At 43.4% G+C, this 135,671-nt stretch overlaps 1 protein-coding gene across 2 annotated transcripts; it reads left to right on the forward strand.

The window, feature by feature from the left end:
- Positions 1 to 16,524: 16,524 nt before the first annotated feature.
- SLC44A1 (solute carrier family 44 member 1) lies at positions 16,525 to 112,582 on the forward strand. Of its 2 annotated transcripts, XM_026650857.2 has the most exons (16): positions 16,528 to 16,740; positions 57,096 to 57,185; positions 61,044 to 61,186; positions 74,482 to 74,618; positions 83,785 to 83,878; positions 88,980 to 89,149; positions 91,906 to 91,995; positions 93,984 to 94,123; positions 94,935 to 95,121; positions 98,967 to 99,132; positions 102,556 to 102,712; positions 102,959 to 103,042; positions 105,241 to 105,378; positions 107,258 to 107,494; positions 109,289 to 109,369; positions 112,274 to 112,582. In XM_026650857.2, the coding sequence occupies exons 1-16, from the start codon at positions 16,714 to 16,716 to the stop codon at positions 112,295 to 112,297; spliced, it is 1,965 nt and encodes a 654-aa protein (XP_026506642.1). In that variant the 5' UTR covers positions 16,528 to 16,713; the 3' UTR covers positions 112,298 to 112,582. The 2 variants fall into 2 exon arrangements, with proteins under 2 accessions (XP_026506641.1, XP_026506642.1); XM_026650856.2 differs by lacking the exon at positions 112,274 to 112,582 and having other exon boundaries at positions 16,525 to 16,740; positions 109,289 to 110,555.
- The last annotated feature ends 23,089 nt before the right edge of the window (positions 112,583 to 135,671 follow it).

The following is a 135,671-nucleotide window of genomic DNA, read 5'->3' on the forward strand; positions in this document are numbered from 1 at the left end:
ACCCCCACACCAGCCCTGAAGGGGTTAAGGTGGGTGGGGAAGAACCTCCACAGATGAACCTGATGGGAGGCCCAGGGCTTTATAAACACTAATTGCTGGTGAAGCCCAGCTGGGGGAGAAGTGGGGAAAGGATTATAAAGAGACGATGTTTGTGCAGGAGGGTGTTATAGGGAGAGAGAATCTGTAGTCACTCTCTGAGAGCAGAGGAAACAACCACCTCCACCATGTGACTAAGCCCTGAAATCCTAGCCTTGAAGAAGGGAGAACCCCCAAGGGTTCTGGGATAGAAAGCCTGAGAAGCCCAGGGAAACAGCAGCATGGAGGGGGATTGGGTAGACCTTGGCTGCTGGTTATAGGACTAGGCTGGAACCCAGTGCAGAGGGAGGGTCTGGGTTCCCCTGTCAGTCACTGGGAAGTGGCACAGGACTGTTGGAGGTGCCACCCTGAGAGCTGGTCCAGTGAGACTTTGATACAACAGGAGGGGAGACTACATAGTGACCTAGCCAGAGACCCGCACTGCAAATAGAGAGCATTGTGAATTACAGCAAGAGAGACCACTGCAGTGATGGAGTGCCCATTAACAGGGGATGCTATACAGGAAAAAAGCCTCTATGCCACGCCCGGCCAGGAGGAAGTGCTCTTGTGGTGGGTAAACCTGTTACATGGCCAAGACTTTCCAGAGTGGATTTCTAAAGTTAGACACGTAGGGTGGGATTTTCAAAAGTGCTCAGCATTGGCCTAACCTTCAATGGGAGCAGAGTTAAGCCACTGCTGTGATGTCTTGAAAACTCCATCTTTAAGTTGCACATAACTAAGGGGACTGATTTTTAAAAGGCGCTACTCTCATTGAGCTGAAATGGAGCTTAAATATGGTGGGAGGTGCCTAACTCCTATAACTTGTGCTTTCTCAAATGCTTCCTTTTAATCTTCCTGTTTGCCCCCTGTGCTTCCTGGAGTGGAAACAGGTTACTTTTTTTTTTTTTTTAAAAAGTGCACCTCTTTGTTTAGAGATCTGGAACTCAAAGGCATTTTGTCATTTAGGGCTCTCTCTCTGTGTTGCTGTCTCCCTTTCTCTGCACCATAGGAAGCATCAATACATTCTAAGCTGTCGTTTTGAGACTAGAAATAAAATGGAAATATAGACAAAACCAATACTACTTTGGTTGAGGGAAAAAAGGGCTGGATTTTCTCATTCAGACTAAGGCCCTGTAGCACAGTGGCTCTCAAACTTTTGTACTGGTGACCCCTTTCCCATAGCAAGCCTCTGAGTGTGACCCCCCTTATCAATTAAAAACACTTTTTAATATATTTAACACCATTATAAATGCTGGAGGCAAAGCGGGGTTTGGGGTGGAGGTTGACAGCTCATGACCCCCCATGTAATAACCTTGCAACCCCCTGAGGGGTCCCGACCCCCAGTTTGAGAACCCCTGCTGTAGCAGATCAAGCACTCACTGCCACAGCACCTCCTGCTGGTCAGTCCAGGAATTGTTTTTTTTTCTAGCCCCGGAGTGCCTCCTGCTGGCCAGTGTCTCACCTGCCACAGGCCCCATGTCCCTCCGGGACCCTGGTGCCCCTTTCCTTAGGATGCTGCCCCACAGCAGTGCTCCCACCCTCTGGTCTCCCCTCCCAGGGGAACCCCCTCCCCCTAGCTCACCTTGCCTCAATGGCTACTGCCAGTCATCATCTAGCCCTCATTCTCTGGGGCAGACTGCAGTCTGTAATGGCCATTCATCATTGGCTAGGGGGATGGACCAGCTGCCTCTGCCTAGCCCCTGGCTGCACCTCTGCAGCCCCAGTACCCCCTTAGGACTTTACCAAGGCCTCAGCCTGGGGAGTTGTCAGGCTGGAGCTCCCCAGCCCTGTTCTGCTTCAGGTACCCTTATGCTCCCAGGCAACTGGGTCCTTCTCTCTCCAACACTAGAAAGAGTTTGACTGCTGTCTGGCCCTGCAGCTCTTTTATAGCGCCCAGCCTGGCCCTGATTGACTGCCTCCCAGCCTCTTCTTATTGGCTCTCATCCCCAGCCCTCTCCAAGGGCTGGCTTTTAACCCTTTCAGGGCCAGAGCAGGGTGACCGCCCCACTACAGGCCTCTTTACACCAATATAGAAGGCTTAAATAAGGTGTACCTTTTTAACAGTGAGAGTAATTAACCATTGGAACAACTTACCAAGGGTTGTGATGGATTCCCCATCAGTGACAATTTTTTAAATCAAGATTGGGTGTTAAACCAAGATCTGTGAGAGTAAAGCGCATCATCAGAGATCTACAACCTTTCCTGAAAGATGATCCTTTACTCTCACAGATCTTGGGAGACAGACCTGTCCTCGCTTACAGACAACCCCCCAACCTAAAGCAAATACTCACCAGCAACCACACATCACTGAACAAAAACACTGACCCAGGAACCTATCCTTGTAACAAAGCCCGATGCCAACTCTGTCCACATATCTATTCAAGTGACATCATCATAGGGCCTAATCACATCAGCCATACCATCAGGGGCTCGTTCACCTGCCATCATGTGCCAGCAATGCCCCTCTGCCATGTACATTGGCCAAACCGGACAGTCTCTATGCAAAAGAATTAATGGACACAAATCTGACATCAGGAATCATAATACTCAAAAACCAGTGGGAGAACACTTTAACCTGTCTGGTCATTCAATGACAGACCTGCGGGTGGCTATCTTAGAACAGAAAAACTTCAAAAACAGACTCCAACGAGAGACTGCTGAGCTGGAATTGATATGCAAACTAGACACAATCAACTCAGGATTGAATAAGGACTGGGAATGGCTGAGCCATTACAAACATTGAATCTATCTCCCCTTGTAAGTATTCTCACACTTCTTATCAAACTGTCTGTACTGAGCTATCTTGATTATCACTTCAAAAGTTTTTTTCTCTTACTTAATTGGCCTCTCAGAGTTGGTAAGACAACTCCCACCTGTTCATGCTCTCTGTATGTGTGTATATATATCTCCTCAATATACGTTTCACTCTATATGCATCCGAAGAAGTGGGCTGTAGCCCACGAAAGCTTATGCTCTAATAAATTTGTTAGTCTCTAAGGTGCCACAAGTACTCCTGTTCTTTTTGCGGATACAGACTAACACGGCTGCTACTCTGAAACCTGTCGTCATGAATATTGACTATGTATCTATTTCTAATGTGGTTACACCTGGGTTACAAAATGCTTCCAGTCTAGACAGCTGGTTGTGAAGGGCCTATTCAAGGCAATGGGCCATTAGGGAAAATAATAGGCCTTAGAAGAAGCTTATCCCCCACCTGACGAGCCTTCCTGAGATCGCTCCAGACAGCCGATGACTAATGGCTACTATGACTCAGCAGGGCACATAAGGGCATGTGCCCAGACCATGTGACACTGATCTCCATTTTGGGTACCTGTATTTTTCCACAAACTGGGCTGGGAACTGTTTTTGGAACAAAGGGTTCCCACCATAGGATAAAGCTATATATCACTCCTGAGGTCTCTTCCAACCCTAATATTCTATGATTCTAAGGTGGGGTGTGACATCATCTCGGGACCTCACCCCCCCACACAAGGACACTCCTGGAAACATCTGAGGAATAAAGACTGAACGGGGAGAACTGTTGGTCCCAGGCTAAAAGGATTTTTAGCCTGTGTATGGAAACCTGGTGGACTGCTTGTATCATCAGCCAGGGTGAGAATTTGCTAATTCATATCCATTCTTTCTAGTATTTTAGGCTTAGGTTGTGGTTTTCTTTATTTACTAGGTAATGTGCTTTGATCTGTTTGCTTTCACTTATAATCACTCAAAATCTATCTTTTGTAGTTAATAAACTTGTTTTTTGCTTTATCTAAACCAGTGTGCCTTTAAGTGAAGTGTTTGGGGAAAATCTCAGCTTGGTTAACACAAGTTTGTTGCATATTCCTCTCCGCATTGAAGGAAGGGCGAACTATTTATGAGCTTACATTGTACAGATCCCTGTGCTGTACAAGACGGTATAATTTTTGGTTTATACTCTAGTGGGGGATGCATGCCTAGGAACCTGGGGGTTATCTTGGCAGCAGCCTCTCTATTGTTGCTTCATGCAGTGGCTGGTCAGCCTACATGCAATTGCAGCTGGGTGTGTCCCTGCCTGTGCAAGTGCTGGTGAAAGTGTAGGACTGGGAGCGATCTACAGCTTGTCACAGCAGCACAGTGTAAGTGGGAATCCAGGCTGGTGAGTCAGAGGGCTCAGGGTTCCCCAGTTCCAAGTGGCACCCCGGAGGGAACCCGTCACAACACCATCCCACAAATAGCTAATAGATCAGTGGGTTGTGCACTCACCAGACTAGAAAGTCTCTCTCTTTCTGGCCCCACGAATATTGATTCATATGAAGTAGAACAGCTCCAACAAGAGAGATTGTGAAAGACCCTCCTCAGAGTAGCCAATAGCCAGTCACCAGGAATATGGGACATCCAAGTTCTTTGTTCTTCCTGATGTGGAACAGAGACTTGAAGCTGGGTCTAGCAGTTAGGGCACTGACGCAGGTAGTGAGAAACCCAACTTCAAGTCCCTGTTCCACATCAGGAAGAGTAAAGACGTGAACCTGGATGTCCCATATTCCAAGTGACTGGCTATTGGCTACTCTGTAAGGTGTATGTGGTTTGGGTTTTTTTAATCTGTTGTGGTCTTCATTCAAAATTTCAAGTCTCATTTTCCTCCTGATGTGGAATAGGAAAATATTCACTGGACAGAAAAAACAGTTCCTGCCCAGGCCAACTGGCAGTTACATTTACACCCTACCTGCCAGTGGTGACAAGGTGCCTGAATGTAAATAAGAATCAGGCCCAAAAGAGTTTGGTCACTAAGGCATAATTCAGCAATGCACTTAAGCACATAATTAAATTACAGCTTGTGCTTTGCTGTCTTAGAGAATTTCCCACTTTCACTCCTCTCCTCCATTTTCTTCCAGCAATGCTAACTTGAATGATGTGTTTTTAAAAAAAGGCAAACATGAAAAAGAACCTCTGGATTCTACTCCTCCTGCTTTTGTGGGATGACCAAAAAATCCTACCATCATTCTAAAGAAATCCAGGAACCTTTTGCTGCTGCTATTACTGTGTATCTGTCCAAAGGCTACTAATTTCCTAAGGATCGGGGCTCAGTAAGGGCATTACTCTGGTCATTATTTCTAAAGTTCATAGTTGTTCAAATATGATCTCTGCTTGTCACATACTTACAGTAAAACCCAACTGCCATGTTGCAGCCTACACAGTTTATGGGCTTCCTCACTCTCACCAGTGAAGCGCTAGGATTCCTTAATAATAAATCTGCTGCATCAGTATGTTCCCTGCTCCATCATTGCACAGTACTTTTTTGGTACATTAATCATTGTCTAGATTGGTTTTCTAAGATTATTCCCAGGGCAAGGAACTGTCTAACTTTATATAAGATACATTATCAAGTGGAGTACACTTCCGCAACAAATAAGCATGTAGTGGAAAGACGATGGTGGTGGTGGTTCATTCTTTGTATTATGGTAGCACCTGGATCAGGGCCCTGTTGTGAAAGGCACTATGCAAACACTGTGACCGTCTGTAATCTTATGTTCACCCTTTTAACATGTCTCTGATAATTTTTGTACCATGTATCATTGGTGTAGTTTGGGTAGAACATGGGGGCATTACCACCCAAACTGCAAGCCTTGGGCAGGTGTGGAATTTGCCTCCTCCACATGCATGGCCCTGGTGGCCTGACTGGAGCTGCCCCCCCAAATACAGAAGTCAAACTATGCCTATGCAAAGTATGCCTTGTGAGGTATCATTTGAAAACTCATAATCTGCTGAACATTATTGTCCTGGTTAAATATATGTGGCAACATTGTATGTAAAGTTAGAAAAGTCTACTGTATAAGGCATGTTCCAAGTCTGGGAAAACAGATGCAGATCAGTTCTCCAGAGACAAAAGGGTAGCAAATACCTCAGCCAGGTGTCAACATAATCAAATGGACTATCACCTGGTTAAGTGGCCATTCTTTGGTAGGAAAAAGGATGTGAGCATGAAATTTACATATTGGCAAAGAAACACCTGGGAGTTCTTGTTCCCCAGACTTCCTGTCTCCTTCAAAGGGAAAAGAACTATAAGAAATGAGAAGAGAAGCTCCCCAAACCGTACTCCCTTTCTCTCTGCCTATAGCATCAGTGGTACCTGAAGGAACACTGAACGGGAGGAGAGCTCCTGACTGAAGGAGTTCAGCCAATAAAGGCTTGTGGTGATAAAACCTTTGCTTTGAATTCATTTAGCTTGTTAAGTTAAGTATTAGTTTGACTTTTATTTCTTTGTAACCAATTCTGACTTTTATGCCTCATTACTTGTAATTGCTTAAAATCTATCTTTCTGTAGTTAATAAACTTGTTTTATTGTTTATCTAAGCCTGTGGTTTTGGATTGAAGTGTTTTGGAACCTCCATTTGAAATAACAGGGTTTGTGTACATTATTTTCTATTAATGAAATGACGGACTTTCTATGAGCTTGTATTGATTAGGAGGGTGCTGGGCAATACAAGATGCACATTTCTGGGGACAAATCTTGGACTGGGAGTTTGCTGGTGTCACTCTGAAATATAATTCAGGAGTGGCTGGTTAGATGCACTCATGATTCAGCTGGCAATGATTTTGCATGTTGGAGGCTGTGTGTGAACAGAGAAGGAGCAGTAGTTCTCACAGTGAAGCAGTGTAAAAGACACCCCAGTTTGGAGAGTTGAGGGGACACAGCTGCCTATCAGTCCAGAGTGTACCCTGGGTATTGTCGCAAACACACTGTAACTTCTCTGCGGGCAAGGACTTCCTCCTTTGTGGGTTATGTCATTTGACATACAGAGAGTAGCCAGAACACAAATATTTGCTGATAGTCATGTTTAATCCTAACTCCACAGCAGCCTGAATTCAATCCATGCAAAAGGACTGTACTTGGTCAGATACAACACTACAGTGTCTCTGTAAGTCTCTTATGTGGTGTATGATTAAGGGTATGGAACAGCTTTGGTGTGAGGAGGTGTGATGGGGTAAGCTCCCCCACTAGCCCTGCAAGAGCTGAATTGGGGCAGGTGGACTCAATCAGCTAATTAGGCTGCAAACAGGGGAGCTTTAGGCTGAAGGCAGCTAATTGGAAAGAGGCTCACTTGTGCAGGAACAGGCAGGGCCTATAAAGCCAGGTAGCTGGGTACTGATAGGGCTACTGGAAAAGGCTGCAGGTAGCCAGTAGTAGTAGTATAACTCTCTGGGAAGAGGGAGGTGTGTTTGGGGGCAGCAGGAGATAGTTTGCAGTTACTCCCTGGGAGAGTGGTTCTTGGAGCTGGTACACCCAGAGAGAGTAGGGGAACCAGAGTGGTAAGAAGCAGTCCAGGGAAGGAACAGTGAGTGTGGAGAGAGGGAGCCCAGAACTGCTGAGCTGAGGGTCCCTGTCTGGAACCTGGAAAAGAGGGTAGGCCTGGGTTCCCCTACTAGCCACCAAGGGCATGGCATAGAACTGAGGCAGTGAATGGGAAGACTGCTGATGGACTGTACCCCAGAAGGGGGATCTCTCAATGACCTAGTCAGAGGGCTAAGTCACAAAGGAGACACTGAGAGTCAGGGAGCTGCAGACTAGAAGGAGAGACAGAGTAATTGCATGCAAACCTAGGAAGGGGATGTCTATCTCAGGCGCTAATCCCCAGAGCCACCAGCAGGAGGTGCCAACCAATGGTGAGTGATGTGCCCCGTGACAAGAGGGTTTCAAAAGACTGGGACTTTTCAGCATGGAAAATAGATGACTAAGGGGGGTGGATATGATTAGAGGTCTATAAAATCATGATGCGGGTGGAGAAAGTAAATAAAGAAGTGTTATTTACCCCTTCATATAACACAAGAACCAGGAGTCACCCAATGAAATTAATTGGCAGCAGGTTTAAAACAAAACAAAAAAAAGTGAGGTACTTTTTCACCCAATGCACAGACAACCTGTGGAACTCATTGCCAGGGGATGTTGTGAAGACCAAAACTAGCTAACACAACTAATTGTGTTCAAAAAAGAACTAGATAAGTTCATGAAAGGTAGGTCCTTCCATGGCTATTAGCCCAGATGATCAAGGCTGCAACCCTATGCTCTGGGATTTCCTAGCCTCTGATTTCCAGAAGCTGGGCACAAATGACAGGGTATGGATCACTTGATGATTGCCTGTTCTGTTCATTCCCTCTGAAGTTCCTGGCATTAGCCATTGTCAAAAGACAGGATACCTGGTTAGATGGACCATTGGTTTGACCCAGTGTGGCCATTCTTATGTTCTGTGTATTAAAAACTGTGGTCAAATTACAAACTATAATATTAAATTATAGAATATCAGGGTTGGAAGGGACCTCAGGAGGTCATCTAGTCTAACCCCCTGCTCAAAGCAGGACCAATTCCCAACTAAATCATCCCAGCCAGGGCTTTGTCAAGCCTGACCTTAAAAACTTCTAAGGAAGGAGATTCCACCACCTCCCTAGGTAACCCATTCCAGTGCTTCACCACCCTCCTAGTGAAAATGTTTTTCCTAATATCCAACCTAAACTTCCCCAACTGCAACTTGAGACCATTACTCCTTGTTCTGTCATCAGGTACCGCTGAGAACAGTCTAGATCTATCCTCTTTGGAACCCCCTTTCAGGTAGTTGAAAGCAGCTATCAAATCCCCCCTCATTCTTCTCTTCTGCAGACTAAACAATCCCAGTTCCCTCAGCCGCTCCTCATAAGTCATGTGCTCCAGCCCCCTAATCATTTTTGTTGCCCTCCGCTGGACTCTTTCCAATTTTTCCACATCCTTCTTGTAGTGTGGGGCCCCCAAACTGGACACAGTACTCCAGATGAGGCCTCACCAATGTTGAATAGAGGGGAACGATCACGTCCCTCGATCTGCTGGCAATGCCCCTACTTATACAGCCCAGAATGCCGTTAGCCTTCTTGGCAACAAGGGCACACTGTTGACTCATATCCAGCTTCTCGTCCACTATAATCCCTAGGTCCTTTTCTGCAGAACTGCTTCCTAGCCATTCGGTCCCTAGTCTGTAACAGTGAATGGGATTCTTCCGTCCTAAGTGCAGGACTCTGCACTTGTCCTTTTTGAACCTCATCAGGTTTCTTTTGGCCCAATCCTCTAATTTGTCTAGGTCCCTCTGTATCCTGTCCCTACCCTCTAGCGTATCTACCACTCCTCCCAGTTTAGTGTCATCTGCAAACTTGCTGAGAGTGCAGTCCACGCCATCCTCCAGATCATTAATGAAGATATTGAACAAAACCGACCCCTGGGGCACTCCACTTGAAACCGGCTGCCAACTAGACATGGAGCCGTTGATCACTACCTGTTGAGCCTGACGATCTAGCCAGCTTTCTATCCACCTTATAGTCCATTCATCCAGCCCATACTTCTTTAACTTGCTGGCAAGAATACTGTGGGTGACTGTATCAAAAGCTTTGCTAAAGTCAAGGAATAACACATGCACTCCTTTCCCCTCATCCACAGATCCAGTTATCTCCTCATAGAAGGCAATTAGGTTAGTCAGGCATGACTTGCCCTTGGTGAATCCATGCTGACTGTTCCTGATCACTTTCCTCTCCTCTAAGTGCTTCAGAATTGATTCCTTGAGGACCTGCTCCATGATTTTTCCATTGCCCTCCTTGAGGGAAGTATGCAATCTGAATCTTGTGCAGTAGGTCTACAAAGAGCCAACCTAGAGCCAGGAGGTGGGTTGTGCCTCTCTGCCTTAGGGAGCAGCCTGCTTTGTCGCTTTCTGTTTTTGTTTCCTGTGTGTTAGGGTGCTGAATTCTAAGAAATCTAATGCTATCTTGCAACCTTCCAGAAAGATTTGTTTATATTTTTATCTAACTTCTGTGTGTATGCTGTGAAAATAACATTTCACTCTCTAAATAGGCAAGAGTCTTAAAGGTTGGGAAAAAGAAAGTGTTGTTCCTATTTCATAGATGGGAGATTGGGGCAAAAAGAGAATAAGTGCCTTGCCCAAAGTCAGACAAGAATTGATTCTAGGTTTCTTGAAACCTAACCCTAACCATCAACCATGAAACCAGTGCAGTATCAACCACAAAATTATTCTTCCTGCTAGAGGATTCCTCTAACAACTCAGTTGTGACAGTAACTGTGATAGTAAATTCATGACCATGGTCGATATAAATACTTTGATGAAATGAGATAGAATAATCAATAATGAGGATGTATATAAGTAGTGAATAGACTTTTGTAAGCATCAGATAGAAAATAACTTCTCCTTCTGAGGAGGAGACCTGGATAACTAGGGAGAAGTGATACCACTTACTATTAAACTAAGAACAGCTAAGATTTGTGACTCCTGATTAAGGCTATGATTTAGTCACGAAGGTCATAGCAGTCATGGATTCTGTGACTTTACTGGACCTCTGTGACTTCTTCTGCTTCAGCTGAAGCGGTGGCTGGAGCCATGACTGGGGCTGGAGCTGGGGCTATGCTCCCCACATAGCCTGTGGCGGGGGTCACCGCTGGGGCCGTGTGCCTCTGCACCCTGGTGGGGACTGCAGCTGGGGCTGTGCGCCTCTGCCGCAGCTTGTACGGTTATTTTTTAGTAAAAGTCACAGGCTCCATGAATTTTGTTTGTTTGCCTGTGACCTGTCTGTGTCACGGTTATTTTTAGTAAAAGTCACGATCTTAGCCTTACCCATGATCTATTTTCCACATGCCAAATTTTGTTCTGTTTAGGGTGGTTGTAAAATGTGTCTTGGTCTAGTCATCTGGCCTCTCTTTTTGCCTCAAGTTACCCACCTATAGAATGGTTTAACCCAAATGTCACTGTAGTGTTTTCTGACCAAGTACATTCGTGTTGCATGGATTGAATTCAAGCCGCTGTGGAATCAGCGTTAAACATGACTAGCAGCAAATGTTTGTGTTTTGGCTACTCTCACATTTACAATTGTCACTTTAAATGTATCGAACACATGTTAAAACACAACTAAAAGTCAAGAGTAGACCTAACCCTTCTGGGATAGCTGGCTTCCACAGAGCACTCCCCTCCATGCAGAGAGGGGCTCTTGCCCTTGTGATCTGACACGACGTCAGAGCCAGCTTGCCATGGAGCCACAAAGCTTCCTTCCTCTTTCTTTAGTTGTGTGGTATCTGCTGCTCATTCCAGGCCTCAAGAACAACTTGGTTCCACCAGCCTATGGGTGTGGACTGGACCAAAAGCAACCCAGTGAGTGAACATCATCCTTGAACTGCATGGAACTGACTATTGCAGGGTGTCAGATCCAGCAGAGCATCCTCTCGTGGCAACTCGCCAAACTGCTGTGAGGGGAGCCCGCTGCTGGATCCCCTGTGTTACGCCTCCAGAGTCTGCATTGCAGCCCAGGCACTGTCCCTATCTTAGGGCCTCTGGGAACACACTCAGGGGGCAGTTCTTATGCCTGGCACCCTGTCCTGTGGGCAATCGGCAGCCCGGTCACAGCTGTGTCTCTGGAGCCAGTGCTGAGACCTTAGATTCTCTTCCTTGCTTAGCCTTCTGGTTTATCTCTTCAAGGGGCTCCATGGTAGGAGCAACATAAAATGCACAGGATTTAATGCAAACTGCTCTTGCTTTACTAGCACAAGAAATATAGAGAACTATACAAAAATCATAAACCCTACAGGCGTTTCCCTGCCTCAGTTTCCTCACCACTTCAATGCATACTTTGGCTGACAGAAGTCAGGGTCCTCTGGGGCCATCCAGGGTCCTTCCATTTCAGTGCATGGCTTGGGTTCTAAAACACGGGGCCTTCTCCCCCACCTTGTCTGCTCTGGCCTTGGCCAGTCCTCCCCTTCCCTTCTCCTGCTCAAATGTCTGGTGTGGTTCTCTGCACCTTCCCCCTGTGAGTCATTTTATAATCTTGCCTTATCACTTCTGTCCCTTGGTCCTTCTTGGGGAATTTCCACTCTCTCCCTTACTTCCTCCTCTGGTCTGAAGGGAAGGAGGGAGGAATCTTCTTCCCGCTTCAGCAAACCCATTGGGCCAAGGAATTTCACTCTGAATAGGTGGGTGTTGAGTTCTAACGACCCACCATTGTAGCTGGTGTGAAAGCTACATGGTCATTGGTGACAAGCCTTTAGTGACTGTATGTAGACAGTAGGCATTCGTGATACAGCAGTTTTTACAGTGACAGCTTCATAATATTTATCAGAATTTATAAGGTTTCCAAGATCATAACACAGGGGCAGGGCTGCATGTAAACATAGGAATTGCCACACCAGACTGTGGCAAGCTCCATCAAGTGCTGGCCTCAGTTACTGGCTCTTCATGGGTCCTGCCAGAAAACCCTCTTCCCACTTCACCATAGACACCTCAGACCTGTTTTTTCAAAAGCTCCATGAATCTTCCTTGATGAGCAAAGGCCCAAATGTTCATCCTTGCCTCCATTTAGAGGTATTTGAAATGGCATTGGTGCACAGGCACTTATGGCAGTTTGACCTCTTTTCTCCCACAATCCCATTGGGCTCCCAGAAGCCAGTGTTTCAGGGAGCTGTGCTGGATGAATATCTAACGTATGGTGCAACTACAATAGCGTATGACAGAGTTGGTATGGACACGGGGCAAAACTGGATTCACCACATTGTGGGTACTTACTGTGACAGATGTGACCAATACAAGTAAATCTTAAGACTATTGTGTAGTAGGAAGAGAGCCTGAGACATAAGCCCTTGTATTAAAGGCCTGGTATGAGGCAGGACCTGCTTACATAATCTGGCAAGAACAGGGCTAATATTGCAGAAATACATTATTTTTAAGAAGTGCTAAGCACAGAGTACTTACTCAAATACATTTCGATAACAAGTGGTACCAGAACATCCAGATATCCAGGATGATACAAAAACATTTCCCAAGGATAACTGGAACACACTGATCCCTTTTAAAAGATAAGGTCAGGATGACAGTATGTAATAGAAATGTTTTGATTGAATCAATACGATGGGTGATAACTAGCCACGTCAGGGGGCAGTAACTATGTCAGAGGCAGTACATAACTTGTTTGTATTAGGGTATAAAGATGTATTTTAGAGGGAGTACCTGGCCTGGTGCCTTCGTACCTTAACAGATCTTGTGGTCATTGGGCGGTTCGCTCAAGGTCTGCTGTTCCAACTATCTGCACAGAGCTGGGGGAGAACACACACATGCAGCTGAACATCGAACAACATACTGTATTTAATTTTATGAATGTTAATGAATTATTGTGGGCTAAGGATTGCATTCTACTCCAAGGGGGGAGGTGGGGGTTATCACCGCTCCTTCAGGAACTGAAAACAGTGGTGGCTAATTACTGCAGTCCTTGGGAGTGCAAACCGCTCCAGAGAAGTGTCTCCCCTGGTGTAGTTTGCATATAGTTCATGCCAGGTTTTCAAGAGATGCTGGAGACCAAGAACAAACACGAGGTAAAAAGAGCCTGCTTGATATGACAGAGGGGCCTTCTTTTTGATTTAACAAATGGACACGATGTTTTGCCTAAGGGAGGACCCCACCCTGGTGAGGAGTTGGAAAGACTGGAACCTATCAGGGTCCCCATAGGATGGATGGATGACTTCTGGTACATTTAGTGGCTGTTTAGACCATTGTACTGTTTTTTTTTGTTTGTTTTTTAAATATTTTTTTCTGGGTGCTTTTGTTCCTTAAATATATGTACCCTGCTTTGGAAGAGCTGTGCAGTCACTGGTAAACCACTGTCATTGTCCCTGGAGAAAGCGTTCAGCCCCTGTCATTTCACTCTAGTCAGATCTGCATGGGGTAATCACAGTGGGATGCAGTGGAGCCATAGCCTAAATCTCTGCTCAGGAAGTAGAGGGATGGCTAGAGGCCTGAGACCTCAGAGGGGATTCCTTGCAATGACTGTGGAGGGGGTCAAAGATGGTTATGCTGAAACGTACATTGCTGCAATCCTAGTGGCTCAGGTCTCTAGTGTAGACATAGCTTCTCTCAGAACCCACATGGCTTCCTGGCACGGATGCAGTTACTCTGGGAAAGGCCCCAGGGAAAGGGTGATAACTGAATTCTTCTTGCCTTGAATTAAAACACACACACACACACACACACACACACACACACACACACACACACACACACACACACACACCTCTAAAGTGTGATGCTATCCCTGGTCTACACAGCTTGTGGAAGTGGGGCTATATGCCCAAATAAACTATGCCAAGGGGGCCAGCAATATCCTCAGTGATCTTCTGGGTGGAAGAAAAGTGTTTTCTCAGCTGTGCCCCCATATCCTTGGACTTTCAGGTACATATATTAGGGGTGTGGGGGGGTGTGTGTGGGGGGGGGGGGGGGGGAAATGTAAAGGCTATAAACCCTTCCCCCTGCTGTTGTTCTTTAGTATATTCTACATACCCCGATGCTTTATTCTGTCTCAATTACTTTCACTGATCGTGTTAAACAATTACCAGAAATCCATATTTTTCCCAGCATCCAGCTTAACTTTTGGTTTTAAATCCTTCATCTTATATTTTGCTGTCTGCTCTGACCTTGTCTCACTAGCAAATTGAGGCTGGTCTGTCTGTTCCCCAGCTAGCCTGAATTGGCACTGCAGCTCAAACAGTGCCCCTTGAGTAACTGTCATTAGAAGAGCCACTTCAGCACAGCCAGCAACTGCAGATTGCACCAGCTGCAGAGACTATGTAGCGCTAGGAGGATAGAGTCACAGTTGGTGGTACATTCATTTAGGTCTCACTGACTCTAAGGGGCTCTGTGCAGCTATAGGGATCTCTTCATGTGATGAACCTGCAGGAGCCAGGGTATGCATGCATGCATGCACATCTGGATATAGTTTTCAAAACACCCACAGAATGCAGTTTTGTTCCAGTGAAGAGTGTGGTTGAGAGTAGATGCCTTTAGTAGGTGGTCTGAGGAAAATCTCTCCAGGAGAACCTTATGGGAAAACTAACTTTTTCTTTTCTGAAATCAGCATCACCCAGACAGGAGCTGTATTAACAAGGAGAATATCCAGTCACATTTTATCTCAGTTACAGAGGAGAGACTAGATTGGAATAATGGGATCAGGAGGGAACACATAGTGAGGCTTGGCAGAACTTGATTTTTTATTTGTTCATGTAATTTTCATGGATAACACTTGTTTTAAGCACTTTTTTTTATTTATATATAAATTTTCACAGTTGCATGAAATTATGGGCTGGATGGATCAGACCAGGGGAGGTTAGGATAATTATTTAATGAAGTAGATGTTGATTCAAAAAGAAAGCTTTATAACAGTTACAACACAACTTGTCAACATCACATGTCAAAATATACAAAGTATGGTTCTTTTTTCTTTCTTTGCTTATCTGTAAACTTCGATTATCGATGGAATTATTTTTTTCATCAGTCTGTGCCTGTAGAGTGATGGTGATAAAAATCTAATCCTTCCAAACCTATACATGTTTAGTATGTTTCCTCAAAAAATACACTATGGACCTGCAGTTCAGAGAGGATGTGCACTTGAGCTGAAGTGAATAGGATCCGAGGTGCCCAGCACCTTGGGCGATCAGGCCCTGTATATCTTCCTCACAAGGCAGTGTTGGCAACTCTTGCAATTTTATAAAAACTTTTGGATGGCTGATTTTCCAGGGTCTCTCCTATACTGAAGTCAAGTGATCTACCCAAGAATCTCAGCTGTCATTTAAAAACAAAAGTTTCTAGTCAAAAAGCTGGACAATACGAAGCAAGTGCACTCCAGTGCTTTAGTTGCCAGGAGGTAATTGCTTAATAACATTTGTTATTTTTAAAAAGTCATCATTTCAAAGTGCATCTTGGGACACTTGGGGGCCTGACTCGTGATTTTTTTGAAGAGGTGGGGCTGGCAATACTGACAATGGGGTGTGGGGGAGTCATGTAGACACCCAAGCTAGGCATAGACTGGAGAGACAGGCAGATGCAGGATGGGGGAGCAAAGCAGAGGGGAGGCACAAACGTGTCGCAGACACAGGCAGGTGTAGAGACAGACCTACACTTAGGGTGATCAGACAGCAAATGTGAAAAATCGGGATGGGGTTGTGGAGGGTAATCGGCGCCTATATAAGAAAAAGACCCAAAAATCAGGACTGTCCGTATCAACTGGGGCCATTGGGTCACCCTCCATACACTGAGGGTGGGGCAAACAGACGGGCATCTGTGCAGGGGGAGCCACAGCCAGCCACGCGCAAGGCTGCCCCAGGGAAGGACACGGACACCTGGCTGGGTGGCGAGGAGGCAAGAGTAGAGCCGCCTCTCGGGCCGGAAGTGGGCCGAGCCCTTTCTGCGGCGGACCGCGGTGCATACGCTCTATCTCCCTCGCGGAGGGCGGAAATGGCTGCGGCGCGCCACCAATCCCGGCCCGGGCGGGCGCGCGGAGCCGGCACTCGGCGCCCGCCGCACTTGGCGGTCTCGGCGCGGCCGGCGGGTTGGTGAGCGGACCAGGCCCCGCCCCTTTCTACTGAGCTGCCGCCGCCGCGTCGCGCCGCCGCCGGGGGAGGATGAGGAGCGCGGGGCGGCGCTGCCGAGGGACTCGAGCCGCAGCCGAGCTCCACTGACCGACCGACGCGCCCGCCCGCGCGGAGGAGCTGGGCGAGGCCGGAGCGGCGCCCCACGGCCCTGGGGCGGGTGATCGCGGCGGTTGGATGCCCGGTGCCTAGCGGGGACCCCCGGCCCGGCTCCCCCGGGACAGAGACCCGCGCCCGCCATGGGATGCTGCAGCTCGGCCTCACACGTGAGCGGGACCCGCCCCCGTGCAGGGACCCCCGACAGCACCCCCGGGGGGACCCGGCCCCCGTCCCCTCTCCCCGGGGGGACCCGTCCCGCGCCCCCTCACCCTGCGGGGACCCGTCCCGCGCCCCCTCTCCCCGCGGGGACCCGGCCCCGGTCCCGCGTCCCCTCTCCCCGCGGGGACCCGGCCCCCGTCCCGCGCCCCCTCACCCCGCGGGGACCCGGCCCTCCCCCGTACAGGGACCCGGGGGGACACCACCTTCCCACATGCCCCCCTTGCAAGGTGCTCCCCCACCCTTCCCCCCAGGGGTTGCGGGGCGCCCCCTCCCGGATTGCCCCCTAGTCACTCTCCTCTCGGGGAGCCAGGGGACCCTCCTTCACACGGTGCCCCCCATCTCCTCACCCACTGGGACCTAGCGCTCCCCCCCCTGCAGCTCCCCCCTTCCCCATGGTGCCTCATCTCCCTGGTGCCCTTCTTCACACCTTGCCCGCTCGCCCCCTGGCTGGGAGGAAGGCAGGGATTCGGGGACACAACTTCATCACCTTGGGAGTAGAGCAATCAGTTCACAATAACTTCTCCTCTTTCGCTTCCTAGGGCAGGGCTCCCCTCTGTGCAGAGCCACCCTGACCCCTGGCCCCACTCTGCACTGGGCCTGGCCAGCCATCAGGTTCCCCAGCAGCCAGGGGAAGGGCTCCAGTCAGGCTGCAGGGCCAGGTCCTTTCCCCATGGCCTCACTAATCCCTGTAGCTCCTTTCCCCACACTGCCCCGGTCTGCTCTTTCTTCCTCCCTGCAGTGGTGCTGCCAGTCTCCTAGGTGGGAGCCACCATGAACAGCTCCACCCAATGCTCCAGTTTGCAGCTCCGTCTCCCATTTTAACATTCCCTTGGAGCACAATGCGCAGCGTAATAACATGTTTCTAGGATAAAAATGTTGCTATGTCCTACATAAACACTGGTACCAAACTATAGCTTTACTTTTCCACAGCCCTGCATCACTTCCCTCTTTAAAACTACATTAAATTAATAGATTTTAAAATCATGATTTCATGGGGCAAGCGATATACTTTAGTTAAAGTGCTAATAACTCTAGCCTTCCTATGCTTTTGGTATTTCCCATCAGCAGGCAGAAATCTGACCTGCTAGAGGTTAGGTCATTGATTGCAGGGTTTTACAGCTACTGCCCCTGTTTGAAGGCAACGTGACTGATAATGTGGGTGGCTCTCAAGTACTGTAAGTCATAAATGTAAATTTCTTTTGGTGATTTCATCTGTCTGGAGTTGACAGTCACAACAGGGGATGGTGTGTGTGCCTGAATATCCATTTCTTCTGTCCCTAATGACTCATCAATGGTGTGAACTGAGTGTTCGTGTCCTGCCACATTCAGACAGCTTTCTTACTAGGACTCTACAAACACTGCTCGGAGCTTTCCAGTTGCACTAGGCTTCCCCTTTTCCAAACTGCTTTCATAAATAACTATTTCACAGGCTCTCTTTAGCATTTTTCTTTATCAGTCTGTGTACCTGGCATCGTTATTGCCCCCTTTGTTCTGTTCAAAATCAAAAAGGTTATCTATGTATAACCTTGGAGACCTTTCATAAAGCAGGAGAAGTAGAGAATAACTAATTGTTTCATGCTTGGTACAGTTATAGGTTTGCACTGCTTGGTTTAAATTTTCCAGGTGGACTTGTATTTGTCAGTCAGGGTTCAGGAGACTATTAATACTATTCTGTTGAATCTTTCAACTGGGTTTCCTTATGACTGGCAAGTTGTGTGGTAAATGAGCTTTGTGTGTCCTTTTATATTCATAAAATCTCAAGAACGGTTGACTCTCAAATTCCTTAACCAGGGTCCTGGTGGATCTCTTCAGATAATCCAAAAGAAAGTGTCTGAATATTTTAGCAGCTGTTTGTTGGTTCTTGGGTACGATACGACAAATTTAGTGGTGTCTCTGTCTGTACCACCCTGCCTCATTACTTAGTGAGGGTCTTGGGTTCCTCTTTTCCCTTTCCTGCTGCTTCTATAAATCATTCCTGCCTTTCCACTCCATCTCCGTGTTTGAGCAAAGCTCCACCAGACTCTCTTCCTACTCCATGTTGCTGTCATCTACTGCCCCTTGACTCTTCCCCAGCCAGCTTTCTCTCAGATTTGACATGTGACTCCTTTTTCCTCTCATCACAACCTCCCACACTTATTCTTGGTGACTTCAATTTCTGTGTTGATGTCTCATTGGATTCATTAACTACACAACTCCTTGCCTTCACTCATTTGATCTTCAGCTGTGGATCAGATCATCCATTCAGTAGAAAAGCTGATCACTTGACACTGACTTCACCAGCTATCTCTTCATCTCAGAGCTCGGATTATCTAAGTTCCCTCTTTCTGATTGCCACTTCATCTCTTTTAACATAGACCACTTGCCCCCTGCTCCTCAGGCTCCACCTGCGCCTGATGTGACCTCTGTCCCTTTCAAGATGTCCATGGTCTCCCTCCAGCATTGACTTCGCTCTTCCACCATTTGTTTCCTCTGCTCCTGTTTCTTATTTCATTGCAATGTTTCTTTCTTCTTCAGCTCTGCCATCTTTCTGGTCAAACAGTAATGCATTTCACAATCCCTTTTGCTTATATGCAGTCTTTGACTCTGTCCTTTAAACACTCCTCTCTCTATGCCATATACCTCTCCATACAGGAATTTGCTTACTTCAAAGGCTAAATTGATAAAATCCTTCATTATTTCACTCCTCACCTTCATTTTACCTTTCTATACTCAACACCCCTTTCTGTATGTGTCCTGTCTGCTCTATCCATCTACCCCAGTATCCCAATCCTCTTAACCATCCTAGCCCCTGCATTCTTTCCTTCAGTCCATTGCTGTCCTGTTCCTTTTCCCTCCTGTTGGGATTTACATTGGTCCCATGGGAAAGCTATATAGTTATCTCCGGCCCTTATTCTAAACAGATGTCTGTGACGTGAGAATGGGAGTGGGTGGACAGGCTGAACCTCCAATTCAGGAGCCCAACCCACAGGAATTAACACCCCTTCAAGGATGGAATGACCATCCCAACATGCCCCTGTTATTGATAGGGACCACTCCCCTGCCACCATCGAAGGTGAAGACATTCAGTCTTTGAGAACTGCAGCTCTCACCCAACATGGCACCTGTGACACGAGTGAGTCTCCTATCAGGACTGCAACTTTCATGTTGAACACCATGCCAGGATGATAACACAATTCTTCCACACGCCTAGACCAATGCTTGCTCATGCATTTTGGTAGTATTTAATAGATGGCTGAATACAACAGTTAGGACCTGACCAACTGTGTTGTTGAGTTAAGGTAATATCTAAGTTGATCAGACATGAGCCCTACTCTCACCACAATAAACTGTCATTCCTGCTACTAACAATTTTTTAACCCAGTCCCTATTATTGGATTTGATAGCTTGAGTAATGGCATTTACAACTGATCCAGTGGCTCCTTCCCAGGTGATTACATCAATAAAACACTGAAAGCCACTGCAGCATTATTAAGATGAGACCTCTAAAAAAACTTTCAAGTTTCAGAAACGACTCAAAACAATTAGTAGACCACAAAAAATTCCTACATCAATTTTAAACTGAGAATATTAAATGAAAACACTTAACAATATTAAGAATGCCTTCCCAGGAGTACACAGAGTAAACAGGGATTATTGTGCCCCATGTTGAGTCTCACCCTTGTATACTTTTACTCGTGACAGGTGCACTCAAATTGGAATTCCGGTGACCCGGGCTGCTGAAGGCGTTACCAAGAGAACCGAGTGAGGACCAGTCCAGGCTGGTTCAAAGATTCGTTTTCTATAGGCTTTCACCATCACCTGATCACCGGGCTGCACCTCACACGTGTCCTCTTTGCCAGCCTTTGGGTCTGGTTCAGTTGCGGGGTCCTGTGAGACACACAGAGATAACAATTTGCAATATTCAGCAAGCTGGTCACCCATGACATACAATTTCCCCCGCCCCCAATGCACAGATTTCCTGGCGTCCTCATCGCCCGTCCTGTCAGGATTTCAAAAGGAGATAAGGAATGTGGATTAGTAGGACTGGCTCTCATAGACATGAGAACCACTTGTAGGTTGGTGACCCTGTCTTTCCCTGTAAAATGGGTACCTTGGTCACTATCAATGAAGCATGGAAGTCCCCATCGGGGAATTATTTCGGTCATCAGTATTTTAGCTACATTAGACGCAGTGGCCTTGGCCACTGGGAAAGCTTCTACCCACTTAGTAAAGTGATCCAAGATCACCAGAACATATTCTTTCCCTCTGCACCTTGGCAGGGGCCCAATGAAATCTATTTGTAACTGCGTGAAGGGCTGTGTTGGTCTTGGCTGATGTCGCATTCTCATTTTCACTGTGGGAGCAGAATTAAATTGAGCACACGTTACACACCTCCTCACATAATCATGCTCCATCATGTCCCAACATGTGATACACTTGTATCATAGTTCCCATCAGCACATTTGGTAACACTAAACACTCTCCAAGTGTTATCATCACACAGTTTGCCCCCATTATCCATCCATAACCACTTCTCTGCCCTTGGTGCAGCGTGTTGAATGTCCTGTAATTCAAAAAAGTTTGGGGTTTTTATGAGAGGCTGTGTTGCAGCAATCATTGCGTCTCTTTACCTTCCACTGCTGCTTGTTTAGCTAGCTTGTCTGCCCTTCGGTTCCCTTTGCTATGAGGGTCTGTCCCTTTTGTGTGGGCCTTCACTTTTATCATTGCTACTTCGGTAGGTTTCTGCATGGCTGCATGAAGTTTCTCCACTATCCCCCCATTTTGTATTGGGGATCTTGTACTTGTCAGGAATCCCTGATTTACCCACCAGTTAATATAATCATGTACAACCCCAAACGCGTATCTAGAATCAGTATATATGTTTACAGCATGACCGTCCGCAGCTTCACATGCTGCAACTAATGCCTGTAGTTCTGCTACTTGTGCCGATGCTCCAGGTAAACTGCCATGCGCCACCAGCTGCCCATCTTGAGTACAAACGGCCCATCCTGTGTGTCGCTTGCCGTCCACAGAGAAGGAAGAACCATCCACGTGTAGGCATGGGGCACCAGGTATTTCAGTTTCTTTTACCAATGGGAGGTCCAAGAGCTCTTCCTTAAGGCAACAATGATGCGGGTGTCCGTCATCTGGGGTAGGCATGAGGGTGGCAGGGTTTAGCGATGATGCTCATTGCAGATGTACCGAAGGCATTAGCAAGCTCGTTTCCCATTGAGTCCATCTTGCAACATGGACTGCCGCAGATTTCTTTGCTGATTAAAATAGCAAGGACAGCATGAGGCACGACAATATTTACATCCTGTGCACCAATAAGTGGTGAGGCCTGACTTAGGGCCATAGAAGCTCCTTCCACTGCCTGGAGGCATTGCTTGAGCGACAGCATCTAGTTTAGAAGAATAGTATGCTACTGGGCACTGTTTGTCCCCATGTTTTTGCGTTAACACTGCTGCCATATGTCCCTCACTGACATGCGTGTACAATGTAAAAGGCATTAATGGATTAGGAAGTCCCAACCCTGGGGCAGTACTTAGCCTCTGTTTTCAATGTGGTAAATGCCTGTTCATATTCAAGTGTCCATTCAGTTGCATCATGTGGTCCACCAGCACCCTTCAGGAGATTATTAAGGGGCTGGACAATCCTTGAATAATTTGGGATTTGAGTTCGGCAGAAATTGAATAGCCCCAACACTTTCCTAACTCCCCTGACCGTAATTGGTCGTGGGCATGAATTAATAGCCTCAATGCGGTCAACAGTTAAACGTTTGTACCGCTTGGATATTAGATACCCCAGATATGATACTTCCTCCTTTGCGATCTGAACCTTTCTAGCATTAAATTTTACCCCACTGTCTGCCAAGTGCTGCAGGATCACTTCTAAGTCTTTCATGTGCGTTTGGCAATCTGGTGAGGAGATAAGAAGATCATCAACATACTGTACAACACAAGAAGCCATGTCTGGCAGCTTTGCCAGCACATCAGCTAATACTCTATGAAACAAAGTAGGTGAGTTATAAAAACCCTGGCTTAGGCGATTAAAGATATATTGCTTCCCTTTAACAGTAAATGCAAACCAAAATTGACTGTCAGGGTGCACAGGAACAGACCAAAAGCCATTGCTAATGTCCAAGACTGAAAACACTACGTGATCATCAAAAGCATGTAAGCCTCCCACTACCATCCACTCCTGTACCTTTTCCCAGAAGGGTAGGTTTGGGTTATTAAACTGCAAAGATGGTGTCAAGGCTGTATCCCCACTTTGAACTTTAGGGTACAAATGTAGGGGCCTGCATGAAAACTTCTAAGCTTATCTACCAGCTTAGCTCTGGTCCGCTGCCACCATCTCAAGAATTCCCTCCCTGGGAAGCCTTGAGAAACCTTTCACCAATTCCCTGGTGAACACAGATCCAAACCCCCTTGGATCTTAAAACAAGGAGAAATTAACCATTCCCCCTCCTTCCTCCCACCCTCCTTTCACCAACTCCTGGTGAATACAGATCCAAACCCCCTTGGATCTTAAAACAAGGAGAAATCAATCTGGTTCTTAAAAAAGAAGGCTTTTAATTAAAGAAAAAGGTAAAAATCATCTCTGTAAAATCAGTATGGAAAATAGCTTTACAGGGTAATCAAACTTAAAGAGCTCAGAGGACCCCCCTCTGTCTTAGGTTCAAAGTACAGCAAATAAAGATAAACCCTCTGGTAAAAGGTACATTTACAAGTTGAGAAAACAAAGTAAATCTAAGACGCCTTGCCTGGCTTTTTACTTACAAGTTTGAAATAGGAGAGACTTGTTTAGAAAGATGGGGAGAACCTGGATTGATGTCTGGTCCCTCTCAGTCCCCAGAGCGAACCACCCCTTAAAACAAAGAGCACACACAAAAGCCTTTCCCCCCCCCAAGATTTGAAAGTATCTTGTCCCCTTATTGGTCCTTCGGGTCAGGTGTCAGCCAGGTTACCCGAGCTTCTTAACCCTTTACAGGTAAAAGGATTTGGAGTCTCTGGCCAGGAGGGATTCCATAGCACTGCACACAGGAGAGCTGCCACCCTTCCCTTTATAGTTATGACAGATGGCAATTCTTTTAACATGCTCCGCAAGTCTGATGGACTCATAGGATTGTGCTCTAGGTGACTAACAGTAGCAGGATCCCCTTCCCCTTGATTAGGATTAGGGACTGTGTGCACTCTCACCGGAGCCATGAAACTAGACTGATATCCCCATGTTCCACATGTAGGGTCCGAAGGTGCTGAGAGACCAGATCTCTTTCCTTGCAAGTCTGCTTCTTTATACTTTTTTGCTTTTGCTTGCAGTTTTTCTACCTCTGCTTCTAACTCTCCCACCCTTTCTTTTAGCACATCACACTTTCTAACCAGCTGTTCATAATCAACAATTAAACACATACCAGCCATTTTGTCCTTCTCTTTGCTGTTTTTTAACCCCATACACCAACAGGCAACATAATATGGATGTTTAGTCGGATAATCATCATGTGTTGGATATCCTTGTTTCAATTTCTTGTCATACTGAGACAGGGCAGATTTTACAGCCAGCCACCTTACATCTACACTGAGGACATCATCTTCCTCTGATAAATATTGTGGTTTATGCACAAAATCAGTTTTGCCCACCTGTAATGGGGGGTGGTCATCCTTCTTTATTTCAGTCATACAGCCAAAATATCTCCACAAGAAAACTAATAAACTTACTGCTACAATAGTTATAAAAGCACTAATTATACACTCTTCAGATTGTGGATCACTATATCCCTTCATCTTTCCCCTTCTTCATCTTTTTTTTTTAACCTAAATATCCTCCAATCTCCAAATTTTTAAATACAATTCTGTTTACAGACTAATAACAATTTATTCAAATCAAACATCCCAGACTGAAATGCCCAATCAGCAAATTAATCCTTTTTCCAAATTATTTGATCTGCACAATTACAATGTCCAATTAGGAGATCTGGGCCAGCCAACACACTAGCTAGAGATACTTATGGGTATACCTGCCCTTACACTAACTGTTGGTCCTTACAGCCTCTTTGATTTCCCACTTCAACAACACTTAGTCAGAGGAACTTACAGGTTAGCCAGCCCCCACACTAAGTACAATGTCTTAAGACTGCAACAAACCCCCTGAATTCCCCAACACCAAGAGTTGCTTACTACAAAAGGTATGAGAGTCACCAGTCAGGTCAGAGACACACAACCAAATAAAAAATGAACAAACTTACCCTCTAATTTGATTGTAGGATGTGATCCTGAAGGATATTTCTCACCCTGCTCGCTGCACCAAGGAACTGTTGGGATTTTGTGGTTCTCAATGAGTCAGATGCTGGGCAGAATCAAGGGACTTTGATTCGATGCGATTCACTTGAATTCGATTCAGTTCAATTCGATTCAACAAGGCTTTATTCAATGTGCACAAAGGGAGAGCCCCTGGTACAAAAAATCAGACAATCCCTCCAGCAAGGAGCCCCTCCCATTGCTATTTTATAGCACATGGCACTTACATAACAAGTTATATAACACAAACCTCTAACCAATCATATTTAACCTTTCCATATATGGATTTGTTCATCACATGCTTATACTTCTCCACTCCACATGTTGAGCTCAGCCCCCACCCTCTGGCCTTCTCTAGAATGTTCCTAGGGTGGTGAGCTTCTTTATGCACAAGTACCTTATAAATCATATTGTTTAAAATGAACACAAGCATACCCTTCACTCCCAATACAATTATGGTCTAATCTCCTCTATCTTCAAAGCTAACCATCAATGCTTGCCTGCCTCTCTACCTACCCTACCTTTGAACTCATTGAATGTGCAGTTTACAACAATTGCCTTGAGTTCTCTCCTTATTCTTCATTCTAGATTCATAGAACTGGAAGGGACCTCGAGAGACCATCTAGTCCAGTCCCCTGCACTTGTGGCAGGACTAATTATCTTGACCATTCTTGACAGGTATTTGTCCAACCTGCTCTTAAAAATCTCCAGTGATGGAGATTCCACAACCTCCCTAGGCAATTTATTCCAGTGCTTAACCACCCTGACAGGAAGTTTTTCCTAATGTCCAACCTAAACCTCCCTTGCTGCAATTTAAGCCCATTATTTCTTGTCCTATCCTCAGAGGTTAAGAAGAACAATTTTTCTTCCTCTTCTTTATAACAACCTTTTACATACTTGAAAACTGTTATCATGTCCCCTCTGTCTTCTCTTTTCCAGATTAAACAAACCCAATTTTTTCAGTCTTCCCTTATAGTTCATGTTTTCTAGATCTTTAATCATTTTTGTCGCTCTTCTCTAGACTTTCTCCAATTTATCCACATCCTTCCTGAAATGTGGCGCCCAGAACTGGATACAATACTCCAGTTGAGGCCTAATCAGAGCAGAGTAGAGCAGAAGAATTACTTCTCATGTCTTGCTTACAACACTCCTGCTAATACATTCCAGAATGATGTTCGCTTTTTTTGCAACAGCATTTCACTGACTCATATTTAGCTTGTGGTCCACTAAGGCCCCCAGATCCCTTTCCACAGTACTCCTTCCTAGGCAGTCATTTCCCATTTTGTATGTGTGCAACTGATTGCTCCTTCCTAAATGGAGTACTTTGCATTTGTCCTTATTGAATTTCATCCTATTTACTTCAGACCATTTCTCCAGTTTGTCCAGATCATTTTGAATTTTAATCCTGTCCTCCAAAGCAATTGCAACTCCTCCCAGCTTGGTATCATCCGCAAAACTTAATGGCATAGAGAGAACACTTATAATCTAAATCATTGATGAAGATATTGAACAGAACCAGACCCAGAACCGATCCCTGCAGGACCCCACTCGTTATGCCCTTCCAGCATGACTGTGAACCACTGATGATTACTCCCTGGGAATGATTTTCCAACCAGTTATGCACCCACCTTATAGTAGCTCCATCTAGGTCAGGGGTGGGCAAACTTTTTGGCCCGAGGCCACATCTGGGTATGGAAATTGTATGGCGGGCCATGAATGCTCATGAAATTGGGAGTTGGGGTGCGGGAAAGGGTGAGGGCTCTGTCTGGGGCTGCAGGCTCTGGGGTGGGGCCAGAAATGAGGAGTTCAGTGTGCGGGAGGGGGCTCTGGATGGGGGCAAGGGGTTGGGGTGCGGGGGGTGATGGTGAGGGCTCCGGCTGGCGGTGTGGGCTCTGGGGTGCAGGAGGGTGGGACCTAGGGGTTCGGAGGGCAGGAGAGGGATCAGGGCTGGGGCAGGGGGTTGGGGCACGGGAGGAGGTCAGGGGCGCTGGCTCCGGGTGGCACTTACCTCAAGCAGCTCCCGGAAGCAGCGGCATGTCTCCTCTCTGCCTCCTACGCAGAGGCATGGTGCCGGCCAGGCAGCTCTGTGTGCTGCCCCGGCTCTGTGAGGTTCCCGGCCAATGGGAGCTGCGGAGGCGGTGCTTGCGGTGGGGGCAGCATGCGGAGCCTCCAGGTTGCCCCTATGTGTAGGAGCCGGAGGGGGGACATGCTGCTGCTTCCGGGAGCCACACGGAGCGGGGCAAGCCCTGGATCCCGCTCCCCGGCAGGAGCTCAAGGGCCGGATTAAAATGTCTGAAGGGCCGGATGTGGCCCCCGGGCCGTAGTTTGCCCACCCCTTATCTAGGTTTTATTTCCCTAGTTCGTTTATGAGACGGTCATGTAAGACAGAATCAAAAGCTTGACTAAAGTCAAGATCTACGTCTACTGCTTTCCCGCCCTCCCTCGCCCCCCCCCATCCACAAGGCTTGTTACCCTGTCAAAAAAAGCTATCAGATTGGTTTGACACGATTTGTTTTTTGACAAATCCATGCTGACTGTTACTTATCACCTTATTATCTTCTAGATGTTTGCAAACGATTGCTTAATTATTTGCTTTATTATCTTTTCAGGTACAGAAGTTAAGCTGACTGGTCTGTAATTCCCCACGTTGTCCTTATTTCCCTTTTTTATAGATGGGCACTCTATTTGCTCTTTTCCAGTCTTCTGGAATCTCGCCTGTCTTCCATGACTTCTCAGAGATAATTGTTAATGGTTCAGATATCTCCTCAGTCAGCTCCTTGAGTATTCTAGGATGTATTTCATCAGGCCCTGGTAACTTGAAGACATCTAATATGTCCTAGTCATTTTTAAATTCTTCCAATCTAGCTTCCACTCTCTCCTCTAAACTGCTTGCAGTTCTAAAGATCTCTTCCCGGCCAAGTCTCAAGACTTCTATTCCATTCCTACCCTCCTTGATAATATCAAAAGCAGCAGAGGTCAATCTTCCTGAGCACTCTCCCTGGAATGCTGCAAAACTGTCCTGTGATTCTTCTCCTATCTCTCGGATAGTTCTCTTCCGTCTGTCCTCCACCACTGTCTCTGGAATTACTTCTGAGCCCCTTCCTCTTTATTTTTTTTTTTATTTTACAGCTTGTTTTATCTCCTTCTGTCTCAGTGGTTCTCAAACTTTTGTACTGGTGACTCCTTTCCCGCAGCAAACCTCTGAGTACAACCCACGTTATAAATTAAAAACTTTTTTTTGTTTATATTTAACACTATTATAAATGCTGGAGGTGAAGCGGGGTTTGGGGTGCAGGCTGACAGCTCGCGACCCCCTGTAATAACTTTGTGACCCCCTGAGGGGTCCCGACCCCCAGTTTGAGAACCCCTGTTCTATCTAATCCTGCACTACAGCATGCATCTCTGATATCTGTCCTTGGATGCCTCACCATCAGTTTAAGTTTAACATGACTAGTACCAAGCTCCTTCTGTTTTCTTTCACACCTTCTCAACTGCCCCATCTGTCTCTGTAGAAAACTCCACCATCTTCCTTGTCACTCAAGACTTTAATTTGGAAGATATTTTTTATTTCTCCTTCCTTACCTCACACACTTAAGCTATATGCAAATACCGTTGCTTCTTCAACCACAATATTTCTCTGATCTGTCCTTTGTTTTCTATCCCTTCAGCTAAATGTCTCATTTAGGCCCTCATGATTGCCTGACTTCATTACTGCAATGTTCTTCTTTCTGATCTTCCTGACACTCACATCACCCCTCTTCAATTCATACAAAAATTGCTGCTAACATAGCCTTCCTTGCCTGTTGTTTAGACCATGTCATCCCTCCACTGATTCCCCATCCACCTGAGGTTTGAAGTGGTCACCGAAGTCTTTGCATAACTGCTCTGCCCTTGTCTCATTTCTCATCAGCCCACCTTCTTTGCTGCCCCATCAATACCAACTTCATTTGACCATTTATCAGCTTCTCATGCAAATGTATCTATGCTGTCTCCTGTGCTTACATCTATGCACAAGGTTTCTTCTAAAGACCAGCTGCAGTTATGAAGCCTATGGGGCACTAACTTACACTGACAAGTATGACATGTAAAGAGGATTAATTGGCTTTTTTATTAATAGCTTTTTTATTTACAGAAAACCTTTTAATTGTTATGCTGTAGCCCATCCCCACCTTGACCACTATACTCATTTTTACCTTTTATTTATTTATTTGTCTGTAGTGTGTGAGCTCCTTAGGGGAAAGTACCTAGCATATTGTGAGTGCTGTGTGAAACTTTAACAAAGCCACAGGCCAGACTTGTGATTTTTTTTTTTTTTTTTTTTGGTGGGCACTGTGGAGGGGGAGGGTGGTAAGAAAGAGACACTCGGATATGGGAAAAACCACTTCATAACAGTTGTGAAAAAGTAGCTCTATGTTCAGACTACGTGAAAGTATAGCAGAGTTTTGTGTAGCTTCACTGGGGTAGTAGTGGTGCCATAACAATTTCTGCTATTCTCTCTTAAAGTGGTCTTGGGGTTTATCCAAGAAAGCCCAAGCTTAAGCTCAAGGAAAACTTGGATTTTGTGTTGTTTTATTGTGAAGTTCTTTACCTTAATAAGGGAGAAAAACAGAATTTGCCGTTGAATCAACAGCTTCCCCTTTTGACTCTGGTATTGGAGATACCACATTATTTCTTTCCACACTTTAGTAATTTTGTTTATCGACTGAATTGTTGACATAATTCTGTACTTCTAAACTGGCTGATCAGAACTATGGGAAGTGTATTTCCTCACAACATTATCAGAAAGACTTTGATATCTTGCTTTCTTTCTTAATATATGCACTACAACTAGGGAGGTTGGAAATGTACTCTTTTCCTTATACTTTTTCATTGCATTAGGTTAGATTAAGATTTGTGTGAGAAGGGCTTGGGATCTTTCAGGCAATATAATGCCATGAGTGGGATAAACAAAGCACATCTTATTCTATAAACTTCTGGTTGTGACCTTGGCTTTACAGATTAAAAAAATACATTGCTACAAAGGCCGGTGATGACAGACCATGCAACAACTCTCACATGCAAGGTGTTTCAAAATAAAATGCTTGGAGCTAATCTCAAAGCAATTATTTTCATAGTCCTTTTGATAAAACTTGGTTTTCCTCATATATCTCTGAATATATGGACGATCTGTTACTTACCAGATGGACAAGAACAAGAAGCAATGGTGCAGTGGGAGAGATCTAGGTTGGATATTAGGAAGCACTATTTCACTAGGAGAGTGGTGAAGCACTGGACTGGGTTCCCTAGGGAGGTGGTGGAATCTCCATCCTTAGAGGTTTTTTAAGGCCTGGCTTGACAAAGCCCTGGCTGGGATGATTTATTTGGTGTTGGTAATGCTTTGAGCAGGGGATTGGACTAGATGAGCTCCTGAGGTCCCTTCCAACCATGATATTCTATGATTCTATGAATGCTGCACAGGGAGTTACTCTATACAACGTTGGCCTTAGTTATCACACAGTGGTGAGATATTTTGCAGTTACACCTCTACCCCGATATAACGCTGTCCTCGGAAGCCAAAAAATCTTACCACATTATCGAACTTGCTTTGATCCGCTGGAGTGCGCAGCCCCGGCTCCCCTGGAGCACTGCTTTACCGCATTATATCCGAATTCATGTTATATCAGGTCGCGTTATATCGGGGTAGAGGTGTATACTTGTCTGTAATGTTAAAAATACTACAGCAGGTATATTTGTGTTTCATTGATTTTTCTTTTATCAATTAATTCACCAGTTTATAATTTAAACACAGAATTGGTTCATCTTAACTTATTAAATACCGAAAACTAAACTAATGCAGTAATTAAAATTGTAAATTAAAATGCACATGCATCAGAAAATGAAAAAACTAAAGTTCTTATTGTAGTTCTTAGCTTGCATACTGTGTACATACTGACTGTTAATGTATACATTTAACAGCCTAAGTTGTAATAAAAAATACTACATATTAACACTGTGGCTGAATTACTGCTGATCTTCATTTCCTCCTTTCTGTTTAGTATAGTACATGGACCTTACAGTTGATGAGCTGTGACAACAAGTAACAGGTCCCTTCCTTGAGCAGGAGTCAGTGTGAAAGCATAGTGCTTATACTCACAGCACGATACAATACTCAACAAGTGGAACATGAAGTATAGTCGTAGCTGCAATGCATTGTTGAATGATGGATCTGAAGCATTTGTGCGGTTAGTCTTAAGATTTCAGATTTAAGTCAATTATATGTAGTTTCCCCTTTTGAGACAGAATGGGGAGTGATCCTTTTAAGTGTGGCACTGGTGTCTGGAACTCAGAAAGTTTTATTTTCAGCCACTTAATACATATGGTAAATAATGACCTATGGCATTTTAATTATCCTTTTTTGTGTGTGTGCATCTCAACTGCCCAGCATATATGGGCTTGAAAAATTATGCCCATTAGTCAGTAGTAAGTGGGAAGTTTTCCCTCATGAGTTTGGGGACCTACTCCATAAAATTCTGTTGAATGTAAGTTTGATTAAAATAAGTCTCTAGTCTTCCAAATGTAAAGTAGTGTAGTGATGTCTTCCAGAGGATGCAAACCACACAACCACAGTGCCTCTGCTGCTGCTCACTTCTTCTGCAGCAGAACAAAATTAATGACTATTTTTACTGCTATCCAGTAAGCTGGGGTAATAGTAATGGCGGCAACAACAACAACAAACACCTCATGCAGCAACAAGTCTTAGAATCCAGGTCTACAGACTCCATCTCTCAGAGCTCTCTCTATGGCACTAAAAATAGCTGTGTAGATATTTGGGCTCTGATTTGGGCTCAGGCTGTGTAACCCACCCTCTTCCCCAGGCTTCAGAGCCCAAGCTCCATCACAAGCCCAGACATTTACATGGGTATTTTTAGCACCATAGCGGAACCCGTGTCTGTAGACCTAGGCTGAGATTTTCTGTGTTGACATAACCAGTGAAACTGTCAGCAGTCAGTGCTCTGCTCATGCTTGAGAAAGCTATGAGCAGCAGAAGAGGTGGGCACTACATCTTAGAGGATGGGGACTCAAATGGATGCTGAGAAATGACTACAATAGCAGACTCTCTTCATAGTATCCAGAAAGTTTAGTCTCCCTTTCAACAGATGGGAGATAGTGCTTGAAACTTAGCCTCTGGCTAGTAGGTGTCTGATAATATAAAAGATGGTGCTTCCAAGCAGGGTCCAGGGACAGTGGACCAGGGACCTTGCTAAAAATCCCAGTGCTGTTTCTTTTCTTAGACTGTAGGTAATATTGGGTGGCCTTCTTACCAGGGCATTCTGCTTCCTTTCCTCATGTATCTACCTCTGGTTAGTAAGTGTCGGGTAATTCTCTCTCCTCCCCCCCTCCCCCCAAGCCCTGCTGCATGCAGTTATACAATGTATGCAAGTAACTTTTTAGTTCTGAATGCAAAGGAGAGTTTTTAATGGTGGCTTTTCCCCCCCTAATTGTGACCATTTCTCACTGGGGTCTAGCCCTACGTGAAGTTTGACGTTACGGCGTTCAAACCATCTCTGAATTATCTGCATCAGAAATCTTTACAGTGATAAAAGTATTTTTTTTTTTTTAACCACTTCAGCCTTTGAGTTATCTGAGGAGACTTTCTTCAATCTTTAAAACACAATCTTTGGGCTGAGACCAGAGGTGGAAAGTCCTTCTCTTCAAAGGAGAATTTTGCTGGAAATTATGCAAACGAGAAAAGATCGTCTTGCAACCATCACCACAAATGTTGGAATAAAAACCTGTAATATGCTGTCCCCAACCTGCCTTATGTGTAAAAACATTGTGTCAACCTTTAGATTTTAAGCTTGGTGGTAGTTTTTCAGTGCATATGCTGTACCCTGAAATTGTCCACTTTGGTTTGCCCCTTATGAAAAGAGGGCAAGTTTATTTTAGTGGTTCATGGTATAGTAAAGATGTCAGCTGTCTTTCTACTTTTATTCCTTTCTTCTGAGGAAGTCTTCTCACTTACTGTAGCTACACTTGTATAATTAGCCAAAAGGGCAAAATACACTTTCAATTAAATGCATTTCAGCGGTTACTTTTTTGACTGACCTAATTATCTTTTGCAAGCTAACTTGAGTTTAACTGTGCATCGCACATCTTTTCTTCTTTGAATTTCTTCCACTTGAGAAGCTGGTGGAAAAGGCTATCATTCTTTCCAACCTCTGCTACTGGAAGCCAATTTTTACAAAGTGTGCTGCCATATGTCCTTTTCCTATTGATCTGAATTTTTATTCGAACTACCAGTTCATGGACAGTGCTTGGAAAAGTTTAGTTGTATTGGTTCACCATAGGGAACAATTCTATATTGGCGGAGGAATGAAGAAGTCCTATTAGTTCATCCAATCCATTTTTAATATCTGTGATTTTTATGAAACAATTCCCTTCCATTGCATTTGATGTCATTGTATCAAACCTCCAGCCGTCGTGGAAGTCTTCTAGAGAGAGACTGAGGCCTGGTCTACACTACGACTTTAATTCGGATTTAGCTGCGTTAATCCGAATTAACCCTTCACCCGTCCACACTACAGAGCCAGTTAATTCGAATTAAAGGGCACTTAAAATCGATTTCTGTACTCCACCTCGACGAGCGGAGTAGCGCCTAAATCGATTTTGTTAATTCGAATTAGGGTTAGTGTGGCCGCACACCACCGAATTACTGTGTTTAAATTAATGGGGTAGTGTGGCCGCACACCACCGAATTAATGTGGTTAAAAACCGAATTAAGGTGCTTAGTGTGGCCGCGCACAATCGAATTTATACAACCTGTTTCCCAAATTCAAATTATCTAAATTCGGATTAATCCCGTAGTGTAGACATACCCTGAGAGAGGGGGGCGGGACGGATCTTTTTCAGGCTGTCTTTGTATATCATAATGGAGCAAAAAGGGCACAAATCTTAACTCCTTTGTTTTTGAAGACCATCTTTAAATTTTTAAAGATTACAAGTAGGGGAAGAAGCAAACACAGTTTCAACAGACCATACCCTATGTAGCACTAGAGTTGGAGATTAATGCTTTATAGTATTTTGAAGCTGGGATTCCAAGTTACTTTTCCTATGGTAATTCCTAAATGTAGCTGTTCTAAAGATAATAGCTGCTAAAATGAGGGGCAGGGGACATGTGAGCTAACGTGGTATTCAGAATGTACTGATATTAGGGGCTGGTGATTTGCTGAATGCTGTATAGCACTGGTAAATTAAGAAGCCCAGCTTTCCAATAATACTTGTTTCTGAGATCTTGTAATTTTTACAACGAACTGATCCTGTGGTCTAAATGGTATTTTTTGATAGTTGTCCAAGAAGGAATATTCCAAGTCCTGTACCTGAGATGACTATGTTAATGCCTTCCTTATTCATGAGCTGTAGAAGCGATTTTAGTGCCATGGCCAATGAGAGCTGCTTTTTTTTTTTTTTTTTTTTAATTGGAGTTGTTCTTCAGACTCCACCCATTATTTTAAATAGGGACTTCAGGAAAATGGGCATTTGCAAAAATAACTTCCTGCTCCTAATGCAGTAAGCTGATCTGTAAGTCAAGGACTTGGTATATTATTCCCCTCCCCATGAATCAGGCAGAGCCCTCTTTATGTAAATACATACTTTAATTGCCTGCCGAGTCCTCAAGCACTGCTATCTTACTTCTCGTTTAATTCTTTTTTAGTTATAGGGCTAACATTTTGGACCCGTAAGCAAGGTAAATTTTCTTCACAGTATTCAGATAAATGCAAATTAGTAGTGTAACCCCCACACACAAAAAGCAACAGAGAGTCCTGTGGCACCTTTAAGACTAACAGAAGTATTGGAGCATAAGCTTTCGTGGGTGAATGCCCACTTCGTCAGACGCATGTGTCACAGGACCCTCTGTTGCTTTTTACAGATCCAGACTAACACGGCTACCCCTCTGATACTTCCCTCCTCCTCCCCCCCCCCCACCCCACACACCCTATCTCCCTGTTACAGGAAATGTGCAGACTTGTGACTTCTTTTCTTTTCTTTTTCTTTTTGCAATGTTATTTGCTGTCACTCAGATTTTGGTATTCATACAAGGCTTTCACTGAGCTTGTCTCCCTGCTTCATTATGCAGTGATATGGAACAATGCACATGGCTAAGGCAAGCAGGATTTGGTTCATGGTGTTGAATTTGTGATAGTACATTCATTTCCAGGACAACATTTGTCTTACCACGTGCATATGCAAGATTACAACTTCACAGTAGGATCTCCAGGTGGAGAAACTCATCTTTGCCTGTGAGGAAAAGAGCTGTTCTGAAATAATTGCAAAGGCAGTATAGAAAGAAAGACTTTTAAGTTGCCTTTGTGTGGGTTTTCAAGATTGGATTTATTTATCTTTAAGATGTATTGGTGAAGCTTCTAAAGAATTTGGTTTATAAATTGTTTATTAGGTGGGGGGAAATGTAGGATAGTTTCTAATGTTGGATATATAGTCTTGCTGTGGTCTCTGAATGTTCCTGTACCACCAAGATCAAGCCAATGAAAATAGTTTTTTAAAAAAAATCTAAAATGAGATTATGTCAAAATTGTATTGGAAATAGTAGAAAATGCAAACGGTGTGTTTTCCCCCTTAGAATGCTGCTGTCAAGGTTTCACAAAACTCCTTAGAACTGTTCCCTTGTCTTCTTTTTTCTGCTCGAAATGTGAAATGGCTTGTTCTTTTCACTATTGTTCTTCTCATTATGTTGAACTTCAAAGTCCACTCATAAATCGTCAGATTTTATTAAATGCAATTTCCTGTTGACAAACCAGTTTGAGCTAAGGACACCCTTTAAGCGATTACTTAGAGCAATTTGCTAAGTGTCTATGGTGGATGGCAAGATCATTATTTCTTACAGCAGTACTGTGCAGGTCATGAGGTCTTGCAATAGCTGTGATGTTTTGTGTCCTCAAGTTCTAACTTTAGAAACTGTAAAAGGATAAAAATTTCTTTCGTTTGAGACAGCTACTCATCAGACTCTAGGGGAGTGCATAGGAGGAGGGGCAGCTTTCTCTGTGGAATTGTCCTGAGATCTCTAATTTGATGGTTATGTCTTGCTCTTTTCTCTCACCCTAATTTCATATTTTCATGAAGCTAAAAATAAATTAATTGGAAGTAACTTGCAGATAACTGTTAAAGATGTAATCTAATATTGTCCTAATAAGACTTCAAAATATTCTAATATTTAGGACTTGTGATTTCAGAGCTACAGTGGAATTCAAGGAGTCTGTGAAGCAGATTGTATTTACTGTTAAATTATTTCATTCACATTTTTGTATAATTATATTATTTCAGCGACAGAGAAAACTACTCTGAAAATAGGGTGTTCTTTCTTTGGTCTGAATAGGTCAGTATTAGAGATTGTGATTTGAGAACTATTGAAAAAGAGAAAAAAATCTCATTATTGATATTCAAATAGATTGTAAATCCATTTGTGTATGAAAGTTATGTGAAGTACCCTTATTTATGATGGGTAGTTCTGTTTTCTAGCCAAATGCCTACTATTTTCAAATAGGTGTTTTGAAGCACTTTAATTAAAAGACTTTCAGTGGTGGTTAAAAGTATGGATTTTTTTCCCATCATAGGTCTATATTTGTAGCTGTCAAATATCAACCTGCTACTGATTTGCCAGTTCTATTAGGTTTCAAGATATGTAATGGCTATGTATGTTGTCATAGCTGCCATGAAGGTACCTTTCTAATCCTGTGAAAACAAAGTAATAAATGAGTCATAGAATCAACTGACTGCAAAGATGACATTGTAATTGTAATCATATGACATTGATGGATTCATAAATGGTTTGTAAACAAACTTTTTCAAGATTGTCAGTTTCATATTGCCTCATCGATAATATATTAATAATTTAAGTGTCAGTTCATGCACTCTAAATTACACTTAAATTACATTGAAAATTTGCAAATACGATATAAGTAGTAGGGGAGCACTTCATGAAGTAGTAGGTGTGGGATCATTGCATTAGTGTTACGTTTAGTCCCTGAAGAAGAACAGAATACAAGATGTTCATTCCCCTCCATGACTGAGAATAGCTTTGTAGTGCTGTACAATCAAAAGGCTGCTGCTTCCCTTCCTAGCAGAAGTGTTGAGTTGTGTGAGATTGCAGAACAGATGTACATATGCAGTATAGAAGGGAGAAGTATGGTCACCTAGTGGGTATGTCCACACTGCAATAAAACATCCGTGGCAGTCCTATGTTAGCTAACCCAGGCTTGTGGGGCTATAAAATTGCAGTATAGATGTTCGGGCTCAGGGGAAGGTCCCAGAACCTAGGCTTCTGCCTGAGCTGGAATGTCTACACTGCAACTTCATAGCATTACAGGCCAAGCCCTGCGAGCCCTAGTCAGCTGACATGGGCCATCCATGGATATCTTATTGCAGTGTAGACACACCCCAGTGACTCTTCCAGACTGGCTTTGTCTTCTGAGGTATTGCTTCAGGATGTGAAAGTCCTTCTGGTAAAGACTCTAGCACACAGGAGACCCTGTGCTCAAATAATAAGGACCCTATAATAGTAAGAGAATAACTTGTAAAAAAGCTCATGAGAATTCTTTGTTAATCTACAGACACAACAAAGTTACAATAAACACTTAATGTAGTGTTTATCAATTTCTTGATAATGACTTCTGATAAAAAACATTTATCATCTTATTTACATATTAAAAGTTACTTTCTAACCTGCTGAAATAACTGACCACATGTAATGCTGCCACTCTGAAACCTGTCACATGTAATGTGGTATGCTCTTTTGGGTGGGGGTGATAGGACAGCTAATATTTATTCGTCACTGCAATGTGATTAAATATCTTAGTAAACTGGGGCGGCGGAATCAGTGGGGCAGGGTGGAGTGTCGTCTGAGGCCAGGTCTACACTAGAAAGTCTTGGCGATATGATGTCAGGGGTGCTTTTTTAACAATGTTTTTATACTGGCAAAAGCTCTAGTGTAGATACAGTTATACCAGGTTTTTTTGTTGTTGGTTTTTTGTCCAGGAAACCAGTATAAGCTGTACCAGCTGAAGAACATTTTTTGCTGGTAGAAATTGTGTCTACCCTAGGTGGGTTGTCTGTCATTATAGCTATACTGGCAAACCTTTTGTAGTGTAGCCTGGACCCAAGAGAAGGTCCAGAAGCCAGTAACCTCTTTGTTCTGATCTCCGCTTTGATAGCCACTGTATGGCCTAGGGCAAGCCAGTGTAACCTGTCTTTGTTATCTAGAAACTTGGGCTAATATTTCATACCTTTGTGATATAGGTAGGTATAAGGAGGTTTAATTAATGCATGTTTGTACAGTGCTTTAAAAACACAAAGCACTATGTAAGTTCAAGGTAAGGGTTGGATTGGGTCATGAACTGTGATTCGCTTTCACCATTTCAGGCCTTTACTTTGAGCACTGAAATCTTAAATCCTCGCACTGTGAATACTGGACTCATAGACTTAAATAGTTAATCTGAAATGCTCCTTTCCCCTGTAGTGTTTTCCACATAAACGTGTGTGGGTTTTTTTAGGGACTGACTCATGGGATCTGCAGGATAATATATGGTCCTAGAGTAATTATTGCCTCCCCTCCAAAAACAAGTTAATGGAGAAAATCTTTATAATGGAATTGTCAAGGAGAGGTTCTCTGAAAGATGGATATGAATTTTTAAAATTGGTCTCTATTTTTGCATGGTAGCAACAACTTTTGTAATATCAAGTTTTGAGTGAAAATTGGCTAGTGTTGTTCAGTGAAAAACATGTAGCAAATTATTCTTCTGTCTTAATGCTCCATTCTGAAGGTTTGCATGCTTTGTTTTGTTCATTGCCTAGCAGAGCTCCTGTGCGTGTAGGCAAGTATTCTGCTAGTGCAGTATTCTATTCTCTCATGCAGTAATTGTGAGCTCATGTATGGGGATGACGCACACCTAATCCAGGGTTGCTACTACTTGCACTATTGATCATTGGGGAACACTTTTTACCTCCAGGAACACCTCCAGGTACATAATCTTAATGGCTTTATTTCTGCAACCTAATATTCATAATGCAAGGAGAGAAACTGGCTACTTAACTGTTGCTGTAACCAAGGATCTAAATTGTAGATACCTAGAATCAGTACGTCAACCTCCTATTCCTTTTTAGAGCAGTGAGGGAAATCCATGCTCACTTGTGGAAGAAGAACCTTACTAATGCTAACTTTCTTTTATTAAAAGGAGGATATATGAAAATTTAGAGCAGCAATAGATGCAGAGATGGCAATGCCTCGTGAAATGGATTGTTGTGCCTTATGGTGGGTTGGAGAATACCACTTGTGCTGCACAGACCCTACATGATTCTACAATGTAAAATGTTGTTTGTAAGAGAGAGATTTTTGATAACCACAGTAATATTTTACTTGTCTTTTTTTATAATGGCAATGCATCAAGGTAAAGGATGGGCTAGTAGATTTTTTTTCTTTGGACCTGAGCTGGTAAATGTTACAAAAACTGCTGATAAACCATAGCATTGCTTTTAAAAATGATTCATATGAAACATATTGATCATACTTTAAAAGTTAATTGTGTCAAATGTATGTCAAGCAAAGGTTATTTTCTTTAACTGATCATATGGGAGCTTACATTTAACACTTGTCTGGAGTGTTGGAGTGGTATTGGTAGGGACTCTCCACACATGCTTGGCCCATTGCTGGGTTGGTTGGAATTCTGTTTCAAGGAATGGGCATGATTCCTGCTCCAGAAGACGGAAGTAACAGATTTCCCTGCACCCCCATGGCACACTCCTAAAAAGAGTGGCTTTCATCCACCCAAAACCAGACAAACAAAAAATGCCACCATTAAGGTGAATCAGGCTTCATCATGTCTGTCCCAATTTTCACACAAGTGGTGATGGTGGCACTGGAACTGTCTCTGCAGACTTGGTAAGACATCATTTCATCAGTTAAATCTCTGTTTGAATTTGGAAGTTTTCTTTAGAACCATAAGGGCTTGACTTTGTAAACTTAGGGTATGTCTACACATTCTATTTTACTTAAATCGAATATGTGGAATCGATATTACAAAGTCTAACGTGTGTATCCACACTAAGGGCAGTAATTCGACTTTGTGAGTCCACACTAACGGGGCAAGCGTCGACATTGGAAGCGGTGCACTGTGGGCAGCTATCTCACAGTTCTCGCAGTCCCTGCTGCCCATTGGAATTCTGGGTCGAGCCCCCAATGCCTGCTGGGGAAAAAAATGTGTCGAGGGTGGTTTTGGGTAACTGTCGTCATCCAACCGTCACTTCCGCCCTCCCTCCCTGAAAGCGCCGGCAGGCAATCATTTCATTTTGCGCGCTTTTCTGGTGAGTGACAGCGCGGACGCCACAGCACTGCAAGCATGGAGCCCGCTGCGACCATCGCTGCAGTTATGACCGTTGTCAACACCTCGCACCTTATCGTCCACCTTTTCCAGAGGCAGATGCTGAGAAATCGGGCGAGGAGGTTACGGCATCGCAGTGAGGACATGAAGTCTGAGAGTGGCACAGACCTCTCTCAAAGCACGGGACCCCGCGCCGTGAACATCATGGTGGCAATGGGTCATGTTGATGCTGTGGAACGGCGATTCTGGGCCCGGGAAACAAGCACGGACTGGTGGGACCGCATAGTGCTGCAGGTCTGGGATGAATCACAGTGGCTGCGAAACTTTCGGATGCGGAAGGGAACTTTCCTGGAACTTTGTGAGTTGCTGTCCCCTGCCCTAAAGCGCAAGGACACCCGGATGCGAGCAGCCCTGAGTGTCCAGAAGCGAGTGGCCATAGCCCTCTGGAAGCTTGCAACGCCAGACAGCTACCAGTCAGTCGCAAACCACTTTGGCGTGGGCAAATCTACCGTGGGGGTTGCTGTGATGCAAGTAGCCAACGCAGTCGTTGAGCTACTGCTGTCAAAGGTAGTGACCCTTGGAAACGTGCAGGTCATCATAGATGGCTTCGTCGCGATGGGATTCCCAAACTACGGTGGGGCTATAGCTGGAACTCACATCCCTATCCTGGGACCGGACCACCAGGCCAGCCAGTACATTAACCGAAAGGGCTACTTTTCAATGGTGCTGCAAGCACTGGTGGACCATAGGGGACGTTTTACAAACATCAACGTCGGATGGCCGGGCAAGGTTCATGACGCTCGGGTTTTCAGGAACTCTGGTCTGTTTAGACGGCTGCAGGAGGGTATTTACTTCCCGAACCACAAAATAACTGTTGGGGATGTGGAGATGCCTATAGTGATCCTCGGGGACCCAGCCAACCCGCTAATGCCCTGGCTCATGAAGCCCTATACAGGCGCCCTGAACACTGTAAAAGAACTCTTCAACTACCATCTCAGCAAGTGCAGAACGGTGGTGGAGTGTGCTTTTGGACGTCTCAAGGGGAGATGGAGAAGCTTACTGACTCGCTGTGATCTCAGTGAAACCAATATCCCCATTGTTATTGCAGCTTGCTGTGTGCTCCACAATCTCTGTGAGAGCAAGGGGGAGACCTTAATGGCGGGGTGGGAGGTTGAGGCAAATAGCCTGGCTGCTGATTACGCCCAGCCAGACAGCCGTGCGATTAGAAGAGCCCAACGGGATGCGCTGTGCATCCGGGAGGCTTTGAAAGCTAGGTTCCTCAGTGAGCAGGGTAACCTGTGACTATTAACTTTGTTTAAAGAGAAGTTGAACCTGCCCCCGTTTCTTTACCCAGTTTATGTTGACTATCCTCTGTAGCTACATACCCCGTTCACCCCGTCCCCCCCCTTCCAACACACGTTTAAAAATAAAATACATGGAACTTTGTTAATGAATACCATTGTCTTTATTATGGGTTTCGCGGTAAACTGTTGAAACTGGGCGCAGACTGTGGTGGGGAGCGGGCGTAGTGATGGAAAGAACACTTATAAAGTCGAGGAATGACAGGCTCCTGCTCCTAGAGCGGTCCGCAGTGGTGGACTGGTTGTTTCAACGGAGCCTGCCACCCCTCCTTTTCGGGACTCTGCGTGTGGGAGCTATGTGACTTTGTGGCGGGGGAGGACGGTTACAGATCCCCTGCTGCGTGGCTCTGTGATCCAGGATAAGGACCGCTGCATAAGATCTCTAACCGCCCTCCCCCGCCACAAAGTCACATAGCCCACCCCCACACAGAACATGAAAACCACCTCCCAGACTGACCAGGGTGCCTAGTGACTGCAATGTGTGTGTGACCTGCTGCTGAACCTGCCCCCGTGTCTGTACCCTGGTAAAGGTGGCTGTCCTCTCCAATTACCAACCCCCTTCCACCCTTCAAACACACTCTCCTGTAAAAGAACATGATGGAAACAGTAATTAACAGAAACGTATTTTTTATTAGCAACTACACAGTTAGGGGATGAAACTGGGACGGGGGCTTGGGTGAGGCGGGAAGGAAAGGACTTATCAAATTTTTGGGAATGAGAGCCTTCTGGTACTCGAGCAGTCTGCAGGGGTGGAGTGACAGTTTTCACGGCCCCTGCCGTCCCTCCTTCTTGGGACTTTGGGTGAGGGGGGTGTGGGACTTGGTGGCGGGGGAGGGCGGTTAGAGATAGACTGCAGCGGGGCTCTGTCCTCCTGCCTCCGGTCCTGCAGAACATCCACAAGGCGCCGGAGCGTGTCCGTTTGCTCCCTCATTAGTCCAAGCAGCGTTTGAGTCGCCTGCTGGTCTTCCTGACGCCACCTCTCCTCCCGTTCAATGTGTGATCGATGGATTTGGGACATGTTCTCCCTCCACTGGGTCTGCTGGGCTGCCTCGGCTTGGGAGCAGCCCATAAGTTCTGAGAACATGTCGTCCCGTGTCCTTTTCTTTCTACGCCTAATCTGCGCCAGCCTCTGGGAGGGGGATGCCAGGGTAGGTCGGGAGACAGTCGTAGCTGTGGGATGGGAAAAAGGGAGTGAATTCCTCACAAAGATCATTTTTTGTGAACAATGAACATAGTCTTTCTCTGTGAAGAAGACCATGCACAGCACCTATCACATGCGCGCTCAGGACAAGGTCGAATTTTCGGCCTTCGCATTCAGTGCCTGGGGTCTTGCACTGGAGATCAGACAAGCGGGGCAGGACAGCGGAATTCGGGTAGCAGGCTGACATGGTAAGCCGTAGACTTTTGGCTGCTTAAAACTTAAATTATAGCAGTGCCCTCCTTTCACATTCAAAGCAATGCTCCTAGCGTTGGCCAGTTCTTGCTGCCGGCAATCTGGGAAGCATGAACTCTGCCCCTGTCCCACCCCCTCGTGGCTGTCCCCGGGAAAGATCCCTGTATGCTGCCCTTCTCCCGCCTCAACCGCGTGGCTGTAAACCGCCGGTTACAGTTCTGTAAAGGAACAGGCAAGCAGTCCCAACAGTAACATTCCCCTAATTCAAAGCAGGTCACCATGAGCGACATCACTCTGCTGAGGATTTCTGGGACAGAGAAAGACCGCATGCTGCGTGAAAGCCAGCAAAAACCAGGGCCGTATGCCGCCATGCTCTGCAAGGCAATGATCCCGGAGTACTTGATGATAGCCTGGCGTGGAAAAGTTTCCTACCACGGAGGACCCAATAAGGCCGCTCTCCCCAGGAACCTCATGCAAAGGCTTTCCAATTACCTCCAGGAGAGCTTCGTGGAGATGTCCCATGAGGATTTTAGCTCTATCCCCGGACATATAGACCTTCTTTTCCAGTAGCTGCACTGGCAAGGACTAAAACGTTAAGCGCCTAGGGCAAACTAATCATGAAAAACCCATTGTTAATATTGTTAATATTCCTGTTCTGTTCAAAATAAATGTTTACATGTTTTAAACACTTACCGACTGATCCTTCCCCTGATTCTGGTTCCGGGTTAACACCTGGGGACGGTTGGTAGGGGATCTCTGTGAGGGTGATGAACAGATCCTGGCTGTCGGGGAAATCAGCGTTGTAAGCGCTGTCGACTGCCTCGTCCTCCTCATTTCCTTCCTCATCTTCCCCGTCCGCTAACATCTCCGAGGAAGCGGCCCTCGACAAAATCCCATCCTCAGATTCCACGGTCAGTGGTGGGGTAGTGGTGGCGGCCGCACCTAAAATGGAATGCAGTGCCTCGTAGAAACGGCATGTCTGGGGCTGGGATCCGGAGCGTCCGTTTGCCTCTTTGGTCTTCTGGTAGCCTTGTCTCAGCTCCTTGATTTTCACGCGGCACTGCGTTGCATCCCGGCTGTATCCTCTCTCTGCCATGGCTTTAGAGATCTTCTCGTAGATCTTTGCGTTCCGTCTTTTCGAGCGCAGCTCCGAAAGCACGGACTCATCGCCCCACACAGCGATCAGATCCAAGACTTCCCGATCAGTCCATGCTGGGGCCCTCTTTCTATTCTGGGATTGCATGGTCACCTCTGCTGGAGAGCTCTGCATCGTTGCCAGTGCTGCTGAGCTCGCCACGATGTCCAAACAGGAAATGAGATTCAAACTGCCCAGACAGGAAAAGGAATTCAAATTTTCCCGGGGCTTTTCCTGTGTGGCTAGTCAGAGCATCCGAGCTCGGACTGCTGTCCAGAGCGTCAACAGAGTGGTGCATTGTGGGATAGCTCCCGGAGCTATTAGCGTCGATTTCCATCCACACCTACCCTAATTCAACATGGCCATGTCGAATTTAGCGCTACTCCCCTCGTTGGGGAGGAGTACAGAAATCGAATTTAAGAGACCTCTATGTCGAACTAAATAGCTTTGTTGTGTGGACGGGTGCAGGGTTAATTCGATTTAACGCTGCTAAATTCGACATAACCTCCTAGTGTAGACCAGGCCTTAGATTCTGCAGAACTTGATGGCAGTAAACCAGGAAAAATTCTTACCCATCCTGAGCAAGTAGAGTTTTCAAGCCCTTCATGTCAGTACTGTCCGCATCGTGGCTGTCTGCGCTTGTGTAGATAAATAGCTGTGCCGTCATTCCTGAATCCCCGGAGCTACAAATACAGTATGAAGACTGCCCCAACTGTGGTCATTCCCATTTGCTCTCCTGAATTTAGTCACACTTTTCCATGCTTTGAAGCAGGTTGCTGCATCAAGGTCACAGAACAATAGTTGATTTAAAGGGGATGCACTTGGGTGAACTTGATGCTAAGGTTGAGGTTTTGTAAATAATCTTTTACAAAGCCTAGCATCAGTAGAAATGTCCCCTAAAGACTTCATAAAACACTTCCAGTAGAAACTGCCTTTTATTAAATGAATAAAAATTTCTTGCAATATTTGCAGTCCAGACTTTGCAACACCTTGTTAATATAGGACAAAGTGACACTGACAAAAATAAAATGAGTTCATTTTTCATTATCCACTCTGAAAGTGCCCAAAAAAAAAGCATAAGCGGTTAAATCGTTTAAAAAAATTCTTCCAGTTCTAATACGTAAGTTACTAGCACCTTAATTTAAGGGAATCTGTTTAAGTATTAATTTAACCTAACCATGTCCCTTTGAAAACAACGAAGCCAGATCACTAAAGTTGTAGCCATGGTTAACAAACATTTAAGCTCTCATTTGTATAGCATAGTTGGAACAGAGTACTTACTAGGTATCAGAATGCATCCGAAGAAGTGGGTTGTAGCCCACGAAAGCTTATGCTCTAATAAATTTGTTAGTCTCTAAGGTGCCACAAGTACTCCTGTTATTCTTACTAGGTATGTCATCTGTAGAGTTTAAGTAGGATTTTAGTATCCGGTCATAGATCCTCAAACTCATGTTTGCAGATTGTCCAGTTTTTTGCAGTCAGAGTTCAGATGTTCATATTGTTCCAGTGTATCATTCATTTGGTTTCTTAACTGACGCTGCTGAATTTAAATGTTCCCCTCTAATTTGATGTCATATTAGTTTTTAGGATGGAAAAACTTTAAATGGGTTTGACATTGCTGTGCAAAATGAGATGAGTATATATCACTTCTTCATGTAGAATCACTTTCAAACGGGAAATTATGTACAGGACTAAACCAGATTCTGAATTCAACATTTGGATATAAATGCAAAAGAGAGAATGCAGGGTGTGTGAGGGAGATCCTAGTAGGTTTTATTGATATTTATGGATTTCTCCAGGTTTTAAAATATTTGTTACTTCTGAATTATTTACATATGTAGTTGAAAGTGGTTTTGATTCTAGAAATATTAGGTTCTAATTTAAATCTAAATGAAGATTTCACCAATTCTACAAATTTTAAAGGAGTGATGAGAACATCACGGTTATAATATCTATTAGCAAACAGTTACAATGTTAGTACTGTCAAAGTCTAGCAGGAAAAAGGAGTGAGTGGTGTCACAGGTGACTAGAGAGGTCACATCCCTAATGGGTGGGATCAACTATTATTGAATGTTAAAGAGGGTGTGTGTGGGTGGGTGGTTGTGTGTGGCGGGGGGGTTAGGTGCCTGAGTTTCCTAGAATCTGGATGGGCAGGGCACCTGATCCCATAGTTTGCATAAAGCTTCTTTCTTTTCAGTCTACAATATTGAATTCACAAGGTGCCTGTTTCTCTTTCTAAAAGTGGTGAACATGAAAGCTGCTCCTCAGTTGCTGCGACTAGGTGTTTAGGGGTTACCAAACATCCAGACCAGAGTTTTCCTTGCTCAACATGTCTGAAGTTTTAAGACGGTTGTAGGAAATCTGTAATTGAATAGACTGAAAAAGCAAAACCAGGTAACTCTCTTAAAGAAAAATTAACATTGCCAAGTTAAGTAGCAAAGGCGTAAGAAAAGTTCATTGCTGAAAGTGCACAAAATCTGTTTTTCCAGTTTCTTTAAGATTTAATATCAAAGTTTCACTCAAAGTCTACTGAAGTACAATTGGATCACTGTTAAATATGATCATTCAAATAATGCATTGCCATTATCATTGACATGTAGCTATGAGGATCATGAAGTCCCTGTTCTAGGTCTTCCAGAAGCACTTGAACCTCACCTTCATTCACTAGTAGTCTCTGTTAGTCTTTGACACACACACAAAAAAATCAACCGAAAGGCAAAGACTTTCCTTCTTGACTGGTGAGCTGTCTTTCTCATACATGACCATAATTGTCATCTTAAAATGTTGCCTTCCCCACTTCATCTCCTTATGGATGTCCAGCTGCTAGTTTAAACTCAGTGTGACCAAAACAAAGTGCTTAATCTTTCCTTCCCAGCTCTCCGCCTCCCTCCTGTCTTAGTTGCTGTGGTCAGTAACTACCATCCTCCCTATTGCTCAGGCCCATAAACCTGTGTTGTCTTCTGACTCTGTCCTCTCTCTAAATACACCTATCCAGGCAGTGTCAGAATCTGCTGCTTCAAGCACAACATTTCTGTGATCTGGCCTTCCACATTTTGAAAACTCTCATCCAAGCTCTCATCCGCTCATGTCTCAAATACTGCAACTTTCTCCTCTCTGACAAATGTGATCTCTGCCCCAGTTATTTCCATTCCAAACACTGCTGCAAAGCAAATTTGAAAAGACCAGAACTTTTGACGAACCTAAATCAGCCAGCTGTAATTGAGACATTGATCCCTGTTTACATTGCAACAGCGATACCAACCTCCATTGCTTATTTGTCAGATTTTTCTAACCAGCACTTTCACTCTCTCTCATGTCTCCACTTCTTCATGAGAGAAGCCACCTGTAAAAAAATCTCCAAAGTCAGTGGTGGTGTTCTTCAGATCTCACCTCTGTCAGTTTGCCTACAAAACACTTGACTGTGTCTGAGCAGTTGGTGTGCTGTGACAATTGCATGTCATCTCAGTCTTAGGCCATCTTGCCCATTTGTATTGTATTTATCTGTTTTTTATGATCTTATGCTTGGATCTGTTAGGTTTGGATGGTGCCTAGAACAATAGGGGCTAGGGCCTGAAGATGCTACTGCAATCAAAATAATTAAAACTTGAACAGGATGTTAACAAATGAGGGTGGCAACTTTCTTGTCAATGTAGCACAAAACGAACAATTTAAAGAAATGATTCATTGGTCTGTCCTGGCTTTGGAATCTTTGACATCTAGTGTGATCTCTTCTATAGCATAGAACTTCCCCAAAATAATTTCTAAAACAGACCTTTTAGAGAAACATCCAATCTTGATTTAAAAATTGTCAGTGATGGAGAATGTGCCACGGCCCTTGGTAAATTGTTTTAGTGGTTAATATAATATCTCTCATTGTTAAAAATTTATGCCGTATTTCCAGTCTGAATTTGTCTGGCTTCAACTTCCAGCCATTGGATCATGTTATACCTTTCTCTGCTATACTGAAGAGCCCATTATTAAATACAGTACTTATTCCCCATGTAGGTCCTTACAGATTGTAATCATGTCGCCCCTTAACCTGCTCTTTGTTAAACTAGATTGAGCGCCTTGAATTTATCAGTGTAAGGCATGTTTTCTAATCCTTTAATTGCTCTCGTGGTTCTTCTCCAAATCCTCTCCAGTTTATCAACAACCTTCTTGTATTGTGGGCACCAGAACTGGATGTAGAGTTCGCATCAGTGCCAAATACAGAGGTAAAATAACCTCTCCTACCCAAAATGCCCTGTTCATACATCCCAGGTTTGCATTAGCTCTTTTGGCCACAGCATCATATACAGAGCTCATGTTCAACTAATTATCCACCACAACCCCCAAATCTTTTTCAGAGTCACTGCTCCCCATCCTGTAAGTATGGCGTACATTCTTTGTTCCTAGATGTATACATTTACAGTTAGATATACAAAAATGGATATTGTTTGTTTGTGTCCAGTTTTTACCAGGTGATCTAGATCACTCTGAATGAACGACCTCTCCTCTTCAATATTTGCCACTCCCTTAATTTTTGTGTCATCTGCAAACTTTGTCACTGATGATTTTATTTTCTTCCAGGTCATTGATAAAAATGTTAAATAGCATAGGTCCCTGTGGGACTACACTGAAAACACACCTGCTTGAAGATGATTCCCTGTTTACAGTTACATTTTGAGATCTACCAGTTAGCCAGTTTTTAATCCATTTAATGTGTGCCATGTTAATTTTATGTCAGTCTAGTTTTTAATCAAAATATCATGCAGTACCAAGTCAAAGTATATTACATCAACACTATTACCTTATCAACCAAATGTTGATTTGTGTTAATTATATTACCTTCCTTTAATTCTTTATTAATCGAGTCCATCACCCTTTCCCTTACCTTTCCTGGGATTGATGTCAGACTGAAGCCTATAGTTACCTGGGTTATTTTGTTTACTCCTTTAAAAAAATTGGCACTATCTCCTGGGTGTGCACTGAACGGACCTAACTTGTAGGTCCACTACTTGATTCTGCAAGTGGGGCTAATACAAGAAAAAAATTAGTCAGAACAAAAAGAAGCATTGATTGACATTAATGCAAGATATTGGTTGAAAATGAGGAAAAATGACTGTGATATAACTACAAGCATCTGTACAAAGAAAATTGTGTTCCTATTTTGAATTCTGAGGTATGACCGTAACCATCTCATGCTCTAGGCACTTCTGCTATTCATTAAAAGAACAACTAATCAAATAGCAAATTCAGCAGCCAATCCACCAGCAGTTCTCAACAAAACTCCCATCTTTCATAGATGAAGAAGACCAAGCTTTCTAGCTTACACAGAGCTCTTCTTCAAGTTACGTGCTTTGTTCAGGGGCAATACTTTCTGTAAGCTAGCAGAACAAGAATAACAACAGCGTCCCATCATTTTAACAGGAAACTGTTACAGTGGGGCAAATGGTAAGGAAAAATATCAGTTTTTGCTTATCTTGTCTGTATGCTTCTTGCATCAGCAAATGCTGAAGGAATCTTAATCTGTCCATAGAAAAGGCTGAAATCAGTAGAAATGCAGATTGAGGGCTGCAGGAAAAGCTTGTCAGCTGCAATTTTGATGGTGCTTCAGTTATGATGTAGGCAAAAAGTGGAGGCCTACTACAGAAGAAACACAATCACAACATTTGTGTTAGACCTTGTGATGACCATAAAGTAAATATTTTGGATGTTTGAGCATAAGTAGCTAAGGCTAGTAATCATTTGTGTTGACTAAGACACACTTTTCAAGATAAATACAAGATCTGAATGTGGATCACATCTTATTCTTGATATTTTGGGGAGTTGAAAATCAGGTAGTTAATCGTCCAAAGGATGATTGTTACATACATTGAGAGTTTGTATGTAGATTATGAGAAGTCTTGTTTGACACTTTTTCTTTTGTGGAGCTGTAAACCTGATTTAGCACAATTCAAGACGTAAGTAAAGATATGGAAACAGACTTAATTCATCCATGTAACCTTTTAAATACCTGTTAAAATCATGGCTTTCATATTTCCTTTTAGAGAGACAAGATTGGTGAGATAATATCTTTTATTGTACCAACGTCTGTTGGTGAGAGAGACAAGCTTTTGAGCTCCACAGAGCTCTTCTTAGGGCTGGGAAAGGTACTTAGAGCAATGTTTCTCAAATGCAGCCACCAGGGACTTCTTGTGCAGGCATGAAAGCCTGGTGATGGGGTGCGGGGAACAGCGCATCAGCCCTCCCCCTCCCTCCCTCCCTGTTGCTCCTGGATGTGCTGCCCTGCACTGCCTCTGGAGACAGATGGGGCCCATCCTGCCCCCCATCGCCCCAGGACACTGCTGCCTTCCTGACCTCACATCCATCTCCCCATCACCCTCTGCCCCCACTGCCTCCCCCAGCCCCTCATCCATCCCACCGTCACCTCTGGCCCCAGCTGCCTCCTCTTTTGACACCCCCCCCCCCCCAATGTAGGGCTGGGTCCTGGGGCTTACTAGCTATCTGGAAGGCTATGAAAAGTGATACTTGTATGTTGGTTAATATCACTTTTCACAGCTTGCTAGATAGCTACTAAGTTTGCTGTGAAAAGTAATATTAACAAATCACTTTTCACAGCATTATTTTTATTATTGAGTCTGACAAAAAACCCTACATATATAAATTACAATGATTTGGATGTGTATCTGTGCATATTTAATTATTTTTCTTAAAGTTAAGTATTTTAGGGAAAAGTGTGAGTGTGGCCACCAGCGAGATTTTGTGGCCACACTGAGGCCACCAAAAAAATGTGTTGTGAGAACCCCTGATTTAGTGTGTCACAGCTTAAATACAAGGTAGAACAATTGTTTAGCATAAGTAGTTAACACATATTTCAAGAGACCGTTTAAGGTGAATTGGCCCGTTAACACTCCTCCAGTCATAGGAGGTAAAGGGGGCTGGAGAGCAGTGCGGGGGAGGGAGGGGAGCTTGTTTGTGGATTATAGATAAGGCTACATTTTAGTCATGGGTTTTTTAGAAAAAGTCATGGACAGGTCACGGGCAATAAACAAAAATTTACGGCCCGTGACCTGTCCATGACTTGTACTATACCCCAGACTAAATCTTGGGGGTGGGGCAGCCCAGGGTGCCATGGTTGCTTTGGGGGGGGGTGTCCTGGGGGCACAACGGGTGCTCTGGGGGGAGCAGCCTGGGACCCTGCTGGGGGGGTGGGGGTGCAGGGGTTGGAGGGGCTGGCAGGCTCCCTTCCTGGCTCCGCACAGCTCCCCAGAAGCGGCGCACGTCTCTACCTCAACTCCTAGGCAGAGGGGTGGCCAGGGAGCTCTGTGTGCTGCCTCTGCCCCAAGCGCTGGCTCCACAGCTCCCATTGACCAGGAACTGCGGCCAGTGAGAGCTGCGGGGACGGTGCCTGCGGGTGGAGGCAGCGCACAGAGCTGTCTGGCCGCTCCTCCGCCTAGGAGCTGAGGAAGAGACATGTCACTGCTTCTGGGGAGCCCCCCGAGGTAAGCACTGCCCTGAGCCCTCACCCCCTCCCGCGCCCCAGCCCTGAGCCCCCTTCCACACCCAAACTCCTGCTGCTGCTGGAGGAGAGCGTGGTGGCCCGAGACTGCCCCAGCAGCGGCCAGGACGGCTGGCCCAGGAGCTGCTCAGGCAGCCCCCAGACCAGCCACACTGACTGCTGCAGAAGTCACAGGTGTCACAGAATCCATGACAAACTCGCAGCTTTAATTATAGATTGTTGGAATAAGCCATTAATCCAGTCTCTTTTTTTCAGTCCATGATTTTTAGTGTCTGGCAAAGTTATGAATTTAAGTTCCCAGGTTTGTCTTTAGAAAGTGTTGTGCAAGTTTCCTTTGAGGATGAGGACTGAGAGGTCAGATGTAGGGTGATCATTTTGTGAAAAGTTTTCATCCACAGGTGATAGGGTATTTTTTGTCTTATTGTTTGCCTGTGAGTTCTCTTGAGAGCATGAGGACTGTCTGGTTGCACTCACATAGTTGTTGTTGGGGCATTTAGTGCACTGAATGAGGTACACCACATATTGTGATAGGCATGTGTAGGGCCCATGGATCTTGAAAGGTGTGTTGTGGGAAGTGTTGATCATTGTAGCAGTGGAGAATTGTGTCTGCAGCTTTTGCATCTGTTGTCCTGGAAGGCTCTGGTGCTGTCCGCTCACTTAGCAAATGAAATGGATTACCTGTGGTAACTGTGAGTAATTCCAAATCCTTGTCAACGCTCTTCCAAAGTACATCCAATGGCTTTTAAAAAATCCTATTACAAGATTTCATTTGAAGGTGATCATAGAATCAGAGAATATCAGGGTTGGAAGGGACCTCAGGAGGTCATCTAGTCCAACCCCCTGCACAAAGCAGGACTAATCCCAAGACAGATTTTTGCCCTAGATGGCCCCCTCAAGGATTGAACTTACAACCCTGGGTTTAGCAGGCCAATGCTCAAACCACTGAGCTATCCCTCCCCTCTTCTGGTCCGCACAGAAGGATCTGCCATCTCATCATCAGGACTGAGCCCTCCAAAGTTGTGGCAGCAAACGAAACTCATCAGCTTCTTATGTTTTCTGTTAGCACTACCTGTAAATAAAAAATATTGTGAGATTTAGCAAAGCCAGAAAAGATCCTTGGAGAGATCTTTAAAGATATTGAGCATGCCATTACATGAACTTAACGTAATAGAATTTGTACAAATATGACTAAATGCAAAAACCTCACTGCAGATGTTGTTTTAAGTGTAAGGGTGGCATCATTTGAAGACGGTTGGGTTGCCTGGGTGTAGCTGAGGGCATCATTTGGCCTGCAAGCACCTCTTGTAGTGGTGATAATGAGAGCGATTAAAAGAACCCAGCTTGACTGTTGGGGCACGTCTACCTGCAGCTGGCCCATGACCCTCCTACCTTGCAGGATCCTAGTCCGAACCTGGAAGTCTACAGTACTATTAAACAGCCCTGCAGCCCGAGTCAGTTGGCATGGGCCCAGCTGCAGGTGTCTAATTGCAGTGTAGACATACCCTCAGAGCCCAGAGTGAATTTGTGTGGTTGGCAGATAGGTTTGGTCTACACTGGAAAGTTATATCTGCATAGCTACATTGGTCAGGGGTGTGAAAAAACCCCACACCCCCAACCGACGTAGCTATGCCGACATAGCTGCATCTATGCTGGGGGTTATGTTGATGGCGTTTCCGGCAATCTCGCTTAGTTGTTCGGTGAGGCAGTGTTCCTATACCAATGGAAAAAACCTTTTTGTTGGTGTACACCACGTGTACATTTCAGGGCTGTGCCACCAGGGCTGTGCTGGAAGAGTCTCCATAGCGTAGACATACTCTTAGGAAATGCAGTTTATTTGCGAACAGAGCAGACTTTATACAAAAGTAAATGAGGCAGTTAACAAGGAACCACACTGACCTCCTTATTTTTTTTGGGGGGTGAAGTCATTTTTTGAGGGACAGAACCACAAAGTGCCTGAAAGACTGACTCTTGCTTCATGTCTTACTGCCATGGTTGCAGTCAGCAAAGGCACTTGTGCTGGAGTCCATTCAGTACAAAAGAGAAGGAGCGGTTTGCAGAGCATTTTTCCATTAGAGGCCCTCAACTTCGCAATCTATTCTCTCCCACCTCCCTGGTATGAAAACCCAAATCTCATATTGTAGGGACTATTAGCAGTTTCCCAGGCTCTTGAGGGGAGAGGGGCACAATAGAAGCTGTTTTTGGGGAGAGGGAGAGTGTTGATGGGATTGTTTTTTATTGAGATTGGGGGGTGGCAGTGGCTTGGAAATATTTAACAGCTGTTGGCTTTCGTTTTGCTGATTGTGTTTTTAAATTTTGGCAGAGGCACCTAGAGCTGAGGGTAGGCACTTTTGTGTATATTGTTATAAATTGAAATAAATAATACGTAAGCAAAGTACCGTAGAGCATTTCTGACTTGCCATCTGGAAGTGGTAAGAATATCTCTTTCAAGCAGTTGACAGTGAAGTCTTACCCAGCTAAACACCTCATAGGCAGGTGTTATGAACACTTAGGCCTTGGCTACACTGGCGCTGTACAGCGCTGCAACTTGCTGCGCTCAGGAGTGTGAAAATGCCCCCCCCCAAGCGCAGCGAGAGCAGCGCTGTAAAGCGCCAGTGTGATCAGAGCCTGCAGCGCTGCATGCTCGCTCGCAGCGCTGCAAGTTACTCCCCTCGGAGAGGTGGAGTACATACAGCGCTGCGAGAGCTCTCTTGCAGCGCTGGCGGCGCGACTACACTCGCAGCAGCGCTGTGAATTCCCGAGTGTAGCCAAGGCCTTAAAGAAGATCTTAGGAGAGGTTTCTCAAAACTTCCTTTTTATTGGCAATCTGTTTGGCCATGATTTTGGGAACTTTGCTCATTGTTCACAGATTGCTACATGGCTTTTTAATCAGGTCAGAACTTCTGCAGTAATTCAGGTTTCAGAGTAGCAGCCGTGTTAGTCTGCTCAAATAAATGTGTTAGTCTCTAAGGTGCCACAAGTACTCCTGTTCTTTTTGCAGTAATTCAGTCTCTTTCCTGTGTCCTCCAGCGTGTTTCATCTGTCCACGTGGGTGGGGATGTCTCTCCTCATTCCTTCCAGTCCCACAGAATAAAGAGAAACTTATTGCTCAGTGGGAAGAGGGCTTTGCATAACTGAATAAAGCTCTAGAAACTAGAAGGCAGATTTTATTCTTGTGGGGTTCCCCAGCTTGCCTTTTAAGGCTTTGTGTCATTGGGAGGGACGTATGAAGAAAGAGAATGTAGTGTTTGGAGTAAAGAGGTTCTTGGCTCACTCCACAAGAGCCGCCTCTACCTTTTCAGCAGAGAGAGAGAGATGGGTATCCTTACAGTTTCATGGCACTAGAGTTGATGTGGGCAGCCTCTGTGGATGCTAACTTCAAAAGCCAAGTCCATGCTGCAGGATGTCCTTTATAAGGTACCTTTCTGGTTCCTGATCTGGAGCCAAATTCCAGAGGTTGCAGTTCCCAGAGTCTGGGTCTGCTGGAGTTCTTATCTGGAAACTTAAATTTCTTTCAAGTCCCCTCTATGCCAGCCCAGACTGAGTGGGGTCACCCAGCCAGCTCCTCTCATGGGAGGCAGTGATTTCCCAAGAGATGTTCTTTTATTTTGCTGTCAACAGCCACTGATTAGAGGACTCTCGCACAGCCTGGACAAATACAGAAAGTCTTTAAAAATATTAACAGATACCATTGTCATGAAACTTCATTTCAAACAGGATGTGCAATTTGAATGCAGAGGATGAGGAAGATGCAGTTTTTCATTCATTGTATCTAGTTTGTAGTTTTCTAATAACTTTATTTGTAAAGGGTATTTGTGTTTGCAAATCAAGCTAAAGATGAGTCTTGAATACCAAAAAACATCTTACTAACACATTTTAGCTAGTAATACAACAGCCACATACTGCAGACTTTCTGCTTTTGATCAGTCTGCAAAACTAGATGCTGGAGATGGCAAATGTCAGCAAAATTTACAATAGCTCAGTGTTGGCAGTTCAGTCTCCTGTTCTAATTTCTCATCTGAATCTCCAACAAACTCCAGAACCTATAATGAAAATTTAAGGTTTTGGCAGGTTATCCTACACAAGAAGTTGGAATCTTTAGTTGTTTCTTTATATCCCAGTTCATGCTCTCCCATAAAGGTATAGAAGGCCATTCTACACTTCTTCAGGACTACAGTCTGTGTTCTGTGATCCATGCCCTTACTGAATGGAAGAATAGCTCTAAAAGGATCTTTGTGAAATGCCTAAACTTTTGGTAGGCAGATGCTACAAGCAGTAGGTTCCTGGAAAGAGCTTTGTTGTCTCTGCAACTTTATTATTTTTAAAATGAGGAGTACTTTTTTCAACCTTGGATCTAAATCAAAATTTTGATCTGTGAACAAAATTCTAGTGCTATACTTAATTTTGCTTTGTAGTCAATATGCATTCTTTCCCTAGCTTCCTAGGGAAGAAGCGTAGCTTAAAAACCTCTTCATAATTTTTTAATTATAATGAGCCAGTATAAATAGAACAGACTTTATGAAATGTACACTTGAGGGCCGCAGGGTAGCCATTTTTATAGTGCAAATTGTTAATAGTCCAGCTTTTTATCCATGGAGGTATTTCTGTCATCTGAAACAGCAGTAGAATCTCTTTCCTGAGAGTTTTAACTTAATTCCAGACTCCTTCCTTCTAGTAAGTTGACACGACTTGCCTGAATTGCAGAACTCCACAGCTGCCTTTTCTAGGCAAATTAAAAAACTGTTCCTTAGACAGCTACATATTACGTTCTTTCTGTCTGTACTATGCTGTTAATCCTGCCATGGAGGTGTTTAAAACTGACGAGTTTGTGAAAAGCTTATCCTTTTATCCTTCTTGGAAAGCAGATTACTCTACATACAGTAGCTGTGGAAGGTACAGTGACTAGCTAGTATTGTTGATCCCTTGAGTGACCATGCTTATTTCCCCTCTTGTGCTAGAGCCAGAAATATGAATAAGTGAAATGCTTTCTGAATTCAGCATTGCTCTTACTCGCTCTCTTTTTCAGATTCTTATCGCATTTACCCTTGGCCACATTACCTTGACTGTCTGTTAAATGGTTCCATTAGCCTCACTGTAGTTTAAATAATTATTGTACATTTTACAGTCTAGATGAAGTAACTTCAGTATCAAAAGATAAACCCAGATGAATATCAGTGCCCTAAAAACTACTTTTCAAAGCGCTTTGTTATTAGCAGAACATATTTTATTGAATTGACTTCGTAACCATTGTCTTTATCCCTTTTTCTCACCCAAGAGCTCCAAACGAGAGTGGAAGCCTCTGGAGGATCGCAGCTGCACAGATATACCATGGCTGTTGCTATTCGTCCTCTTTTGTGTTGGAATGGTGAGTCAAACCAGAGAGATTCTAAATGTTACATAGCCACAGACAGTTTTCACTCAGTGTGAAGAAATCAGATTTTGAGATTAGAAATTTGCTAATGTCAGTCAATGTCTAGTGTATTTTAGCATTGCAAGTATCAGTTACGGAACAAGAACTTGCTTGATTTTCTAAAGCAGTGTCACAATGCACAAATCTAGTACTTTCACAGGGTCTCATAATTTGCATAGACTCTGTTTTGCCACAGAATTGTGTGCATCAGAATCTAAGCTACTTTTAAAACAAGTTTCTAGCCCTCATGGTTGTGAAGATGTCACGCTACACTTGGCCTATTTTTTTTTTTTTATTTATTTAAACGCTATCATCCTAAGCCTGTAGATGTCTTGAAAAAGTAGCTTTGAGCATAAGGAACTGTTACCTTAATCTCAATAGGCTGTTAGTTCTGAAACATAAAAATGGCAATGTAAACCTCAAAATTGTTGATATCCCTGCTGATAACTTTAGCAGAGCCATCCAGTTAATACGCTTATTCCACAGTCCAAACCTTCTTCCCAAGCTGTCCCAGGTGCCAAAGCCTCACTGTGTTTTAACTAGATGCCAAAACACTTGGCTTCCTCCTTATAAATGCTATGATGCAGTTAAATGTCAAATTACAAAAAAATGATTGCAGCATAGTGAAAATTCAGTACCTTGTTTTTTGCCTTTTTTGTATGGAATTAGGGAGGGTTGCTTACATTATTCTAGGTCCAACCCACCGCCAATTAGAGAATAACTATCTTTTTCACATCCCTGGTTTGTGAGAGGATTCTCTCTGTCTATGCATCTCAAACTCTTACTGGCTTTATTTTACAACCATGGTGCTCTGCAAGCTCATAGCTAACTTGCTCTTCACTTAGCACCCCTTTGGTATTTTTGCGATCCATTGACAAATTTGATTTTTAAATGACTGTTTAATACAGAAATGCCTAGTTCTGTATATTTATTTGGGGTATTAGACTATACAAATTAAGTACACACAGTTGCATATGCCCATCTTTGAAAATTAGATCCCAGATTGTGTTACGTTTCACTCTTTGCTGTTACCCGGTCTATTGTTGGCCATGTCCTGATGATATATTTCCATACACACCTGCAACTGTGAATTTTTCCTTTTGTATGGTGTACTATCCTACAGCTTTCTTGTCTCACCAATATGGTGTGTGGAGCAATTGTCATATCATCACTGCCTTGGGGAGTTGCAAATAAGTTCAGGTGGTTACATCCACCTTCCCTCACTTTGTGACTAGATGGGAGTAGAATCCTAAAATAGATGGAGGAGGATCCTGAAACTTCTCTGCTGTAATGTAGAGTCACAGTGTGGAAAACATTAAGAACCTGTGCATTATCCTACATAAAATTCTATTAAAAGGAATTAGAGCTTTTACATGAGTGGTGATGGATTGATGAAATTGACAGAAAGAGCTGCAAATCAGCTTATTACTAGCGATAACCTTTTACTCCTCCTTCTTTGCTTTGACTTGTCCAATGTTAAGTTTATAAATAAGCTAATTTACTATAAGACAGTGACCTGCTCTTCATTTGGAATTTCTCTCTAATCAACTTGTCTCCTTTGGTATTAGTCCCTCCTTAGCACTGCGCTGTCTTGCCTTCCTAAGGCTTTAAGGCTGTCAATGTTTGACTCCTCCACACCCTCCTTCCAATTGCCTTTTGAGTCTCTTGTGTCCACTTAAAAAGCAACAGAGGGTCCTGTGGCACCTTTGAGACTAACAGAAGTATTGGGAGCATAAGCTTTCGTGGGTAAGAACCTCACTTCTTCAGATGCAAGTAATGGAAATCTCCAGAGGCAGGTATAAATCAGTGTGGAGATAACGAGGTTAGTTCAATCAGGGAGGGTGAGGTGCTCTGCTAGCAGTTGAGGTGTGAACACCAAGGGAGGAGAAACTGCTTCTGTAGTTGGATAGCCATTCACAGTCTTTGTTTAATCCTGATCTGATGGTGTCAAATTTGCAAATGAACTGGAGCTCAGCAGTTTCTCTTTGGAGTCTGGTCCTGAAGTTTTTTTGCTGTAAGATGGCTACCTTTACATCTGCTATTGTGTGGCCAGGGAGGTTGAAGTGTTCTCCTACAGGTTTTTGTATATTGCCATTCCTGATATCTGACTTGTGTCCATTTATCCTCTTGCGTAGTGACTGTCCAGTTTGGCCAATGTACATAGCAGAGGGGCATTGCTGGCATATGATGGCGTATATAACATTGGTGGATGTGCAGGTGAATGAGCCGGTGATGTTGTAGCTGATCTGGTTAGGTCCTGTGATGGTGTTGCTGGTGTAGATATGTGGGCAGAGTTGGCATCGAGGTTTGTTGCATGGGTTGGTTCCTGAGTTAGAGTTGTTATGGTGCGGTGCATGGTTGCTGGTGAGAATATACTTAAGGTTGGCAGGTTGTCTGTGGGCGAGGACTGGCCTGCCTCCCAAGGTCTGTGAAAGTGAGGGATCATTGTCCAGGATGGGTTGTAGATCACTGATGATGCGTTGGAGAGGTTTAAGCTGACTGTGAATGGCTATCCAACTACAGAAGCAGTTTCTCCTCCCTTGGTGTTCACACCTCAACTGCTAGCAGAGCACCTCACCCTCCCTGATTGAACTAACCTCGTTATCTCCACACTGATTTATACCTGCCTCTGGAGATTTCCATTACTTGCATCTGAAGAAGTGAGGTTCTTACCCACGAAAGCTTATGCTCCCAATACTTCTGTTCGTCTCAAAGGTGCCACAGGACCCTCTGTTGCTTTTTACAGATTCAGACTAACACGGCTACCCCTCTGATACTTGTGTCCACTTGTAACTCCAGACTCTCTTCTGCACTTGTTTCCTTTGCCTCCCCCCCCCACTAATTCATTCTCCCATCAGTCTCAAACTTTGGCTTACCCCTCTTATCTTCTTCCTCTGGCATCACTGGACACTTGCTGAGACAGCATAAGGACTATTTTTCTCTGCGCAGGATCTTGCCAGCCTAATTAGTTGTAAAGAGATAATTGATGCTTTCAGGCACGACCTCCTTACAGTGGCCTCTCTGCATTTCCTCCCGACCCCCAAACTTCCCCTTTAATATCCGATCTAAGCTCTTTGAAAGTCAGTCTATAGCCCAGTGAGACCTGGGTCTCTCTTCTCTAAGGCCCTTTGCTCCACCATGCTGCTCCTAGCTGCTCCTTTTGTATGCTTCCACGGTTATTTCTGTTTCTTTTTCTTCCATTTGTCCCCTATATCTGAAATGTCTTGCCTGGTCTGCCCTGCCTCCCCTTCTCCTTAAAATGCACTTACTCCAAATAGGCCTTCTTTCCCTCAGAAGTGTTAACAAGATGTTTGAAAAATCTTGCAAACCAAAATACCCAAACTATCTGGAAATTAACAAGATGTATCCCAAACTTCACTAGTCATGCTGCATGTGTTGCTCTCCTTCCCTGCCCCCCTCCCCTTTACAATTGTGTGCTATCTGCCTAGATTGTGAGCAGTTCCCCTCAGGAACTTTGTTTTATGCCTGTCTTGTAAAAGCACCTAGCACATTGTTGAGCCTGTTCAGCTAATAAATAATTTTTAGCGCATCTGAATCATATTTTAAATTAGTGTTTGCATTTAAATTCACAACTGTCTGTTGTTCCCCACAGTGGTTCTTTCTCGATTGACTTACTTTTCCCTTTTAAATGGAAGGAATTTCAAAGAAGGGTGCAAAAAATTGGACTCCCCTGCTCTGAAATAAATGAATTACAACTGACCCTTCCCTCACGACCAGCTCCAAGGAGAGCATTGTTAAACTGTGTTTCTGACACAGTTGCCATTGAAACCTTTTATCTATTTTTTCCCCCAGGGTTTTATTTGTGGCTTTTCAATAGCTACTGGAGCAGCTGCGAGATTGGTTTCAGGATATGACAGTTATGGAAATATCTGTGGACAGAAGAATGTAAAGGTGGATGGAATAGTCAATAGTGGTTTAGACCTCACACAAAAGAAGTGAGTATATGCCTTTTCCAAACTAGTGGATGATTGAACCAGAGTCTGTTCTCAGTTGGAAGTAGATTACAATAAATATTCTGACTCTCTTTTAGTTAATGTGTTTAATTTTTCCTATTTAGTCCTTGCCTGAATTTCTCTTGCTTAAAACTTTCTCTAACAACCAGTAGCCTGCATTTGTGAATGTGCATTGTGGAATTTGTAATATGTATACAAACAAAGTAATCTGGAGTATCGCTTTCTTCTTGGCATCTCATTATATAGTTTGATTGTTGTGTTCAGCCGTTTGGTACATTGGGGCTTTACAGACTGACCAACATTTTCAAATGTTCCAGGGTTGAATGAGGAAAGCCAAGAAACCCCTCTGAACAATTCAGAGGACTTTAGAAAGCAAAATATCCCTTTAGCTTGTAAATCAACACTACTGCACTGTATTGAGACTATAACTAATGAAGTTTGAAATAGGACTGCAACAAAGGATAATGAAAAACTAAAAGACCTTATTAACTTCTGGAATAGTCTTGGTTCACCTGTCTTTAGACTAACAAACCACTCAATACATGCAGATCGTTTTGTAAGGACGCTTGACTGAAGGTTTGATTATTTGGAGATAGTATTGGAGTTTTCTTGGCATCTTCATTTGGAAGAGTAATTTAATGTGAATAGTTAGGAAATGATATCACTTCTTCTGAAGTAATCTGAGTTGGTTAAATAAAATCTAGTGACAGTTAAACAATTTATTGATGTAAATCTGTAAAAGTTGTAGGCCTAGTTTGATGCTTGGGCATCAAGTGGCATTCATCCCTTGGAAACCAAACATAAATACTTGCCCTTTATTTAATGGAATAAGGACATCTTTCAAATTGTTCTGTGGGGTAAAAATTGCATGTTTTATTTAGGGAATTGAGCAGTACATAGTATTGAATTTAATATTGTTGTAAACTCTTTAAACCTGGTTTGATCCTTTCTGATGTTAACTTTGAAACGTTCAAAGGGATGAGCAGCATCTTGGACTGAAAGATATAAAGAGTGGGCTTACAATCCAGGCCAGGTGATAATTCAAAGTTTATAAATTTCCTAATTAGCCTCCAGGTCCTTTTTTGTAAGGCTGGTAATTATCCTAGAAAATCACCTGATGTTTGAGTTGGCAATCTGCTACTCATTTCACAAGCAGCTTGTCCTATTTCAAAAAGTAGATGAGCGGGATGTGTGACTGCATTGGACCACTTTCTCACTAATCAATCGGATTTTTTATATCCGAGAACGTTGTGTCCTCAAATGTAATTTCTATCAGCTGTCACGTGGAAGAGTACTTTATTGTATTATCCTTTCACATAATACAAAGAGACATCTAATGACGCTGAAAGGCAGCAAATTAAAAATGATAAAAGGAAATAACTTTTTTTACCTACACAGTCTCTCACAATGTATGGAACTCATTGCCACAAGATATCACTGAGGCCAAGAGTTCAACAGAGTTCAGAAAAAGGATTACTCTTGTATGGCTTACGAGAACATCTGATTATGTCACATAGGGTATGTCTACACTACGAAATTAGGTCGAATTTATAGAAGCCGGTTTTATAGAAATCGGTTTTATACAGTCGATTGTGTGTGTCCCCACATAAAATGCTCCAAGTGCATTAAGTCGACGGACTGCGTCCACAGTACCGAGGCTAGCGTCGATTTCCGGAGCGTTGCACTGTGGGTAGCTATCCCACAGTTTCCGCAGTCTCCGCCGCCCATTGGAATTCTGAGTTGAGGTCCCAATGCCTGATGATGCAAAAACAGTGTTGTGGGGGGCTCTGGGTACATGTCATCAGGCCCCTCCCTCTCTGTCAGAGCAACGGCAGACAATCGATTCACGCCTTTTTACCTGGGTTACCTGTGCAGACAACACACCACGGCAAGCATGGAGCCCGCTCAGCTCAGCTCACCGTCACCATATGTCATCTGGGTGCCGGCAGACGTGGCACTGCATTGCTACACAGCAGCAGCTAATTGCCTTTTGGCAGTAGATGGTGTATTACGATTGGTATCCATCATCGTCGTATTCCTCAGTGAGTTCGGTCAGAGGCACCTGGGCAGACATGTTGTGTCTCCTGGAGACTCAGTCCTGCCGGCAGTCCTATTGAACCATCTTGACGATGATGGCTAGCAATCGTAATACAGCATCTTCTGCCAAGCACCCAGAAGATGCCGATGGATATCAGTCATGCTGCACCGTCTGCTGCTTTTACACAAAGATGTAAAAGATAGATGGACCAGATTTGTTCTGTATTCATTTGCTTCCCCCTCCCTCCGTGAAATCAACGGCCTGCTAAACCCAGGCTTTTGAGTTCAATCTTTGGGGGGGCCATTCTGTGTGACAGTTGTTTGTGTTTCTCCCTGATGCACAGCCACCTTTGTTGATTTTAATTCCCTGTAAGCCATGTCGTCACTCGCCTCTCCCTCCCTCCGTCAGACAATAGTTTCGCGCCTTTTTTCAGCCCAGATGCCATAGCACTGGGATCATGGAGCCCGCTCAGATCACCGCGGCAATTATGAGCACTATGAACACCACGTGCATTGTCCTGGAGTATATGCAGAGCCAGAACATGCCAAAGCAAAACCAGGCAAGGAGGCGATTGCAGCGATTGCAGCGCGGCGACGAGAGCGATGAGGAAATTGACATGGTCATAGACCTCTCACAAAGTACAGGTCCCAGCAGTGTGCAAATCATGGTGTTACTGGGGGAGGTTCATGGCGTGGAACGCCGATTCTGGGCCCGGGAAACAAGCACAGACTGGTGGGACTGCGTTGTGTTGCAGGTGTGGGACGATTCCCAGTGGCTGCGAAACTTTCGCATGCGTAAGGGCACTTTCATGGAACTTTGTGACTTGCTTTCCCCTGCCCTGAAGCGCCAGAATACCAGGATGAGAGCAGCCCTCACAGTTGAGAAGCGAGTGGCGATAGCCCTGTGGAAGCTTGCAATGCCAGACAGCTTCCGGTCAGTCGGGAATCAATTTGGAGTGGGCAAATCTACTGTGGGGGCTGCTGTGATCCAAGTAGCCAACGCAATCAAAGACCTGCTGATATCAAGGGTAGTGACTCTGGGAAACGTGCAGGTCATAGTGGATGGCTTTGCTGCAATGGGATTCCCAAACTGTGGTGGGGCGATAGACGGAACCCATATCCCTATCTTGTCACCGGAGCACCAAGCCACCGAGTACATAAACCGCAAGGGGTACTTTTCAATGCTGCTGCAAGCCCTGGTGGATCACAAGGGACGTTTCACTAACATCAACGTGGGATGGCCGGGAAAGGTACATGATGCTCGCGTCTTCAGGAACTCTGGTCTGTTTCAAAAGCTGGAGGAAGGGACTTTCTTCCCAGACCAGAAAATAACCATTGGGGATGTTGAAATGCCTATCGTTATCCTTGGGGACCCAGCCTATCCCTTAATGCCATGGCTCATGAAGCCGTACACAGGCAGCCTGGACAGTAGTCAGGACCTGTTCAACTATAGGCTGAGCAAGTGCCGAATGGTGGTAGAATGTGCATTTGGACGTTTAAAAGCGCGCTGGCGCAGTTTACTGACTCGGATAGACCTCAGCGAAACCAATATTCCAATTGTTATTGCTGCTTGCTGTGCACTCCACAATATCTGTGAGAGTAAGGGGGAGACATTTATGGTGGGGTGGGAGGTTGAGGCAAATCGCCTGGCCGCTGATTATGCGCAGCCAGACACCAGGGCGGTTAGAAGAGTACAGCAGGGCGCAGTGTGCATCAGAGAAGCTTTGAATACCAGTTTTGTGACTGGCCAGGCTACGGTGTGAAACTTCTGTTTGTTTCTCCTTGATGAGCTCTCCGCCCCCTCCCCCGGTTCACTCTACTTCCCTGTAAACTAACCACCCTCCCCTCCCCCCCCTTCGAGCACCGCTTGCAGAGGCAATAAAGTCATTGTTACTTCACATTCATGCATTCTTTATTAATTCATCACACAACTAGGGGGATAACTGCCAAGGTAGCCCAGGAGGGGTGGGGGAGGAGGGAAGGAAAAGGACACACTGCAGTTTAAAACTTTAAAACTTTAACTCTTATTGAAGGCCAGCCTTCTGATGCTTGAGCAATCATCTGGGGTGGAGTGGCTGGGTGGCCGGAGGCCCCCCCCACCGCGTTCTTGGGCGTCTGGGTGAGGAGGCTGTGGAACTTGGGGAGGAGGGCTGTTGGTTACACAGGGGCTGTAGCGGCAGTCTCTGCTCCTGCTGCCTTTCCTGCAGCTCAACCATATGCTGGAGCATATCAGTTTGATGCTCCAGCAGCCGGAGCATCGACTCTTGCCTTCTGTCAGCAAGCTGACGCCACCTATCCTCTTCAGCCCACCACTTGCTCTCTTCAGCCCGCGATTCAGCCCGCCACCTCTCCTCTCGTTCATATTGTGTTTTTTTGCACTCTGACATTGACTGCCTCCACGCATTCTGCTGTGCTCTGTCAGCGTGGGAGGACAGCTGGAGCTCCGAGAACATATCATCCCGAGACCGCCGTTTTCTCCTTCTAATCTTCACTAGCCTCTGCGAAGGAGAAACATTTGCAGCTGGTGGAGGAGAAGGGCGAGGTGGTTAAAAAAGACACATTTTAGAGAACAATGGGTACACTCTTTCACATTAAATTTTGCTGTTCACATTACACAGCACATGTGCTTTCGTTACAAGGTCGCATTTTTCCTCTTATATTGAGGGCCTGCCGGTTTGGTGTGAGAGATCACTCACGCAGTGCCAGGCAACAGAATTCGGCTTGCAGGCAGCCATGGTAAGCCACAGTCTTTTGGCTTTTTTAACCTTCATAACATGTGGGAATGGTTTCAAACAGCAGCGCCCTCGTTTCCCATACCAAGCACCCGTTGGGTTGGCCATTTAAAATGGGTTTGCAGTATAAAAGGAGGGGCTGCGGTTTCCGGGTTAACATGCAGCACAAACTCAACTACCCCCCCCCCCACACACCCAATTCTCTGGGATGATCACTTCACCCCTCCCCCCCACCGCGTGGCTAACAGCGGGGAACATTTATGTTCAGCCAAGCAGGAACGGGCACCTCTGAATGTCCCCTTAATAAAATCACCCCATTTCAACCAAGTGACCGTGAATGATATCACCCTCCTGAGGATAACAAAGAGAGATAAGGAATGGATGTTGTCTGCATGTCAGCAAACACCGGGACCATACACTGCCATGCTTTGTTATGCAATGATTCCAGACTACGTGCTACTGGCCTGGCGTGGTAAAGTGTCCTACCATGGCGGACGGGATAAGGCAGCCCTCCCCAGAAACCTTTTGCAAAGGCTTTGGGAGTACATGAAGGGGTCCCTTGTGTGCCCTCAGGGTCTGGGAGCATGCCTTGGGTTAGTTCGGGGGTTACTGGTTCCAGGTCCAGGGTTATAAACATATTCTGGCTGTTGGGGAAACCGGTTTCTCCGCTTCCTTGCTGTGAGCTATCTTCATTGTCTTCTTCATCATCTTCCTCGTACCCCAAACCCGCTTCCCTGTTGTGTGATTCTCCATTGATGGAGTCAAAGCTCACAGTTGGGGTAGTGGTGGCTGCACCCCCTAGCATGGCATGCAGCTCCGCGTAGAAGCGGCATGTTTGCGGCTCTGCCCCGGACCTTCTGTTTGCCTCTCTGGCTTTGTGGTAGGCTTGCCTTAGCTCCTTAATTTTCACGCGGCACTGCTGTGCGTCCCTGTTCTGGCCTCTGTCCTTCATGGCCTTTGAGACTTTTTCTAATATTTTGCCATTTTGTTTACTGCTACGGAGTTCAGCTAGCACTGATTCGTCTCCCCATATGGCGAGCAGATCCCGTACCTCCCGTTCGGTCCATGCTGGAGCTCTTTTGCGATCCTGGGACTCCATCATGGTTACCTGTGTTGATGAGCTCTGCGTGGTCACCTGTGCTCTCCACGCTGGACAAACAGGAAATGAAATTCAAACGTTCGCGGGGCTTTTCCTGTTTACCTGGTCAGTGCATCTGAGTTGAGAGTGCTGTCCAGAGCGGTCACAATGAAGCACTGTGGGATAGCTCCCGGAGGCCAATAACGTCGAGTTCCGTCCACACTACCCCAAATCCGACCCGCAAAGGCCGATTTCAGCGCTAATCCCCTCGTCGGAGGTGGAGTAAAGAAACCGATTTAAATGGCCCTTTAAGTCGAAAAAAAGGGCTTCGTCGTGTGGACGTGTTCCAGGCTTAATTCGATTTAACTCTGCTAAATTCGAGCTAAACTCATAGTGTAGACCAGGCCATAGTTAAGAAAAATTAAGTGGTATAAATCATCATTTCTTTTAGAGCATAAGACCACTACTACCTGCCTGGGGATAAGAAGAAACTTTCCTTATGGCCAGATTATTCCATATCTGCACATTATAGAGTTTCTTGCACAGTCCTCTGAAGCATATGGTACTTTCCAGCACACTAGACTACATAGAGATCTAGTATGGCAATTCCTATATATTAGCAAGTGATTTCCCCCCCCCCCCCCTTGTTTTTCACTGTCTTGAAATTGTTTCAAAACAATCTGATCAGCATCTATTTCTGTCAGACTGAGTTCTTGTAGTGTCAGAGGTACAATACATGGAATTACTTCATACGCTCATCTAAATTTTATAGTAATGCTTTTTACAGTCTGGAGAAAATAAGCTTTTTTGTTTCTTAGCCTCTCTATCATGAACTAAGCCTTGAAGAAAGAGTTTCTTGCTAAACTTCTAGGGGATCCCTGAAGATATTTCCATTTGCCTCTTCTTGTAGAGTAATTTTATCTTTAGCCTCCAATCAGAAGCAGACATGTTATATTATCTGTAAAATAGCATTATCTCTTCCTGCTAAATCATAGCAACATGTAGGGAATGTAATGAGGAAGTGAAATTGATACTATTTGGGGAAGCTTGAGCTATAATATGCGTGTGTGGGGGTGGGGGTCCTCTGCCGAGTGATTCGCTGAGTACACATCAGATTCTGACAGAGTATCCTGACTAAGTTTTGTAGCTTTTTCACAGCCACATCTTTGCACCAAAAATTGACTGTCTTTTTTTTATTACAAAAAGAACACAGCACAGTTTCAATATGCTGTGCGCTGGGAGACAAACCCCTGGAGTGCAGTGAAGACCTGACAACCAGTTCCAGACCAATCTGCCTACTCTGAAGAGGTTGCTTGCCTTTTAGAGCTTTGCCAGGATTATGGGGTTAAAATTATCTTGATGTGCTAGAGTAATTGGCAAACAAAATTATGAACACATTGACAAGGTACAAGTTGTTCAAATGCCAGTCCTGACTGGTATTTGACCTGTACGATCTTGCTGCTTTGGCAGAATGAAGATACTATAGTACAGATGTGGGCAAACTATGGCCCGCGGGACCATCCTGCCCGGCCCCTGAGCTCCCGGCCGGGGAGCCTAGTCCCCGGCCCCTCTCCCACTGTCCCCCCCCTTCCCCGCAGCCACGCCACTGCGCGGGCCGTGCTTTGGCCCGCTGCTCCCGCTGGGCAATGTGGGGAGCGCAGCTGGCTCTGGCCAGGTGTCGCGGCTGCAAGCTCCTGCTGCTGGTAAGAGGGTGGGGGGGGGGGTTGGGTAAGGGAGCGGGAGGTTATGGGGGGCAGTCAGGGAGGAGGGGGCGGTTGGATGGGGCGGAGATTCTGTGGGGGCAGTGAGGGGATGGGGAACAGGGAGAGTTGGGAGTGGGAGTCCCGGGCGGCCTGTCAGGGGGCGGGGGTGTGGATAGGGTTCGGGAAGGCAGTCAGGGGACAGGGAACGGGGGGGTTGGATAGGGGGAGGGGGCGGTCAGGGGACAAGGAGCAGGGGAGATTGGATGGGTTGGGGTTTCTGAGGGGGACAGTCAGGGGGTAGAAAGTGGGAGGGGGCGGGGGCCAGGCTGTTTGGGGAGACACAGCCTTCCCTACCCGGTCCTCCATACAGTTGTGCAACCCTGATGTGGCCCTCGGGCCAAAAAGTTTGCCCACCCCTGCTATAGTATATATCCTTCACAAAAACTACAAGAAGAAATACCCTGCTTCAGAGAATTATCAGCCAGTGACTTTCAAATGCTAGCAAATTCTCTTGATCCCCCAGAAGCAAAGACTTTAATTAATGGGCTCTTTACTCAGTGCATGCAGGTAGCAAATGGACAAATGGGAAGTTTGTAGCATACATGCAGAGAAAATACATGAGCTAAATTCTAAATGACCCACCCAGAACTGGTATGAATTGGGTGAACATTTTAATTCATCTTTCCATTCTTGCAATTAGATGCTTGTCGATTGCAGTGAACAGTGGTTCTGCACAGTGCTCATTTAAACGTCTAGAGATGTCTTGAGGGATGACAGGAAATCAATGAAATCTACAAACGTAGGCACATACAAGATGCTCCAAGCCAAGACAGACTTGTATATTGTGCTAGCTTGCTGCACAGTTAAAGGTTAACTGATTGTGGTTTTAAAATAGAAGAACACAGGATACTTGGAAAACAAAACAATATCTTTGCCTCTTCTCACTTTTATATTTAACTTCTGCTAACTTTTTTTCACCGTGACTGAACAGGCATGGATGGGGTAATCGGGCATTTGCCCAGTAAGCCTATTGGTCATGTGAAGGGACTGTTGATTCTCTCTCCATTTCTTTCCTTGTGTGACTTCATGTTAATTTAAAACCATATATTTCTGTAGTAGCTCGGATTTTTTTCTTTTTTTGGGGGGTGGGGTTGGAAAAGTAGGCACTAAAATACACACACACACACACACACACACACGGCAAAAAAAATCAATGTTACCATGATGTAAACTTAAAAGCAATAATAGTCAAAGATGAAAAAAGCTACACTTGAAACATTTTCTTTTTCTGTGTTGGTTTAAATGTATATATTTAAGCTTGTTAAATGTATGCCACAAGATATGCGCTTCGGCAGTTAACTTCGCTGTGAACTTGAACTTTCATATTCTGATTTCTGAACATTTAAACCTGTAGCTTTGATATTACAATTTACCTTTGAATGAAATTTAAGAAAAATTATAGATGTAGGCATGTACTGATGAAGAGTTTAAAATTCCAGATAGTTACTGGGGTTGGCCAAAAACTGGGCATGTCCACAATTACATCAGTTTAATCAAGTATTTTTGCCTCTATAATTCTCCTCCCTCTTCTGATATTTCAGAAGTTTTTTTTTCTATTGGTTCTCAAAAAATGTTTTGGATTATGAAAACACTCCACAAAGATCTTGTAATTTCATTAATCCAGTATGTTGGCTGTCTTAAAGCATAGACCAACTTTACACCTCTAGTATGTATAGGTTTATTATGGTACAATTAATTATTTTCCTGTTCCTGCAGTGTAATCTTGAAGTGAGTTGAACCAGCCCAAGTAAGATAAATAATGACCTTTGTTTGCGTGGCTGACTTAACTAGTGTACTTTGGATTACTTGTATCCTTCATGTTTGGAACTATAATTTCACAGTTCTTTAGGCAGAACTGAAATGGGTTCTGTAGTGACTTACCATGGATCTTCATTGGTGCCAGAGGTCCCTGGGTGCTTTAGATTTCCTCTGACATCTTTCACTGAGCCTTTCCCACTCTGTACCCAAACCTCACCCCAGAAAGTGAAAAGCCATGAAGAAAACAAAACTCAAACCAGCTTTGTGCTCAGTCAACTAGCTGCCATAAGTGGTCATTTAAATCATTAGAAGAGGTGGGTGAACTCTCCTGATCTGCACTGGGAACAGTCAGTTGGATTCAGGTAATTTTTACAGGGCAATGTTAATGAGCTCACTGACCTGTTTCTACTTAGCCATTAAAAATAGCAGACCCTTCCTCCCAACTCCCTCTAGCTCAAGACCTCCATGGTATGAAGCATTAAAAGAGCACAACAGTGATCTTAATAGGAGAATCTCTTTTGATGGCTCAGTGTAAAGAGGAAGAAGTCTATCAAGAGCCACTCAAAGCTGTGACATGTTTAAAGGGTTAAGTTGATTGGTCAAGTTCTCAGACTCAAGTTCTCAGAACTGACACCTTCTTTCTTCATCTCAGCCAAGATTGCTCCTGGCCGCTGGAAAACTGTGATCACAGGGAACGGAGTCTCTAGAGGATTTTTTAGACTAGAAGATAAAGAGCTCTTTAAAAGGGGCTTCAAATCTTCCCCATTACAACGGTAATATTCATAATATCAGCACGTAGAGCCCTCTCAGTCACCCTACTCCATGTTTCATCCAAGAGACTCTTCAAGAGTATAGACAGGAATTCTAAGCAGCTCAGATCCATTAAATTAACTCTGGCTTTCCTGTACAAGAACCTGTGAAATGCTATTTTCTGGTGTGGATCCCTATTCTGCAACAACCTAGCCTGCCAACAATATGTATCAGCATTCCGGGACATGCCTCCAGAAACAATCCATTCGTTCCCTCTTGATGTTAAACTATTTGGTTGCATCACCCAAAAAAGCATGCGAACAACTGACTAAAATCATCCCTAACCAGTCTCGTCCAGGAGCACAAAGTGACTTCAAATATTTTGTCACAATTGCAACTTCCAGTAGTATGAGAATCGCCAATTGCTTCACTCTGCTAGGACCAGAAAAGTCTTACGAAACACCAGTCAGAGAGGCAACCCTTGAATAAGTTGCTCTTCTGGACACAAGTCATGTCAGTTCATGAACTGGGGTCCCTCTTAGAAGAAGACTGAAGAAGTATTTTACTTCAGGTAGGTTTCCTACAGAAGTCTAAGAGCCCCCCAATCTCAGGAACCCAAGAAGTGACAGTGTTGGACAGCATAGTGAACTTACGTTGCTTTTCTAATTCCAGAGTCAACTTTTCTACCTTAAGGGCCTGATCCTGTGAGGTGCTGCGTATGACTCACTAAAGTCAGTGGGAACTGAAGGGTGTTCAGCACCTCACAAGAAGCACTCCGTAACTCTCAAAAAGTATGATTTAAGGTTGCAGACACCACCACAGTTTCCAGTTTCATTCTGAAGCTGTATTGAAAACTTTGCCTGTCAAACGTACTCTAAACCAAGGAGTACTGTAGTGTTTAGGTTATATGTATCTATTCAATAATACGATAACAGAATGCTCCTATTAGGAACATAGATGACACCATAGAGCTATGCTATACCTGTAAATTACAGGACCAAGCTCAAAATTACAGGATTTTCCTCATAAAATAATCTCTGTAATTTTCCCCTTCCATTGAAACTGTACCTCTCTACTAATAGCAAGAACTCAAATAAACAAAGGGAGTGGACTGTCTCTCCTAACTTGCTCTTGCCAAAGGATTCCCGATTCAGTTGTGCTGCTATGTGTTGTTATTCCTGGTATAGTATCTCCGTGAAAGCTATTCCCCTTTGGGGGTAAGACTAGGATTACCACCTGTCTTGTATATTTTATTTTTCTAGTATTTTTTTAATATTAGTATTAAAATTCTAGCTACTCAAAAGTGTTTTAAATAGTGGAGATTGTGCTTTTGCTGAGAGAAATGGGGAATCAGAGGCTTAATACACATGTATTACTATGTGTAGTTACCTTTGAAATCAGCTGCTGGATAGAATGTGAAGTTCAAAGTTTCCAGTTGTCACAGCCCATAATGTTTGTACAGTATTGGATGGATATAGTATGCAGGGGAAACAGAAATGAAAAAATAATCCAAGGAGTGGAGGATAATACCTAGGGAGACTGAAAGCACTATAGTTTCACCAGGAAAAAGAACATTCAGGGGAGAACATGAGCAGTTTATAAATACATTCAAGTTAATATAAATGATGACAGGGATTGATTCCATTTCAGAAGGTAGGACATGAAACTAGAAACTGAGAAATTGAGGCTAAATAGTAATAACTTTTGTACATTGAGATTGGATAATAGAACTGACTACCCAGAGTGAGGCACCATCACTGCATATAGTCAAAATGATGTGAGAAAAGCCAGGAACAGTAGAGAGCCTATGTGCAAAGGGTCAGATTGTATGACACAAGTGATATTTTCTGTTCCCACTATCTGACACTGTGAATTAGACATAGCCTGTTCTGATTATTTAACAATAAACATACACTTGGACATCTTTGCATTTCCCATAGAGGTCCTTTATTAGTAATGTAGTTTCAGAGGTATGGAGTTAAGGAGTATGGTGTAAAACTTACTGAGGATCTAACAATTTTCAGTTCCTCTTCACTTTTAGCAAGAAAGTGCTTTTTGTCCTAAAAATAAATAAATAAATACATAAATAAAACAAAACAAAACCCTCAAGGAATCAAAACCAGCAAAACTGTTTAAATGGTCTGTAATGGTATTTTTGCTAGTGCACTGGGCTGAGAAGCATTTCAACAGTTGGATCAACTGAAAAATATTTTTGCTAGTGTACTTCATCATGTACCTGTTGCAAAATCATTTAACTGTCTCCAAGTGTACTATGATTTGAAATAGGCTTTCTGAGATCAGAAGAGATTTTTCATCAATGTGTTTAATAGAAATAGTACATGTTCTTAACGTTTTGAATGAATGAGACTAGCTCCAGAGTTAGGTTTTGAGATAAGACATCTATAGGAAGGAGATGTTTGCTAGGGAGTTGATAAACAATGCACATTTCACAACTTTGGGTGTTTTTTAAATCATGATAGAGTTCATGGAAAGGCGATATTTTAAAATACTGCACTTACACAGTAGATAGAGTTACCTGAAATAGCGCAACAATTTTTATGCTTCTAAATAAATACCAAAATGATCTATTCAATATTATGGACTAGTGGTGTGAAAAATCAATTTAAAACAAAAAGCCTGAGTTATTTGAGTTACGTACGTTTATTAAAGCATCCTGAGCTTTCTTTTCTTTTCATTTCTTTTTATGGTATACATACAACCTTTCTGTTTTGTTTTTTTTCCACTTTGTATTTCAGGGGAAAAGACTGGAGATCTTCAAGTTATGTTTCAAACAGGAGTTAATGTTCACAGCCTGTTTATAACTGTGGAAGCTCGTTTATAATAGAAGTGCTGAGGCTGTACAAACAATGCCACTTGAATGTACTGAAATCTGATCAAATGTTTTAGAGTATGCCCATTGTACAATATCAGTCTGTACATTCAAGGATCCTATAGTGCATACATTCAACCTCTATTAGTTTCTTTCTGTATGTGCTTATGCCACATTGGTATTGTCCTAAAATAAGGAATCCTGAAATTGTTGTTATGGTTGACATTATTTGTTGATGTCTTGGTAGAATTTTTCTGCTAGAAACAAATTAAAGTTTGTCCTTACAATATAAATAATTCAGCCACTTGTTTGTTTTTTTCCTATTGTAGGTATGTGTTCTTTTTGGATCCATGCAACGTAGACCTGGTACATCGGAAGATCAAATCCATTGCCCTGTGTGTAGCAGCTTGCCCAAGGAAAGAGCTAAAAACTTTGGCTGATGTTCAGAAATTTGCGGAATCTAATGGTATGAGGAAAGCACATCCATTTTTTCCTCTGGAGCCAAATATGTTTGTTTAGTATTCATAGATATAAGACAGATAAAGATGCCTCAGACTTAGCAGAACTAAAAATGAATTGACAAAACATGATGGGAAATACCAAGGGGAATAGTCTCTAGTATTTTTATAAAACTAAAACCTAATGGTAGCCATTTGTCCTGCCCTGTTATCTACATGAATCTCCTTTTTAAAGTTCATTTTCTTGAAGAAGAAAAAAAGGCAAGACCTAACAGGAACTTGACCAAAGCGGTTTTACATTTTATGGACCTGTGCCCCTGCATTCTGGAAGCTCCCTCAAGCTACTGCTCCAGGTAGCCTTCCTACACTGCTGAGTCATTCTAGCAAGAATTGGATTGGTGAGATCAGTACTGCTATTGAACTGCACTGGAGCATGGTGTCTGCCAATGAGTGGGTGGTAATCCTGTTTTCATTCAGTACTGCAATGCAATTCCCTATTTTTCAACATTCTTATTGTATTTTGTGTGAGGTAAGCATAAGGGAAACTATACGGTTGAACGAAACGGACTCAATTCCTCTCCTCCCCCCCCCCCCCCCGAGAACTGTTCTGCTTTGTTATCCATGGTGATATCAATATGACCACCTTAAGGCATGCTGGAATAATTATAACAGAGTTAAGTGGAAGTGTAGACAAGCCCTCAGATAGGTGACCAACTTTGGGACTTTGAAAGGTGAGGAAGCCAAATGTAAATATTTGGCAAAAATCCCTTCAAATTGTTCTGTCATTCAGCTGTCATTACTATGGTTAGTGGGTTTTTTCCTTAGACCTTGGCACTTGATCTTTTTGCACCTCATGGCAAAACACTTCTGCTCATTAGCTGATAGTGACAGTGTTACTGTTTTGAGCACAGAGCAGAGAATTGTTTGCCTGGGGCCCCATTTGGTGAAGGCAAGGAGGTGCTGACTTCCGTTAACTCTTCAGTTTCAAGTATCCGAGAGTGGCTTTAGTTTGGTTACCTCTCATTTTTGTCTTATCTGATGTACAGTGGCCTTCTAGTGCAACTAAACTGAAGAATTCAGTAGGAGAATTTCTTCATCAGAGCCTCTTGAAATATTTAAACGTGGCCACTTAAGCCTAGTGTCTTTCTCTTGTCTTGACTAGTGTTGTTTTTCTGTGTAAGTCTAACTTGTGCTGGGAAATCAAAATTCCCTTATTATCCTGTGATAACTATAGTATATTTGGCATGACTGTCTTTGTCGAACTGAACCAAAGGCTACGCGCTTTGCTAAAATTTACTGCATCTTGTGCTAAAGGTGATCCAGGCTAACCAAAATTCCTTGGCACTTGCTGTATAAAAAACAAGAGCTTGTGAAATGTTTTAAAATTGGTATTAAATGGAGTTGCCTTGGTTCTTGTAAACTTAGACCAGGGTATCTGAAGTCTAGCACTTATTGCAGGGAAGTGTCAGCCAAAAGTACTCAAGGGCTCTGATCCCTGTTTTCTAATCCATATTCGCTCAGTGTGACCATGGGCCAGTCATTTTAGGTCTGAGGTAAACTAATTATAATGTTAATAATGCAGAATTTCAAAATAAAGTAGATGCTGAATCTAAACTGAGTTTTCATGTTGTAACTAAATTAGCCAAAAAAAAAAAAAAAAAGTATGTAACCAGAGTACAAGATCACTGATGAACACTATGCAAGATTGTGAGAATATAGTTATGGCTTAGAAATCGTGTCATCCCCTGCTGGTACTTCTGTTTAAAACTACACCTCTACCCCGATATAACGCTGTCCTCAGGAGCCAAAAAATCTTATTGCGTTATAGGTGAAACCGCGTTATATCGAACTTGCTTTGATCCGCCGGCGTGCGCAGCCCCACCCCCCCGGATCGCTGCTTTACTGCGTTCTATCCGAATTCGTGTTATATCGGGATAGAGGTGTATATCAACTGTTTAGGATCGAAAGCTTGATTCAGTTAAACTTGTATTTGCTGGAAGTTTACTGCCTGCATTCTAAATGTTATGATAGTGCTGGTTACAGCTCCGTAGTTAAGAAAAAGGTTGAATCTGCTTTAACCCAGACTCAACTCAACCTTAAGTATGAAGAATAGCGTGTCCATGCCAAAATTATGGCATCCACTGAATACAGGATATTTTTGAGAATTTGAAAGTAAATCCATTAACTAACCTGGGTTTAAATTAATTCGGAATGGAGCCTTTAAGAAATTTAGTGTTTGCTTGGTGTCAGACCTTGTAATGTCTCAGATGATCTTCATAATGGAATAACACATTCTTCAAACTTTCTGCATTGTTTGCTCTCCATTGAAATCTTGTTCACAGGCTACATCTGAATAACTGGATTGTAATTAAGCTAAATTAATGACTGTTGTATTTAGTTAGGATTGTATAATATTCCCAGAAAAGAATTAGATTAAGGTTGGAGGAAGGTTGGAAATACTTATATGTACGTTAAGATAAGAAACATTACAGGGATATCATAACTATCCCAAAACCAACTCTCAATTTCTTGGGTTTATAACTTTTCAGGCTAGTGTGTTTGGATTTTAAATTTAATGTGTGAAAATGCAGTTAAAGGACCCAAACAACCTTAACTCTGCCCTGTAGTGACTCCATGCAATCATCGAACAGTTACCATGGATGCACATAGTGCTTGTTGGCCAGATTGAATTAAAATAACTTTTTAAGACAATTCAATTTTTTTCATTTTCTTTCTCATCGTGTCCCACTGCTCACAAAAAATGAGCATGTGCTATGAAATCTGGGGTCAAAATTTCTGAAAGTAGGAACCTAAAATTAGCCATATGCTTCTAAACAAGTGGTCTGATTTGTCAAAAGTGCTGAGTGTGTGGCATCTTAACCTTCGTGGGAACTGCTGGCTGTTCAGCACTTAAAATTAGGCCACTAATGACTAAATGTGGATTTAAGAGCCTAGAATTAGGCTTCTATTTTTAAACCTCTTGGCCTGGATCTCACTTGCAGAGGTCTGTAGCCAGGCCAATCCAGCAGAGGCCCAGGTGGATGCCACACCTGGGGCAGTTACTGAAATAAAAGACTAAAGGAAAAAAGTCTGCTGCAGAGGCTGACCCAAATTAAAATAGTAAAGGAAATCAAGCTGATTAGGTCAAATTCAGGCATCTTTTTGAGTTGAGGGTGAGGGTATCGCAGATTTGAGCACAAGCCAAGAGCTACCCCACACTGTTTGTATTACACCAGTAGGTTGAAAATTGAACTGAAATGAGAAGACACACTGAATTAGTCTTCCTATCCGAGTTGGGTTCAAAAGGCCTAATCTGCTGACTTTGTAGAGATTTCTTTGGGATGGGTATGAAAGTAAAATGCACATAGGTATTGTGAAGAAACGGGAAGCAGCTGTAGGTAGGGGAAACTATTGCCTCAGTGGTCTCTGGTCTGAGCAATAATGGCCTCTTCATCTGTATGCATAATAATCAAAGCACTGCTTTGAAGCAGATTTTGTATGTGTTGGAGATAATGTGGAGTGAACTGTATATTTTCTCCATATTTTTGTGGAAATGTGCAAAGGTTAGAAAATGTTGGTTTTCACTCCTGAAAACTGTTAAGGAAATCGCAGCCAAGGAATTATTATTGAAGCTCCTGGTTGTGCTGTTAGGTTTCCTAGTTAAAGGCATGTTGCCAAGGAGAAACGGATTTTACACCACTTGGTTTCTGCCAGACCTCATATAGCCTAAAGCCATTATTTGAATATAAGTACAATTTTGAATGGCTGTAATAGATACAACTGATGTTTTGGTTTGATTGTTTATGGTTGAGTAGTACTGCATGGAGGTCTTGGGGGCATTCCTCCACATTAGTCTAGAACTGTCTGCATCTGTCAGCACTGTCTGGTACACTTATATTGAAAACAGAAACAAGTCTTTAAAAAAAATCACAAAACATGTTTGCGTTCTGCTCCTGGGAGTGGGACTATAACCAGTGAACCTTTCTCCCAGGATTGTGCTTGCATCAATAACTCTGTATTGCAAATAAAGTAAGCTAAAAAGCCACACTCATTTTTAAGCTCCATTAGAAATCTGTGGGAGTGAGGGAGGTGTGGGAGGAGAGAGAATTGCTGTGTACCAAAGGGAAAGGAAATCAGTAATATTTGCTTTCAAGCTTCTATCTACTGATAAAGAATGGTGAACAGAAAAGACAAAAGGGCTCGGGCAGCATTCTTCCTTTTTTTAAATAAAGGATTGCAGCTGACCATAAAAATACATCTTTAAGGCTTCTCTGACTCACTGTAGGATAGATAAATATTTCTTAATCTCATTTTTGAATCCAGTTAGTTGCTGTGGCAACCATGATTGGATATCTCTGCTATTCCTCCTTTGCAGTCTTATAGATATTTATATATCTGGAGACATTTATAAAGATGTAAATAATGTCTCCTTCCTTGGAACTCTCTTGTAGGCTCTAGAGAATACTCCCTTCTTTAGTCTGAATCCCAGAACTATTTAATAGAGAGCTTTAATTTCTCCCTTCCTCTGATGCTTCCTCTTTACTGGCACCTACTATATGTTCCTGTGAGACAATTAGGAGTTCAAGAAACTCTGAATATCCAACTGCCTATTCTCCCTCCCTTAAATACACTTTTAAATGTTTCTGAAAGATGCCAAGTGGCAGTGCTGGAGAATGAAGTCCACTGTATCTGTAGAACATAGTAAGCAGTACAGTCTGTCTTATTCCACCTTGTCTGTTGCTTCAATCACTACCAGCTGGAACCACCTGTAGTGAGAAGATTGTTCAGTGGCTGTGCCTATTTGATAGTTAACCTCTTTACTGTTGCCAGTAAAGGGTATCATTTGTGATGGTGAGGTCTGTGATGTTCTCATGTGTGCACCATTCCTCAGTTCACATAGGCCCCTGAATTAATGTTAGGTGAGAACTCCTTTTGATTACCACTAACCTGGACCAGATTCAAACCAGTGACCTGGAAGTGAAAGTGTCTATCTTATTACTGGACTCCTCCCCCATCTGGCCCAGCACCTCTTGATCCCATGATGGAGCATTAAAACCTGTAGTTTCTCTTTCTAGAAGTAAGTGGAAAGTCAAACTGCTTTCCTGCCTCCTCTTAAAAACACACACACAAAAACAGAAATCTCTGGCATAGGAGGTCTAAATTATGTATGTTCTTAGCGCGTACATTCTTGGTAGATTTGTTCCCTGTAGCAGTTTAGCATTTGACTGAGTATTATTGCAAATTGTCAGGTCCAGCAGACACAGAATGAAGAAGAGCTGGTCAGTCTCAATGTGTTTCTTTTTCTGATGTCCTTAGCCTTTGTGCACTTGCAAGGGCTCAAGAAAGTCATCTTTGTGAGAACAGCCCTTGTGCTCGTTCCCCATAGGAATAATTTGTCTTAATCACATGAGGATCTTCTCCTTGTCCTACAAACCTGTCTCCTTTATACAGAGTGGTTGGCAGTGGAACATATCTTACCATGTGAAATAAGTGCTCATGCAAGTTTCTGATTTGGTGAATTCTGGGGCAAATTCCATAGCCACAATTTACTGCAGAACTATGCTCTAGTATCTGAGGTTTCATTTTTTTTTTTAAGTAATGTTACTAGCACTTGTATAGCTAGAGCAGGGAACTGATCCCATTTTTCTTAATTGGCTGCTGACTCTGAAACCTAATGCAATACAAATGGCATCCTGGTTAACTGTTTACTGCTGATCATTTTGGTAGACACATTGACTAGATTTAGCTGTGCACATAAATATGGGGCAAATGTGTGGATGTGGAAGGTGGTAGTTGTAAATAACTGCTGGGACGATCAAATGAATTAAACCCTGCCCAAAATTTACAAGCGCCTCCAGGCCTACCCATCCTGGGTACCAAAAGCCCAGGTTGCCACTATCCAACTGTTAATGCCTTCAGCTTCCCTCCACCAACCTGTACAGTGCAGACCTGTCAAGAATCTTCCATCTTGAGATTCACTCTTGCAGTTGCAAGATCTGTTGTGTTTCTGATGAGAGACAAACTACCCCACAAAATAGCCTGTACTCAAGGGAATGGGCACTGAGCTGCTCGTCCGGAGACAATCAGATGTATTCCACTTTGCCTTCTGACTTACTGTTCATATTTCTGCATACTTATAACCATTATTAACCAAGGTCTCATACACCTATCTTACAGGCAACTGTCATTCATTTGTTTTTCAGATGAGTGACTCAGAGGGCGCACAGTCTCACTTCAGAGAGAGCTAGGAATAGAATCCCACTCTCTAATATGACAGTATAAATCTTTTCCTCTTTCCCACACTACCTTTCAGAAGAACTGGGCCAAATTACCATGTTATGTAACTCAGGCTACCAGTGTGGTTCTGTCTCCCTCTAGAGAAGAAACCATATATGGAAGATCATGAATCAGCTATTTCCTCCATGCTCCTGGTTATGGCCCTTTACTATTTGAATTAGAATTAGAGACTTGGGGGTTTAGATCCAGAGATCCCAGATTCAGTTCTTGTGGACAATGCAAACAGGGATATCCTTACATTCCACTAGTCTGTCCAGACTACCACTAAACAATACTGTGTCCAGAGCCAGGAACAATGCAGAAATACTGATGTACAAATAAGTTTTGCAACACCTCTTTGAGGTAGGCAGGTGTATTATAGCCACTTTGCAGATAGGTAAACTGAGGCATAGTGCTTCATCATTACTCCTGGGGCAATTCTGGGCCTCTGCAAATGCTCAGAATTTATGTCCCGAGCAGATTTCTTTGCTTCCCTGCAGAAAAATGACTTTCTGACAGGAAAGCCAAGGGAAGCCACAAGAGCGGTCATGCGACCCTCCTTAGCAGTATGTTTCAAGTGCCCAGGGCAGGCACCAAAGAGGTAAATCACTGTGGGGCAAAGGGCAGGACTGGGGAAGACCCGGCTAGTGGCTCCTACCCTGAGCCGGACTCAGCTGCTAGTCCCGGCTGGGCTGGGGAGGACAGGACTTCCTCTTCCCCACACAGCATCTGAGGCTGAGTCAGACCCACCCCCAGATTTCTCTCCCTGGGGAAGTTCTGCAAACTCCCTTCTCCCCTCCACCCCCCTGCTTCCTGCACCCATCGCTCCTCAGCTGCAGGAGGAGGGATTCCCTGTACAGGGAGCTGCTCCCCCATCCACCCAACCTCTGTACATCCAGACCCTCCCACCGAGCCTCACTCCCCCGATGAGCCCCACTCCCCCAGCATCTGGACCCCCACTGAGACCCCCACACCAGACCCCCCTGCCAAGCTCTGTCGTCCCCCCCGCTCAGACCCCTCTCCCTGCTGAGCTCAACCATCTTCACATGGACCCCCCTGCAGAGTCCCATTACTGTTGCACCTAGAACCCCCCAACAAGCCCCTGTGCGTCCAGATCTCCCTACCCCTGTACTTGGATCCCCCACTGAGCCACCCACACCCAGATTGCCCCCCCTAGAAACTTCTTAACCCACACCTGGATCCCCCCACACTAAGCCCCTCCACACTTGGATCCTGCCTTGCTGAGCCTGCCTGCCCACACCTGGAATGGAGGGGCAGGGCCCTGAGGTGTTTCTGGGCCAGGCCCGGTCCTTGCACTGTATCAGGGTTTGGTGCAGTCTCACCGCTAAGTACATGTCCTGGGGGGAGCTGCACAGTGATCTCCCACCTCTGTGCAGCCAGTGGCCTGTGCTCCCCAGTGCCATGCTGGAGCCTCCACATTTATTTGACAAATAAAATTGGCAGAATTTTAAAATATTGTGCGCAGAATTTTTTATTTTTTTGGTGCAGAATGCCCTCCGGAGTAATTATCTAAATGGCAGGACTGGAACTAGAATTCAGAAGTCCTAATTCATGATTGCCTATTTCAGCCACCTGACTTTCTTTAATGATCTGCTAAATACAGAGATGTTCATCTCTTCCTGAAAAATCTAAACCATACAATTGAGGCTCTTGAGACTGCATGGGATACTTTGCACTGGTACTCCCAGGCTGTGCCCCTTCTCTGTACAAATAGAAGACTCCTTTCTGCAGGGGTAGTAAATGGGAGGAGATGCTGCTATGTGGTGCAGCACCATTAAGCCCAGATGATGCTGGCTCAGCAGTTTTAAAAACTGTTCTTAAGCATGGTTTGAACTTGATTGTAGCCAACCTGGTCTCCAGTATGGTTTAACTGGCCAGTGCGTGGAGAGGGATTCAGCTTTGTTAGAGCTGCCGAGCATCTATAGAATTTGACAATATAAACACAAGAGCACTTCTCTGTGCAGGTCTTCAGCTAACTCACTCTTTAACCTCAATAGTTCGTCCTCTCTTTGCTCTCTGTAAAGCACATGAATTGTAGTTTAAAAAGAAAACTGGATAATTTCTTTTCATCGTGGATAGGTTTGGCAGAATTTAATTTTTATTTTTGTATAATTTTGATGGATAATATTTGTTTGTATATAAGCAATTTTTTCCCAGTATTTAGCAATTTTAAATTTTCACAGTTGTGGGAAACTAGGGGAAGGGGGGGATCAGACAATAATTATTTACTGACAGTATGAGATTCAAAAGTGATAAAGCTTTCTAACCATTAAAACACAAATTGGCACCATCACGTCAAAATATACAAAGTAAATATTCTTAAATCAAGCTGTGTTCTCAAGCAGCATTTTCTCACTTTGCCTATCTGTAAGTTTTGACCGCTATCGATGGAAATGGTTTTTTTTTTCAATTTGTGGGTGTACAGTGAAATTAAGGCTTACCAATAAAAATCTATTCCTTCGATGCCTAATCATGGATGTTGTGTGTCTGCAATTTTGATGCATTAAGAATGATTAAGAAACAGTCGGGGGAGGGAACTATTTCAAGGAGTCTAGTGATTTGTGTCCTCCTTCCTTTAAAAGTGGACTGTGAATTTAGCCTTTCTCTCTTGGATGATCAAAGGTGGTAGGAGGATGACCCAACCATGGATGTAAGGGGCCCATCTAATACAACATACGATGGGCTTGATTCAACATTCCATTACAAAACATTTTCTCTAGTAGTCTCTTGTAACTCTGAAGTCAATGGAGTTTTAGTCATGTGAAACTAATGTAATGGAGTGGAGAATCAGGACTATTATTCATTTTAAGATGATTTGCTGGACTGGAACAGGAATATTAGATTTTTGATCTTGTAATATTGTTTTTCTTTCAACAGGATCAAATTTATGTAGCTATGAACTACAGTCATCTGAGTACACTACAAATTCACAGGCCTCTAAGCTTTGTCCTAAGCTCCCGGTTCCAGAGAGGTAAGTTTAACGGCTTCTTGTCTAATTGTTCATTTGTCTGAAAAAGATTTCATAAAAATCTCACATAGAATAGTTTAGGTCACTCTATAACATACCTGTGTTTGTTTTTAGCATGTTAACTCTGTTGGTACAAAGGTCATCTTTAAAGAGACTCTGTCAACATAACATTTAAAAACAAAAACAAAAAAAAAACCCTACTGTGTTACTAGCGCTATTAAAACTGGAATATTACAAATGCTATTTGATGTTATATACTCAGTGTTGTGCTATGTGCTGCAAATCAGTTTGTTTGCCACCCTGAAGACTGGCTGCATTTTAGTGGTGCTGTTTGTACACAACGTATGAAGGGCTTTGGAATGAAAGGTGGTATATGCATATAAAATATTACGTTTGTCATTTATGGTGTTTGCTTCTTGCACTTTGCTCAGCCAGTTAAACTCGGTGGGTCTGTTTCATTTGCTGGTTCTCTGGTTGCGTCTAAGTTTCCAGCACTGGGATGCTTAAATGGCAGAAAGAAGAAAAAAGACCCAAATACCTGAAGGCACTCCTATTCATGTATTACTACATTTTGTAAATAAATCACTCTGGTTTTAATGCTTAAAATTTCGACGAAGAGCTGCCTTGGCTGTTTTTGGTAAAGTCTATGGTAGTGATTGTAACAAAGAGGATGCTGCTGGCATTGGGAGCCCAGCTGTATGTTGGAAGATTAGAGTGCTGCCCAGAAGTACAGGGGCAGTCAGCACTTCAGCTATACAGCAAATTTTGAGTTGTTCAGCAATGCGATTATTTTAGGGCTCAGTCCTGCAAACACTTCTGTGAGTGGTCCCACTGTCTTTAACGAGAGTTCTACAGCGGTGTTTGTGGCTTTGGGCTTCTGTGTTTTAGCTGAAATTGAAGGGGCTTGACAATGCAAACAGTTGTGACCAGGCATAATTCTTACTTCATAAACAACCTCAGTCGGATTATATCTGTTCAGGGTCAGACCATACATTCTCTGCATGGACATGAGTGTTGGCAAAGGAAAAACAGAGAAAAGTCCTGGAGAGGATATGTTCTATCCATTTTAGGACCTGTAGTTTTAAATGTCTTTTGTTTACCTCGGTAACTTATCCAAGTTTAAATTGACTATGATAAGCAGCAACTCAAATGCTGACAATAACATACTTTCTCTGAATCTTTTTTTTTTTTTTTACTGCAGCTCTACAGCCTATGCAACAGACCTAGGCATAGATGCTGCGCTACCTAACTAAAATAAATAAAAATTCCAGTGTTGTTTTGCATCCTCAAATGGCTTGTCAGTTTTAATTTTTGCCAGAATTGTATGTACTTTTCTTCCTAAACAGTCCCATGTCATTCAATAATAAGCAAGCACGCAGATAGACTTTATAATACAGTGCAAATTCCTGGCAAAATTGCTTTTTAAAATAGTCAGAAGGAGCTGTTATGTCAGTGGAGGGTTTCTCCATTTTATTCTACAGTTATAAGTTAAAATAAAAAGAAAAATATTCATTAAATTTTAAAGTTTCCTAAAGTTTGATTTAAACCCCCAAAGAAAATGAAAGGAAATGCCCAATAGTTTGCCTTTAACTCACATAATTGTAAAAAGAACAGGAGTACTTGTGGCACCTTAGAGACTAACAAATTTATTAGAGCATAAGCTTTCGTGGGCTACAACCCACTTCTTCGGATGCATATAGAGTGAAACATATATTGAGGAGATATATATATACACACACATACAGAGAGCATGAACAGGTGGGAGTGGTCTTACCAACTCTGAGAGGCCAATTAAGTAAGAGAAAAAAAACTTTTGAAGTGATAATCAAGATGGCTCAGTACAGACAGTTTGATAAGAAGCAAGTGTGAAAATACTTACAAGGGGAGATAGATTCAATGTTTGAATTGAGCTTATGCTCTAATAAATTTGTTAGTCTCTAAGGTGCCACAAGTACTCCTGTTCTTTTTGCGGATACAGACTAACACGGCTGCTACTCTGAAACCTCACATAATTGTGTTTTAGATATTGTGCTAGTGCAGTTATTGGAGTGAACAAGCACATTTTGGAGAAGAAATGTAATGGTCTGAAGGATTGAAAAATAAAATAAACTGCAGGAAGAAGGATGTTGAGGAGGAAAACTCCCTGATGTTCCCTTCCTGGAAGCAGATCCTCCTCTGGTGTCAATTATATCACTCTATTTAAGTCAATGGAATAGCTCCGTTGAAGTCAGTGGAGCTATGGCAACTTAGGTCAGCTGAGAACTGTCCCCTGAAGTTTCCCAGTTGATCAATTCGGAGGTAGTGTGTTCCTCATGCCCTGCAGAGGAACCTAAAGATCTTGGGGGACTCTGACATTTCACCTTTGGCACTCTCTGTCCTCACTCACTTTGGCTTCCTCACAGCACTGCCAAAGATAACCACGCCCTCCAGCCGTGCCTCCTGGAACCTCTTCCCTGTGCTAGAGAGCAGTTTCATTGCATGAAGGTGGTTTTGGAGCAGGGAATCTAGCCAGTTTTCCCCTTTCCTTCCTGCCTCTACCTGTTCCAACTCTGCACAGTCCTGGCAGAGGAGCTTCCATTGAGACTGGAGAGAAAAGGAGAGCATACCACTGCAGCAGAATGCTCCGTTCTGTTGGCTCAGGCTCCCCTACATGAGTTGGCATATATCAGTTATGGGGACTCTAAATATCTCACATCCGCCCTTGTTTTGAGGCCCACCTGATAGAGAACTACTCTGTTCTTAACTCTGCATTCATTTCCTTGTCCATATCCAGTTAAACTGGGCCCTTAATATAATTTCAATGCAACTGTCATATTTGTGCTTTTTAAAATTTATTTATCATCATCCCCTACTAGGCGGATTCTGCTGATCTTGATCACGATGATTAAGCAGCAGATTATTCTTAGAAGCTTATAATTTCATTTACGTATGTAATGTACCAAGGTGTAATCAAGGGGCCTTATAAATAGCAGAGGTCACTATGACTAGATTTATTATTTCATTTTTTGTTAAACGAGACACATCACATCACATGCTCATTGAGTCAGAACCACTGAAACAGAAGCAGGTCTCATGCTGGATTCTCAAGAGTTTCATTTATTCAAGAAAGGTTGTAATAACCACTGACCTTATTTTTATTAATTATAACAGTTTGAATTTAACTGTTACACATAAAAACAGGTAACTTAATATGTACAATATAATTGCTACAAGCAAGAGGGATATTAGCAGTTTAATACAGGAATGCTGTGAGATAAAGGTAAAAAGTATATATTTCTCCAGGTCATATTGCTTCTCATGACTTTTTTTCAGAATGTCTGTTTTCTCGTCAAGATGTAAAAAATGGATTTTTTTTGCACATTTCAAGATAAAAACTGAGCTTTGTCAGAATGATAGCTCTAATTTTCAGTATAAGCCTGTGAAACTTTGTAAGCTTTCTTAAAAATTGGAGCATGTGCACGAATTAAAAGCTAAATGCAAAGCCCTCTAATTTCAAGTTTTTCAAATTTCATTAAATACATTCTGTGCAGACCTGCAAGATGCTAACACACGCCAAAACTAGCTCCATCTTATAAAAAAGCTGTGGGACTATATAGGCTGCTCTCTAGCTGGGAAGGCCATTACTATGGGTTTAATTTGATTTTTAACAGCTCTGACTAAATGTATAACTATTCTGCTTAACTGCTGGCTTTACCACTCACTGAAAGCAGAGTATCAGTATAAGCATCTGCAAACGCATTTACTTAGTCAGCACAGTTGACTTAAAACCTGTCAGTTTCACAAAAGCATGGGAATCTGTTAATTATCTAATTATGAGGGTGATCATAAAATCCTCCCAATTCTGCACTGAATAATTAGACAATTGCTTTTTTAGTATGTTATCTCCCTCCTCTCTTCCACCTCGCCAAAATAATAATGCATAGAGGGGATATTCTTAAAGCAGATGATTCCTCTAACCCGACACACTCGAAGTGAGGGTTAGAATTTTGGTAAGACTGACAATTTAAAAAGAGGTATCTGGTACAGAAAATCTCTGGCTTCAAAATCACTACTAAAATAGGAGACTCCCAAAGGGATAGTGTGCACTGGTGCTTCGTTCTACTGAACTCTTGAAAATAAGTCAGTAGGAACTGATGGAGAGGAAGGAAAGAATCTGGAGGTTAAAAGAAAACTCTTCAATTTAATGTAAAAATATATTGTATTCATTGGATTCAATTACAAGCAAGAGTATATCACTAATAAAAGTGTCTTAAATGTAATGGAAAAGAATAATTAAAAAATAAAATAGACAACCTTGATAGTCTAACATAGTTTAGGATACAAGAAGATGCAACTCCCCAGTGGGCAGCATTGGGAAAATAAAGTCTCACGTTTGTGCTCTCCTGTATTATCTGCTTGTGAACTGCATCCCAGTGTCTGTTTACTGGGGTGAGAAGTATAATGCAAAATGTCAGTACCCCTTGAGAGGGACTCCAATACCATTCAGGGTAAAAGGAATAATTAAACAATTACAGGCCTCTTCATTGCATTTGTTATAAAACATTTAAATATTTAGCTGAGGTAATGTAAGTAATCACTGTAATTTTCCTCTCCTATGACCAGAATAAGCATAAGGGAGGGAAAGAATAAAGTATCTGTATCATGGCTGCTTGGCAACAGTTGTAAATGGTGACGTTTTAGACTAATGTATATTTTTGCAACTATAGTACAATCATTCTTGGATTACTTTTTTGCTACAAAAGTGGGTCAGTATTCCATTTTGAAGTCAGTGAAGGGCATTATTTGAGCTGGTGTACCACATGACACTTGAATGACAGATGTTTAAGCTGAAATAAGAAAATACTCCTTTGAGAGGCGGAGGGTAATATCCTGTTGGAATATGCATGCTGCCTTCTTTACAGAAATACTTGTAAAAATTGCATCACTCCTCATTGTGACCATTGTCATTATAGCAGCACCTCTGCATTAAACTCACAGCTCCTTGTTATGGTGTTATAAAGGTGGAGAGTATTGCATCAATTCACCTTTCATTTGTGTGTTGATGTGGCATTTATATTAAGTAGGAGTAATTTTTTTTCTGATTTTTTTTTTCTTGTGTCACCAGTGCACCTATTCCATTCTTCCATCGCTGTGCTCCTGTGAACATTTCCTGCTATGCCAAGTTTGCAGAGGCCCTGATCACCTTTGTCAGTGACAGTAGTGTCTTACACAGGCTGATTAGTGGAGTTATGACCAGCAAAGAGATTATAATGGGACTTTGCTTGTTATCACTAGGTAATTGTTTTTCTCATTATTAGCTGTTTCATAGTACTGCGATAGGAGACTTTTAACATCCTCTAGCCACAACATGAACATAAAACATATACCATAATAAGCCCTCAGGAAACTGTTCAAATGCTTTTTATTCAGTAGCCAAATAAGTGTTTCGAAAGAAGTATACATGCACATTCAGTTTTTATTTAAGATGGGTGGGAGGGGTTGGACGTTCTTCAGTGCTCTTGCCACAGCTGTTTAAGTCAACCAGAGGCAGCTGTACTTTATAATGTTCATCTGGCCCTTCCACTCATCATTTTGCCCACTCCCTGCACCTCCTCCTAAAAATGAGAGCGATGCATGGCATTATACTCTCATAAACCTGGGGCTTAGGCTTCTTTTGGTGTGTATGGCTTAGCTATTTGGCTGGGATTTTCAAAGGAGCGAAAGGAAGTTAGGTGCAATTGGGTTTGGCTCCTTTGAAACTCCTAACCTTGGTTTTTATGAATGCAAATGTTGTTGCAAATGTGTTACTAAAAGCTGGGAAATTCCCAATTCTGGGCCTTAGGTTTCTTGTTGATCGCTGATCTCACACCAAAGTGAAATGATTGTTTTAAACAGACCCTATAAATGAAGGTAAAATCGTGTGCATCCAAATTTATTACATTTCTGATCAGCTGACTTCATTGGATTCTTAGTATGAGGCCCTTAACCTATAAAAAAAACCCAACCCCTGCTGTTACAGCCATCTGTCAAGAGTGTGTGGTTAAAGAAAAAGAAATGACTGACTGACTACAGGGTGCCACAAAGGCTATAGCAGCAAGACTCTGCTATAACCAATCTGTCTCTGTAGTAGAGAGAGCTAGATCTTGACTGGAAAAAAAATAAAACGCAAAATCACTTCTTGAAACCAGCTGCAAAGAAACCCACAGAACTTTTTCTTCCATTGCACTCCATGGTAATAATAATGGACCTGCAATAATTTGACCTAAAAGTAACAAGAAAATTAAGAATTTGCAAAGTTGTAGCTTTATTAGTAGGGCCCTAACAAATTCATGGTCTATTTTGGTCAATTTCACGGTCATAGGATTTTAAAAATAGTAAATTTCATGATTTCAGCTATTTAAATCTGGAATTTCACAGCATTGTAATTGTAGGGTCCTGACCCAAAAAGAAGTTGGGGGTGGGGGAGGGTCGCAAGGTTATTGTAAGGGGGAGGGGATGCAGTACTGCTCCCCCCACTTCTGCACTGCTGCTAGCGATGGTGCTGCCTTCAGAGCCGGGCAGCTGGAGAGCGGTGACTGCTGGTTAGGAGCCCATTTCTGCAGGCAGAGCAGCCACCAGCAGCAGCGCAGAAATAAGGATGGCATGGTATGGTATTGCCACCCTTACTTCTGCGCTGCTGCCTGCAGAGCTGGGCCCTCAGTCAGCAGCCTCCACTCTCCGGCCACCCAACTCTGAAGGCAGCATCGCAGAAGTACGGGTGGCAATACCGCGACCCCCGTAAAATAACCCTGCAACCCCCTTGCAACTCCCTTTTGGGTCAAGACCCCCAATTTGAGAAACCATGGTCTCCACCATGAAATCTGTATAGTATAGGATAAAAGCACACAAAAGACCAGATTTCATGGCGGGAGATCAGATTTCATGGTCCATGGTGCATTTTTCATGGCCGTGAATTTGATAGGGCTCTGTCTATTAGCAACACTATAGTTGGATGAGTGCCAGATTTTATTGTACATATTTATTGCAAAATTTTATATAAAATTAATGTAGTCCTTTAGGTTAAAGGGGGATAAAAAAATGTGATTGCTTTCAGATCACTTTTTATGCTCCTTTAATGAAAAAAAATCAGAATGTCAGATTGTTTAGTTCACAAAGAAGACCCCAATGCCTTTCACTTCAAAATGTAGCTAGTACACACACAATACATGTTAGTGAGTGACAATTTAAGGAGGATTTTTAGCATGCTGTACCTGTATGTTGGTGGGACTAATACAGTGCCCATGCTGGCTCCCTGTGAGGGAGTTAGCTTCCCAAATTATAGGTGCACTCTGGAAACAGATGCAGAAATATTTATGCACCAGTCCAAACGGATGAACTTTGAAGTGGCATGTTGCATATGGTGCCATAATCCCAAGTGCACAAAAACGGGGATTTAAGAGATGAGAAATGGGAAAATAATAAAGATTGGAGGAGGAAATGTGAAAATTGCAAGTAAAAAATTATTGCAGAATCAATAAAACTCATTAAAGTACCCAATGTGAATAATAAAGATAAAGCACAAAGCAGTAATTTTTTCCTTGTAACAAACATGACATCTTAAATTACATACATCACAATATCTGCACTTGTTTAGCATGTATGTTTGCATGCAAGTTCTCCTCTGCTGCTCAGAGTTGTGCAGTGTTTTCCCAACTCATGATATTAAACTCACACTTCTGTCATGTCCTCTTGTTTGTTCTGTCACTGTCTGAATACATCTGTGTGGCTATGTTTTATATATAGTGTACTATGTAAATGCACACATGCTCTTTTTATTTAGCAGAAGCAGGAATTGTAGAGGCTACCTGACTTTCCTTGTGTATTTGTGTAATAAGTTTGAAAGCCATAGGGGGGAAAAATTCCTTTTATAAAAGATTCTATTAATATGCAGTTATCTTTAGTGTAGTGAGTTCAATTGAACTTCCTCCCCCTTGCTCGTGAAAAGCAACACCTTTGTAGCGTGTTCCTGTCTGAAATAATTGCTCTGCTTATTATATTTCTCTCTTCTGCAGTGCTGTCCATGATTTTGATGGTGATAATCAGGTACATTTCAAGAGTACTGGTTTGGATCTTAACAATTCTTGTCGTTTTGGGATCACTTGGTAAGTCTTGTTCGTTTCCTTGTTTCTGAGAGCCAAGTTCTGATCTCTCCCCCCCCCCAATCGCAAGGTTCGTCAGCATCCTACTCAGAGCCACTTCTTCTTTCCTGCTTTATATTGACCTGTCTCCGGGTTCCATGGGGAAACTGCTATTTTTCTGGCTAAGGAGGACTGAATTAGATTGAGTCATTGCTGCTCCTTACCCAGCCAGACAATTGCTGCACCTCCTGCTAGGTGAATGAGTACGCACACCGCCATGACAACCTGGAGAATGACACCAGGAATCTATCTAGAATCCTTACACTGCAGTATAGAGCCCTGTGGGGCAGAGCAGCCCCATTAACATTTAGGCGAGATCCTTAGGGGTGCCTGAGCTCTGCTCAATACATTTAAGCAGAGGGGAACATGGGTGGTTTTCCATCACTTTTCCTCCTCATTGCATACCTCCTCCAATCCTGGGGACTACTGGGGGAGCAGGGGGCTAGTTAGGCCCCCAGAGCAAGTAGCAGTAGCCTGAAGCTGTGGGATGAATTAGACACACTGGCTTTAAAATTCCAGAGATTCCTCTACGTAATGTGAATTCCCAGCTGTCCCATTCAGGCTGCTTTCTGGCAGCTTTAATCTACTCCATTAACTTTAAATTTTGTGGAACTGAAGTTTTATATTGTTGATCTTTAATAATGCAGCCAAAATATTGGGTTATGTGGGGGAAGTTAAATTCGGTGATAGCCATGATTTAAGGTCCCATGACCTGCAAGAGTTAGAAAAATTTCAGTGGGCCAAGATCACTTAGCTTTTCTGAACTGCCCCACTGACATCTTATTACATGCTGAAAAACCGCACCAAGTGTGAAGACCTTAAAAGTTGTGTTTTGTGAGACACGCTGCTTTGTTTACATCAGTTCATGTTTTTGAAAGTCCCATATGGTCGGTGGCAAATCTGGAATGTCCTGAGTCCCACACCTATCTTTTGAAATGAGTAGAATCAATCAGCTAAGATTTTGGCACTTTAGATAGGCACACTGCAGCTGAGTCTCAAACCTTGAGGTAAGGAGAGGAGAATTGGAGAGAGAAATATCAAAAGAGAAAGGTTAATTCATTGGAGGTATGGAATCCCAGATCAAAGGGACGGTTCTGTCTTGGAAAAATGGCTAGAGCCAGAGAGTGAAATCCTGACCCTATTAAAATCAATGGGAGTTTTGCCTCTCCCCTTGACTTCAGTATGGCTGGGATTTCCCCCAGGGAGTTTAATGGGAGACACTTCCCTCTCTTCTCCTTAGCCTTTTATTTTTATTTTTCATTTTCCCATCTCAAGTGAGGTGAGCTGACTCTTCCCTATCACTCCTGCACTTCCAGTGCCTGCATCAGCTCTTCTTGAGGCAGGAACACCTATCTGTGATTTATTTGAGGTGCTGTTTCTGGTATCATGGATTTTCTCCCCTTTCCTCTCTCTCTCGCTGTCTCTTGGTTGTTTCCTTTCCTCTTTCCTGGTGGCACTTCTCTCTGAAGTGTTTACCCTTTCACTTCTTATTCACCTTTCTTTGCTCTTCTTGTTTCTCTACATCCTCTCTGGGGCTCCCTCACTCAGTTCTTCCATTTTAATTTCCCATACACCTCCCACCACATCATCATCTGTTCCCTACCCCCTTCCAGTCCTCTAATGCCTGTCATATGGGAGCAGTATCTGTCCTTACTATGCCTCCCCTGACTAGTGGCTTCACCCTGTTCTCTCTAAAACACATGAAATGAGGAGTACTGATCCAAGGGACTGCATGATTTTCAGATGCTCCTAGCAGGGTAGGAGCAGTGCAGGGAGAGCACCTGCTTGAGCCAGAGCACTCCCCCTTTAAAATCCTTCCTTTCAGAATAGCATCAGCCCACTTGGATATTTTCTATCAGTTTAGACTGTGCTGTGTTTGACCGATTCCATTCTTTGTGTCTGTTCTGTAGAGGGAAATATAGTATTTGTCCTGTCTTTAATTCAAAACATAGGAGGCACAGGAGTACTGTGGTGGCTGTATGCTAAGCAAACAAAGTTTGTCAATGAAACTCTTACTGCTGATCAGCTTCAAATAGCCAAAGACAATCTTCAGGCCCTCTTGGTCTATGCCATTTCAGCTACTGTCTTCACGGTAAGTGCTTTGTCACTGACAAAATTGTATTCCCTTTTTCTGTCATTCTTGCCATGTTCTTTGGCTTGTCAATGCAGGTTTTGTAATATGTGCATGAAAAATTGAAAGTGCTCCAGAAACAATCTCCCTCTCTGTTTGTTGCTGCACTTTCTACTATTAGGCACTGTTCTGGTAGACACACACACTCCCCTGACATCAGAAGAATAGATTGTAGGGCCTGAACCCACAGCTGGTCTGGGCCACGCTCAGAAATCACCTGGGACTTCCATGCACAGAGCAGCTTCAGGATTGGACCCTTAATCTGTATGTTCACTTGCACTTGGATCCTGTTTGTCAGATAAATCAAACATGCAATGCTGAGATGCTACCTCATAATTTCATTTTAGCTAATAATACTTGATACAGGCATGCACTGTAATTAAACCTTTTTATAAACTTATCTGACAAGTTCTCCAGGTTCTGTTTCAAAATATAGGGCAAATTCTGCCCTCAGCTACACCTGTGCAATCCCATTGCTTTTACTTGGTTGCACAATGCAGTTGAGTGATAGAATTTGGTCTGCAGTCGTGTCAGTCTGAGTGTCAGTTCAAAAAAGTATTTAAAAGGTAGCAGGAGTCACTAAAAGTGGTTTGCGTTGATAAATCAATCTCGAAATACTTGATGCAGGGTTGAGCCGTGTAAACGTGCAGGGCTCACACCAACTGTTGGAAGTGTGATTCGTTTGCTCTACTTGAAGATCCTGTGTTGTTTACTGCACCTGATGGTCTGCTTTTCATCACCTAAAATGTCCGTTGGAAACTTCTCTCCTCAGGTTATCTTGTTCTTGATAATGTTAATTATGCGCAAGCGAGTAGCTCTCACCATTGCCTTGTTCCACGTGGCTGGCAAAGTTTTCATTCACCTGCCGCTGCTAGTCTTCCAGCCCTTTTGGACTTTCTTTGCCCTCATCCTGTTTTGGAGCTACTGGATCATGGTCCTGCTTTTCCTTGGCACTACAGGTATGTGGGCACATGGCTTCTTTTAAGTAAACACTAGTACTTTCTTGTACAGACTTTAGATGTAATTAAAATTTGAAAATAAGAATTGCTGTGCTCTGATATATCCCTTTGACTTTGAATGAGCACAGAGAGTACTTTAATACTGTGTTCTTGTGCACATCTGTATTCATCATCAGGTGTGAAGTTACCCATTGTTTGGTGCCCTAGAAGTGGCTTTCTACCATTATTTTGCCCCTGTTTGATGTGAGGAAGAGCAGCCGCAGGGCTGCTGTAACATATGCAAGCACTATGTCTCCAAGAGACTGTCATGCTAGCTGGGACCTGTTTGAACACAGTGTGTTCTGGCTATGGCATATTCCATATACAGCGGGGGCCCTAGGAAAGGAAGGTGGAGAGTTTATGATACCAGCTTTATGCCACTCTCAGATTTCCCCATGCCAGAGGAATACTTAGCTATCCTGTTAGGCTAGCTTTCAGACTGGATAGTGTCTCATTTTTGGCTCTCATTGTTTTGCAGAGTTACAGAAATTAAATGCAAAAAAAGCATGTCAATACATCAGTAAAGACATACATTTTTTTAAAAGTCAGGAAATGTACAACTTCAAAGGAACCCATCAATCTGGTTTTATCTTCAAAAATTAAACTCAGCACATCTTTTGAAATAATGTCCTGCAATTTAAACCATTATTTAAAATATTCAGAAGTGTTATTTCTGTTCCTTTCTGTGTTGAGAGGGTATTTTGGCTGGATCTGAGAGAAACACCACCAGCCATGCTCAGGTCTGTCCCTGGTCCTTCTTCCCCTTCTCTGTGCACACAACCAGCCGCCTGCTGCTTGCAATCTATTCATTTTCAGCTCTGCTGCAGCTGTTACTAGTAAACAGTCCCCAGCAGGGCCTGGTGCAACATCAGCAACCTGATAAAGTGCTGTCAAATACACAAACGAAACAAACAGAATAATAGAGGAAAAGTATTCTGCCGTCTTTCTGTTATGGTGATCTTAGGGGTTACTTATAACAATCGCATGCAGATAAATGTAATTTTCAAGTTAATGGTATCCTCCTGCAGAAATATTAATATAGCCACTTGCCATAATATTCAACAGATATGTAATCTCTTTAACAAAAATAAAAGGACTAGAAAATACTAGAGACATGCAATGTGAATATGCTAATATTATTGTAGGGGCCATAACTCTGCATTTCTTGACTTTTTTAATATATCTCCTATGACAGTAACATTACATTAACAGTTTTTTGCATTTAATTTTCCTCCTTTTCAGTGTAGAGCAAAGGGTTAAAAAACCCAGTGACGCTCCTCTAAGGACTTAAGGCAGCACAAGCAATTTAGCCACTACTTAAATTGATAAATGCACATTTCTAAAAGGACGCGTGCATGCACAGAGTGTCGCTCAAAACGCAAATGCACAGTAGCCAATTTTCTGTTGTTTGTGACGGTCTTAGGGCTAGTGTAGACCAGACAGTTAGATCCACCCAGCTACCTTGCTTGGGGGGTGAAAAATCCACATGCCTGAGTGACATAATTAAGCCAACCTAAGTCCTTGTGTAGACAGCGCTTCCATCGACTTACCTACTGCCTCTCAGGGAGGTGAATTGACTACAGAAATCGCTGTAGGAAGTATCTACACTGAAGTGCTACAGCTGTGCCGCTGTAGCATTTTAAGTGTAGACATAGCCTTAGGAGGGGACATGCTCGGCAGTAATGAGGACTTTACACACCCAGTTTCAAGATAAAGGCCTAGAGGTTTACCTGAGCCCCATAGACATTGCTGGGGCTCAGCAGAGGTGCAAGGGTTTGCCTGAATAGAGGAGTTTGTAGGATTGGGGCCCAAAAGTTTCACTGATTTTAGTTAGTTCTGTACAAAACAGTGGCAATAACTTTTCAAAATGGGAAATGTATATTTCTCAGAAAGTTATAAGCATCTGGGGGAAGGGGGTTTAATGGAACTTGACATTTGAAATGTTATGTTCACTACTTCACAAATGCTCTAATACAATATAGTAATTTTAGCACTTTTTAGATCATATAACTATTTCAGCCTAACTATGGAAAAATATGGAAGGGGGGTTCCAAAGAGGATGGAGCTCGACTGTTCTCAGTGGTGGCAGATGACAGAACAAGGAGCAATGGTCTCAAGTTGCAGTGGGGGAGGTCTAGGTTGGATATTAGGAAACACTATTTCACTAGGAGGGTGGTGAAGCACTGGAATGGGTTCCCTAGGGAGGTGGTGGAATCTCCTTCCTTGGAGGTTTTTAAGGCCTGGCTTGACAAAGCCCTGGCTGGGATGATATAGTTGGGAATTGGTCCTGCTTTGAGCAGGGGGTTGGACTAGATGACCTCCTGAGGTCCCTTCCAACCCTGATATTCTATGATTCTATGATTTGGGATTTTGGGGCCCTGTTTTTACCAAGGGACAGAGCTAATGGAATTTGTTCTTGGTTTTGTGTGTTTTACTGCTATAAGTTTAATTTGAATTATGAGATGTGATGTTTGTTATCTGGGGAACAATGAGTCACAATATTTTTCTTGCGCCTGAAAATGGTTGAGGTCCCAATTCTGCATTTTGAGCTGTGCGGGTAGACCCCTGCACCCGCATGGACCCAATTGCATCAGCAGGGCCAAAGTTTGGGCTTTAATAATAAAAAGCTTTGCTCAGTTTTAATTGTTGGTAACCTCAGCCCTGGTCCTGCATGTGCCTAATTTTATTCACTGTGAGTTTACATACATATGAGTGTCAAAACATATGAAAGTTAAGGAAAATTGACGTCTTTGCAGAAACAAGGCCATACATACTATACATCAGTATTTCCCAAAGTACTAAAAGCCAAAATGTATAACATTTTTCTAAAAATGTGTCAGAAGAAACTTGTTTTTCCAAATAGTAATTCACTAGAACAAAATTATTTTGGTAGTGGTGTTTGACTTCCAAGATTCATACAAATCTGAAACCATTCACATAAGAGATCTAGTGCAAACCTAAGTGAAAACGCTAATGGCTTTCAATTTGGATCTGTTTTATGCACCTGTTATGTCTATTCTCTGTGTTTTCCTGAACCTCTTCTGCTGTTCACATCATTTTGATGGGTGAGATGGACCTCCACAGTGAGTGCTAATGCTTTTTGAAGTAGAGCATCCATTGCCTGAGGAAATCCTGACACAATGTCAGTGAACTTATGTGAAAGTGCTACTTGGATCAGACAAGTCTATTGGGTTTTAAAATATGTATAAAATTCTTTGGGAAAAATCTTCTCTTCTCAAACGCTGCTAATATTCTAGCAAATAGATTCTGTTATTCAAATATAGACAAAACACACACACAAACACTTGCACCATCAAGAAATAGAGGTCACCATTAATGTTGTTTGATCCTAACTAAAAAATACAAATTATGATCTTTAAATAAATTTCTGCAATTTTTGCAAACTATGGATATGAAGGGAGGGTGGCAGAAAATTCAGAATGACTTAGGTTTCCTTCCATTACATTTTGGAATAAGAAATCATTCTGCTTCATTTTTTTTTTTTTTTTCAAATTTCCCACATAGTAAAAAATTTTTTTTTTTTTTTAAGTTGGATGTTGCGTGTGCTCTGGAGAATTTTAAAATCCTTTCTCTGCATAATTTTTAACAGTAATTAATATTTTTGCAGGCTGACACAGCAATATTATCTCCATTATCAACTGTCCAGCTACACTGATGTTAACACTTTATTAGGAGACAGAGCTGTCACTCTTTAAATGATTGAGAGTTATTAGCTGAATTACAAACGATTCTTTCTTTCTAAGTTGATATTAGCTATCTGCCTTCTTTCTCTGATTTGTTCCTAGGTAGCCCTGTCCTAAACGAACAAGGGGTTGTGGAATTCCGGGTTTTGGGCCCTCTACGATACATGTGGTGGTACCATATGGTAGGGCTGATCTGGATCAGTGAATTTATTCTAGCATGTCAACAGATGACGGTAGCTGGGGCTGTTGTGACATACTATTTCACAAGGTGAGAACTTTTCAGACAGCTTTTTCTTAAGAGACCTAGTAACTGAATCATCAAAAATAACTGGGGCCAGAGCTTGTGGTGAAATGAGCAGCTGTGTTCTGCCTGGAAGCAGAAAAGCAAAAGCAAACTTCTAAAATAAATAGTGCGTTTAGCTGGTTATGTGCAATTTGAAGATGTTAAGCACCACAGTCTTGTTTGCCCCTAAGTCCCATATACACAATGAAGACCTAGATGATTCATTTTTTTAAAAAAAGTAAAAAGCACTTTGACATTTATCTCTTTTCAGTAATAAAGCTGATAAGCTCCATTTAACTTAAAAGATGATTGGCGCTAATTGACTGGGATTACTTAACTGAAAAATACAGTCCTTTAATTCTTTTCACACACTCGTTTGTCTGTTTCCTAAGATTACATAAAGTCCCATTAGAGCCATCATTTTCATATGAATTCAGATTATATACTAATGTTCAAGTGAAGCAAAATATATGTATTAAATCTCCATGTACCATCACTGTGCATGAGTCCTAATTTGCAAATCATGCTATACTCCTATCAGCTAATGCACATGTATCTCAAGTACAAGAGAGGGATGCATCCCATATCCTTAGGATAACTCCTAATTGGTAGTATTGCAGTGTTAAAAAATAATGAGAATTAAAAATAAATAAATCTGAGCTTTTTAAATTTTTTTTAAGTCTCTAGGTGCCCAGAGATCATGTTTTTAAGCTTTTTTTCTACCACAATAAGGACTAGAAACTTTTATTTTTTTTAAATGGAAGCTGAGGTTCTCAATCACAGAGCTAGGAGATAAGGCTTTAAGAAAAACTCTATCACGAGTCTTGAAATCGTTTTTTGAGAGTGAGCAACACTGAAGTGATATCGAGTGTTTTTGCTAACATACAACTCTTGGCAACATTTTTGATTAAGGAAAGAAATGATGCTATTGAACTTATTCGCCTCTTCTTTTTTTAAAAGTATATCTTTCTAAAGTGAAATTTCTCAAAATGTAACTCACTGATATTTTATAGTTCACTATATATTTGTTTAAAAAAAGAAATCTCGTGTGCTCAACAATCTGATAATTTAAGTTACACTTCCCATTCCAAATGGTCTCAAAGTAGTTTGCAAACAGTAGAAATACAGCACCTCTGGAAAAATGCAGCTACTTCTGAAGCAGAGGGCATCAGCCGTGATGTACAGCAAGAGTGGTTGGAGTAAGGGAGGAAAATGTCAACCCATGACAAAGCCCTTATGCCTTATTAAAATTGCCATAGGGTCATCAGTGTCCGAGCAGAGCAAGGCCTTGGTTTAAATGTTCTCTCATATGAAAGATACCTTACAGTAATTTATTTTCATTGATATCCCTGCTGTGCTGCTTTTACAAATTGTACATAACTAGGAAATACACCGTAGGTAGGAATAGTCTTGCCACAGCATGTTGCTGGGCTAGATGATTTAAGAGATCTTTTGCATCTCCAACATCTGTGAGTTTATTTACTGTATTTTACCAGAAGGTAAATGAGTTTGCTCTTACCTGCTCCCTATCCATCATCCCTTAATGGGAACCTTGAGTTATTAAATATCCATTTCCCTCTACCACACCTCTACCCCGATAGAAAGTGACCCGATAGAACACCAATTCGGATGTAACGCGGTCAAGCAGCGCTCCGGGGGGGTGGGGCTGCGCGCTCAGGCAGATCAAAGCAAGTTCGATATAACGCAGTTTCACCTATAACACGGTAAGAATTTTTGGCTCCCAAGGACAGCGTTATATCGGGGTAGAGGTGTACTTTGCTTTCTTGCATATTAAAGTGTGGTTCTAGTCTGAAAAGTGACTGTGAAAATGGTATACTGGGGTTCCACGTTGTTAATGATTTCTAGATCAATGTACATAATTTCCATATAGGAAGATTTTTGTTTAACTGCTAGCCCTGCACTCTCACCTAGGGCTCTGAAAGCCAAGATGGGCTCTTTGCATTTCATGCAATGCTACCAGTCATAAGTAGGCTCGGCAGAATTCGTTTTTTTTTTTTAATTATTTTGATGGATAATATCAATGTTCATTTCAAGCATTTATTCAATCTTTATTTAAATTTTGACAGTTGAGGGGAATGAAGGGGAAAGGTCAGAATTATTTAACGACAGTAGACAATGAAAATCAGAAAGTTAAAGTTTTTATAACTGTTAAAACACAAGTTGTCAACATCCTCTTGTCAAAATATACAAAGCAAACATCCTTAAATCAAACTCAAGCAGCATTTTTCTTACTCTGCTAGTATGTGTGTATGTGTGTGCTTGTGGTGAAATTGACATTTATCAATATCTACTGGTAAAAATGTAATGCTTCCAAGCCTAGCCATAAGGTTCTTCTGGCCAGATTAGGCCCTCAGTTACACTTGTATAAGCCAATTGCCGCCTTCCATTTGCACAGGTATAACTGGTTGGAACTAGGTAAACTGTTTTTTGCAAGAAGAAATAGAATCTAGCTCACTGAAAACTGACTTCAGAATGCTAATAGGAGCCAAAAGTTGTAAAAATATTTTTTCCTCACTGAAGTCAGCATGAATCAGTACATGGAGGGAGCAGGTCTGTGGAATTAGAAGGTGCCACTTTTTTATATTTTTCAAGTGAAACCACCCTTAAGAATAGGTTTCCCTAAATTCAGGGGAGGTATTTTATTACTGGAACACTGACAGTTCAATAACATTAATCCTATGATACTTTTATCACTGAGTTTATTTTTTTAATACTTATTGAGCGCTCTTTCATTAAATGCTGAATGAAGCTGCTGTAGAGAGGGAAATAGTGATGGTTTGCTTTAGAGAAATACGAATGATAAGAATACATTTCTTAAAAGCTGTATCAGAAGACTGTGCATTCAGCTCTTATAAATAAATCCCTATTTCCCCTTATAAATACATCCTTATAAATACTTTGTTACAGCACTGTATTTTGTTTTAATACTTAATACTTGATTCCCTGGCTGTGTGGATATGTATATTCAGAAATACAAATGGTCTGAAAACAGCTTTTGTGTAATGAATGTATATATGCTTTTTCCAATATATAAAATAGGGAAAATCCTAAAATAAATTTGGGGGAGAGGAGGGAAAGACTTAAAAATGTTTGAATTAGACATTCATAGAAGTGTAGAGCTTAAAAAATTGATTGGTTAGGTATAACTATAGTGCAGGCAAGTGTCCCCTCACAGACTCATCCTTTTCCTGCTATTACATTAGAGCTAATACTGTTACGGACCCTGCTTCTCAATGACTCAGCAATGTCCACTGAAGACTAGAATGAGACCACCAAATTGCTTTTCACCTGTGAACTCAGTCAGAATTTGTCTGTAGCTGGTTTTTCTCACCTAAAGTCCATATTGATGATACTGCTTTATTTTATTTCTCTGATGATTTTCCACAGGGAGAAAAGGAATCTGCCATTTACTCCTATTCTGGCATCAGTAAATCGTCTTGTCTGTTACCACCTAGGAACAGTGGCAAAAGGTTCTTTCATTATCACATTAGTGAAGATTCCACGAATGATCCTTATGTATATTCATTCCCAACTCAAAGGAAAAGTAAGGGAAACCTACTTCTTATTAAAATACTGGGTTCCAAATGCTTGAAATTTGATCCTAAATTTTGACCAAAAAAGTAAGTGTGTGTGTGTGTGTGTGCACGCGCGAAACTTAAGGGCTGATTTCAGAATATTCAGCTCTTAAAGTATAGCCCATGCATTTGAATGTAATGGTCGTTCATGTTCTTTGTCCTTTGGGGTTTTTTTTAATGTACTTGGTTTTTTTCCCCCCCTGTTGCCATGCTAGGAAAATGCCTGTGCTCGATGTATGCTGAAAGCTTGCATCTGCTGCCTTTGGTGTCTAGAAAAGTGCCTGACTTACTTAAATCAGGTAAGATTTTATATATTTTGACTTTTTATATAAAGGAAGGCTAGTGATTGAGGAAGGCTAGTCTGAAACCAGAAGATGGGGTAATTTTTTCCTTAAGTTGACACATGTTAAATTGTACTTTGGAACTTGATTGAACCTATGTACTTCAGTCATGTCCCCATTACTGAAATTAAAGTACATTGTGATCTCACTGAGGCTCATTACATTAGTCCTCATTTACAGCGCCAGTGTGAAAAATTGTCCCAATTCCTCTTTCTGGAAAAGACATTTTGTCCTTTAAAAATGACTAATTGTGTCTAAGCAATATAGCATTAGATTTTAATGGTTGAATACAACCCTCCCAGCACCCACTTTCCTCAGGTACATTTAAGATTGAAAGTGTATATATGGTAACAGAGTGTGGAGCTTTTCTCCTTTTTAATATTTAAGCATCACATATTTGAGAAAATGTATTTAGAATCATAGACTTTAAGGTCAGAAGGGACCATTATGATCATCTAGTCTGACCTCCTGCACAACGCAGGCCACAGAATCTCACCCACCCACTCCTGTATCAAACCCCTAACCTGTGTCTGAGCTATTGAAGTCCTCAAATCATAGTTTAAAGACTTCAAGGTACAGAGAATCCTCCAGCAAGTGACCCGTGCCCCGGAGGATTCTCTGTACCTTGAAGTCTTTATTTCATTTAAGTCACTCTTTTCTTTTAAGGCTATGTCTACACAGCAGATGGGAGGTGCGTTCCCATCTCAGGTAGATATATACACACTAGTTCTGCTTGACTAGTGTGCTAAAAATAGCAGGGTAGTTACGGCAGGTTGGGCTAGTGCCAGAGTCTAACCATGTCTGAGACCCTAAGTACGTCCGCGGGTGGCTGCCCAAGGTGCCACCTCAGCTGCCGCGCTGCTATTGTTAGCGTGCTAGCTTGAGCAGAGCTGCCACGGGTCCGTGGACCTGAGCGGAGAAATGTACCTCCCAGCTTCGGTGTGACATTCTCTAAAGAAGGGAAAGGACTGTGAATTGTGATGGGTGGTTTAGTCGTATCTGTTTCCTTGTGGGAGAGCTGTGCTGTAATCTGTTAATATAGATTTCTCTTTTACTATTGTTCAGTTTGTTTCTCATATTTGAGACAAACATTTTGTATAATGGAGCTCCTCCATCTCTGATTTCATAAACCTACACAATTGAGCTCGCTCACAAAGGTATCTGGGTTCACACGCTCCCAGTGAGTCAGATTAAAGCCATACAGAACTTGTACTCCTTGTAGAACCACAAGATATGTTTTTGGAAGCTGCCTTATTCGAAGCTTGGTTTTCAGAGTGGTGATGAAACTAACAGACAAAACCTTACAGCATCCCATAAAGTTCTAGCCTGGGCATAGTCCTGGCCTGCCCTCAGCTGGCCTTGTTTTTGAATTGTCTTGATGAAGATCATTAGTAAAGTGTGTAATTATTGGAAATTGTCTTTGTTACCCTTGACTTACGTATTCAGTGATGCTGGACAGAACTAGAAATGCTTTCTTTTTCAACATCTAGAAAGCAACTTCTCTGAAACACATGACCCTCAAACTATTGTATGTCCTGAGAGAGAGAGATTTTTGTCCAGCTGCTTATCATGGTAGTAATGTCGTTGCTCACCTCCTATTCCTGCAGAGAGATTCTAAATTCTTTTTCCATTAGCATTTTGGTGTGAAACTGATATATATGTGGCAAGAATAAGCAAGGCAGGTGGAAAAATGGTTATTCCCTCCGATATTGTTCTCTGTCTATTGATTCAACCACTCCGCTGGGGGGACTTGGTTTAGCAGCTTCAAGGTGAGCAGTGACTGTCTCAAGATCCAGCACAAACCCTTGCCTTTTTGGTGTATGAAATCAGCAGTGAGCACGGACGGGATTTTTCATTACACAGTTCCTTTCCTCCCTAATTCTGGGATGGGGCTGATTGTCTTGAAAGTGAGTGTCATGTTACTGAGTCCTCATTATTTCTTGATTAGATTTGTACCTTTAAAGATCTCTTATTAAATCAAGTGTCTCATGACATTGTGCTTTCTGTTGTGAAAGGGGATGGGAGGAGAAAGTCTTGTTGCCATAACAGATGATTTCTTGGTAGGTAGGTAGATATTGGGAACATGAGCTGTGGGGAATGTTGAAGGAAAGGGGACAGAGTGTCTGTGACTAATTCTTCATTTTGCTTTCCTCCAGAATGCATATACAGCCACAGCTATCAACAGCACCAACTTCTGCACCTCAGCAAAGGATGCCTTCGTCATTCTAGTGGAGAATGCTCTGCGAGTGGCTGCCATAAACACAGTGGGAGACTTCATGCTATTCCTGGGAAAGGTATGCCGAAGGGGTGTACTGTTACAGACCTGGAACAAGTCTGCTTGCTCTCAGAAACCTTCCCTGTGCTTGCACTCCAGCTACAATGTGCCTCTGAGCGCTTGTTTTCCCACTGCCTACTGCTGTGACCCATCCCATCCTGCTGCTTCTGCTCAGGAACATGGTTTAGAAGGAATTGAGCAGGAAAGGGGACTGTAAAAGAACCTCTGGATGGTGGTGAGTGAGACAGGTCAGAAAGTGCACGTTGCCGGGGTTCAGCTGAAAATTCCAATTTCTTGTCATCAAAAATATTCTGGCTTTTGGTTCCTTTGGCAACTGAAAGCTGAAAAAAGTCTGGCCAGGAGTTTTTGGTTTTCCAATGAAAAACCTAAAATGTAAGGAAAGCAGACATTTCCCCTAACAACTTCTATAATCAAACCCTCAATTTTCCTTCAGAAAGAAGTTCATATATTTTCCACCAGCCCTCGTAGTAGGGGTGGAATGGGAGGCAGCAGGACCTTGTATTGGCAGCTGGGAGTTGCCCAAGTGGGAGTAAAGAGGAAAAAGTTGGGACCAAGTATATTCCAGGGTAGAAAGATTACTAAGCACTGTTGTTGCAGCTCAGTTTTCTATTTCTTTAGGAAAAACCAGAACCCAGTAAGTTACTGTTAGACCTGGGCTGACTTTTTGTGTTCTTATTTACTAACCTGCTAAATGCTAGTCCCACTGCATCAGCTGTAGCCCCACAAGTACCCGTCAGCATTGGGGCCCTTCATGGAATGAACTGTCTATCCTCTGTACACGTCTCTCCGTGTAATAAATCAGATTACAGTGGGCTGAACTCTGTGTGGTTTTCTAATCCAGTAAATAAACTAATCAATACAGAGTGATGGGAATGAGCACATAATGAAGATACAGGTGCCTTGGGGGTATTGAAGTGAACACTGCAGTTCTCTGGAGTAGTCTAACATTCCAGGAAATGTCTCCATGAAAAAATGGCTTTCACATCATTGGATGAACTGAAGGGTGGCAGTAATGCTTAAATAAGTGGTGCAAACTACCAAACAACAGTGTTAGCACTATGCTGCTGCCTGGCCAACCCAGCTCTTCTTTCAGCCTAATTCAATATCTGAATAATACAGTGGAAACTGACCTATTTTGCAGTGTTTGATTTTTAAATGCAGAGACATGGTGTATTGTTCATAAAAACTACATTGACACCTAGTATGACATTTCTTAGGGCCACTCATGCTAATTTTTGGGAAACTACCTGAAAGATATGTAGAAATGCCTTGCGCTGTTAAAATCAGAGTTAGAAATAATGCTTAGTTTACAGTGGGGACCTAGTACACAAGGTAATTCTTAGCAGCCTTCCTGTTGCAAATAGGAGGGACTGGAACAAGCTGAAGGGATATTTTGTCTAAGTGTGTGTCTGCAAGCAAAATTATTATAAAGCATATTAATTGGTGGATCTGGTTATATTAATTTTTATATTGTGTACAAAGTACAGACCTAGAACTGATTCCTGACCCGAGGAGTTTATAATTTGAATAAACCGACAACACAACAGAGTAAGGTTCTGTCTTACTATAGTATCTTTTTTTTTTTTTTCCCCTGGAACAATGGGTGAGTGGCAGGTTTGTATTTATTTATGTGAATTAGCTTTGGGGCTTTGAAGAGATGGTATTCTTCTCTGTGCAGGCACAGCATTGAAAACAGCTCTGGCTGGATCCAGCAGCATGTGGGGTTTTAGTAGCATTTAGTGTCTTGTGGTGGAATCAGTGACATTGTAGCATCCAGTTCTCCTATACCTGTGAGACTAAAGTGTGTGCTCACGTACATGAAAAATAATCCAACGGCTTCTGCAATCATTCTTGTCTTTCTGTTTTCTTTGCTTCAGGTACTGATTGTTTGCAGCACGGGCTTGGCGGGGGTTATGTTGCTGAACTACCAGAGGGATTACACCGTGTGGGTGTTGCCTCTCATCATCGTCTGCCTCTTTGCTTTCCTGGTTGCTCACTGCTTCCTGTCAATTTATGAAATGGTCGTGGATGTCCTCTTCTTATGTTTTGCCATTGATACAAAATACAACGATGGAAGCCCTGGTAGAGAATTCTACATGGATAAAATTCTCATGGTAAGTTAGTTTTCCTCCCCTCTCCCTTGAGTCAAAGGAACTCTACTATTGATAGAGAATTTAGTGCAAGCTTCTGATGCCATTCAGCACAAAAATCCCAGGGTCAGCCTCTTTTAAAGACCTTTCTCTTGGGTCCAGAAGAAAGTATGACTAACGTCAGTAGTGCCCAGGTTGGGGTTTCTTACCCAGACCGGCAGACCAGCCTTTGCTCAGACAGTGTCTCTCCTAGTCCTCAAATAGCAGCACTTACAGTCCTCCCTGAGTACGGATCTGAGCCCGAGTTGCTATTAGCATCTCATTTGACAGGGACAAAGTAGGCCATGTTACAGTTACACTATGTCTACACTGGAGACCTACAGCACCACAGCTGTACCCATGCAGCTGCGCCACTGTCAGAATGGCTACACCACAGATCTATGCCAACAGGAGAGAGCTTTCCCATCGACAGAATTAAACCACCCCCAATGAGTGGTGATAGCTATGTCGGCGGGAGAAGCTGTGCACACGACCACTTAGGCCGGTGAAACATATGTCGCTGAGGTGTGTGGGTTTTTTCACACCCCAGAGTGACATACGTTTTGCTGACATAAGTGGTAGTGTAGACATGGTCTTAGTTTCTTAATTTAGATGTTCCCCCTCATCCCCCCATGTACATCTGATGTACTAGAAACGGGGAAGTAAAAATCCTCTTAAAGCCAACATTAGACTGAATTCAGTGCTAAGAGAGAATTTCCTTGCTCCTGTTTCTCTACCTGCTCTACATAGCAGCCATGAAGTCCATTCCTCACTTCACATGAAATGTATTCTCATGCATAAACCAGAGACAGACTCAAATCCAATTATTCTTAACATTCTGATTTCTGAATACTTGTTGGGAATTGTGTCAGGATTTTAACCCTAAACCTCTGTTGTGTAGTGCTTTAGGTTGTATAGTACGTAATACTAGCTGATCCCATTGATATCAAATGTAGAATAATAATTGAAAATACCTTACACTCACGAAGCACAGGTAATTTAGTAAGATCACGATATATAATCTAGCACAAGAAATTTAGAAAGATCACACTGTGTGCGCGTGCGTGTGTGCAGAGAATCAATGTTCAGATTGGCCACAGAATTGTAAACAACAAAGGGATGCGGTAGATATCAAAGTACTAGTGGCATGGAATTTCCTACGTGATGCCTTCACCTTTACAATAGAAAGATGTATTGAAATACTACAGAACTATAGCATATCTGCTGATATCTTTAATAGCAGGGTCTAATGCCTGGCTGCTTCCATTTGATGTTATAACAAATGGGAAAGGCCGTGTCCATGGCGGGGGGGAAAATCTCACAAGATGAGACCCTGGATGTGGAAAAGTTTTGAGAAGTTGTGTTCTGAGGGATTAGGGAAAACTAGAAGGCATTGCTAGAAGTAAAAACAAAATCCCCGTATATTTTTTTTCTATTACAACGGCTTGATAGAGCTGTAATACTACATACTGTTTTCACTGGACAGACTGTAGTGGCTGGGGTCTGTATTTATTTTGTGCCAGTCATCAGAATGTGGATGCCAGGGATGGGTGGGGGGATGCTTAATACTGTCTGTAAGGATCTTTTGAGTGCCAAAGGGGTAAGAGACGGAGGGAGGCAGTATCTCTTGTTTTTGTGTTCACTTCTTGGGGCAGAACACATTACTTTTTGTGACATTGTCAGGGAATTTTATATGTGAGCCATAGGCTTGCACATTCCCTGGATACTTCAGTATACAACCAGTGGAAGAAAGATTAAGCCACTTGACTTATTTTGCAGGAATTTGTGGAGAACAGTAGAAAATCAATGAAAGAAGCTGGCAGGGGAGGTGGAGCTGAAGGCAGAGAGCTAAAACCAATGGTAGGTGCAGATGAGGAGGTGGCCATCCTCCAAGAATTTCACTTTTACTTCCTCTCCCTCTCTGTCTTTACTGACTGCACTTCTTCAGGGGAAGTTTTTGTTCTTTGTATCACTCAAGATGTTCTGCTTTTTCTGTTTGTGAGCTTGCCTATCACCTGGATGGCAGAGTTTTTGTCACAGCTGAGACCATCTCCTGTAAAAGTAAGCTGAAAGGAACTGTATCTTGTGACATAGAAATACAGTGGAAGAGTCAGTTGAATTAGGATCAGGATTGCAGCAGTGCCCACAACATGCTAGGTGGTACACACAGAAGATCTGTGGGGCAGGGAGTGTAATTAATTACTAGCATAGCCCAACTTACTCCTCTTTCCATTGGTGAACTAAATTCTTAATTTTGCATTCAGCATAAAAGCCTGAAGGACACTTATGAGCTGTATCCTAAAACAATGGGGCCATGCACTTCAGGGTCATACCAAATTATGTTAAACTGTGGCGAGGGATTGGATACAGTGATTCCTTTCAACCTGCTTAAAATAACATTTCTCCCAGTTGTTTGTTTTTTATTGCTAACTATTTATGTTGCTGTCTCTTGCGCTCTCTATTTCCATCTCACATTGTCAGATACAGGGACAATGCATCACTTATGCTTCTGAAGTCTTAACCACCACCTGTTTTCACTTACGCTATGCCTGTTTGAAAGGCATTGCATGTTTAAGTATCCTGTAATAAGGAACATCTGTAACTAATACAGATAATGGAGTTATCCATCTTGCAAGGTGAGCTTGGGACTCGGAGAACTGGGAGCCAGGCTTTCTGTGTATAAAAGATGGGCAGGTATGACTGAACTAGGTAGAGATGAGTCTGTTAATACTGACACTAGAACGGTGCCATAGGGTATAGTGGGGTTTATGTGGATTCCTCCAACAGTAGGTAGTAACTCTTTTAAATCATAAAAAGTAATGAAATCCAAATACATTTCCTTATAGTAGAAAATTCCTTTTTAATATGGCATATATAAAGCCATGCTGTGCCAGCACTTTGATCTAGAAAGATTGAATTCCTGCTCTCTGATTAACCCTAGAGCTGTGAGGAGTGTTATGCTAAGTTATTTATACAATCAGTTCTAGCATATCAACCTAGATTATAAATGGTCTTTCATTATTATTGGGAGGAATAGCTCAGTGGTTTGAGCATTGGCCTGCTAAACCCAGGGTTGTGAGTTCAGTCCTTGCGGGGGCCATTTAGGGATCTGGGGCACACAAAAAAACCAAACTGTCAGGGAAAGTATTTGGTCCTGTTAGTGAAGGCAGGGGACTGGACTTGATGACCTTTTCAAGGTCCCTTCCAGTTCTATGAGATAGGTATATCTCCATATATATTATATTATTATTATTATTTTATTATGGGTGCCAAGATCTCGTTACTGTTGTCGTCTCTAGAATTGTGCAGAGTAATTCCCATGCACAACTTCCACAGCGTATAGACACTTAGTCCAGTGACAGTGGTTTGGCTCACTTATTGTGACCTGTGTGGTTTCGTTCAAACCTCCCCTTGCACAGTCTTCTGGAAGGCCAACATTTTAGCCATGACTGGCCTTTCTCCACCTTAAAGTATTTGTTAAAGCATAAGTGCTGTTGTATATCTAAATATAGGACAAGAACGTTTTCATATGAATGATCTACCATTTTCTTCAAGGAGTAATTCCAACTAAGTGAACATTAGAAGCTACTGCTGGGATTTTCAAATCTATCTAAGGGTATTCACAGTTCCCATTAAAATTAGTGGGAATTAGCTGTCCAAATCCTCTAAGCAGCCTTGAAAGTCCTAACCTAAAGCTTTTTACTCAACTCCCAATTCAGAGTACTGCTTTACATCAAGTAGTGTCCTAATAACATCCACCTTATAGCTAGTGCACACTGCGAAAGGTGCTAAAAGCTGTTGGTCCAGCACTTTCGGGCTTAAGCTTGGTTCCTCGGCCATATTTGGGTACCTGTGAAGACAGGCTGAGCATCCACACTGCCACAGCCTTCAGAGGGAGCTATGCATGCTCAGCACCCTTGGAAGTCAGGCCTCTTGTTTAGGAACCTAACTTTAGGCCACTCAGGTTTTGAAATGTATCTTTTAGTCCCTTACAGAGGATTGCTAGAGAGATGGTGTGAGCATGGGACAGGAAGGCAGGAACTCCTACATTGTATTTCCAGTTCTGATACTAACTTGGTTGCCTTCCACAAATCATCGGGCCATATTTTCTGAAGTGGCTTCCAATTTTTGGGTGCCTAATTTCAGCTGCATGGAGTCCAGAAAAGCAGGAATTGAACACTACTATGAATAACAAGAACATCCAGAGCTCTAACAGTTAGTGCTGACCTTTTGGAAAGGATCTAAAACCTCATGCTTCAGGGTTGAAGCTTATCTCTAACTATTAGAGAGTAGGATAAAACCTTCATGTGGGGGGCGGGCAGATCATCCCACATCTGCCTACTGTGAAGTTTGTTGCACCTTTCTCTGAAGCCCATTATCAGAGACGGTACTGGACAAGATGGACCATAGTTCTGATCTGATCCAGCATTTCCTCTCTTCCTAAAGTTGAGTACCCAAAAATTAAAGGCCACTTTGGGGAGTTTGGGCCTTCACTGCTTTGCCTCAGTTCCCTCATTTATAAAGTAGAGGGAATCTCTCTCAAAAGTGTGGAGGATTAGTTCAGAAATTTAAATGGCTACCTAGAATTACACTTCTTAAAAATCTGAGTGGAAACATTTAGGAGCTGTCATTTCTAAAGAGACTGTCTAGGTTCAAGAACAAGGCTTTTCAAACTTTACTATCTGTAGTGATCCTTTTGGATCAATTTCTTCAATTGTCCATTGACATGTGTCTAAGACTGTACTGTATGACTTTGTTTTCTAGGCCTCTGGAGCAAGTTCATCTTGAAACTAGCCAGCCATTATGGAACCCATTGACATTCCAAAACACTATATATAAATAAGCAGCCAAAATCAGAAAAGGAACAGGGATTTAATACTTTTTTTAATGATTATTTTTGTGAAACATGTACTCTTTTCATACGGGTGGCTTTTACAAGCAACTTTATCATTGTTCCTTTTTTTAATCATTGTGGTCATGGAAATGTTAAGATTCTTATCTGATTAAGATACAATCTAGAGGAGGAATCAGTTATTTAAAAAAAAATTAAATCAAGACTATTGGTTAGATTTATCAGGTGTCCCTCAAAATTGAAATGTAACCAAGAATTACCTTTAAATCAGCTCATTTAGGATTTTATATTTAAACTCAGATGCATCAGTGACTTCTGGGGAAATGTTTCAGATTTAAAAAACAATTAAAATTTTAGGGGCTTTTAAAAGGGTTTCAATGAGAGTCATAATTATAACTCATTTGTAGTCAGCCATTTTACCCACCAACCCTATTGGGGCCTAGTGGGGTTACACATTGTTTTGTTTATAAATTTCAGATATCAAAATAACCAACTCCTCAGGTATTTAGATGTTGTGGGAGCCCCTGCATTTCTATGGAAGAGAAACTAGAAAATGGGAAAGGAATGAGTTTTATATGCAACTGTTTTCCGTTTTACTTTATTTTTCCCTTTGAGTTCAGTAGCCTCCTTTGCACTTCATAAGGCTCCTTTGAAGGGTATGGATTCTCCAAACGAGCAGTTGAACAAACTGATCATTAAAACTCAGCCTTAGCCATACTCCTCATGATTCATTCATGACTAGATATAAGGATGCTGGACATGGGGAGAGAAACAAACTGTACAAAGAGTATTGTAAGTTGTTTTTATTTAACTCCAGAGAGATTTGGGAAGTGTAAATGTAAATGGCCAGGCCTTGGCTGTTTTCTCATTCATATTAGTATCTACTGTAACCGGCTGGTAAAACAGGAGAGGGTAGATAAACATTTCTTTGGAAATGACACTGCCATGGTATCTAAAGTTATCCACTAACCATAAGAGAAATTGTTCATTTTAATTCTTGAGTGTTTAAAACTTTTCATTCCTGAAGCTTACCAGATATGAATGCTAATACTCCATTGTTCAGCTTATTGTAATGGTAAATGCTTAGTGTATTTGCTAAAAACTCATGATCTGTTCATGCTATATACTCCTTTTTGTTACAATTTTTTAAGAAAACTATTTTTGTTAATGTAAAGTAAATATTTCAGAGCAGAATTTTTAAACTTATTGCACTAAAGACAAGCTCTGTAAGAATAAATAATGCCTCAATGGTTTGTTCACTCCATACAAGAAAATCTTTTGAAAGAGAGCAGCCCTTCCAGCTAAGCTTTGCAAATGGATTAAAGAGGGATGTGTGGAGAAGCATACGATTAATGCCACCAGGGTTTTATCAGCAACTGTTTGCTTATGTGCTTCCTTTCAAAGGATCAGACCTTTAAACTGCTGCCGAAAGTAAAAGGCATCCTGTAGTTTTTTAATTAATGAGTGCTCTTAACAGTTCCAGTGGTAGCTAACTACTTCTGTTTTGTTTCTGTAAGTCATTTGATACTTCAGTTTTTTCAGACTTCTTGCAATAAAAATCAGGATGAATAAAAGGATTTACCCTTATCATAACACAGACCAAACAGTATGAATATAAATAAACTGTAGCTGTTTGAGGGCAAAAAACTGGCTTAGGCTCTGATCCTGCAAACACTTATGCAACTGTGTAGCGTTATTCAAGGAAGTAGTTCCATTGACCTCAACAGGACTGCTCATGTAAGTCAAGTTATACGCCTGTGTAAGCATTAACTGGATCAGGGCTTTAGTCTGGGATTTTAAATGGAGCAGTGGTTAGGTCTCTCAATGTAAATTACATGCATCTGTCAGGACGTCTCGGAGACGTTAGGGCAGCCTTCACTTGTGCACGGAAGGAGTCTGCTGCATCAACGGCCAGAAAGGCACTGGCTCAGCTGCAGCTCTGGAGTTTGGAGACTCAGAATACTTGCCAAGATCAGTGGGGTTTGGCAGCGAGTTCAATACTGGCTCAGCAGGATCCTAGAAGCTGGATTCCAAAGCTAAGAAAAGGATTGTCATGTACCTAGCTACTCCACAGAAACTGCAGCTTACACCCTGTTTCTGAAAACATCATTTGACGTGCTCTGACGGAAGCCTTGGATTCTGCTCACTTTGATGACCTAACATCATATTCCTGCCATGACAAGTTCCACAACTTTGGGTTCTCTGCTCCCTGGAAGCTGTAGGGGAAGGGGGTGCTTTTCAGTTAACTTACAACTGGAACTGTAATCAGAAACAAAGTTTGTATTTTTGTATAACTTGCCTGTGCACCATTTTTATAACAGGGCCTGTTTTACAAATAAATTGGTTTTATTATCACAGTGTGTAGAAGTAGTTATGGACAATACTTTTGTATGGGTAGCTGTAATTTTCAAGTTATCTATCATGATAAAGTTCTTAATCAATTCAAGTGTACCATTCCTTAGCGTATGTACAGCATGCATAGCTTTTCAGTTACAAAGTAGGGTCATGCCTTACTGAACTATCACAAATACCCTGGCTGTTCAAAAGCATTCCTTTCCCATGCAGGCTTTCTAGTGGCACTTCAGTGTTTTGGATGCTCTTTGAAACTTACTTTTGCAGCAGACTACAAGCTGCCCTCTTCCTCCCTAGTCCCTCCTTTGTGTGTGGAGAGAGAGGTGGAAAACAAGTCTCTAGAGAAAGTTGCTTGCAGAGCAAGTTTTAGAAGCTCGTTGCCTGTCCTGATAATGAGGGTAGTGGGAATGTGATTTCTCCTGCAGTAATATCTACACCTGGCAGCTGAGATGCTGGGCACTGCCAGTGATAAAGGATTTAGACACTTCTTCCTATCTGGTTATCAAAGCTAGTGTCAGTGCTACCATTCCCTCCTGTCCTGGGCGACGCTTACTGGCGAGGGGGTGGCTGAGAAGGATAAAGCTGAGGAAGCCATCTCCCCTGACGCTTAAAACCTCTGCCTAAGCAAGAAAGATTAGAGATTCAGCCAGATCAGCTTGGATTTAAAATCCTAGCCTGGGTGAATGACCGCACATTTGGATTGTAGCACGTTATGCAACATATTCCTAGCTTTGGTCACAGAAGACCTGTTCACTACACTTCAGGTGGAGGCCGAGCAGCGTCCGGCCCTTCTTGCCTCTCCCTGTTCTTTAAGGACAATGTGCTGGCCACAGGGAGAACACACTTACCTGCGGAAAAGCTCTCATTTCTATATTTCTCTTTCAGCATAGGGGCACCACGCAGCTGCGCACCAGCTCCCCTTTGCCCCACTGACCTCAGCATGTGCCAAGGGCATCCTCGCCTCCCCAAGGCAGTGATTCAGGAGATCACCTGGACTAAATGGGGGGATTTAAGGTGCTTCCCCACCACTTATCTCCTGCCTGAGACCATCCCCTCTTCCTCACAGCAGTTGCAGTCATTGCACTCGCCATACCGCCACCTGTGAGATCTCCGCGCTGCTCCACAGCTAGCCTCTAAGCATGTGATGCGAACAACTCAAGATGCATCCCCAGCCCCTGTTCTTAGTTTGATTCCTGGGGTTGCATTCAACCCCAAGTGTGCCCGTTGGCAGGGCTGGCTTATGTACAGCTTTCATTTGGCTCTGTAGCTCAAGAGAGTCTTGTTGTTAGCGTATGACCAAGAAGGGAGACACCTAAGTGGGGCTCACTCAACCTGGAAAATCCAGTTATGGGCTCACAGCCAATCTAGGGCTTCTCCAGTAGTTTCTGTATAACTCCCTCTGCTGGCGATAGCTGCCTTTTGAAAGGGCTTTCCCCACAATCAACTCCCTTGCAACAAGATGCCCCCTTTTTCTGAGATGCACACTGGCTGGTGGCTCTCCCAATGTAGAATGGTAGAGACAAGAGTCCCAGCTGAGTCAAATGTTCAACCAACTGATCTGCCAGGATTTGAGTTTCCTTTTAACGTGCCCTCATGACATGCACTTTAATGGCTTGCTCTGAGCAGTTAAAATGTATTCTATGAATGTATGTTGTGGATTCAGAGTAAGATGCATATAGCAGACTTTTGTATAGTATATAATCACCAAACAGTGATCATTCTGGTCTTCATGCATATTACACATTGTATTGAGTAATAGTCATTTAAGAAGTACTGTGGACCAGATCTAAGAGTGGGTATCTAACTTTAAGTGCCCAGTTTTGAAAGTCTTGGCCTGTGCTTATATGGTCACTATTTTCCTAAATCTAAGCATCAGTTTCATAAAGTGTTTGTTAGTAATAGGTCCTGAGCTACATTATGGCTGAACAAAGCCTGTAGTTTTTCAATTTAATAGTCCCAAACCCAGCTCTAAAACTAACAGATTTGTCTGAAACATTGCGGACACTCTGATAACAAAGACATTCAGTTAAGTCACTTTTAAATGTATTTTTTTAAAAATAATGTCTTTGTTGACACTTGCTGTTAATATTGCCTATGGGCAGAGACTAGTAAGTTTCTCTGTTTCATATGCTGTCTAGCCACTGTGTTCTCAAGCTGCTTTCCTTTCTGGATAGATTAGAGAGGGCTGGGGTCTCAACTCTTTTGTTTGTAGCCTGGGATGTGTTATGGAAAACATTGAGAACCGTTGGTGTACCACAGTGCTGCAAAGTTTAGCTTCAACGTAGCAAGAGAATGCAACCAAGCGAAAACGATTTTCAGTGACATTCTAAAATCACGAAAATACTTTTCTAGTCACATTAAGCTATTTGACTCCATTTATTTTTTAAATAGATATAGCCACCTACCATTCTCTTTAACGAATGAAACAATTAAAACCCTTTGGGCAACTTTTCTCCCCAAAGGGGAAAACATGCAAATTTTAATGCTCTGAATATACCTGTTCTCTACAGGACATTTCAGAGGAATTAGAACAGATAGTTGTCTGGAATTTCCACAGGGAATTAGCCAAAATCCTATAAAAATAGTTGGTAGAAATTCTATTAAAAACACAAATTACCAAGTACTATGGGGTCAAAACCTGTTTGTCTTACTGCTGAAATTGGTTCCAATTGATGTTCTAATAAATGAAGCAGGATTTGATCCTTTGGTAGATTCTGTAGAAATGTTGGACATACCTTAACAAAGAACTAAGAGTGCTGCGAGGTTTTACAGCAGAACCACCACCAGTCTTGAAAACTGAACTGCAATGCTTTAAATAAATTCAAAGAATGCTTTGACCTCTGAATTATTTGATGGAAGACATAGGTAGATTAAATTACAAGCAGCAGACAATTTAAAACTACCTTAAGGTTGTTTTCTCTGCAGCAGTTAAAGGCATCACTGACCCCTAGAACAGCAATGCCTGCATTTCTTCTAGGCGGTACAGGTATTAACTTGCCCAAGATGAGACAATGCTTCTCTGGACAAGTAAAAATGTGTTTTGCTGGGATTTTCTGAAGAGTTTAGGAATGCAATTCCCGTTGAAAGTCAGAGGGAGTTTCATACCTCACTCCATTAGCCTCCTTTGCTCTTAATGCACAAACACTTCACTTACTAGAATGGTGGGATTGGGTAGATCTTTACCAGGAGAGTGAGAGCCCAGGTGTAAGTTAGGGGACCTAGGCAGCAGAAAAAGGCCAGAGAGGCAGTCAGCAAGGTCTCTTCACTTTCTAACAAAGCAATGCAACTTAACACGAGCAGAATAAAAAGAAGCCTCCAACCCTCCTTCCCTGGAACATCTGTGCAAAAAGAGGGGGCAAGCTGAGGTGCAGTTAACACTTTGTTCGCTAGGAGCCAGGTAGTCATCCTATGCCTGTCACCCCAGGATTATTCATGTTTGTCAACAGCTCCTAGTTTACAGGCGCAGCCTGTTCCCAGTGAAGTCAATGGGAGTTTCACCCTTAAATGTAGTGTGAGCAGAAGTAGGCTCTTACTCCACCTCCTTAGACAGATAGGGGAAGAGACCTGTATACCCCCAGCCCCACATGCTCTCTCCTGGCTAGTGGTACATTGTAAAGCAAATCTGAGTAGTGCTTGGTTTACAAGAAGTCTTGTTTCCTTCCTGCCATTTTGAAGGAAGTTCTCTTTGTAATAGACTCATTAGACCAAGGCTCTGGCTGAGTTACTGAAGTCCTCAAATATCGATTTAAAGACTTCACATTATAGAGAATCTACCATTTACTGTAGTTCAAACAAAAGTGCCCCATGGTGCAGAGGAAGGGGTCTCTGCCAGTCTGACCTGGGGAACAATTCCTTCCCAACCCCAAACGTGGCAATGAGTTAGACTTCAAATGCCTTATCTATTTTACAAGCTGGAAGCCCTAGAAAAGATGAGCTGAGGGAATGGATAGTAAAACGTAGATACACCCTAGCACAGTTATGTCACAAGGTGTTCCCATCCTGCACCACAAAGATTGGGAATCACTGGCTGGCTGGTGGGCCTCGCTGACGTGCTCAGGATCTAAGATGGGTCTCTAGCGCACCCAAGCACAGCTCTTTGACCACAGTAAAGTAGGGTATACATCTTGCTTCAACAGGGCTGTAGGTAATTACCTTGATTTTGAACAAGTAAGGAAACAGATGACTGGCACATGTTTAATTTTAGGGGCAAGGCGGGGTCTGGGAGAGAATAAGGCGGGGATGGAGAGGGGGAGGCACTCTGCGAAGTAGTACTGCCCTTACGTTTTCTAACACTCATTCTTACAGGGCCAGACCCACAGCTGATGTAAATCTCGCTCTAAAGACAATGGCATTTCACTGATTTACAGCAGCTGAGGATCTGGCCCACAGCACTGTCAGCTCCCACACTCAACATGTAGGCTGCAGGTGTTGCCCCCCTGGCTTCACTGTGATTAAAACAAGCATGTCTGTGAGCCAGGAGCAGAGAGTGATGGTAGAAAGTAGGTATCTGGGAGGGGACATGTCTCCAGAACAGCAGTGGATTAGAACGACACATGGCCCAGATCCACAACTTAGCTACCTCCTTCCTCTCCAAAATAGCCTTGTTTCCTTCCTCAAAGCCTGAGTAGTGTGTGCTGTGCGCCCTGGGTAACTGGGGTCTCTCAGCATCCAGCCTCTGGCTGTGTCCACCTTCCCTTACAGAGGAGTGGGCCCCAAGGGGGCAGCCTGGACCCAGGGTGTGTCTAGGAATCCTACACGGGCAGCAGATGGCAGCCGTCAGATGAGTGCTCTGCTTCTTGCTGTCCACTAACTCATTGGTGCCCGCCCCCATATTGCAAGGGGCCTGCCTTAATCCTCCCCTGCTACCTAAACCAACTGGTCGGCCCTTGGAACAAAACCGTAAATAGAATTTACTTACTTCTGCAGTCCAGATAGGCATTAACAAAGGTTGGCTGGAGCCCTTCACAGCTGAGTTTCATAGGCATAAAGAGGTCAGAATATAGCCTACAGACCCTTCTTAGTGGCTCAGAAAGCATATGTACCGTTGCAGAGTTTGGCAAGTGTTGGGTCCTCTTTTATGGTCTTTTAGCAAGTAGGCAATAGGGAAGGTGCAGCCGTCTACCAGCAGATTGGCATTATTTTTGTACTGTTGGGATTGTATCACAGATAGTTACTATATTTGATACCGAAAAAGTGGGGAGTCAAAATCTGTTTGGAAATGCTGGTTTTACAGACCAAACATGGCTTAAGTACTTGCAGATGGCGTTGTTACAGTCTTTACCACTGCTTCATCCTGGTGCAGGCTTTTCATCCAGATCACGCATACTTCTAATAAGGGGATCAAACCCATGGAATGTATTAGCAATTAATGTTGAATCTTGCTGGTCCATTTACTAAGAAGTGTGCTTCTTTCCAACGGAATGCCACCTCCTTTTGGAATAAAACTAGTTAACGTGACACTGTTTATTGTTGTCTGAGAACCTGAAATGTGTTGTAATGAAAATTGTAAATGGTGGAGGGAAGGGAAATTAACAGTTCTGATCTAATATTAGATTTTCTGTGTAAACTGACTGTGGCAGAATACTGATGCAAACTGTATTTTAGTCTGACAAATGTATAGAATTTTTTTATGTATCAGAATAAAGTTTTCTAGAAAAGACTTTTTCATGTCTCCTCTGTTGGCTGGTAAGATGCTTTCCCTTGCAGGATGGGTGAGTAGTAGAGCGGGACTGGGCTTGGTGGGCAGACTTTGTCTCTGGATTAAACTTCCCCTGAGGGTATATGGAATAAAGACTTAGAACTACAATGTGGCCTATCCCCAGTGGGTATTAAAATGTGTTAGCCATCATGTTTCTTATACGCACACCTTTTTTTCCTTACGTAGACAGGAAAAAAATATGTTCAGATGTCTATCCAGTCCCTCACTGTCTGAAATAACACATTTGCAAGCAAATATGCATGAGCATGTTACTCTAATGCCCCAAGGCATCTCTAATATTAGACCATGCTCCTCACCGTAATACCTCATTACTACTGACAGTAGCACCTGGAGCTCTCACAGGATCAGCATTCCATTGTGTTAGGTGCTGCACACGAACAAAGACATGCTCCCCACTCTGAAGCTTTTACAGTCCAAGGCCCCAGTTCTGCAGTGCTTTATAGACGTGCTTAACTTGGAGTGTCATGGCACATTTTTAAGCCCTTTCAGGATCAAAGCCCAAGAGGACAAGTAGCATAGCAAGGATGGGAGTGCAGAGAGGCAGCATAATCCTGTCGATAGGAAGCTGGACTGGGACTCGGGACCTGTGTTCTCTGCTACAGCCTGCAGTGTGACCTTGAGTGAGTTTCTGCCTCCCTTTTCCCATCTGTAAAATAGGGGTAATGTTACTTACCCACTCTCCTGTTCTGGGGCCAGTAAATGGGTTTAAGTTCTTTGAGATCAGATGAAAGATGGTCTATAAAAGGGAACTTATGAGATCATATCTGAGCACCTCAATGCGGCCTAGTTCAGTGGGATCAGAGAGCTCCCCTCCTTTCCCCTCGCATGATAGCTGTCAATTTCCTCTTTTGTTACTGCTAGTTTCTCAATGGACTATAACCAGCCATGCAGAGCGGTGTTTTCTCCCCATGTTTTCTCCCCCTTTATTGCCTGCAAACGCAATGCTTCGGGGGCTTTAATTTAACTGGGAGCTATTGCCAGCTCAAACCTTGAAGTTAGAGCCATTGTGAAGAATCACTAAATACAATTAGGAGGCATAAAGGACTGATCAACCAATCAGAACGTTGGACTCCTGCAGACAGATGGGGCCTCATGTGGTGGAACTAACTACCCCTAAATTAGTCCATTTTAACTGGGAAATTCCATTTTAACGTGACACTGAGGGATAAAACATCCTCCGTTATAATGCTCTGCGTGTGCATGCGCTGGCGAGCACCAACAGTAGGCTAGGTGCCCTACAGACAGGTAAGACAGCCCTGCCTGCCTCCCCCTCCACACAACACAATCTCATTTTTCTTTGTGTCTCAGTGCATTGATGATGCCCCAGGCCCCGTCTGTTTGGCTCAGTATCTCAGTCACAGTTTGTCAGCAATGAAGCTGCTCAGAACCAGAACGGTACTGCGCGCACACAGGTCATTCGGAACTCAACTGGCTCCTGTTGAACTTTGCAGGTGTAAAGACTTCAGGACAAGGCCCTAAGACAGTCACAGGCTGGCTCCCCATCTGCCTCAACTCCCTCTGTGGCATCGCTGCCCTGAGGCCCGCGGCACTGCCTTGGGGGAAACAGCATTGACTCCTGCTTGTTTCTGAACCAAAAAAGCCTTGCAGTTCTAGGGGGGAGAGGGAAAGGGAAGGCATAGAGGATGGGCCTGGGGAGACCTGGACAGGGATAATGGGGAAGGGGAGGACAAGCATGGAGACCTGAAATGGAGGAGAGAATTGGGGCTTGACCTGGGTAGGCTCAGAGGGAAGCCTGTGATGAGTTTGCAGAGAGAATGGGAACCAGAGGGATAGAACTAAAAAGATGAAACCCACGCAGGGAAATAGATGGGAGGGACAGAGATTGTGTGGAAGGGTGGACAGGAACCAGAAGGAGAGGGGAAGGAAGGTGGGTGAGGTACTAGGTACAAGGAAGAGGGAAATGGATTGGGGAAAGAATGAGAAGAGGGTAAGGGAAAACCAAGAGAGAGAACCAGGAAAATATTAACAGGAGGGAAAGCGAGAGTATGGAATAGAGAGACGTGAAACGTAGGAGAGGAGAGCACAAGAAATGAAAAAGCAACAACACACACAACTGCCTTATTCTGGAACACACACAATTCCACAGTCAAGATGCTCTAAGTGCAATAATCAGTGTTTAACCCTGGGTCACACTGTCTGAAAAACAACCCACATGGACCCAACTCTGGCACTGACAAGTCGAAACCCCAGGGCAAAAAGCTTATCCTGATGATTGACTTTACCAATAAGCACATATTGCAGATATGGCAATATCAAGACCAAATCTGTACCTCTGATCTTAAAATCTACAAATATCTGACTCACTAGAATAGCTCATTAAATGTCCATGTAGTGCTCAGGGTTGTATTTGGTACCCTGACAAGGCATCAAAGGAAAGACAAAAGTATAATTACAAAATAGAAGTCGTAGAAATGTAGGGCTGGAAGGAACCTCAAGAGGTCATCTAGTCCAGCCCATACACTGGGCAAGATTAAGGTGTCTCAACAGAACCATGATACTGGTTTGCTGCTGAGGCTGTTGCATTGAATTTCACTGGGGTTTGTCTACACTGAACAAGTTCTTTGTAAGTGGGACTTTAGTAGAGAAAATTGTTCATGGTTTTTATTTCAGGGGAACAATAGTCCCTTGGTATTTTCATTCTTAGGGTAATTCATAAATCCCTGCCTTTTTTTAGAAGGTAAAACTATGGTGGTTTTTAAGAACAAACACCTGTCAAGGATGGTCTAAGTATACTTAGAGTTATTAGCCAAGCCATGCAATCAGGGCCTGATCCATTGACTACCGATGTCAATTGGAGGCTTTTTTTCTCACTTTGCGTTTATACAGAGCCTTCGATCTACCCCTCTTTCTAACTTAGCTGTCTCTCATTGCTGTAATACCTGAGCGCCTCACAATTTTTAATGTATTTATCTACACAATCCCCCTGTGTGCTGGGGAACTGAGGCACCAAGGCCCAGAGCCTCAACTGATTGCAATGGAAGTTTGGTGCCTAAATACCTTTGAAGATCTGGGCCTAAGTTACTTGCCCACGGCCATACAGTAAGTCTGTGGCAGAGCAGAGAACAGCTGATTCACAGGCTAGTGCCCTCTCTGCTGGCCATCCTTGCTGTCTCCCATGTTCTAACTGGGAGGCCTTTAGATTAAAGCCAGAGCATGACTTGTGACCCACATTTGAGCCTGAGACTTGGAGAGAAGCAACCAGACCCATCCCATCCACTTCCATCGCTGACATCAATACCCAATATACATTCTGTTGCCCAGAGTTTTTATTCCTCTAGGACTTTGCATTTAAAGTGGGAACTCTGCTGTCTAAAACCTGTCAGAAACGTAATTTAAACAGAAGGGCCTTTTGTCATTATTTCTGGGATTGTGGCTGACTCGGGGCTGTGATTTCATGTCCAAGGCATTCTGGTGTGAAATACCTGTTCAGCCATTTATTTGTCTCCTACCTGATTACTGTCAGCTCGGGTGGCTGGATAAATCAACTCAGAGGGGTCTGAGGTATGCTTTTTTTAGGGCATGTAAAGCTGTACTGGGCTCAAAAATCTGTCCCAACATTGGATTTTCTTAAATTTTATTGCATTCAAGGTAAATAAAGGACAATTAGATGACAAGTGAAGAGTATGAAATAGATCAGCTGACAGCAATAAAAGGAAAGTTGCACTACACAGCTAAGCGCTGGTCCATCATGGGGGTTCTCCGCACTACCGTTATACAAACGATAACAAGGGGGTTTGTTTTTTGCAAACCCAGACTAGAAATGCAGGTCTGAATTATCCAGATTTACACTGCAGCCAACTTGAAAGTGAACCCTGATTGAAAATGAAAGTGATAGTTACACTGTGCAGAACTGTTTCATTTTTTGTTCACATCTACACTATTGCCAGCTCCAGGTGGTCCAAGATCATGCATCAAGCTCCCCAGGCTCATGAGTTTGGCTTGAAAAAATAATTTATGTTCTTTTTTATTTGCTTCTAGTTTTTGATTCTTTAGTGGTCACGTTTCCAGCTTTTCTCAGCAGTCATCAGGGCTAGAAATTTACTTAAAACCAAAAGAAAAAAGCAAAGCTGAGATTCTCAGATAATCACTTGACTGCAGGAGTAGGGAAATACCAGGTATTGGGAGAGTTGGCATACCTGAAGACATCTGGGTAAAAAAGTTCTTTGTTCAGGATTCAGTAACCCCATGCTTTGAATCAAGGGCTGAGAAAGCATCCAACCCATGTTTAAGTCATCCAAGAAGTTCTCCAACAAAAAGCAAGAAAGACAAGATTTGACATTCCTGATCATTCTAAAAAGAAGCAGAAGGGACCGTTTGTCCCCTCCCCCAACACACCTGTCTTTGTACCTGATAGAGCGGAGAGGAAGACCTGGTATATCTGTTCCCACACCCACACTTTGCAGGTCATCTTTAAAGGAAAGAGAGGGTGGAAGAAGTGACCAAGGGCTCCTTTGCAGAAGCAAAACAGCCAACCTCAGAGAATTCAAAGTTAAGGGGTATTTACACAATCTCCAGGGCTCACATACACCTTTGCAGATGGGGCTGTAGGGCACATGGAAGTGGCAATAAGCAGCAAGACACAACACAACAATATGAGAAGGTGGCTAGTGCAACTGTGGGCAATACAGAGATGAAGGTGACAAGAGCGGTGCTGATGGGACGCGTGGGTGTCTTACCTTGCAAGAGGCCCTGCAACACCCAGAGCCAATGCTGGAAAAGAATGGAACTGATGCCAGATCCAGGCACAAATGTGTGTGCAAATTGGGCACACAATTACTGCACTAGTGCAGCTAATACCAAAGTTACATGTGCAATTGCACAAGCAGGTTAAGCGCTCGACTGTACGTGTCTAGTTTTGAAAAGCTAGCAGAGTCTCGGGGGTATCAGTGACAAATATCTTGCACCGAAATAGTCTGTGGTTCATTTAGAAAAACACTCCTCTCCTTTGCTGCGCGATACGGTTAATTGTCCCTACAAAATACCGGCTCCAGTCTCCATCCTGCCAGCTGTGTAGTGCCAGTGTGTTTCAGCCTGAGGGCAAATCCCATGACGAGGGATATACAGCATTGTGTTTCTAGAGCTTTGCCGCTTCATCTATTATCATTTCCTTGCTTCTGTAATCACAACATGCAATGATAATAAAAAACCTGGCAGGAATTAAAAATATTCCAACTAAATAGCCAATTAGCCAGCCACTGCGTTGCAACTTGGGCATGAAATAAATAGCCTTTGGCTAGCAAGGGCAATTGAGAAATAAAATCGGTGCTCTGAAAAGGTTTCTGAACTACGGAGCCTGGCTCCAGCATAGCATCACAGGAACACCACTATGCACCAAATCCATGTTTCCTAAAATATGGACCATGTGTCCATCTAAACAACAGTTAAAATACGCTAGTAATTCATTTTCCTTGTGGACCAGATTGTCAGTGTGAAGGAAATAAAGAAGCAATGTTGTCGCTAAACTACATTGGCAGGGCATTTACTCAGTTTAGCACCAATCCACAAGGCACTCAAATATGCTCACAGTCCCCTTGGCTTCACTGGAGTTTAACATTATGCACATGTTTATCGTCTCTGCTGGAGCATGAGCTTTGTGCAGAGAAGTTCAGAGGTAATGGATACACACTAATTTTTGCATCCACAGCAGTTGCACCCTTATTTATTTATACAAGAGTTTCCATAGCCCTGTTAATGTAGCAGCTGGGTGCCACACATCATTAAAACCACAATCTATATGCCTGATGGGCAGCTGTCTCCTTCCCTTACTCAGGCAAAACTCCCACTGAAGTGACTGATAGGAGGGAGAGTTTTGTCTGATAAGGTCTGCAGCATCAGGCGCCACAAGACATCCCAAACCACCTGTGTAAATTATTGTTTTCACAGGGGCTCAGGTAGCTTTAAACACTTGCTTGGGGGAAGACTAAGAGTAGGGTTTGCTCAATTTTAGCTTAGCTGATCCTGCCCAAGGGTAAACAACAGCAACAAGATGTTTGTGGAGTACTACGCAGACTGTCTGTGCTGGGAAGTATAAACCCCACGCTGGCAGTGACAAGGTTAAAGGGAGCTGGAGAGCCCAAGTAGCCCATTCTGTGGCCCCGGAGGGGAGACAGGTAATGAAGGATTGGACGCAGCAAGGGAGGATCAGACTGGTTGGTTCCTAAAGGAAGGAGTGCAGGGTGATACAAGGGAGATAGAGAGTTGTAGGCTTTCCCCTCTAAACGGCTCTGAAGGGAGACCACAGTAAGAGGAAAGACTTTCCTATGGCAGGTCCAGGAGAAGGCCAAGCCCTAAGGCCTGGGGGGCAGATTGGGAAAAGGATCCAATCTGAGGATGGGACTTCAGGGCGAAACCTCATGGCTACCCGGCTCTAGGAAGAGCCAGCTGTCTAGGGAGAAAGCTGCGAGAGGCAGTGCTCTGTAAGGAAGCTGGAAAGAACTAAGCCCACTTTTATATGTTGGGGTTTATTTTGGACTTTAGAGTACACCAGAAGGGGGAAAACTACAGCGTGACCTAGCTGGAGGGCCACTGCGCAGACCACTGGAGTCCAGAGGAGAGATGGGGAGGAGTTGCTGCAACAGCAGGTCTTGCCACAAGGGGTGACTCTGAAATGGTGGGAGTCTGAACACTGCCCTTGGAGAGAGCATCACAAAAAGCTTTGAAGTGACTCAGATCAGAATGGCTGTGACCAGAGGGATAGATATGGATGTTTAATGTAATGACTTTGAACCCTATGTCAAAAAAATATTAAGGTTGCAAAGTCAACGACTCAAGTTAGGAAGTGCCGGAATTAAGGTTGCCTGTATAAACTTGTGCGCGTGCATTATGATAAAGTCTTTAATTACATGATCACATACTAATTATTCCCCCTCTCCCCCAGGATTGCTTCCTGGAATTGAAATGCCAAGGAGGAGGGATAGCTCAGTGGTTTGAGCATTGGTTTGCTTAAACCCAGGGTTGTGAGTTCAATCCTTGAGGGGGCCATTTAGGGAACTGGGGTAAAAATCTGTCTGGGGGTTGGTCCTGCTTTGAGCAGGGGGTTGGACTAGCTGAGGTCCCTTCCAACCCTAATATTCTATGAAATGAGAAACTACAGGGAAAATCCTGCTGAAACATGCTCAGTACTGTTGGCGTGTAGGTGGAACATTTCAATGTACATGGAATATTTGGAGACTAGCTGCCAGATTCTACTAAGCCACTACTGTGCATGTACAAATGGCATTTTTCAGAGGCATTTAATTCTGCCAGACTTGGGTAGACTTTCACAGAGGTGGCAAGGGGCAACCTTTTGGAACCATGGTGATCCATCCAGCCTGTCAAATTTCAGTTCCTTGCTCTGAAGCATAGAGGCATTAGAGCTTCTCGGCAAAACAGTTGCCAGAATTTAACATAGCCAAAATAATATCCTTTTCCTTCATCTTGGAAACAGCTGAACCATTTTTGCCAAAACTTTCCAAAATCATCCTGAGGTAGGTATCTGGCATGGATTCTAGCTGCCTGCCTGCCTAACAGTCTGGCAGAGTTCTGGACAGCTGAGCCAAAGGACTGCTAATGGAATGTACTAGGTAAAGCTGGAAAATATTTTATTTGTACTGAAATTTCTTTTGTCCAAAAGTGCAGATTTGGGTTAGCCCAAACACTTAGTTAATTCATGTCGAATTTGCTGAATTGTTTTGGTCAAATTCTCCTCCCCCACCCCCCACCCCAAAATACCACTAAATTCTGATAGAGTCAAAAGTTTTTTGTTTTGAAAATGTCAAAACAAAATGTTTTTAATTTTCAGTTCAAAATAACTGGTTCAAAAATTTGTTCAGTTTTAATTTTAAAAGTAAATGTTTGACATCAAAATATTTCAAGTCAAAGGAAATGTTTAGTTCAACCCAAAACAAAATTTTTCTGACTTTTTTAAATTTACAAAAAACCTAAAAAAAATGATATTAGTCCAGCTCTAGTGTTATGCAACCTTAACTACAAGAATCTGTGCTAACTTTGCCTATAGGGACAAGAATCCCATTCACTATTACAGACTAGGGACCGAGTGGCTAGGCAGCAGTTCTGCAGAAAAGGACCTAGGGGTTACAGTGGACGAGAAGCTGGATATGAGTTAACAGTGTGCCCTTGTTGCCAAGAAGGCTAATGGCATTTGGGGCTGTATAAGTAGGGGCATTGCCAGCAGATCGAGGGACGTGATCATTCCCCTCTATTCGACATTGATGAGGCCTCATCTGGAGTACTGTGTCCAGTTTTGGGCTCCACACTACAAGAAGGATGTGGAAAAATTGGAGAGAGTCCAGCGGAGGGCAACAAAAATGATTAGGGGGCTGGAGCACATGATTTATGAGGAGCGGCTGAGGGAACTGGGATTATTTAGTCTGCAGAAGAGAAGAATGAGGGGGGATTTGATAGCTGCTTTCAACTACCTGAAAGGGGGTTCCAAAGAGGCTGGATCTAGACTGTTCGCAGTGGTACCAGATGACAGAACAAGGAGTAACGGTCTCAAGTTGCGGTGTGGGAGGTCTAGATTGGATATTAGGAAAAGAAATTTCACTAGGAGGGTGGTGAAGCACTGGAATGGGTTCCCTAGGAGCAGGGGGTTGGACTAGATACCTCCTGAGGTCCCTTCCAACCCTGCTATTCTATGATTCTATGATTCTGTGATTCTAGGATTCTGAGCCTTCATATTACTCTGTGGCACTTATTTTCATCATGTTTTTTTTTTTTTTTTTAATAACTAGGAGTTAGGAATTTCCTAATTGCTGGGCCTGCTGGTGTCCTGGGATGGAATTCCATGTCAATGGGTTGGTCCTGTCTGCACTAGCACACACTGTCTTCAATAGCAATTCAGCCCTTCTCAGCAATGGTTCTAGTTCCTAGCACATGACGGGGCTTTAGATACCAGCCAGGAAAGACTGAGTGCTGACAGCGGAGACTGACACAGTGCAAGTAGCCATGGGGACTTGAAGGGACGCAGAACAGACAGAGATGACTTTTCCGATGCTTCTCAAGTGCAGGGGTGTTGGAACAATTTTCATAGTAGAGGTGCTGAGAGCCACTGAACCAAAGTGTAAACCCTGTATATCATGGAAACCACTTCAAGCCAAGGGGTGCTGCAGCACCCCTAGTTCCAGCCCCTATGCTCAAGTGATCCATTCATTTCTGCAGACACTAAGGTTTCTTTTTTGTAATTACGGTAAGTATCTAACTCTTGACACTGTGGAGATACCGTTCCAAACATTAACTAATGTAGTATCACCTTAGACCTCAAACACATTCCAGCTAGTAAGTCAGGACACCCTAACTACAGCAGTGTTCTCCGCTGACCCCGTTACAACTGGTTTACAGCTTTAGTAGAGACCAGGCCTAACTGGTCACCATAGTCAGCCTAAAGCCTTGGGGTATGTCTACACTACGAGAGTAGTTCGATTTTACTTAAATCGAATATGTGGAATCGATATTGCAAAGTCGAACGTGTGTGTCCACACTAAGGACAGTAATTCGACTTTGTGAGTCCACACTAACGGGGCAAGCGTCGACATTGGAAGCGGTGCACTGTGGGCAGCTATCCCACAGTTCCCGCAGTCCCCGCTGCCCATTGGAATTATGGGTCGAGCCGCCAATGCCTTCTGGGTAAAAAAATGTGTAGAGGGTGCTTTTGGGTAACTGTCGTCATCCGTCCGTCACTACCGACCTCCCTACCTCCCTGAAAGCGCCGGCGGGAAATCAGTTCGCGCACTTTTCTGATCAGTGACAGCGCGGACGCCACAGCACTGCGAGCATGGATCCCACTGCAACCATCGCTGCAGTTGTGGCCGTTCTCAACACCTCGCAGCTTATCATACACCTTTCCCTGAGGCAGATGCAGAGAAATCGGGCGAGGAGGCTACGGCACCGCCGTGAGAGCCTGAAGTCGGAGAGTAGCACAGAGCTGTCAGAAACCACGAGCCCCAGCGCCCAGGACATCACGTTGGCAATGGGTCATGTGGATATCGTGGAATGGCGATTCTGGGCCCGGGAAACAAGCACGGACTGGTGGGACCTCATAGTGCTGCAGGTCTGGGACGAATCCCAGTGGCTGCGAAACTTTCGCATGCGAAAGGGGACTTTCCTCGAACTTTGTGAGTTGCTGTCCCCTGCCCTGAAGCGCAAGGACACCCGGATGCGAGCAGCCCTGACTGTCCAGAAGCGAGTGGCCATAGCCCTCTGGAAGCTTGCAACGCCGGACAGCTACCGGTCAGTCGCGAACCACTTTGGTGTAGGCAAATCTACCGTGGGGGTTGTTGTCATGCAAGTAGCCAACGCAATCGTTAAGGTACTGCTCTCAAAGGTAGTGACCCTGGGAAACGGCCAGGTCATCATAGATGGTTTCGCCACGATGTGATTCCCAAAATGCGGTGGGGCTATAGATGGGACTCACATCCCTATCCTGGGACCGGACCACCAGGCCAGCCAGTACATTAACAGAAAGGGCTACTTTTCAATGGTGCTGCAAGCACTGGTGGACCATAGGGGACGTTTTACCAACATCAACGTCGGATGGCCGGGCAAGGTTCATGACGCTCGCGTGTTCAGGAACTCTGGTCTGTTTACACGGCTGCAGGAAAGTATTTACTTCCCGGACCCCAAAACAACTCTTGTGGATGTGCAGATGCCTACAGTGATCCTCGGGGACCCAGCCTACCCGCTAATGCCCTGGCTCATGAAGCCCTATACTGGCGCCCTGGACACAGAAAAAGAACTGTTCAACTACCGTCCGAGCAAGTGCAGAATGGTGGTGGAGTGCATCCGGGAGGCTTTGAAAGCAAGGTTCCAGACTGAGCAGGGTAACCAGTGACTGTTAAGTTTGTGGACACAGAAGCTGAACCTCCAGTTACATACCCCCTTCACCCCCCTTCCCAAAAAATAAAATCAGTTCTATTTTGTCAATGAACACCGTTGTCTTTATTACTGTTTTCGCGGGAATGTTTTAAACCGGGGACGCAGACAGTGGCGGGGGGCGGGTTTAGTGTTCTGATGCAAATGATGCTTCTAAACTCCAGGAATGACAGGCTCCGCAGTGGTGCACTGGTTGTTTCAACGGAGCCTGCCATCACTCCTGGGCAGAACTGCGTGTATGTGTCAGCTATGTGAGTTTCTGCCTGGGGGAGGAGGGTTACAGATCCCCTGCTGCGTGGCTCTGTGATCCAGGATAAGGACTGCAGCATAAGATCTGTAACTGCCCTCCCCCGCCACAAAGTAACCTGACTGAAACAGTAATGAACAGAAACATATTTTTTATTAACAACCAGACAGGAAACTGGGGGGTGAAAGTCGGACGGGGGCTTGGGTGAGGCGGGCAGGAAAGGACTTTTCAAATTTTGGGGAATGACAGCCTTCTGGTGCTTGAGCAGTCTGCAGGGGTGGAGTGAGAGTTTTCACGGACTCTGCCACCCCTCCTTCTTTGGACTTTGGGAGAGGGGGGTATGGGACTTGGTGGCGGGGGACTGCGGTTCCTGATAGACTGCAGCGGGGCTCTGTCCTCCTGCCTCCGTTCCTGCAGAACATCAACAAGGCGCCGGAGCGTGTCCGTTTGCTCCCTCAGAAGTCCAAGCAGCGTTTGAGTCGCCTGCTGGTCTTCCTGCCCGCCACCTCTCCTCACGTTCCATGTGTGTCCGGTGCATTTGTGACAAATTCTCCCTCCACTAGTTCTGCTGTGCTGCCTGGGCTCAGGAGCAGCCCATTAGTTCTGAGAACATGTCCTCTCGCGTCTTCTTCTTTCTCCGCCTAATGTGCGCTAGCCTCTGGGAGTGTGATGCCAAGCTGGGTTAGGAGACAGTTGCAGATGTGGCTGTGGGAATGAGGAAAAGGCAGTGAATTCCTCCGAAAGATAAATGTGGTTGTGAATCAAGAACATAGTTTTTCTCTGTGAACAAGACCATGAACCACACCTATCACATGCGCACTCCGGACAAGGTCGAATTTTCGAACCTCGCCTTCAGTGCCTGGGCTTTTGCACTGCCGATCTGGGAAGCGGGGCAGGACACGGTACTCTCTGTAGCAGGCAAACATGGTAAGCCGTAGACTTGTGGCTGCTTAAAACTGTAGGAGTACCACTGGCCTCCTTTCACATTGAAAGCACTGCCAGTCTGTGCTGCCAGCAATCGGCCAAGCAGGAACTCTGGCCCTGTCCCACCCCCTCGCGGATGAGCCTGGGAAAGATCCCTGTATGCTGCCCCTCTCCCGCCCCCACCGCGTGGCTGTAAACCAGCGGTCACAGTTCTGTAAAGGAACTTGTTGCAAGCAGTCCCAATACTAACAGTCCCCTACCTAATTCAAAGCAGGTCATCATGAGCGACATAACTCTCATGAACATCCCGGACACCGAGATCCAACGGATGCTTCGAGAAAGCCTGCAGAGACCGGGGCCCTATGCCGCCATGCTATGCAAGGCAATGATACCGGAGTACCTGCTTGTCTCCTGGCGCGGGAACGTCTCCTACTTCGGAGGACCAAGTAAAGCCGCTCTCCCCAGGAACCTGATGAACAGGCTATCCCATTACCTGCAGCAGAGCTTTGTGGAGATGTCCGTGGAGGACTACTGCTCTATCCCCGGACATATAGACAGGATTCTAATATAGCTGCAGTAGCAGGCACTAAAGAGTGGAGCAGCTTGGGCAGCACAATCATGCAGAACCGGACACTATTTGATTTTTGTTTTTAAATAGTTGTTACTGATTACTTAAGCGCCCAGGGGGAAGAAATCATGATTCACAGATTGTTGTTAGTATTAATATTCAAGTTTTGTAAAAAATAAAGGTTAATATGTTTAAAGCACTTACCGCTTGATCCTTCGCCTGAATCTGTGTCCAGGTTACATGCTGGGGAGGGTTGGTAGGGGATCTCTGTAACGGTGATGAAGAGCTCCTGGCTGTCGGGAAAATCAGCTTGGTAAGCGCTGTCGACTGCCTCGTCCTCCTCATCTCCTTCCTCCTCTTCCCCGTCCGCTGAGGAACCGGCCGTGGACAATATCCCATCCTCAGAGTCCACGGTCAGTGGTGGGGTAGTGGTGGCGGCCGCAGCAAGGATGGAATGCAGTGCCTCGTAGAAACGGGATCTGTGGGGCTGGGATCCGGAGCGTCCGTTTGCCTCTTTGGTCTTCTGGTAGCCTTGTCTCAGCTCCTTGATTTTCACGCGGCACTGCGTTGCATCCCGGCTGTAGCCTCTCTCTGCCATGGCTTTGGAGATCTTCTCGTAGATCTTAGCATTCCTTCTTTTGGAGCGCAGCTCTGAAAGCACGGACTCATCGCCCCACACTGCGATGAGATCCAAGACTTCCCGATCAGTCCATGCTGGGGCCCTCTTTCTATTAGATTGCACGGCCATCTCTGCTGGAGAGCTCTGCATCGTTGCCACTGCTGCTGAGCTCACCTCGATGTCCAAAGAGGAACTGAGATTCAAACTGCCCAGACAGGAAAATGAAAATGAATTCAAATTTTCCCGGGGGTGTGGCTGGTCAGAGCATCCGAGCTCGGACTGCTGTCCAGAGCGTCAACAGAGTGGTGCACTGTGGGATAACTCCCGGAGCTATTACCGTCGATTTCCATCCACACCTAGCCTAATTCGATATGGCCATGTCGAATTTAGCGCTACTCCTCTCGTTGGGGAGGATTACAGAAATCGATTTAAAGAGAGCTTTATGTCGAACTAAATGGCTTCCTGGTGTGGACGGGTGCAGGGTTAATTCGATATAACAGCGCTAAAGTCGACATAAAAGCCTAGTGTAGACCAGGCCTTGGACTGTGCAGGGTTTTAACATGATCACAAGGACATGGCTAGGTCCCATCTACATTAGTGCATTGGTTGTACTTGTTGAGTAGAGGTTGCCTTATTGAGTCTGAAACTACATGGGGAGGAGTCAACAGCATCCAGTTCTTACAGTGGGTGTTGACTCTGAAACCCAATGATGTATGTTTAAGGCCCTGATCCTGCAGAGAGTTGTGCATGGTTGGAAACCCCTACGGAGCCACACTGACTCCAATGGGAAATTAACTATGTTGAGCTAACTGAAGAATCGGCCTAAATGTCAGTGTTGTTTGATTACTTTAAGACATGCAGTGAATAGGGTTTTCTGGTGCTGTTGGATCTCATTCGTGATGAGAGAGCTGTCAGAGTACCTAATTCATCCTCCTGGCATCACAAGATTGTTCCCTACAGTACATCTCAGTGCTTTGTCCAATCCAGTTTTGAACCTCCCAAGTGATAAGGGAAGTCACAGAAGCCCCGAGATACTATTCTCTAGACTAATACATTGTCAGGCAGCTGCCTGGTATTTTTCCACTCTGAGTTTTCCTTTAAAAAGGAAATTCCTCCTCTTATTCCTGGTTGTACTCCAAGTCTAAACAAATCACCAAGGGGAGTGGAATAGCAGCTACTACTGGAGAGCTGCCACCAGTAGGGTTTCTCCAGAACCAGTTCCTGATTCCACCTTGCTGGCAGTGTTAAGTCATAAGCCCCCAAACTAAATCTAAACACACACGACTCGCTCCCAGCACTCGTGTATTACAGCACCACTTCTGGCAGCAGGGTGCCCTGAGGAGAGCAAAGACTTCCCAGAACACCCTCTGGGGTTGGGGATGAATGATGGTGCAGTCCCTCTTTGCCAGCAGTACTACTAACCCCCTGTGCTGTTGATACCATTGTTTCAGCACCTGCTCCATTGTTCTACAGCCATGCATGGGACCCTGAATGGTCCCGCTGGGTAAGCCCAATGCACTGCAGTGTCACCTTTAACACTGAACATCAAGATTTTGTTTCCAGTTTGTTACAATCAACTTTATATTTTGTAAATTTCCTGTACAGTAAATCCCTGAAATCATTAACTGTCCCCTATGTCCCCCTCCCATCTCAAAAGGGTCAGATTGTCAATATTTGTTTCCCAGTGCCTGTGGTTCAGGCGCCTGACCTGATCCCCATGCCAGATGTGCCTGGGCCTATGAGAGCTGCGATCAATGTTAGCAGATAAGAAGCTTGTCTTTGATTGGCTTAGCCCAAAATCAGGCGAGAATGCACCACTGTCCCCTCAATAGCTTTTCTGGGACATGACCTGGCCCCTGTTTCTGTCCTGGCTTATGCAGCACCCTCTCTGATTACCTACATTAACATGCCAAAGGTTATTGTGCTCCAAGAAGTGGCATGTAGTTGCACAAATACAGACAGATATCATCTTCCTTTCCTAGAGATTTCCA

Source organism: Terrapene carolina, unplaced genomic scaffold, assembly GCF_002925995.2.
Source record: "Terrapene carolina triunguis isolate 2854851 unplaced genomic scaffold, T_m_triunguis-2.0 Scaffold94, whole genome shotgun sequence".
Classification (NCBI taxonomy): Eukaryota; Metazoa; Chordata; order Testudines; family Emydidae; genus Terrapene; species Terrapene triunguis.

What these genes read in the sequence shown, in the direction of transcription:
- SLC44A1 (XM_026650856.2), top strand. Translation starts at nt 16,714, where the DNA reads ATGGGATGCTGCAGCTCGGCCTCACAC. An exon ending in GAAATTTGCGGAATCTAATG is followed by an intron (nt 74,619 to 83,784) that starts GTATGAGGAAAG and finishes TTCTTTCAACAG; the next exon opens with GATCAAATTTATGTAGCTAT. An exon ending in ATTCCCAACTCAAAGGAAAA is followed by an intron (nt 102,713 to 102,958) that starts GTAAGGGAAACC and finishes TTGCCATGCTAG; the next exon opens with GAAAATGCCTGTGCTCGATG.